Source organism: Camellia sinensis, chromosome 10 (assembly GCF_055761805.1).
Source record: "Camellia sinensis isolate YWXY chromosome 10, ASM5576180v1, whole genome shotgun sequence".
NCBI lineage: Eukaryota > Viridiplantae > Streptophyta > Magnoliopsida > Ericales > Theaceae > Camellia > Camellia sinensis.
In genome coordinates, this window is record NC_138970.1 from 53,671,114 (window position 1) to 53,815,292 (window position 144,179).

A 144,179-nucleotide genomic window follows, 5' to 3' on the forward strand; every position below is an offset into this window, starting at 1 on the left:
TTGGAAGGCCATTAATGAACTTGGCTTTCTAATGGGTGCTGTTACCATCAGGGCGTTGCATAACCTTGATGAGGAAAACATCCTTATACCAACGGAAATGGGTAAGAGAAGGACAACGAAGGTTCTGGAGTAGTTCTCGGCCTCGATCCTGAGAACTAGTACTGGTGCCAACAAAATGGAGGATGATGGTCTGGATGAGAGTGTAAACAGCATCCTGCTGTTGGACAGGCTGATGGGTAGTTGGATCAACTTCAACTTTAACGGAATTAAGAATTTCTAACTGTTGGGTTAAGGTGAGGATATTATCCCACCATCCTTTGAGTTGTCCGGTAAACAAGACACAAATGAAGACTTTAATGGCTTGTGCAACATTATGATCAATGATGCACCTGAGGGAGAAGAACACATTCATCAACAAACACTTGAGAAACTTCAAACTGAGAACAACAATTTGCAACTTGACAACACAGTGAAGACCGTCTACATAAATAAACTTGAAGAGGATAACAGGCTACACACAGCACAATTACGACAATTAAAAGATGAAAATTCTCGATTGCATAACAATTGGTTGAAAAAGAGGTCCATGAGATAACTCAAGAAGTTTGTAGATGAAAGAATTTTGGGACAGATGCAAAGAATGTGGGTCATATAACAAAAGATGAAAATTCTCAAGTGATGCAGAAAGAGGTCCATGAAAATTCTGAAGTGGTAGACAAAGAGCTCCATTAGAAAGAGGTCCATGAGATAACGTAACAAGCTTTTGCAACAAAATATTGTGAGACAAATACAAATGCAAAAGATTGTCAAAATTCTCAGTTGCAGAATCAGTTAAGGGAGGAAGAGGTCCATGACTTAACCCAACAAGTTTGTACAATAAAAGTCGATGATATGACAGAATCAAGACAAATTTCCAGAATTCCATGATTAAAAAGGTCAAAGCTAAAGCAAGGAAGAATACTGAGATATCAAATTATGAGTATGGAGGCAAGAAAGTTAAAGTTGAGAAAGAGAAGAAATACAAAGATAAGACAATTTCTAACAAGTATGTTGTGGCTCAATTGCTACTTCCTAAAGATAAATATAAGCTACAAATTCTTTGGAAAGAAAAGCAAACAGAATCAAGGTATAATCTTACATAAATCTTACAATTTTTCATGTAGTACAAAATATGAAATGAAATTGAGAAATATCTCTGTTTTCTAAAAATATTTTGAATTAATTATTAACACATTCTTTTATTATTTTGTAGTGAGTGTATATTGTTTGGCGCAAGATATGACAATTGTGTGTTTATTAATGATATCAAAAGTTTGGTAAAAGGGAATGACATATCCAGCGGTGTATGTATAAAATTTGCAATATTTTAACACTGAAAAACGTCTCATTAATTTATTAACATCACTTTTGTTTTCTAATTTGACAGACAATTGATGCATATGCTGAGATTCTTAAAAGAGAACCACAAGCACAAAATTCTGGTGATGGAGCAGAGCACAATGGCAAGCCATTCGTACTGTCAAGTCTATATTAGGTAAGGAATAAATGTGCATGTGTCAATTCTATACTTTATCTTCCTTTTGATTTTGGTTTCAAAGTTAATTTTTTGTGTTTGTTATCATTGCTGCGAATGTTCTCAAATTTTGAGTTTGGTATCATTGCTGGGAATATACTCAGATTTCAAAACAATTTGAGTGACAAATTATAGTTAATCATGTTTTGTTGTTTTTGATCGAGATTTGAATATTGAGTTTCGTGCCATTATTGTGAATATTCTCACATATATATATATATATATATATATATATATTGTAAAAAAGGGTCAATGTTGAAGAAGAAAACTTCAGAAAAAAGGAAATTTTTTTTGAAAAATACTTTGCAAAAATCCCTCACATGTAAATATATCCATATCCCCATCCACAATTCCAATTGTTATTTAGGAAGGCAACCCAAGAGGGGGTTGAATTGAATAATTAAAAATTTAGTCTGAAAATGAAGTTGCAAAGACTAAGTATTTAATGGAAGATGACAATAAATAAATGGACAGAAAATAAAAGGAAAGGAAAGAAGAACTTGACACAAGGATTTATAGTGGTTCGGTTCATCGGCCTACGTTCACTTCTCAAGACACCTCCTTGAGAATTTCTTCACTATGAATAGATGCACCACCAAGCTCCACCTAGCTTGTAGATTTTTATAAGGACTTACTTCAATCTATTGAGATCCTCTCAACTAAATGCCTCACTTTACAAATGTGTCACTCAGAAAATAAGGAATAAGAATAAGAGGTATAACTTTCCTCTTTTACAAATGTTCTCTCACAAAAGATGGATATGAAAGTGTAAGCTCTCAAGTAATTTAAGACTCACTCAGATATGAAAATGACAAAATGGAGTATACTAAATGCTCTTGATTACTCTTGAATGCTCTAGGCTTGTTATATTGAATGAGTGTGTTGAATGAACAAGAAGAGCTTCATCTTTATAGCATTAATGGTTTCGTTGTTGGAAAGAGAGAGAGAGGTTTTGAGATTTCTAGCCATTGGTGCAGATCAAGCATGATATCTTCCGGCTGTTGTTTGATCAGAGTATGGTGAGTTGCAGACGACTGTGGACAGGTCTTGGGAAAAGAAGGATCATTAAATGCACATGCTTTTTATTTAATGCTCTTCTTCATAAGTCAACTTCTTAGAGAGGATATGGTTCCAGAAGATTTGTTCAAAGGTTAGAAAAGATGACATTATTTCCAAAACTCTGAAAAAGTGACTGAGAAATGATCTGCAACAGTCTGGATTTGATTTGGCAGGTGGGATTTTTAAACCCAGATATTATGGATGTCAACCCTTGCAACTTGGGTGTCGACCCTTAGCTCTTTTTCTCTTTTCTGAGTTAAGTTCTAGGTGACTCTGGTGTCGACCCTTGCTATTCTTGGTGTTGACCCTTGCTACTGGATTGCATTATGAAATTTGGTGTCGACCCTTGCTGTTCTTGGTGTCAACCCTTGCTGCTGGATTGCATTCTGAAATTTGGTGTCGACCTTTGCTGTTCTTGGTGTCGACCCTTGGTTCTGGAACACTTAAGATTTTGAGGTTTATTCTAGTATCGACCCTTAGATCTATTTTAAGCAAGGATAGAGTTTTGCAACTAAATGCTAATGCTTATGTTTTGAAGACCCAAAAATCATTATAAAAAAAAAAATACTCTCGAGTCATATAACTTCTAGCACAATTTTATTTTATTATTTTGAAAACTTTGAATGACTAAATAAATTCATAATATTTGTCAATAATCAAAATCAATAGAAATTAAGGTTGAATAACCTTGGGGCTAACAATCTCCCCATTTTTGATGATGACAAATATCTAAAGTTTTCAAATTATGAGTTTCAAAAAGAAGGCATTTTAGAAGTGTTTTTCAAGGAGTTTTGCCAAAAATGGACTTGAAAATTAGGATTAAAAACTCCACCTTTAAAAAGGGCTTCAAGATCAATTCTAATGTATCTTTCCAAAACATGTACTTCCCTATATGTGTTGTTCAAAAGTTTGTAACCAAAAGATAGGTTTACCAAGGCATCCATACACATGAGAATTATAGTTAAACAACTATCCAACTAAACAACTATCCAATGACAATTAGAGAGCAGTCCCAATAACTGAAACAACTAATAACTACAACTACAACTTTCTCCTCCTTTGTCATCAACAAAAATGGGCAGCAGCAGCTAGCGGAAAGGTGAAGGAGAACGCGGCCAATGAGGAGCAACTTCACGCCAACCTTGGGAAAACCACAACATAAATTTCCTAATGTATTTCCCTAAATCATCGTCCCAGTGCTGTTGAAAGATTTGACAAAATTCTTCGTTGGAGTTCTTGATCTTGTAGACGGCGATCACCATACTTTCGACATTTTCTTTAGCAGCTGTAATGACTTGGGCTGGTTACAACTTCATTTGATCAATGTCTTTTTGCATTTCAGTTTGCTGAGAGACAAGTTGAAGAACCAGGGCGCTCAACTCATCTATTTTTTCTTCCATGGCAGAGGAGGATGATGTATGAATAGAGCGAGAAGATGATGGAATGTCAGTGGCAAGGATGGAGTGGGAATCTAGGTTGAGATTGTTAAACCTAGAATTAATTGAAGCAATCCCATCCATCAGGGGGACCCTAAACCATAAAGTCAAGATGGTTGATTTTTTGAGAGAGAGAAGAGAGGTCAGAAGAAGGTGGTGGAGAAAAGGGACTAGGGGTGGAGAAGGGAAGTAGAGGATTGTGAAAAGAAGACCCAGGGGTAGAGAGACCAGGAGAAGACAAGGTTTTTTTTGGTCTTGGTCCAAATTCGGTTAACAAGTGAATATCCCATGTTTCGAAGAGTTTCAGCCCCATAACATGAGGGGTCTCTAGGGACTTTTTCTTTCCCCTTCAAATCAATCTTGAAATGCTTGAAGATTTTAGGCAAAATCATTCTGTAGGGAAGAGTTTGATTATTTTGTTTGTGGGCATTTTTGATACAGTGTATAACCAGAAAACCAAAATCAGTGGGGAAACCAGTGGTAAATGCCCAAATAAGATAAATGTGTCCGTATGTGACGGTATCAAAATGGTCGGAATGAGGAATGATGTTTTGAGTGATGATGTGATGTAACAGTCTCAGTTCTAGGGATAGATCTTTCCTAGAGATTGTGACTAGGTGATCTAAATCAGGGTTGTTTGTGAGGAGACAGAGACCAGTGAGATAAGAGTATTGGGGTGGTTTGAGAGTTATAGATGGATTTACCCGATATCCATCATTGGAGATTTTCAGAATAGAGTTAATAGCAGAGGATGTCAGAGTGAAAGGGACACCTTTTACAAAACATTCGAGGGTATGTGGAGAGGTGTCCTCATCACAAGATAGATTTGCAAAAAACTCTTTGATAAGTGTAGGGTAAATATCACAGTCGAGTTTCAAAAGGGATGACCACTTTTGATTATCAAGCCATGTTTTTACGAGTATAGAATGTTTTTCAAAAAATGCGAGATCTATCGTACGACCAGAAATTACCTTTTGAAGATTAAAGTTCTTGTTGAAAGCAGATCGACATTCAGGGTTCTTGAATCGAAGAATAGAAGGAGAAACAGCGACGGTGGCAGAAATGGAGGAGGTTCGTGGTCGTTTTCGTGTTGTAATAGGAGGAAGGGCTTGAGAATCCATGGAGGAAGGAGAGCTCGCGAGGAAGATAGGAGAAGATCAGAATAAGAATCGTCGAAAAGGGACGCCGGAATAGGAAAAAGGGGCTAGGGCTAGGGATTTAATGGGTGTCGCAAGAGAGAAGGAAGGGTCGCATGGTATATTAATACTCTTGAGAAGGTGTCGACCCTTGGGAAGAGAGGTGTCGACCTTTCGAATTTGAAAAGACCGTGCAACAAACATTTTACTCAAAATGTAGGTGTCGACTCTTAAAAGAAGGGGGTCAACACTAAAAAGCAGTGTCCTCAGATTCATCAGGTGTCGACACCTTCGAACAGAGGTGTCGACCCTAAGCAACAAAAAGGCACAACCTTAGTTCACAAGGTGTTGACCCTATAGAGTAGGGTGTTGACCCTTAGGGTCCTGGAAGGCGAAAACTAGAGTTTTTCACATCAAATTTCTCAAATAAGCATAATAACACATAGTTTAAGATCACATGGGAATATTTAACATTCTAAGCTCAGTTCATATAAAGTAGAAATGTTCCTTACTGAGAGGCTTTGTAAAGATATCTACTAATTGTTGACTTGTAGGCATAAATTCGAGTTCAATGTCACCTTTAAGTACATGATCTCATAGAAAGTGATGCATTATTTCAATGTATTTAGTGCATGAGTACTGTATGGGATTTTTTGAGAGATTAATGGCACTAGTATTATCACATTTAATAGGTATGTGATCAAAGTGAAGTCCAAAATCAAGAAGTTGTTGTTTCATCCAAAGCATTTGAGCACAACAACTAGTGGCGGCAACATATTCCGCTTTAGTTGTAGATAAAGCCACAAAATTTTGTTTTTTACAAAACCAAGATGTGAGTGAATTTCCAAGAAAATGACAAGTGCCACTAGTGCTTTTATGGTCAAGTCTACATCCCACAAAGTCGACATCCAAATAACTATAAAGATCAAAAACATTTGTTTTAGGGTACCAAAGCCCCAAAAGTGGAGTGCCAACGAGATATCTAAAAATGCGTTTTACTGCAGTGACATGTGATTCTTTTGGAGATGATTGAAAACGAGCACACATGCAAACACTAAACATGATATCGGGTCTACTAGCCGTTAGATAAAGTAAGGAACCAATCATACCTCGATATTTGTTTTCGTCTACCGGTTTATCTTACTCATCTTTGTCGATTTTAATCGAAGTGCTCATAGGAGTTGTTGCAGGTTTGGACAAATCCATTTCAAATCTTTTGAGGAGATCTTTGATATATTTTGCTTGAGATAGATGAATGCCATCTTGGGTTTGTTTTATTTGCAATCCAAGAAAGTATGTTAATTCTCCCATCATATTCATTTCAAATTCGCCCTACATATCCTTAGCAAATTCCTCACACAAAGATTCATTAGTAGCTCCAAATATAATATCATCAACATAAATTTGAACAATAAACATATCTTCATTTTTAGTTTTTATGAAAAGAGTGGTATCAATTTTCCCACGAGAAAAACCTTTTTCAATAAGAAAATTGCTCAAGAGTTCATACCACGCTCTAGGGGCTTGTTTCAAACCATACAAGGTTTTTAAAAGTTTATAAACGTGGTCTGGGTGTTTGTGGTTTTCAAAATCGGAAGGTTGTTCAACATACACTTCCTCCGAAATATACCCATTTAAAAAGACACTTTTACATCCATTTGAAAGAGTTTAAAATTTCTAAAACAAGCAAATGCAAGCAACATACAAATAGCTTCAAGGCATGCAACGGGTGCAAATGTCTCATCAAAATCAATGCCCTCTTCTTGATTATAACCTTGGGTTACAAGTCTAGTTTTGTTTCGGATAACAACCCCAGATTTATCTATTTTATTTCGAAAAACCCATTTAATTCCAATAACAGGATGACCCATAGGACGAGGAGTCGAAAACCAAACTTCATTTCTTTTAAACTGATTTAACTCTTCTTGCATATCAAAAATCCAGTTTTCATCATGTTTAGCCTCAGAAAAGGTTTTTGGCTTAATTTGAGAAATAAAAGCTAAATTTCCACAAACATTATGAATAGAAGAATGAGTTCTTACTCCTTGTGTGGCGTCTCCTATAATGAGGACTTTGGGATGTCCATGAGCATACTTCCATTCTTTGGGTAGATCATTTTCTTTTGTTGAATGGGTATACTCTTTTTGAAGATCTTCCATAGAGACTTCAATATTGGGTTCCAAAGCAAGAGGTTCATCATTTTCCGATAAGTAAATGCCTTCAATACTTGGATTAGAATCTGTAATATCATCACTAGCGGTATTCTTGGAAGCAAAGGAGTTAGATTCATCAAAAGCAACGTGTATAGATTCTTTAACAAGTGAGGTTCTTTTATTAAAGACATGATAAGCTTTACTAGAATTTGCATATCCAAGGAACACGGCTTCATCAGATTTTAGATCAAACTTCCAAAGATTTTCTTTATTATTATTAAGTACAAAACATTTACAACCAAATGCACGAAAATGACCAATGTTGGGTTTTCTACCTTTTCATAATTCATATGGCGTTTTCTTAAGGATGGGTCTAATCACGGCATGATTAATAACATAACAAGCTGTATTGACGGATTCCACCCAAAATTATCTTGGCAAGTTATTTTCACAAAGCATAGTCTGATCCATTTCCTCAAGAATTCTATTTTTTTTTTCTACCACACCATTTTGTTGCGGAGTTCAAGGAGCAGAAAAATTATGATCAATACCATGTTCATTACAAAATGAAATAAACTCATCATTATCAAATTCTCTACCATGATCACTTCTAATGCTACAAATAGTAAGACTAATCATGTTTTGAATACGTTTACAAAGAGCAGTAAAATGCAGAAAAAGTATCACTTTTGCGTGCCAAGAAAATCACCCAAGTCAATCTAGTAAAGTCATCCACACAAACAAGACAATAAGATTTACCACCAAGACTTAAAGTTCTAGAAGGTCCGAACAAGTCAATATGCAACAATTGAAGAGGTTTAGAAGTGGAAATAATATTTTTAGATTTGAAAGAAACCCTTGTTTGTTTTTCTTGTTGACAAGCATCACAAAGCCTATCTTTTTCAAAATCAATTTTTGGTAAGCCTATAACTAAATCAAGTTTTGAGAGTTTTGAAAGCAAATCCATATGAGCATGTTCTAGCCTCCTATGCCATAGCCATCCGGATTCATTCATAGTAGATAAGCACTTAACATCATGATTAGAAGATAAACTGTGCAAATTATGCCTATAACCAACAAAAAGCACTTTGTTTTTAGCAGATTTTTTAATGGTGCAGTGGGATTTTTCAAAAGTGATATGATTGTCTTCATCACTCATTTGACTAATACTAAGCAAGTTATGTTTCAATCCTTCAACAAGCAACATATTTTCGATGATGGATGGAGAAGTTTTACCAATACTACCTTTGCCGATGATCTTTCCCTTACTATTGTCTCTGAAGGTTATGTGACCTCCTTCTTTGGATTTAAGGGTTGAAAACATTGTTCTATCTTCGGTCATGTGCCTTGAGCACGTACTATCAAGGTACCATCGGTTGTTGCTGGATTTTGACCTAAAGCACACCTACAAAAATCAGATTTTTGTTGACCTTTTGGTACCCATTCTTTCTTGGGTCCATGAGAGTTATGAGTCGAAGTGTTTTTGGGAACCCACTTCTTTTTCATTCTATCAAATGAGTTTCTCTTAGCAGGACATGAAAGAGAGATGTGACATTTTCTTCCACAATAATGACATGTGAAATGAGAATAGTTGGATGATTCATAAACAAAGGTCTTTTTGGAATTTTTTTCTTTTGAAAAAGGTTTATAGCCAATTCCCATTCTTCCAAATGTTTGATTTTGAATTTTGAGAATTTTATCTAAGGTGTCTCTACCTTGAGTAAATTTTAAGAGAACATTTTTTAAATCTTCTATATTTTCATTTAAGACAATTTTCTCCTTTTTCAAAATTTCATTTTTCTTTTGCAAATCATCTACTTTCTTTTCAAAAATGAATAATTCTTTTTCCTTTGAAAATTCTTTCTCATTTTCCAACGTCAGGACTTTATTTTCCAAAGTATTGATCATAGAAGTCAAGGATTTCTTTTCTTGAGATAGATTTGATTTCATTTTCTTTTGACAACTACTGTTCATACTTAATTTTTTAAATTCAGCATGCAATTCATCAAAGGCAGTTTGTAATTCGTCAAAAGTAAGGAGTCATCATTTACCTTATCTTCAAGTGCCATCAAGCATAGATTTGCGACTTCATTTTTGCAAGATCCGTCTCCGAGTCGCTGTTATCACTATCTTCCCCCCAAGCTGCAATCATGGCCTTTTTCTTATCCTTCTTGAATTGTTTTTTGAGCTCTGGACATTCCAATTTGTAGTATCCCGACTTGTTACATTCATAGCAAGTAACTTCAGATTTTTTTATGAATTTCTCCTTTTTGAAGATCTTTGTTGAAGTCATTTATGAAAAACTTTCTTTTTCTTTTTTACAAACCTTTTGAATCTTTTGGTAATGAAAGCCATTTCTTCATATTCCTTTGAAGAATCTTCTTCTTCTTCTTCTTCTTGAGACTTTGAGGTAGACTTGAAAGCTATCCCTTTCTTTTCATTTTTGTCTTCTTCTTTTTTTCCTTCTTGCATGATGATTTCATGGGTTAGGAGAGATCCCATTAGCTTATCAAGACTCAATGTTAACAAGTCTTTTGCTTTTATTACTGCAATAACTTTGTTCTCCCAACTTTTTGGCAATGATCGGAGAACTTTTCTGCCAATCTCTGTATTAGTATAAGTCTTCCCAAGAGATTTAAGACTGTTTATAATGTCTGAAAAGCGAGTGAACATTTGGGATATATTCTCATCGGGTTTCATCTTGAAGAGCTCGTAATTGTGAACAAGTAAGCTCACTTTAGACTCTTTGACTTGAGTAGTTCCCTCATGAGTTACAACGCGTTTATCCCAAAATTTTTTCGCAATTATACAAGTGCATATTCTATTAAACTTAGTAACATCAAATGCACAATATAACATCTTAACAGCTTTGGCATTGGATTGAATATCTTTGTAATTAGCACTAGTCCACTCACTTTCAAGTTTGGGGACTAACATACCATCTATGCTTTTGGTGGGGACTTTAGGACCATCACATATGATTTTCCAAACTTCATAGTCGGTAGATTGAATATGCATAATTATGTAGGTTTTCCAATAGTTGAAATTTGTGCCATTGAAGAAAGGTGGTCTGTTTGAGGCTTGACCTTCAGGAAGAGAGGAGCTAGGGGTTGCCATAGATTACTCTAAGACGGTTAAGTCATAATACTAGAGACGAGGCTCTAATAAGGCAACTCAAGAGGGGGGTGAATTGGATAATTAAAAATTTGGTCCGAAAATGAAGTTGCAAAGACTAAGGATTTAATGGAAGATGACAATAAATGAATGAACAGAAAATAAAAGGAAAAGAAATAAGAACTTGACACAAAGATTTATAGTGGTTCGGCTCACCGGTCTAAGTCCACTCCTCAAGACACCTTCTTGAGAATTTATTCACTATGAATAGATGCACCACCAAGCTCCACCTAGCTTGTGATTTTTATAAGGACTTACTTCAATCTGTTAAGATCCTCTCAACTAAATACCTCACTTTATAAGTGTGTCACTCAGAAAATAAGGAATAAGAATAAGAGGTATAACTTTCCTCTTTTACTAATGTTCTTTCACAAAAGAAGGATATGAAAGCGTAAGCTCTCAAGAAATTTAAGACTCACTCAGATATGAAAATGAAAGTACAAAATGTAGTATATTAAAAGCTCTTGATTGCTCTTGAATGCTCTAGGCTTGTTGTATTGAAGAAGTGTGTTGAATGAATAAGAAGAGTTTCATCTTTATAGCATTAATGGCTTCACTGTTGGAAAGAGAGAGGTTTTGAGATTCCTAGCCATTGGAGCAGATCAAGCATGATATCTTCCAGCTGTTGTTTGATCAGAGTATGGTGAGTTGCAGACTGTGGACAGGTCTTGGGAAGGAAAGGATCATTAAATGCACATGCTTTTTATTTAGTACTCATCTTTATAGGTTAACTTCTTGGAGAGGATATGGTTCCAGAAGATCTGTTCAGAGGTTAGAAAAGATGACATATTATGTCCAGAACTCTGAAAAAGTGACTGAGAAATGATCTGCAGTAGTCTGGATTTGATTTGGCAGGTGAGATTTTTAAACCCAGATATTACAGGTGTCGACCCCGCAACTTGGGTGTCGACCCTTAGCTCTTTTTCTCTTTTCTGAGTTAAGTTCCAGGTGACTCTGGTATCAACCCTTACTGATCTTGTTGTTGACCCTTGCTGCAGGATTGCATTATGAAATTTGGTGTCAACCTTTGCTGTTCTTGGTGTCGACCCTTGCTATTGGATTGCATTATGAAATTTGGTGTCGACCTTTGTTGTTCTTGGTGTCGCCCCTTGTTGTTGGATTGCATTATGAAATTTGGTGTTGACCCTTACTATTCTTGGTGTCGACCCTTAGTTCTGGAACACTTAAGACTTTGAGGTTTATTCTGGTGTCGACCCTTGGCATCTTGGTGTCGAGGATAGAGTTTTGCAACCAAGTGCTAATGCTTATGTTTTGAAGACCCAAAAATCATTAAAAAATAATAATAATACTCTAGAGTCATATAACTTCTAGCACAATTTTATTTTATTACTTTGAATGACTAAATAAATTTAAAATATTTGTCAATAATTAAAATCAATAGAAATTAAGGTTGAATAACCTTGGGGCTAACACCAATCATTGGACATTATTTGTAATCGACAAACACTTGGGGACTTGAAAACATTTCAACTCTTTGAGACCAAGAAAAAGAAAGAACAAGCACTATAATGTTGCATATCAACTGGTAAGAACAATTTCAGATTACCATTACAATAATCAGATGTAAATCATTACATACTTTATATTGATGTTTTTTACAACAAAAACATGAAATCCTGATGTGAAGATTGAATTAGTCAAAGACAACCCTCAACAAGAAGCAATGACATATGTTATGTTTATTCTAACTAACAAATTTTAATATCCTTTTCAAAATTTTTTGTTTTTTCCCAAACTGTGTCAAAAATGATTTCTGTAGGGCTGACTATGGAATTATTGTTTGCTACATCATAAGACAATACATAAGGCATCAACCAATTCCAAACACATTACCACCAAGCATATCCACAAGATTGAGAGCAGACATAATACATGAGTTCCTCAGTGATCCACAAAGATCAATTAGAGTTAAGTAGAGTCAAGATTGCAATATTCAATGAAATCTTTTTTGATGTGTAACTCAATGAACTCTTTTTTATCACACTCTAATACAAGGACTAATGTTTTTGTTGCTAGTTGCAAGCATATTGCCTCACAAACATATTACAATTTCTATGATGTGTAATGGAATATTTTGTCATACTCTCAAAGATATATGCACCAGGGTTTTCTTGATGTTTTTCTCCATATTTTTAGTTTCTATTATCTTGTTCCTCACACTACTATATGGGAAAAGTAAAAATAGTGTTACATGTGAAAATAGTGAACACAAGACTTTACTGTATCACAATCAGTGCTTTGTTGATGTTTTTGTTTATATTTTCAGTTTTTATACAGTGTTTTGTTGCCTCACAATATTATCACAATTACTTCTTTTGAAATTAAAAACTTAAAACTAAGAATATTTTCAGTTTTATATAGTGTTCGCTCAATTTTCAAAACAACAATATTATTATAACAATTTATTTGCTACCTCACAATATTATCCCAATTTGAAAAACTAAAATTCGAAATAAAGAATATTTTCACTTTCAGTCCACTATTACTTTTGTAAAAAAAGTATAACGCAGCGGGTAAAAATTATTTGGTCATACCTTAGGTGATAGAACCTGAAGCAAAGAATCTTGTGGGTAAATCACGTGCTTTAAAAATGTGAACAATGAACACCCAGCAATGGAGTGATACCACAATATGAGTAACACCCACACACGTCACAGTGCAAAAAGCTCGATTGTTATTTTAATGGGAGAGAGTCAGAGAGAGAGTATATAAAAATGTTATTGGTAAAAACCACATCACATATCTGATATCAATATATTATTGAAATATATAATTAGATATATAACCATATATATCAATCTATCCAATCAGTTGATATGATAGGTATAGATATCAAGAGTGGGTTATCCAAATAGGCTTTGAATTCAAATTCAAAACTTACATAGATAAGGTTCAAAAGGGTCATGCCACATGGGCGCCCAATTTCTAACAACTTTATTCAAAACATAGAGTATTGATCACATCTATTTAGAATATTAATTCACATTTATTCAATTGATCACATTTATAACTAATTCCAATTCATAATAAGAGTCTCACACTGTTATCACAAAATTAGCTATTTTGAACTAGAAACTTAAACTGTTCATTTTTTATACCGTATTCACATAATCTTCAAAACAAACATTCAACAGTTAAGTTTATTTACAAAAGCCAACCAAACAAATAATTCACATTAAAAACAAAAACAAAGCCACCCAAACAATATTATCACAAAAAATTTCAAAGCTAAAATTCGAAACTAAGAATATTTTTACTTTCAATTCAATGTCACTTTATTCAAAACATAGAAGATTATTACTCAGCTCTCAACAATACAAACTACTATTTCAAGAAATTTATGAATATGAAATTTTTACAATCACAAAGCAGCTACAAAAAAATCACAAAGCCTCCTTACATGATTTCTTATTGTGATTGCCAACCTTCTCACATCTACCACAAGTAATTTGCCTTACTTTCTCACCATTGGAACGAATCCTCTTCTTATTTGGCCTTTCTGGTTGCTTTCTACACAATGGAGGAAGAACAACATCACTATCATCATCAACATTAAATTCTGGTTTCCAAATTGAAGGATTGGGATATATGGAAAAAGAATAGGACTCTCGATAACTTTGAACATAGAAGTACTGATCAACAAATAAACTCAAATCATGTCCACTCTTTTGTATAGCACCAACTGCATGTGCACATAGAAACCCTTTCAACTGCTACTCGCCACAAGAACATATTCGTCTACTAATGTCAACTGAAACAGATGGATGTGAATGCACCTCATAGACATCATTTCCAGATGAACTAACAATCTATGGCCTCGAAGTATTAAAAGCATCATGCAACTTGGACATCACTTTAGGGTATATCACACCATTCCATTTATTAACAAGTTCCATACTCTTAGCAATTTTCCTCATCAACTTAATTCTTATACTATCAATCAACTTTGTGATAGGCAAATGGCATTCCTCCTGTATCCACGAATTAAAAGATTCAGCCACATCTCTCCGAAGCGTTGCCCTCTAAAATATGCATTACTCCAATCATCATATGGTATGTCATCTAAAAACTTTTCAAGTCTTGACCCACCTTCAGTCTTTAACTTAACCAAACATTGATGAAATGTTTCTTCAGTTGGAGCATATGCACATTTCTTAAACAAAGTGATCAGCTTTTCTTTCAATCCTTGAAACATACCACGCAAATGATGCCTCAAGTTCATCTTCAAATGATATAAACAACAAGCACGGAAAGTCATTGGGAAAACCTTTGGCAAAACTTCAACTAATCCAAGGTTACGATCTGACACGAATGTAATATTTCGTTCTGGTGAAACAATTGTACTCAAATGCTCCAAAAACCAAAGCCAGTTGTCTTGATTCTCTGAGCTAACAATTGCAAAACAAACAGGAAAGAACCCTGCATGTACAAAACAGAAAAAATGGGAATATTCTATTATTCTTAGAAAATGGTAACATTTTAACATTCAAAATATTCAATACTAAAATGAATAACTGTAAAAATAAAAAATGCATATATAGCAACAATATTATATAAAATTTAAAATATTCAATTATATTTCTAAATTGAGAACTTTCTCAATTTCAAAATAGAGAAAACAGGTTTCTTATGTACCTTGATTTTCATTTTTTCCTATAGCAGCAAGCAAATTTCCTCTAAATCTTTCTTTCAAAAATATGCCATCAAGGAACAAGAGAGGTCGACAATAATCAAATTCACTAATGGAACCATGAAAAATAACAAATAATCTCTTAAACCATTTAGTATCATCGTCACACTCAAACTCAATGTAACTCCTTGAATTACAAATCTTTGCAAAATCAACATACCATCTTTAACTGGTCAAATGACATTAAGTAGTCTCCAAAAATATCACACGGTGCTTTCTCTACCCCCAACCAAGCTTGACAATAACTAACTTTCAGCCCATACCCCAACTTAAAATCCCGAACAACATCAACTGGACGTGTCAATGGACTATCACGAACACCTTCAACAATCAAATCAGCAACTAAATCAGAACTCATACGAGAATGATTCATTGTACTTACTTCAGCACCATATTTGTGGACATTGCTTCCTTACATAAAAGAATCCATTAGCATTGTCCACTCTGCCATGAACATTCCACATACAACTTTTTGTCTCTCTAAACATTGTGCGGTAACACGAACTTTATCATTCTTAACAAATATGAACTCAAATCTACACGCAATAGAAAACTTCAACAATGCATTACGAAAGTCAACAATTCCACCTTCAAATTTATGTCCTACATATGTAATACTAACTACCCAACTAGTAGACAACAATACTTTTCCCTTGTGTCGACAAAATGATAATAACAACCTCTTCTTCAACCTCCAACCTCGAATTCCTCTTTGAGGATGTAGATGCCCTGTTTGACAAGTTCACAGACTTACTATTGTCATGAGACAATGCAATATCATAAACTTTAAGCTCCAACATTGACTCTCTTTCTTCATAATCTAATCTTTTGTTGAGATTACCACAGTCAATGGTTGATTTTTTTTTTCTCTCACAACAACATCAATATACTTTGAATCAAAATGCACAACTAATGCCAACAACAATTCTAACTCCCCATTGTTGTCCAACGTATAGCTAGGATGTGCAGGCAACGAGTTAGATAGGCAAATGTTATCAGATTGCAAACTATCCTATTTCAAACATAGCTTATCAACAAACTGATCATATTTAACATTCTAATCAATCTTAATTGCAAATGTGCAACCATTATACTTGCACAACAAAAAATAGGGACACTTGTAGAACCTTCACTCATCTTTCAATCTAAAAAAAAAAAAATAGATTGCATCAATAAAAACTAGAACAATTCTTAGTTTATTGAAACTACAAAACTAGAACAAATACTTCATAACAATACTAAGAACTTTATTAGCTTTCACAAATCACGGTTTCAATTCATAAAATACAGAACCAAATCGAGAAATCATCTAGCAAATCACGTCTTTAATTCGTAAAATCAAAATTATTCAACATATTCTCATAAATAAATTCAATGAAAACTAAAGATAATTCTAAAAACACATAATATACAAAATCGAAACAATATATACCTATAAACTAGATCGAAAATCAAACATCCAGCAAATCAATTCTTTAATTTATAAATCAAAATCGTTCATAACAAACTCCAACATATTTCAACTCAAAAAGCCTCAAATACGAATCTGTCAAAATCACGAAATCGGTTTAGGTATAATAGCCAAACTGAGAAATCCTTTAAGATCCTTCGCAATTCGAATCTTCATCTACTTCCATAACTAATTTGTTAACTGATTTGTTTTTACTTTCTAGTAAATAACGTAAATGCTATTAAATATACACTTGTTTGGCTTAAAGGGCAAAAATGTCTTTTTACCTGTAAATGGGACTTATTGGTTCAAAAACTTTTTGGCATGACCTAAACTACTACCAAATATGTATATAGGACTTTCAGGAAATTAATCCAATATATAATTATGTCCATATCTATATTCCAACACTTATTTCTTAGATTTTCAAATAATGTGAAATGTGAACATTCACACTGATTGATAAAAAAATAAAAACAATGGTAGCAATAGAATTAGAAATTAAAAAAAAAAAAAAAAAAAACTCAATCACTCTAAAAATAAAAAATATATCACCCATATCCTTATGTTCATCATCATCATCATCATCTTTATCATTATCACTATCATTAACAATTTATACAATTTCACAATTTCATCAATTCAAATCAAACCAAACCCACATTTGAAGAATATGGTTATAACAAAATTGACTGGACATAAACAGAGTTTCAACTTACAACAATGAAGAAACATAAAGTTTCGAAAACAGAGCAACAATGAACGAATATAGAACTTCGAATACAAAGTGACAATGGAGAAACACAAAGCTTCACCGCAATAATGAAGGAACATAATATTATTTCACCACCGTGTGTAAACTAGAGTTTCTAAATCCTGCCAAATAAAGAGTTTCGAAACCCTAACACAATGAAACCATACAATAAATGTGAATGAAACTGATCACAAAAAAAAGAAGTGAATAAATGGTAGCTACCAAGATCGAGGTAGTAACAAAAAGGAAATATGTATATCATTTTTCTATGTAATACATATCAATAATTGACATAAGGGTATAATAGTCCAACAAACAATATAAATAAAGAAAAAAGGACCTCATGGAATAAAAGTATAAATATATGGAGCTAAATAGGTTACAATTTTTTTTGGTAAACTTATTGGGTTAGAATACCTCTAAATGAGATTTATTAATAAAATATCTTCTTTTTTTTTTGTTGGCTTATTTTTCTTTTTAGTAAATTTTTTATTAAATTTTTTTTAAGGCTTCTAGATTTTACTTGATGAGACAAACTGAATTTTTTTAAAAAAAAAAATTCATAAAAGACAAAAATAAGAAAAAAATAATTGACTTTTTTTTTTTAATTTGTTGAAATTTTTCATTTTTTTAAAAAAAATTCGTCTACATAATATAAATCAATTTTGTAAAAAAATTACTAAACGTGAAAAGGTTAGAAAAAAATATTACTTATTGAAAAGTTCTCAAACAGTACCTACATATTAATATACTAACATATACCTGTGCCTGAAGACATGATGTAAATAATGTTAGGATTAGAGTATAATTGTAATTCCAACACTATTTAAATTTATTTTTTAATTTGATAAAATCACAAATTTATTATAAAATTTTGAAGTTCTCACAAAACTCTTCATGAAAACTCATTTTTGCTTATATAATATATAGCTAGATAAATAAATGTGCTTAGCATACATACAATTTTCACGGACATATATACAATACTACTTTTGCTTATATAATTATATGAAAATTGTATGTATGCCCGTAATATCCTAGTGTATTACGGGCACACAAACATTATATGGAAATATGTGTAAAATATATTGAACAAAAAAAAAAGAAAAAAAAAACAAATAGAGAGAAAAATAAAAATGGGAGAAAATAAAAAAAATAAAAAGAAAATAGAAATGAAGGTGGAATCATGATATCATGGAAGGATGGGTGAGAAAAAGAAAAAGTAAGAGAGAGAGAGAAGCGTGAAAGTAAAAAATGTATATGTAGGACATTTTTTGAAAAATATATCTCAGCCATTGTTTTATAATTTGAATAGATCAGAGTCATCCAAATGTCCTAATAGGACAAAAATACGTTGAAGATTCAAAAACCATCCTGCTTTATTAAAATACTAGTGTATGCCAGTGCCTAAAGGCACGGTGGAAATAATGTTGGGATTAATCTTCTCCTGTCCAATCTTTTATGTAGTGCATGAAAAATTTATTCACAAAATAATTTCAGAAAAAATTTGTTCTTTTCTTATAGTATCACTGTTATTCTTATCCAAGCTATCAATCTTTCTCGTTCTAATTGAGGAGGTTGGTCTCATTTGAACTTCGGCTGAAATTCAAAAGAGAATATAATCTCAGTGATTACAATATTAACAAACCATCTCTCCTATAATGTTTTTTTTTTTTAAAAAAGGCATGGAAAGAAAAATCGTGCATTGCTACTCACCCCCATTGTGCAAAATTAAAGCATATCAAAGCCCAAAATGTAGCAAGAAAAATGTATCAATTAGTTAAATAAAATATATGATTAGCAAACTCATGAACATATTACACTCAAGTCTCAGTGATATTGTAGTATTAATTAGTTAGAACACTCATTCCATTTTCCTAAGCTTAAGTGTCAGACTCTTCATATTACACTTCTCTCTTGGTAAAGCTTAGTTAATAAACCAATTATAGAGAAAAAGAAAAATAGAAAGTAAAAAAAATAGAAACTAAATCTTAATCAACAAAACCAGCCCTCTTTGGACAATCAACTAACCCTCCAATCAAGCATTTATGTCTATGGATTACACCAACCTTAAAAGATCAAGCACTATCTATAATAGTTGCAAAAGTTAAAATCATCAAGCACTAATTGAAATTTCTAAACACATTATTAGATTTTAGCTCTTAAACACATTATCAAACACTAATGTTTATAAATGACTCCCTCCATCATCAAGCACATTTAGCAAATATATTTAATTTCTAAACTTAAGCATGTCAGTCTTTCAGAGACATGGAATTTAGCACTTAGGTAGATAACTTTTCAAGAAGCAATTTGTCTCACACCATTTTATTCATTTATCTGCACTTTTTGCCTCCCTCTATCTCTACTCCCCCTCATCCCACACCCACACACCCTCTCTATTTTTTAATCTATGTAGCAAATATTCTCTATTTTTTAATCTATGTAGAAAATATTTTATGCAACCAGACACGTGGGGTTCGCCCAGGAAACTACTATATATCAAAAAAATGTTTCAAAGATACATCCATATAGAGGGTAAAAAAAAAGAGAGATTTACTGACCAAGAAAAATGCTCATTTGATAACCTTTATTAATATCTTTGGCACCACCATGCAAGGAGCATCCATTTCAAAAATCTTCAAACCACAATCTCAAAAGAAATATTTCATAGACTCACAACTAAGATCCAATTGAGAGCATTCAAACTATTTAGAAGTAATGCAAACAAAAAAAAGCAAAAAGATGCTATTTTTTTTACTCTTTCCCAAAAACAATAAATAATTATAAAAATAATTAGCAAAGAGAATATCATCCAAAAAATAGATAAATTCATAAACTTAACCTAGTCAAGCAAAGGAAAACCTTTTCCTCAGCCCAATCAAAAGTTTAGCAAAGGATAACTTTTTCTTCAACCAAAAGTTTGATCATTCGATTAATCTCCCCTCACCTTCCATTCCCTGTGAATTAATAAACACATCAAACACATCGAATAGAGAAAAAATTTATCAAGCATTTGGTGAACATTGTAGTAATAGAATTTATATAGTGGTAAAACCAATTATTTTGAACTTTAATTATTGCAAAACTTCAATTATTCCAAGTGACATGAAGAAGTTGGTCTTTGAACTATGGAAATGGAGTAAAAGATTAAATCATCAACTTACAACATGAATGTACAAAAAATAAAAAATAGAAGCAAAAAAAGGGATGGAATCTTGATTACCTCTATTGATGGAGCCTTTACAACTATTTTCCTCACCAAATTCCGATGCCTCCGTCGCATGTACAAAGCATTAAGAATAAAAACATCAGCCTTACATGACTTGATAATTTCTTTGCAACACTCCAGCTCAACAAAATATTGTGCATTAATTTTAGGAGAAAAGATCTTTCATACTTAAAACAACTTCCCTAGATAACAACTACCCAAAAAAAAAAAAAAAGAAAAAAAGAAAACTACAACAATAAAAAACGGGTGTGTCCAACACAGATGAGGAGCTGAAGGGTTTGCACAATTCGAAAGGAAGATTCATCTTAATTTTATATATATTTCAACAACAACAACAGCAAAAATAAAGATATCTATAAATAAAACTAACAAAACTCCACTGACTTATGGATATAATGTTAAAGGGAATAAAGAGATATGAACAACTAACAAAAGAGGGGGGGAGAAAGTCAAATGATGGCATATAGTCAAAAGAAACCCTGGACGACATTTACAAATCAAACGAAAGGAAACTGATAGTTATATTTTCCATTTTAATCGACCATAATGAATCTAAGGAAAACTTTAACAGAGATACGTAGTAGGATCAAAATTTAAATTAAAAAAATAATAAGAAATTAATAAAGATTAGTCATGCATTGTGTTTCAATATGCATTATGAAACGTAAATATAGTGAAACATGCATTACTTTATCAACATAAATGGGACTACGGAGCATCAATCATAGAGTACACAACTAAAAGCAGTCATATAATATATATTTCGACAAAAGTTACTGTTGCATTCCCATAAAAAGAGACAAAATGAAGTAACCAAACATGCATATCAATGAATTTGAAATGTAGAGGTACCTGCATGAGAAGGTTAGATAGGAGGCGATGTTCAACTCTGGTAGATGCTAAGGGTGAGGCCAGATGCTGCAACCCGGCGAACTGGAGCCAGCGTGCCATGATTGCATTTTCCACCGTCGCTCCCTGGACGACATTTACAAATCAAATGAAAGGAAACTAACATTTATATTTTCCATTTTAATTGACCATAATGAATCTGAGGAAAACTTAACAGAGATACGTAGTACGATCAAAATTTAAATTAAAAAAATAATAAGAAATAAATAAAGATTAGTCTTGCATTGTGTTTCAATATGCATTATGAAACTGATAGCTATATTTTCCATTTTAATCGACCATAATGAATCTGAGGAAAAATTTAACAGAGATACCTAGTCGGATCAAAATTTAAATTAAAAAAATAATAAGAAATAAATACAGATTAGTCTTGCATTGTGTTTCAATATGCATTATGAAATTGATAGCTACATTTTCCATTTTAAGCGACCATAATGAATTTGAGAAAAGCTTTAACAGAGATACATAGTAGGATAAAAATTTAAATTAAAAAAATAATAAGAAATAAATAGAGATTAGTCTTGCATTGTGTTTCAATATGCATTATGAAACTGATAGCTATATTTTCCATTTTAATCGACCATAATGAATCTGAGAAAACTTTAACAAAGATACGTAGTAGGATCAAAATTTAAATTAAAAAAATATTAAGAAATAAATAAAGATTAGTCTTGCATTGTGTTTCAATATGCATTATGAAACATAAATATAGTGAAACATGCATTACTTTATCAACATAAATGGGACTACGGAGCATCAATCATAGAGTATAGAACTAAAAGCAGTCATATAATTCATATTTCAACAAAAGTTACTGTTGCATTCCCATTAAAAAGACAAAATGAATAACCAAACAGGCATAGCAATGAATTTGAAATGTAAAGGTACGTACATGAGAAGGCTAGGTAGGAGGCGATGATCAATTCTAGTAGATGCCAAAGGTGAGGCCAAATGCTGCAAACCCGACGAACTGGAGCCAGCGTGCCAAGACTGCATCTCCAGCATCGCCCCCGGGACCCTCATTGCGTAGGGACCCTCCGCCAGGGTGATCATATGGAGCAATTGTCGCAGCAACATTGCTCTGTTGCATCTGGCCATCCATGTGGCGCTGCTGGCGTTGGGGAGCCAATTTTTCAAGATCTATCAAACAAATGCTACAATCACAGCACACACGAACAATTCAGTCAATTCAAAAATATACATCAACAAATCTACTGATCCAAGTAAAATATGCTCACCCGTAATTGATAGGTTAAATTCAAAGCAACCACACAAGAATGTGATTTCCTTTCAAATGAAATTCAAATCCACATCAAACAGAATTTAATTGACTTCGATTGAAGCCTTCCAATGCAGATAACATTATAGAGAAAATAAATGTAGGAGATAATGCAATTGAAGACAAAGACAAACATACTTAAAGTACCAAATCTAGGGGAAAATGAACAATTTTTGGAGCGGATCATGATTTCGACCTGTTGAATTGAGTGGTTCGACATAAGAATTGTTGTTAGATCTAAAGCACCCATGAACAATTCATTCAATCCAAAAACATACATCAACAAATCTATTGATCCAAGTAAAATATACTCACCTGAAATCGATAGGTTAAATTCAAATCCAACAGAATTGTTCAAACAGAATTCAATTTGAAGGAAGATCACGATTGTAGGGAAATCACGATTTCATTTCAGAATTCAAATCGTGTTCAAACAGAATTTCAATTTGAAGGGAAATCACAATTTCAGAATTCAATTTTGGAGCAGATCGTGATTTCGATCTGTTGAATCGAGTGGTTCGGGATACAAATTATAGTTAGATCTGAAGAAAATTGTCAAAATTTGAATAGCAACGAAAGCAGAACATATTTCCTCCGAATGTGAAATACAACAGAGAGAGACCAAAATTACCTTGCGAAGGGAACAACCGAGGGTGGGAGAGAGGAAACCTTGCGAGTGGTGATGATAAGCAGCGGCAAATTAACTTCAACAAAGACAATAACGATAAACAACAGAGCTAGATTTAAGATGTATTTCGGGGGAAAAAATACAACAGAGAGAGGGAGGAGGACAGGAATAGAGGTGGTCGATGGTCGCGATGGTGGTGGTCGAGAGAGAGAGAGAGAGAGATAAAGAGGAAATGGGGAGATACGTGATTTTGGTGGTTCTGTTCAAGAAGAAGAACAGAGAGGAAGAGAGATAAATAGGGAATGTGGAGGAGACGTGAGAACAGAGAGGAGAGAAAGATAAAGAGAGAAGGCGAGGAGGAGATGTGGGTATGTGGGAAGGGTAAGGCAGAGACGTGTTTAGCCAGCTGCGAGAGAGAGAGAGAGAGAGAGAGAGAGAGAGAGTGTTTGGGCGGGAAAAAAATTCATCAACACCGTTGGATATTGATTAGGAATTATCTCAGCCATTTAAATAAATTGTATCTCTGATACATTTTATATATTTTCAAAAATTATTCTGTCTTATTATATAGATGTTGAAGATTCATATGAGGTCTAAATATATGAAATCTATCAGATATTCAATATATTTAAAACTAATAATTAATTGTTCAAATTCATTTAATTTGTGGACTATAAAATTCATTAATTTAATCTCCACCACGCACAATAAAATCAGACTCTTAATTTTGGGATCGCAGACTTTTTCAAATAATATGAATAAAAATAAGTAAACAAAAATTAGAAAAAAAAAACAAATAGAGAAAAAAAAATGAGAGAAAATAAAAAAATAAAAAGAAAAGAGAGATGAATGTGGGATCATGGGATCATAGAAGGATGGGTGAGAAAAAAGAAAAAGTAAGAGAGAGAAGTTGGAAAATAGAAAATGTACATGTAGGATATTTTTAAAAAAATATAACTCAGCCGTTGTTTTATAATTTGAATAGATCTGAGCCATCCAAATGTCCTAATAGGATAAATGTGTGTAGGATAAATTCAAAAATCATTCTGTTTTATTATATAAATATTGAAGATTCATATGAGGTCTAAATTTATGAAATCTATCAGGTATTCAATATATTTAAAAATAATAATTAATTATTCAAATTCATTTCATTCGTGGACTATAAAATTTATGAATTTAATCTCCATTGCACACAATAAAATCTGCCTCCTACTTCTGGGATCGCAGATTTTTTCATATAATATGAATAAAAATAAGTGAACAAAAATGAGAAAATAATAAAAATAAATAAATAGAGAGAAAAATAAAAATGAGAGAAAATAAAAAAAAAATAGAAAGAAAAGAGAGATGAAGATGGGATCATGGGATTATAGAAAGATGGGTGAGAAAAAGAAAAAGTAAGAGAGAGAAGCGGAAAAATAAAAAATGTACATGTAGGATATTTTTTAAAAAATATATCTCAGCCGTTGTTTTTTAATTTGAATAGATCTGAACCGTCCAAATATCCTAGTAGAACAAATGTGTGTAAGTTAAATTCAAAAACTATCTTACTTTATTTTATATATATATGTGTGTGTGTTCGCGCGCGCGCGCGAGCGCACGCGCGTATCTATTATATAAAATAGGGTTATCTTTCTTGTTGAACCTTAAGAAAGTACCTTAACTAAACAGAGGCGCTATTGTAGCTCCAAAAAGGATATTGTAGTTACAATGTACATAGCCTCCGTTTAGAAAGTGGGTTGACTTTTTGTCCTTTGATTTTTTTGATTATTTTAGCTTGGGCTAAAAAGTAGGATTGAGTAAGGAATCCGTGAAATCCGTAATCCGATCCAGTCCAGTCCAATCCGATAGGTTTTGATTGGTGTTTTGAATCCGTGGTTCGGTTCCGGAATGAAGAATTAAAAATCCGTAATCCACGGATTGGTTCCGAATTGAACCCCATGGTTCTGGATTGGAACCGATCTGGACCGTATACATATAGTCTATATTTTTATTATACATCATCCTCCATAGTATCTTTTCTTATTCCGTATAAAACATAAACTCAAACCTAAACCCGCATCATATCTTCTTTTATTACTTTTGTTTGTTAGTTTTTAGTTTTAATTTGTAATGGTCTAAATACTTATGGTGAAACCAATTTTCTTATGGTTGTTTAAATTCTAGAATAGTATGTCGCTATTATAGAAAGACATGTTGCTATTGTGGAACTAATATAGCGCTATGTTTATGTTTTTATGAAATTAAAGTGTTATATATATATATTTTTTGTTATTTAATTATGTGAATTCGTGGTCCTAAACCGATCTAATCCGTGTTTAAATGGATTGGTTCAGATTGGTTCCATGATTTAAACGGATTGGATTGGTTCTAATTTTTCAGGAACCGTAAATAACGGATTGGCTCTGATTTTATCCTAATCCAGTCCAATCCGGACCATGCTCACCCTTACTAAAAAACTTGGTTTGGAAAGGATTTTTTGGCTTTTTGACTTTTTTGACTTTTTGGCTTTTTCGACTTTTTTTGTGAGAGAAGAGTGTAATAATTATGGGTTGAATGTGATGTTTTGTTTGTTGTGATTAAAATAGTCTATTTTGTCTTTTGTAGCTAAAATAGCCAAAAAAAAACTCTTGCCAAACGGAGCCCATGGCTAGAGGTTTGTTCTCTCTCAGGTTTCGAGTTTGAATCTTTTAATTAGTAAATATATATTTTGAGGTCACGAACTACAGGGCATAAGCCTTGTTTTGGAAAGTTGGTTCAGACTGTATAGACTTTTGGTGCGCGTAAGCTGGTCTATGACACCCTTAAAAAAAAAAAAAAAAAAAAATGGCTTAGGATATCCTACATAAATATATATATATATATATATATACAAACATAAATGTATTAAGGTTTGGTTTGGAAATAATTTTTTTAATTTGTTGACTTTTTAACTAAAATATGAAATAAAAAAAATTATATGTTTAGAATAAAAATGTGCAAAAAGTAAGAAAAAAAAAGATTTTTTTTTGACTTTTTTTTGTAACAGTCATTTGTTGACTTTTTGACTTTTTAGTGATTTTTAGATTAAAATGTACACTTTCCTAACAAAGCCTAATGTGTGTGTGTGTATATATATATATATATGTATGTATCGATAAATTAGCACTCAGATGAAGGAAAAAATAATCTGGAAAGACCTAATACCACAATACATGATATTATTTAATCATTTATACCAATACTAAAATGATCCAGAATTTAATAATATACAAAAGCTTTGTTTGGGATATGTTTTTTTAGCCTGACTTTTTAGTTTTTTTGACTGTTTTAATCTGACTAAAAAAGTTTCGTTTGGAATAAACTTTTGGTTTTATTTTATTTTATTTTTTATTTTTATTTTTATTTTTGTAATTTTATAAAAAAAATAAAATAATTATGATTTAAATGTGATATTTTATCTTTTGCCATTTTAACTTATATTATTTTTGAATTGGTTAAATTAGGGAATGGCTTCCCTTCAGTCTGACTGGAGGGTGCTGTTGGGCCCGTGGAGCTGTTTCGATAATCCAAACCGTTCAATGTGTAGAACTCGTCAAACATTGTATGTCTGTAAAAAATCAAGTTGAGCGGATATTGATAACTATTTCATCATATCAAATTTTTGTCAACTGTTTATTCTTTCATCGTCCATTTTTTCATATACAAAAATGATTTGATCATATATTTATAAATATCCAATCAATGTGATTTTTTTACAAATATTTAGTACTCGACAAGTTCTACAGATTGAACAGTTGGGATTATCAAAACGAAACCTTTTGTGAGCTTGCAAGGGTCCAACAACACCCTCTAATCCTTAAAGATTAGAGAGAAGCCATTCCCTTAAATTAACCCAACTATCATGCCAAACAAAACCAAAGTTACCATTCAGTTGAATACATATGTTTCTCACCCCCTATCCCTTCTTTCTTATTCCAAAATTGAACGCCCAGACTAAGGGTTGTTTGGCTAGAACTATAAAAGTATATTTATTTATCCTTTTATTATTATTTTTTGATCATATCATATCTTTATTTTCTTCACATCTTTTTATAAAGTGTTAAAAAATTTATTTATTTAAATAATTCCAAACAATCCTATCTCTAACATGTTTGCCCCAATCAAAGTGAATCATTTTCCATAATCCCTACCATTATTGTTTTCTATATTATATTTGTTGTCCACCCTTGCAAGTTATCTATAACAATATAAGCAGGCCTGATGCCATGGTTTCCTCTCAATAAAAACATCCCTCTCTCGGCCGACCATTTGATTCCTCTCTCTCTCAGCTTGAAAATGGAGTTTAATCAGCCAACTAAAGAAAGCCCTGACCAAATAGTATATACCTCAGATGATCACCAAGTTAGGTCATATACATGCACCTTTTGCAAAAGGGGCTTCTCAAATGCACAAGCACTTGGAGGTCACATGAACATCCATAGAAAAGATAGGGCTAAACTTAAAGAATATTCCGGCGACATGACTGACAAGAAGGCTACTCCCTCTGATCATCTGATTGTCGATGAAGACGACTCGAAACTAGATGGTAGTGAAGAGAAAAGTTGCAACAGCCCTAAAAGGCCTTGGATTTTCTCTGGAGAAGATGAGGATGGTTCTAGAAGCGGAGATGGCGTCGGAGAACCACGGAAGCTGGACTTGTTTGTTGAGACACCATTGGTGAGAGATGATGCAGAGGCAAGCAGTGACGTGAGTGAGGATGTGGAGAGAAGAGAGAAATTGAGTCATGGTTCATCTAACATAGAATTGGACCTTGAGCTTCGGTTAGGGTTTGGAAGTTCATGAGACATGGACATCAGGTATAAACATGGTTTTAAATATCGGCCGATATGATATTTTGCCCTCTGATCCTATTGATACATTCCATTATATCACATCCATATCGATCGGTTTACAATTGGTTTAACTGCTGTAAAGCTCTTTTTAGCATCCTAAAAATTTAAAAAATTGATGCCATATTCTTGATACTCTTAGGCCTCGTTTTGAAACGGGCTAATTTAGTAACTTTTTAGTTATTTGACTAAAAAAGTAGGTAAAAAAAACTTATATGTTTGAGATGACTTTTTGGCTAATTACGAAAAGATGTGGAAAAAGTAGAGAGAAAAGAGAATCTTTGACTTTTTTGTATGACTTGTTGGCTTTTTGGCTAAAAAAGTAACTTTTTAGCTTTTTGGCTAAAAAGGTAAGTCCCCAAACGGGGCCTTAATATCGCTGTGACAGAGATAATTTATGGAAACAGCTTCCCTCCAGTTCTAGATCGGATTAGAGGGTTCTGTTAGGTCTGTAGAGGCCCACTAGAGGTCCCATTTTGATAATCCAAATCGTTTAATGTATAAAACTCGTCGAATACTATATGGTTATAACAATTTACATTGATTGAATATCGATAACTATCTCATCGGATCAATTTTCTGTCAACCGTTAATTTGTTCACCGCCTATTTTTTTATATACAAAACTGATTTGAACACATAGCTATTGATATACGATCAATGTGATTTTCTATATACACATAGTATTCGACGAGTTTTACACATAATGGTTCAGATTATTGAAACGAAACTCATGGTGGACTTTCACGGGCCCAAAAACACCCTCCAGCCTGGTCTAAGACGGGAGGGAAGCTACTCCCATAATTTATTGGCATTCTTATTTTTAACTTCTGGTTTCTTATGTTCAGAAACACAACATTAAGAATTGCTTCTGAATGAAAAATAATGCAAAATGGTTGATATTAAAGTCAGCTTCTACTGCAACTTATGTGTTGCAAATCGAATGTTTCTACGCTTTAGTTCTCTTTATTTTTTAGGGGAATTACGATTCATTGGTTTTTTTTATAAAAAATATTTGCAGATACATGAAAAAATTTAAAATTTTAATTATTAATATTTATAAAATTTATCTCTAATTTGTAATTTTTTTCCTTCTAAATTTACATTGAATTATAATTTTCCCTTATTTTTTTCACAGAAAAATTCCACGTCTTTCAGTTTTGTCACTCTCAACAAATTTATAAATATCCACCATTTTACTTATCATATCGGCTCTAGGTGCCAAAATTTTGAGTCCTCGAGTCAGATAGTTGTGAATATATTGTTGTGAAATGATTTCACATACATATTAGCCTATACATGTTCTAACAGTGTTACAGGGCTAGTATTCTCCGTAACAATTTTGAGTCAAATATTTTGTCATTGTGGTTTATGTGGATGATTTAAATCCCAAAGCACAAACAATGGGTAGACGTGATTCAGTGCAATGATTTTGCAATGGTGATTTAAGATTTGTTTAAACCCCAAAACCCATTGGCCCTGTTTGATTACGAGATTAGTTATCCAGCAGGATAATAAAATAAATAATTTCTTCTTGTCCGCATCTTATTTTGCTTTGATAAAGAAATATTTAATTCTAATTATTTGTTCATTTTGCATTATTAGTTGGAGAATTAAAAAATTCATTAATTTTGTTGAATAGAATGTTCATTAGAATTTAATCTGAATAACAAAAATTAAAATCAAATATTGAAATGTGAAATCCAAAAGTTAAAAATTTCAATTTTACGTCATAATCTATCCAATCAGAAAGTTTATTGAGTTTTAAATAAATACTATAAAATTATTACGGAGAATACTAATTAGTCCTAAGATCGTTAAATTGTTTTACGTAAATTATATATATAGTCACTATAATTTATACGATGTGTTAATTTAGTTTTTATTATTTTAATTTGTTCGATTTTGCTCCTTAATTTAGTGGATTGTATTATTTTAGTCCAATAAATAACGGTTGTTAAGTTTGATAGACAGAAAATCAAACTATGTGTCAATTTGGTCCTTGCAATTTACACAAAATGTCAATTTGGTCCTTATCAAAATTGAGCAAATTAAAACAACAAAGACCAAATTGACACATTGTGTAAACTACATGGATCAAATTGACACATTGTGTAGACTTTCCGTTCACTAAACTTAACAACTGATATTTATTAAACTAAAATTACACTATCTATTAAATTAAGGAATAAAATTAAATAATTTATAATAACAAATATTAAATTAACACATTATATAACCATTTGCAGAATTTGCGCTTGTTTTTAACTTTTTGTCTCTACGCTTAGTTCTTTGGATTGCTTTTGAGATCTTGTGTTGAAAAATGGAGTTCAACTTTTGGCCTCTACGCTTTGTTCTTTGGATCGCTTTTTAGATATTGTGTTGAAAAATGGAGCTCAATTTACCACAAACTGGGGAGAGAAAATAGAAGGACGACACTAATGTACTTTCGTTAGTGTCTAGAGTACATAGATATATATAGGCCTGAAAACATGTATTTAGCTATGAGATATTTATGAGGTACATTATAAGAAATATTATGCTATTTTACGGTGTTAGAGTTATATCATTTTGTATTAGAAGTTATGAATAGACGAATTTGTAACAGTACGTGAAAATTACATATAATTGTGATTATATTCTTTATGTTATTGTGTAAATTTTATGAATTATTTGTGATGAGAAATATTATTGTGTGAGTGATTTTCTGACCACACTGCCCGCCTAGTAATCAGCTGGAGAGCACCGGCAGAATAGATGGCTTCAACAAATCTATAACAGAAAGAAAAGGCTCCGGCGGTGACTCTTCCACCCGGGCGCATTCCGACGATCAAGTCAGTATATCTCTCAAAGATAATCAAGTGCTAAACTCACAAGTTTAAGCGTAAAACTGCGTACCTTAGACCCACGGGGTGCCTCTCTTTTATAGTTTACTTAATCCAAGTCCCACTAGAAGCCTGATTTCTATGGATTCCAATTCAATACTGACTTTGGACTCTTCAAGAGATAAAGATAAACTCCCTAAGAGTTTTATTCTTATCTTGGCTAAGTCTTCTCTTTACTCTAGGACTCTTGTCCCTTATCCGCTTATCTCGGATTCCGATATCTTCGGAGATCACCTCGGCCTCGTCAAAGATAACCTCGGCATAACTACCACGACACGTGGCACCTCGGCTGACACATCGGCGTCACCATGCCACGTGTTGGTACTCAGAAAATATATCCCCACAACTGCCCCCTAGGTTCAATTACCTCGGCATTCTGAGGTGATGAAACCTATATCTGTATTGTTTTCTAGTACCTCGGCGTAAGAACTCTTCGACCGAGATCATTCATGTTAAGCCGACATGTTCCCTTCGGAGAACAAGAATTCTAGTGATCCTTTTCATATGTGTGAGCTGTCATGCACCACTTTTCAACCGTTTCTCTTACGCGTCTTTGCCCCATTGGTCCGTGTTTGTGACGCGCTTATAAACCACGTTTTTCCTGCGTACGCCGCCTGACGTATGCGCTGCTCCAGGCGCATTGATTATCTTTTTGCCGTCGTTTTTGGTTTTTGACAAAAACTTTTCCCCCTTTCTTTCCGTCTCTTCACTTTTGTATTTGCTGTTTCTTTCTCTAAAACTTGTTCTTTCGATTCCGCCATTGCTGAAGCTCCAAGCTTTACATTTGTCTTCCTGGTGGAACTTTCGTCATTCTGTCACATCTGTAACTACCGTTGACTTTGGCAGCCCTCACATCGGCTTCATTTTTTCTAGTAAGCAACTGTTCCTTCTGATTTCAATTCTTGACTGTTTCTGGAACCTCCCGTTATTACTGCTTTGCTCAAATATCTATCTTGCGAATTATTCATCTGAATATGTTTATTCTTTGATTTGGCCCTTGCCTATATCTTGAACACACGCACTGTTGCACCACTTCCCTGTATTTTTGCCACTGATCTTGGTCCTTTATTTCTCGTATTCTTTATGTTCTTGATAGCCCATCCCTGTTCTTGTTTCTGAAACTTCGCCTTTGTTTTCTATTTTTTGTGTCTTTGCCAGATCTCTACCTTCAATTTTTGCTTTCAATCTTTGCCTTCATAGATTTAGGTTTGGGATTTGTCTATAGAACCTATCAATTCTTAGGAAAAAACTGAAACAATCCTTACCAGCATATACCTAGGGTTTTGCCGAGGTCCTGATAACCCCTTAAGAGCACCTTCTTTCTGAAACCTAGCCCTTTGACTTTAGGCCGATGTTATGGGTATGTGGAGACATAGGGTAGATACCCCGACCAAACTTGAGTACTTTAGGCAGGAGTTTTCTATTCCCGCCGATGTCCATCTGAGGCTAGCTAAAGATAACGACACCATCATGCCCACAGATGATTCAATGCCTTTTCCCATAGTAGCTTTTACTGAGTGCGGACTCCGGCTCCCACTTAACATTCTCTTTCACGAAATTCTTCACTTTTACAATTTGAACGCTATGCAACTTGCCATAAACTCTTATCGAGTGATTTTTGGTATCATTACCTTGGCTAGACAAGAAAACGTTAGAATCACCCTAGCCGATATACAGTATTGTTACACCATGTGCCCCCTTAACTTGAAGGAAAAAGGTTTCGTCTACTACCTCAAGCCGAGGTCCACTGAATTCAAAATCGTAGCCGACCTTCTAGACTCCAACAAGGGGGCTGGAGATGATTATGTTATCGCTTCGGGAAACTGGGAATTTGGTGCAGATGAGGACGCCTATCTCTACCCTCTTCCCTGATTAATTAAAGAGGACAAGGGTAAGAGCCCAGTGTCAATACTTAGTTGTTTCTGTTCAAGTCTTCAATATTTTATCTATTTCTAATGTTTGTTTCTTCTTGCAGACGTTCGCAAGCCAGCGAAAGACTTTCGCCAATCTTACGTTCCTAGCAAGGACCTAAAAAAGCTCCTGGACTTGCCTCTCCACAAAAGAAAAGCACCTCTTCTTCTAAACTTTATTCCCATATACAAATCGATTCTACCCGACGTCCCGAAAAGAAAGAAGAAGAGCTTATCTCCTCCATCTGCTACCACTCCACAAACCGTATCAATATCTCAGGCTGACCAAGGGTCAACCTCTGATCCAACCGATCAGCCATCAACTTCAGCCCCATACTTAATCCCAATACCAGAAAGAAAACGTCGGCGACGACTTGTCAAAACTGCTGAGATGGGTCGCCTGAAGCCTGTTGCTGTGGATCTCTTAGCCGACCTACCTGCCGACGTGGATGCTGTTCTGACTCAATCCATGCCCCCACCAAAGCCAAAAAGAATCGAAAAGGCCCAGCCTAAGGCCAAAGCTACTAAGGTTGAGGCTGAGGATGCTTTGCCCATCTCACAATTGGCTGAGAGTAAAAGAACTGCTTCTGCTTCTGCAAAAAGGTCTGCTGAGACCCCACCCTCTGAGTCCACACAGTCAAAGAAGCCGAGGTCGGCCTCAGCTACTACCTCGGGGTGCAAGAAACCGGATGTCCCTTGGGCTCCCAAAATTACTTTGGAAGACAGGCCAATTATGTCCAGTGAAAGCGCCGACGACATAAATGTCGGCGTTGCCCTCAGCACGGCGTTGCTTCTTCCGGGCGACCTCGAGCGAAATGCTGAGTATAGTAAGTATGAGAATTACGCTCTAATGCTCCAGTACTCCGTTCAAGTGAGTGTTCCTGCTTGGAACTTTCTACTTTCTTTCTGTTTCATACTTAAAATATTTTCTAACACTTCTGTTTTCTTTCAGGCCATCCAGCATGCCTATTCGTTTTCAATGCAATCTTTCAAGAATCGGGAAAGGATGGCCGAGATGAAGAGGGAGTTTTCTGCTCTTCAAAAGATCAACAAAGGTCTTCAACAAAAGATGAAGAGGCTAGAAGATCAGGCCGAGGCTGCCACTAAGGCCCAACAGATGGCCGAAGAAAGAGCGGAGTCTGCTGAGGTTATCAGAAAAGTTACCGAGGCTGAAAAGAAGGAGTTCGAGTAAAAAACGGCCCAGGTTGAGAAGGAGCTTCAGAAGGCTCTGGCCATCAAAGAAGCCGAAATCAAAGAAGCTGATGAGAAGGCTTACGCCCAGGGCATGGCCGACGTCACTGAGGAATACAAACTTCAAGTCAGGCAGGCATGCAACAGGGGCTTTTCCCTTGGTTGGATGTCCCTTGCCAAAAAGCTTAACATTCCTGATGATTCGCCACTGCGCAAAGCCGACGCTATTCCTTTGCCGTTCCCCCTACCTCCTCCATCAAGTCAACCTGAAGGAGAATCTGAATCTGGGTCTGAAGATGCTGATGAGGAAGAGGATGAGGCTTTGGTCAGAAAATCAAAGGATGCTGATGGGGCTAAGTCCCCTCCTCAGAATGAGCAAGTCCTTGACTTGACTCATGAGGAGGATGAGGACGTTATCAAGGAGACCACTCCTGAGCAAGCATCATCTGATGTTCCTCCAGTTGATAGAAGACCTGATCAAACACTTACCGAAATTAATGCCGAGATTGCTGCAGATCAGGAAGCCGGGGTATCTCTTCAGGAGACTTCTGAGGTTCAGATCCAGCCAGTTGCTGATGCTGAAAAGTCTTAACTTTCATGTTTTTTCTTTTGCACCCTTGTACTTTGTTTTGTTTTCTGGACAATGTAAGCTTCCTTTCATGGCCGATGTGCCTATTTCTGTCATTGCTGAGCAATTTGCTTTTGGTTAGGCCGAAGTGCTTTCTCGGTACACAACTGCAACTGTTTTTTTTTTTCTGAATGCTTTAGTTTTTATTTTCTTTTGATTGCTTCTGCATGGTTCTATACTTAGAATATTTTGTATGCCTTTCATATTTTGCCACCTTTGTGCAATCTTCTCGGGGTTACATATCTCGGGTATAATAACTACAAGTTTTACTTCGGCAAGATACTGACCTGCAAACTTTTCATGAATTTCAACAAGTATATACTATTCAATGCTATCTTTGCAAACATTTCTCAGGTTATAACAAGTGCTAAACCATGATCTACTTGTAAATTGCTACAAATTTCAACAAGTGTTTAAACAACATACTTAGTTTTTACCTCAACCTGTAAATTGCTGCAAATTACAACAGATGATCACATGTCGGCTTAACATTATCTTGTAAATTGCTACAAATTTCAACAAGTGTTAAGTATCTTTTTTGGTTGGACCAACCTGTAGATTGTTATAATTGTGCAAACTATAATCTTGGCTTCACTTCGACTTGTAAATTGCTACAAATTTCAACAAGTGAAGAGAAACAGTAATCTCGGCTTAACTTCAATTTGTAAATTGCTACAAATTTCAACAACTGAAGATAAGGAATCAGTTTAACTCCAACTTGTAAATTGCTACAAATTTCAACAAGTGAATTAAGGAATAATCTCGGCTTAACTTCGACTAGTAAATTGCTACAAATTTCAACAAGTGAAGATAAGGAATCAGCTTAACTCCAACTTGTAAATTGCTACAAATTTCAATAAGTGAATTAAGGAATAATCTCGGCTTAACTTCGACTTGTAAATTGCTACAAATTTCAACAAGTGAATTAAGTAATAATCTCGGCTTAACTTCGACTTGTAAATTGTTACAAATTTCAACAAGTGAAGATAAGGAATCAGCTTAACTTCAATTTGTAAATTGCTACAAATTTCAACAAGTGAATTAAGTGTATCTGTCTTCTCTTTGCCCCCAATGTGAACCTGAGTTCTACTTGGGTTCTCATTATTTATGTCTCTAAAAGCACCAATATGTAACTTCATCAATTATATGTGTTTTAAAGAAAAGGGAAAAGCTTTTATTGATGACATCGGCCAAAAATACTGCACATCTAATGATAGAAGAATTTCAAATTACAAGTGTTCAAAGGTCTTGGCAGTGCTTTGCCCTCGTTATCTTCAAGCCGATAAGCTCCATTGCCTAATACCGAAGTAATTCTGTAGGGTCCTTCCCAGTTTGGGCCAACTTTGCCCTCTCTAGGATCTTTCTTGTTGCCGATGACTTTTCTCAGGACTAGGTCGCCGACTTGAAAATCTCTTGGATTGACCTTCTTGTTGTAAGCTCTAGCAAACTGTTGCTGGTATGCTGCGAGCTGAATTGCAGCTTTCTCTCTTCGTTCTTCTAAAAGATCCATACCTCGGGCTAAGAGTATGTCATTGGTGCCATTCTCTACTCCCTGGGTTCTGATCCCTAGGATGCCGATCTCCAATGGGATGACTGCTTCTGTGCCATAAGCCATGGCAAAGGGGGATTCCCCTGTTGATCTTCTCGGCATAGTCCGATATGCCCAAAGTACGTTGGGCAACTCGTCTACCCACTTTCCTTTTGCTGCCTGCAGCCTGTTCTTTATTCCATCCAAAATTACTTTGTCAGATGCTTCTGCTTGCCCATTGCTTTGGGGAAAACTTGGTGTTGAAAAGTAATTCTTGATCTTGAAATTCGTACAAAAGTTCTTGATGAGTTTGCTGTCAAACTGCGTTCCGTTGTTGGCAACTATTGCTCTTGGAATCCCAAATCTGGTGATGATGTTTCTCCATATAAAGTTCTTGACGTCCACAACTCGGATTTTGGCAAGAGGTTCTGCCTCTATCCACTTCGTAAAGTAATCTGTTGCTACCAACAAGTATTTTCTCTGCCCAGTTGCCTGGGGAAGTTGCCCAACAAGATCCATGCCCCATTGGGCAAACAACCAAGGGCTGGATATTGGGTTTAGGTCAGCTGCTGGCTGATGTATCAAAGGTGCAAACTTTTGGCATTGTTCACACTTCTTCACGTAGGCTTTAGCATCCTTTTGCATGTAGGGCCACCAATACCCCTGGGTAATGGCCCTGTGGGCTAAAGATCTGCCCCCAGTATGGCTTCCAAAAATTCCTTCATGAATTTCATATAGGAAATCTTCAACCTGCAAAGGGTGTATGCACCTTAAAAGGGGTCCAATGAAGGACCTTTTGTAGAGGTGTCCATCTTCTGTCAGACTGAATCTTGTTGATTTCAATCGGACTTTGTGTGCCCCCTTACGATCTTCCGGCAGCTTTCCTTCTTTCAGGAATGCAACAATTGCATCCATCCAGCTTGGCCCCATGGCCACACACATTGCTTCTTGCTCTATGCTCTCTGGTTCTATGCTTGAGCCCGACATATAGTCGATCATAATTGTTCTTGTTTTTCCAGTCTGCATTGAACTTGCCAGGTTAGCCAACGCGTCGGCGTGGGCGTTGTCATCTCGGCTAACTTGAAGTAATCGGCAGTTCTGAAATAGGGCTGCTAATCTGATGACCTCTTTTGCGTATGCCGACATCCTTTCGTCTCTGGCTGTAAATTCTCCTGTTGACTGGTTAACAATAAGTTGTGAATCACAAAAAAATAATTACCTCATCTGCTTCTGCTGCTACTGCCAGTTTTAGCCCTGCAATTAATGCTTCGTATTTTGCTTCGTTGTTTGAGGCCTTGAACCCTAAACGGATGGACTGTTCTATAATTTCTCCATCTGGAGATATCAGCAGTACTCCTGCCCCCGCTCCTTGTCGGTTCGAACTTCTATCGATAAACAGTCTGAATGAGTCGCCGATGTAGATGCTGCAGGGTCTGAGTTTTTCCTTCCTTTGCTCTTTTGCCTTTGGCTGGGATTCTCCTTGCTTGTTGGGACAATTCTTATCCTGGCTCAACGGAACCTGATGTTCAATGGTTTCGGGCGTGAATTCTGCCACGAAGTCGGCTAAAACTTAGCCTTTAATTGCTGTTCTCGGCCTGAACTCCAGGTCATACTGACTCAGGGCTACTGCCCATCTTGCTATCCTTCCTGTTAAGTCTCCTTGTTGCAACAAGGACTTCAGTGGATGCTCTGTTAGGACCACAATCTTGTGCGCCTGAAAGTAATGGTTCAACTTCCTTGAAGTCGTTACTAAGGCTAGTATTAATTTCTCTAGTGGTAGATACCTTGTTTCTGCGCTGGCCAAGGTTTTGCTTACATAGTAAACAGCCTTTTGCTCCCATTTTTCTTCTCGGATTAGTACTGCACTGACTGCGTGTTCTGAAACTGCCAAGTACAAAAATAGTTCTTCCCCTGGTTCTGGATTGGAAAGAACCGGAGTTGTGGTCATGTACTTCTTTAGGTCGGTCAAAGCGGCTTTGCATTCTTCTGTCCACAGAAAGTCTGTGGCTTTTTTCACCAAGTTGAAGAAGGGCTTGCACTTATCTGAGCTTCTGCTGATGAATCTGTTTAGGGCTGCGGCCCTTCCAGTAAGCATCTGAACCTGTTTTGCCGACGTCGGGCTCTTCAGCTCTAGGATGGCCTTGATTTGGTCTGGGTTGGCCTCAATGTCCTTTCTTGTTACCAGACACCCTAAAAACTTACCTGATCCAACTCCAAACACGCACTTGATGCGTTGAGTCGGAGCCGGTATGTTTTGAGTATATCAAAGACCTCTTTTAGGTCGGTAAGATGACCCTTAGATTTCTTGGTCTTCACGACCATGTCATCGACGTAGACTTCTACCGTTTTTGCCAATCAGGTGCTTGAACATCTTTGTTACTAACCTTTGGTAAGTTGCTCCTACGTTTTTCAACCCAAAAGGCATTACCTTGTAACAGTACAGGCCTTTAGAGGTGATGAACGCGGTCTTCTCCTCGTCTGGAGGGTACATAGCAATCTGGTGGTACCCCCTATATGCATCTAGAAAACTCATTCTTTCATGCCCTGAAGTAGCATCTACTAGCTGGTCAATCTTGGGTAGAGGAAAGCTGTCTTTGGGGCAGGCTTTGTTGAGGCTGGTAAAGTCTACACAGACCCTCCATTTGCCGTTCTTCTTCTTCACCACTACTGTGTTGGACAGCTATGTCGGGTAGTGAACTTCTCGGATGGCCCTGGCCTCCAGAAGTCTGTCTACTTCTTCTTCTACTGCTTCAACGTGCATCAACCTCGGTCTTCTGGCTCGTTGAATCACAGGTTTTGCCGACCTGTCGATATTCAGTCTGTGGCAAGTGACCTCGGGGTTAATGCCAGGCATTTCGTAAGGTGTCCAGGCGAACACCTCTATGTTTGTTCTCAAAAAATCTTCCAATTCTCTTTCCTCTTCTTCGGCTAAGCCTGACTCGAGAAGAAAGAAGCGCTCTTTGTCGCCCTCCTGGACGAGGATTTTTTTTAGTGTTTCTTCACTCTTTTCGGCTGGCTCCTTGTTGACATCATCTAGGACCTCCATGTCCTCGTCTTCAATCTCTGCCTTTTTTGGCTCTCGAATGCTGCAAGTAGACTTCATTGCTGCCATGGAGCAAATTTTTGCCTGCAGTTGATCTCCTCTGATTTCTTCAATCCCATGCTCTGTTGGGAACCGCAGTAGTTGATGTAACGTTGAGGGAACTGCCCCCATTGCATGCAACCATGGCCTTCCCAAGATGATGTTATATGGCGAGGGTGTGTCAATCACTATAAATTCTGTCTTGATCTTCTTAGTACCAGCTTGTACTTCTATGCTTGTCGCGCCTAGTGGCCACGTCGGCGTTCCATTGAAGCCGACCATCGGGTTGCTGGATTGTTCTAGGTCATCAGGATGAAGTCCCAGCTCCTTGTAACATCTGACATATATGATGTCGCAAGAGCTGCCTTGATCGATCAGGATGCGTTTCACTTGGCACTCCCCAACCTGGAGGGATACTACCAAGGCATCATTATACGGATGTTGGACCATCTTTAGGTCGGCTTCAGTGAAGGCTATCATCGGTCCTTGGCATTCTTCAGGCCGAGGTCTTTTGTGTCCGACCTGGTTCACGTGCTGCAGGTGTTTTACTCTTTGGGTTTCTCCCCGAATGTCGCTTTTGTTCACTTTTGAGTGAATTACATTAACCACCCTAGGTCCCCCTTACTGTGGTTGCTGTGCTGGGGGAGGCGGGGCCGCTGGTGCTTGAGGCAATCTTGCCTGTTCTTCTCTTGTCTTGGCTTCGTCGATGAGGTCCCTGAGATGGCCTTGCCTTACTAGGTCTTCTAAGTGTGCTTTTAAGGCTCTGCAACCCTGAGTTGGGTGTCCTTCATTGTGGTAAGCACAACGCCTACCAACGTTTCTTCCCATAAATTCCCCTGGTGCTCTTGCCGGTGCCCTGAAATAGGGTTGGTTTCGTATTTGATCCAGGATTTTATGGATAGGGATTCGGAACACCGTTGTCACTGCCTGTTTACCCTTCAATTCCGTTTCTTGTTTGGTCGGCCCGTTGTTACCTCGGCCTCGCTTCGGCGAACCGTTTCCCTTCTCCTGCTTCAACTCTTTGTTTCCCGACGAATCTTCCTCGGCTCTAGCGTACTTCTCAATTCTTGCCATGAGCTCTTCCATGCTTTTTGGCAAAGTTTTTGCCAAAGACTTCCGTAGTAGACAATGGTCTTTTAGGCCGTTCTTAAATGACACGACCGCTACTTCTTGATTGCATTCTGGTATTCGATTGAACACCTCATAGTACCTCTTCGCGTAGGCCCTAAGGCCTTCTTCCTTTGTGATTCTTAAAGCCATTAGGGCGTCGACCCTCAAGGGCTGTAGTTTGTTCGTCACAAACCTGGCCACAAACATCTTGGCCAGGCCTTCTCACGTCTTTACGCTTCCCTTCGGTAGTTTATGGAACCAATCGGATGTAATTTCCCCAAAGGATGAGGGGAATACTTTGCAGAGCAATGGCTCGTTCCCACTATATAATGCCATTGAATTCAGGTATAGTCCAACATGAAAGTTGGGATCTGACTTACCATCATAAATTTGGAACCTCGGCATACTGAATCTCTTTGGCGCTTCAAATTTGTCCAGTTCCACCGAGAATGGTGTCCTTGGCTTCACTGGGGAAGTTACCTCGGCTTCAACATTTTGTTGCTTCCTTTTGAGGTAATTCCTCAAGTCTTCTTTACTCCTACCTGGAGCTCGGCTATCTCTGGACTTCAATCTTTTTGGCACACTACTTTCGGCCTCGTGGTGGGTCCGTTTCGATCTTTCCCCATGGGTTGTGTCAAAGCAGAGTGCTTGCCCTTGAACATGCCGATGTTCTTTGGGCCCTGGATCCTTCATGCGATGTGTCCTTCGGGACTCTTCTTGCCTCGGCTCCTCTCGTCCGACTTCCCTGGAAGGTTGGTGAGAGTGCCTTCCGCTCCTGGTGCGCTGAGGGGCTTCGGGGATTGTTCTTCCTCCTCCCTTCTGGGTATTGGTTGCTGGTATCGGTGTGTCCTACAGCGGGTATGGTGGCTGCATGACGTTGATTTGCATCATGAAGTTGATGGCCGACTGTAGGTCTGCCAACTTATTTGCCAAGTCTTTTACTTCCTCATCCCTCCGTAGGCACCTATCCTTCCATACCTGAAGGTTATCTTCGTTATAGTACTTGCCTTGGTCTGTCTTCTTTGAAGTGTTGCCCTCCTTGCCAACGTCTTTCTCGACGTGGCCTTGGTCATGAGTTTCTGCATTGTGGTTGTCTCCTTCAACATCAAGGTCAATTGGTCTGCCACTCTCAGCAGGAGTGTCGCCCTCAATGTTTTCCTTCTGTCCGTTACTGGCCATCTATTCTTCTAAGATTTCCACAGACGGCGCCAAATTGTGTGGGTGATTTTCTGACCACACTGCCCGCCTAGTAATCAGCTGGAGAGCACTGGCAGAATAGATGGCTTCAACAAACCTGTAACAGAAAGAAAAGGCTCCGGCAGTGGCTCTTCCACCCGGGGGCACTTCGACGATCAAGTCAGTATATCTCTCAAAGATAATCAAGTGCTAAACTCACAAGTTTAAGCATAAAACTGCATACTTTAGACCCACGTGGGTGCCTCTCTTTTATAGTTTACTTAATCCAAGTCCCACTAGAAGCTTGACTTCTATGGATTCCAATTCAATACTGACTTTGGACTCTTCAAGAGATAAAGATAAACTCCCTAAGAGTTTTATCCTTATCTTGGCTAAGTCTTCTCTTTACTCTAGGACTCTTGTCCCTTATTCGCTTATCTCAGATTCCGATAATTTTTTAACAACACTAAAAAAATTTAATTTATAAGGCCATAATTTATAATTTCTTATTTTTAATTAAATTTAATTTATAATTAAAATTTTTTATTTAATATATAATTTTAAATTAATAACACTAAAAAAATAACTTATAAATGTTCAAAAGACTATTTTATCATTTTCTAATTATTTGCTAAGTAATAGCATGGAGGGTAAAATCAACATTTCACAAAATAATCCCATGGGATACCAATCCCATAGTTTCTATCTCATCTCCCCCCATGGGATAGAATAGTCCCATATTTGTGGGATTAATAGTCCGGAGCAAAAAAAATAAAACAAACAATAGACTATTAGTCCGGTGGGACTAATAGTCTAATCCCACCCCCTAATCTTTCAAAACAAACAAACCCTAAGGCCATGTTTGTTTGAGCGGACTGGATTAGTATTCCCATGACTAATAGTCCTAGGACTACGAATCCGTTGGATCATGTATCCTATCTTAACTAATAGTCAAGTTTAAAATAATTAGTCCCTACTTCAATTGTTTAACCAAACATCGGATTAATAATTTTATTGGGCTATTAGTCCAATCCCAAGTTTATGTCCACCCAAACTAACATGGTCTTAATGTGTTCTTTCCCAAGATGACCATTGATATAATTGATGTATTCATCATGTTCAACCATTTATTTAGGGTGTGCATAACTTCTTAATTGCTATGCATCATTATTCATGTATAATAATCTTCCAGAAAATCAAGTTTTTTTTTTTCCAACAAAAATATTTGTACAGTTTGGAGTAAGATCTTCACAGAACTATCTTCTAATTCATTGCTAGGTTGCTCTAGAGCTTTGGACGTCAATTTTTAGTATTTTATTTAAGTAATTTCTTTTGCATAGTATTTTTATTTTTTTAGGGATATTAAGCTAAAAAAAGGCTAATCATATTAAGTTCTTATATTGCCATGCAACGAGAAGTTATTCGCAATCTAGGGGCACGGTTACTTAACGCTACAAATTGAATGTGATCAGTGAAAAAAACAGAGCCTATTGATTAATATTAGTAATTGGGAAAATAACATGGAGTATCACAGTTGATAATTGATTGGTGACATGGCCTCGTTGTGTCCCCGGGGCATCGAATAATTTTCCCCATGCAACATCAGTTCCAGCCCTAACATGCGTTGAAATTGAAAAGTAAGGCATCCAAAACTCTAAACTATGAGGTCTAGGATTAGTTCACCATCACATATCTACTTGACCAAATGATATATATATATATATATATATTGATAACTCCGTATTCGACCTAATAGATTGATTAATTTGAAAGACCAATTGATCCACTAGCAAGTTGATCAAATGAGATATGCTACAACCTTGAAGATTGTCTTGAATGGTTGGTGGGTATACTCTCCACACAATTATTCAGGATGCAACTCTTGAGGTCAAATCACAATAAAGAAATTTTTTGTGAATTTTCTAGTCCCGACATTGATGGACTGCCTTCGACCGGACTAGAGAGGGGATTAATTGAAGTGCGCGTAAATTGATTTGGACATTTTTTACCGTTGAACCAAAAAAAAAAAAAATTGAGATATGCTACAAGATGGTATTAATTGATAGCAAAATAAATCTAGCTAGTCCAACGAAGTGGGTAGACTGGTGTTGCGTATTTTCCTTTTCATTATTGTTTGAGAGTCTATTTATGGAATCTTATGATTGAGATTACGGATAGGAAGTTGTGCCAATGGAATAAATAAGCCTACTTCTAAAAACAATTGGAGTCGAGAAGGTTTATACTAAAATTTTGGGACCTTTTTCTCAATTATTATTTCTTTTTGGAAAGTATACAGATATTATTATAATAAAAAGAATAAAAAATATATATCAAACTATTAAGGAGATGGTCAGCCAAGATCAAAGTAAAAACAAATCAATGTGGAGAAGACATAAGCTAATAATTTATAACAAGGAAATACAGAGGAACAAAACAAAATTCACCAGAAGCCAATCTATAAAGCCACACAATCAATCATCACAGCAACATCAAAGACATAGTGAGAGTCCTCAGTCATTAATCGAAAATCACAGCCGCGCATGCATTTTATCGGTCTTGCCAAGAGAATCATCTCAATCGGATCATTTTCAAGCAAGTTCATTTTAAGTAGATTCTAACTGAAAAATCTATCTCACCGTTTACTCAGTTAAAATTAAGTTATTGATGACGCTACCCTAACTATATCAATCCAACCCAACTTGGATTAACTATGGATGTGCCAAACAGACCTTGTCCTAGTCGGTAATATATACATCAAGTCTAATTACAGACATTTTTCATTAAAATTTTACGCATGACAACGCCACAAAAAGAAAAAAAGAAAAACAAATTATAAGCAGATATAAAAACTGAGCTGGACAGTTGTGGTGTTGGGCCACTTGGGTAACCCAAGATTTTGAACCTGGGCTTAGCACAAGCTGGGCCTCATTCTCCCCATGGATCGGCTTGCCCTTCTAACAAATGTTTAAATTTAAGCTCTAAAAAAATACAAACACACATATATATATTTTATTGTTCATTTTGTTTATAAATGCTTTGAAAAAAATGTAAATAGGCAGAATGCTAAAAATAAATTATTTCAAAAAAAATTGGGTATTCAAAATCACAAATTAAAAAAAAATGATTAAAGAAAACTAAAATGAACCAAACTAATGATTTTGTAACATTTTCACTTAAAAAATGTTAAGATAATCAGTAATCTCATTACACCTGTATTTTCTAAATTCATCTATGTGATTTATTTATTTTATAAATAAAGTATAACTAACTTCATTAGTAAGTATTATTTAATTTTGCTATAGAAAAAAAAAGAAGTTGGCAAAGTCATATTATTTTCAAACTCAAATACATTTTTTGAGTTATTTATTTTCAATTTTTTTTTATCTTTAGTAAATTTTTTCATATTTCACTAATTTTTTTAATTGTTGGATACATTAATCTAAATGTGCCTAAAAAATAAATTTGTGAAGAAAATTGCAAAAAACAAATCACTAAAAATGAAAAGGTCAGAAATGAAAACAAAAAAATGATATATTTTTCGTAGTCTTGTGTTTAGTAAATTTTTAAATTTTCTTTCATAAATATCTTAGTTTGTAGGTGTATTTGACTGAAATATTAAAAAATAAAAAGAATTTATTGAAGACAAAAACAAAAACTCAAAAAAAAAATTAAACCAAACAAATTTAATAAGTGTATTTTTAATAAAAATAAATAAATAATTATTAATAATGTTCGTTACATATGTACTTTCTATGTACATATATATCTCTTCACCTTACAGCTATCACCACATGCTTGACTATACCACACTTAATCATAAATTCCGAAGAAAAAAAATTTCGACATAATCAATTAGAAAATAATAAACATTATCCACCCTTTAATATCTTTGGCTAAAGAGTTTAAAAGTGTTATGGTGATTTATTATATGAAATAATATTTTGAGCGATAAGTAAATTTTATATGGTGTGAAAAAAAATGTTTGTGATAGAGAGAGAATATATTGAAGAAAAAAGAGAAGGAAGAAGAAATTTTAGGCCTTGTTTGGTTTGTTTTTGAGAAATAAATTTTGAAAATTTTAAAATTTTGTTTGGTTTAGTGATTTTGGAAAAAAAATCCAAAATCACTTTCTATCTCCTACACATCAATCAATCACTTTTTCTCTCTCTCTCTTCTCTCATTCTCAATCACTTTTTTTTCTCACACATATCTGCTCAACTACAACAAAATATCAAATCATTCCAAACTTCCACACTCCAAAACTATTTCCAAAATATACAACCAAATAAACCCAAAAAAATTTTGAACTCTTTCCCTAAAATTTTTAAAATTTCTCTCATTATAAATTTTTGGAAGATATAATAGGCTTGTACAATCAGGAAAGATTTTCTTTTACCTATTCTTTTGAAAAATATAAATCATGGAACAATTAATATTTTCATAATTATTAAATTAATGTGTTACGCATTAGTATTTTTTATTTTTTATTTTTTAATTTAAAAATTTAGTTGAAATTTTAGAACTCCCACAATATTTCTCACGAAAACTCACTTTGCTATAATATATAGTATAGATATAGTCAAGGTATTTTTATTTTTTTCTTCTACGTTGTTATAGTGGCGCGTATGACAAATATGTTTTTAACAACTCTTTGTCGACCTTTTTTTTGTGAATTTTTTAAAATTTGAAAATAAAATTACCTTTAGGTGCTACCTACTAGAAAAAAAGAACCTATTTTTTTAATATATAACTAAAAAAAAGTCCACTAAGATAAAATAAAATAAAATAAAGTTATTTTTGTCTTTTATTTTAAAAACCTATCCAAATTAGGACTTGAAAAGAAAAAAAATTCAAAAAAAATTACTGTTAAAAAATATTGACTTTTTAACATTTGAGAAACAGAACCTAATTATATTATTTACCACACGCATTATACCGCTTACAGCTTGTCTAAGAAAAATATAATAATATATATTGATTACATTTTTAAAATTCAAAATCAATGGTTTATGTTTATTTTAATTGTAAGATTTTTAAAAATATATTTGAATGTAAAATAAACATATTTTGATGTGGCTACATAATTTATATACATATATATATATATATATATATATATATATATATATATATAAAACTATTGGACAATGACATTCTTACAGTTATAATCCTAATACAGGATATTTTGATTTTAAAAATAAAAAAACCACATTATTGTGTTTGAATAACATTATTCATATAACAAAAAATCATTGCATGGGGATAGAATACTCATGTGACAGTGCAATGTGATTCCCTTCACTAATTACAAATGATTATATGTTCACTAGTTATATTTTTAAGGTTTTAAATTTGAATAATACTATATATATCAATTAATATATTAGCAGATGATATGACATAATTTTAAAAGTTTTGGGTATTTATAATTTGTATAATAGATGGGGTCAGTAATAATAACATAACACCAGTTTTTTTTTTTTTTTTTTGAACGGCAAAAAGAAGACTTTATTGATGAAAACATATGAAGTATGAAAATTACATCAATAAAGAGGAGCTTGGAGCTAAATCAAAGCTCCAACCTCGTAGTCGGTGAGAAACCAACAAAAGAGAACAAAAGGAAAGAAAACCAGTCCACAACAAAACTGAGCAAACTGAGCAACCACAAAAGCTACAAGCACACTACAACAATCCTCAACAAACCAATCCTCAAGTTGCAACCGCTGCAAACACTCTAATCCTACAAAACTCTGTAGCAGCAAGAAACTCGTACAAGAAAACAACAAGTAAGACAAATTACCCAGAAAAATGATTAAAGAACCAGCACACTCCTTCTCATCAGTAGTAGACAAAATCTCAAACCAACCCTAATAGTGCATAATGCAGAACTTCACATTCAATCAAAACAACTGAGCAATCCTTAAAATCCAGCTTGCAGCAGAAAAACCAGAAGGCAAGCAAACAAGCAGATAGCAGAAAAACCAAAAGACAACCAGCTTCTAGCAGACCAACAGAAAAGCACAAGCTAGCACAAGCTCATTGCTGAGCATAGACAATTCACACCCTTCCACAAATACACTTCCTAATACCTGAGATGTTATAAAAGAAGTCATTAATAGAGAATGAAAGGTCCTTGGTAGAGGCCTTTAGCCAAATTCTAAGCCTTATGATTATGAGCTCCTGCATCTTTAGTTGTGAATCTTGAAAGAGATACTCATTTCAAACCTTCTATAAGGACCAAAGGGTGACCAGTGGCATTGCATGCCAAATTCTCTGTTCATATTTCCTACAAGAGTGACTTGTCTACTATTGCAGCAATCCTTCTACAAAACCAGGAACCACCCACAGAGCCCCCCACCACTGTAGTAGCCCAGACTAGACTCTCCACACCAAAGGGCAATGGAGAAGCACATGTTCAATAGTTTCCTGCTGTGATTTGCAAAAAATACATAGAGTAGATGCAGACCTATCCGGCACACCAATCCATTGCAAGAACACAAATGTTTTAACCTTGTGTTTCCAAGCAAACCAACCAAAGAACTACACTTTGGGAGGAAGACATTTGAGCCAAACCAAACTGTAGGAACTAACAGTGCCACCAAAAGCAAGACTAGAATGGTTGTAAAGAACATATACAAGGGACTGCCCAGATTTTGCAGCTAACTATGTAACACTGTCTTGGACCACCAAATTTAGTGCAGGCATTGATGCGATGATGCCAAATAGTTTGAGTAGCTCCTCTTTTTCTCATTAAAAAAGAGACCTCCTAAAGGAGAACAACCAGTTGTTAGAGGAGACATCCACAAAGTCTTTAAGTGATCCCTCCTTATCATTAGACAATTGAAATAGCCTTGGAAACTCTTCTTTAAGGCATAAAGCTCCACGCCATTGATCATGCCAGAACCTGATTCTGTAACAATTCCATACTTTTAGTTGTAAATTACTAACATAGAACACCAAAAGAGACTGTTGCTGTTCAACAGCCGCTATAATGCCACCCCAGATTTTAGAGAATGTGGTACTAGAACTAAGATTAGGTAGCAATGCCCGACCTTGAAAATTGTATTTGCTGCAAATTAGCCTCTTCCATAATGATTCATGCTCAGAAGCAAACCTCCACTACCACTTGAGGAGTAAACACACATTCACATCCCTAATTCTTCTAATGCCCAGCCCACCTTGTTTTAAGCTTTTTGTGACCTCTGACCATTTCACAAGATGGATTTTCCTCCTTAGATCTGAACCACCCCATAAGAATGCAGCTTGTATTGTGTCTAACTCCTTAGCTATTCCTTCAGGCAACCTGAACAGAGACAACTAAAACACAGGCTTGACAACACTGCTTTCACAAAGATCAATCTCCCTGCTAAAGAGAGAAGCCTCATTTTCCAACCAGCAAACCTCAATTTGAACTTGTCAATAACTGGTTTCCAAAACCTTTTTCTCCTTGGATTAGCACCCAATGGCAAACCTAGGTACTTAAGTGGTAAACTTTTAGTCTTACAATTTAATAGGGAAACACACTCACCAAGAATAGAGTTAGGGATACCTATCCCACAAACCACACTTTTGTGGTAGTTGATTTTGAGACCTGATGCTACTTCAAAACACTTGAGGATCCTTTTTAAACTCAGAACTTCTAATAGCTTAGCTTCACAAAATAGAAGAGAGTCATCTGCAAATTGAAGATGAGAGAGTTGTACTTGATTGTTTCCAATAATTACCCCTTTTAGCAAACTCAAACCTCTAGCTCTCTGAAGAAGAATATTTAGTGCTTCTACAACCAAGTTAAAAAGGAATAGGGATAAGGGATCACTGTAGACACCCCATTTTTGACCGTCCTCAAGACTTGGATATGCTTGCAGGTACATCCGATGACAAGTTCGATTACTTGTTGAGTATTGGAGTTCGCGGCGGAACGTCACCGGTTTGAGCTTTCCAAACCCTGTATCCTTTCTGCCCCATTTTTGGACCCTGTATTGGCCCTTTCTGCATGCTCCTTGTGAGGCACTGCCGACCACCTTTTGGCCCTGCCAACCATGGTTTTATCCCTGCCTACTATTGATGAAGCCTGCCGGCCATTAATGAGGCACTGTCGGCCACAACTGATGGCCAGCAGAACACTTTGTCGCAGCAGATTTCACTCCAGATCTTTTGAGCCAGCTGGTTTTCACTCATCCCTCCTCCATACACGTGTATGGAGGGATGAAGCCCTTTCCAAGCTTGTTCAACAAGCTTTGCTTTGCATGCCTCTATATAAGGAGAGGCCCCTCCTCCCCAGCAAAGGTTCAGCATTTTTGGAGAAGACATATCTCTCTCTCTATATATATTTCTCACTTTCTCTCTTTATATTGTGTTGAATAGTGTCCCAAAGTATGTTTTCTCTTCACTTTTGCAAAAGAACACTTAGTAATACATCACCATCTTTGAGCTGAGGTTCATGGGAGTGTTGTTTGGGCTTTGAAAATTGGTTTTTGGCCCCTGAGGTTGTTGGTTTCGAAGTTGTGCTTCAAGGGTGAGTATATTCCCCTTTTAAGCCTTTGTTTGTATCACGTGTTGGCCATCCTTGCATATTGTTTTAGGCCTTTCTTTCAACTGAAAAAGGTTATGTATTTAAGTGCTTTTGATGATTGTTTAAGGTCTTTTTGGTGTTAAGGGTGTTCTACCCTCTTGTGTGCCTTTGAGTTAGTCTTTGTTTGGCCTTTTAGCCACTGAAATCCAGTGGATTTTCAGTGGTAGACATGTGGTTTTGAGGTCTCAAATCAGAGAGGGGTGGCCCCCTCTCTTTTTGTTTTGTTTGCTTGAGTTATTGGCCTATCAAATGAGCATGAGTTTCTACTATTTTGAGGCTTAGTTCAGGAATTTTTTTGTGACTTTTAGAACCTACCTTAACTCTGTTTTGGGCTGGTTTGGTCACCTCTTGCATGACTCATGTACTTGTAGTGCAAATCTTGCTTACTAGCCTTGTATGCATGATGTTTTGGCTCTTTATTCTAGTATATTTTGGCTTTGCTCCAGCATGATTTTATTCATATTTTGGGCTGTTCTTGCTCTGTTTTGAGGCTTCTTGGTCGAATGATGCTTGTCATGCATGCTTGTAGTGTAAAAGCTTTGACTAGCCTTGAGTTTTGAGGACTCTTGCATGCTAAACTTGATGTATTTGCATGTTTTGGCATAATTTAGAATGATATTTCAGAGCATATTTCATGGTCATACACTTGTGCTTGTCACTCTTTCAATACTTTGAAGAGTTGGGGTTTTGTGTTTCAAGAATGGATCATTATGCATGCCATCATACTTAGGCTTTTGGGATGCCATCTCCGTGGATTTTTGGGCTTATTTTGACATTCCATAACTCTAATTTTCATTGGTTAAGTCATGCCATGTTTGGTTGTAATAAGTGTAGTGTAATATCCTTTGTTAGCCTTGCATGCCTCATGCTTTTGGGACTTTTGTTCTAGCTTGTGTTGGCTAGGTTCAAGCATGCTTTTGGTCTTATTTTGACCTACCTTGGGACTGTTTTGGTTGCCCTTGGCCCTTTGGGGCTTGCTTTGCATGACCATGGTTTAAGTCCCTTTGCTAGTTTCAAGCTTTGAACTTTCTTGCATGCTATCCTTTTGTTATGTGAGTGGTTTGACACCATTCCATGCATGATTTCAGGGCCTATAGTATTGTCATACATCCATGCTTTTCATTCATTGCTTATGCTTGAGAGTTGTTGTCTTCATACCTTGTTTGCGAACCAAAGTGTATGCATGTGTGTATGTGCATTTCATGCCATTGTTTCATCATTTTGGCCACTGATTTGGGCATGGCTGAGGTCTGCCCATTTTGGTTTAAGTCTATCTTTGCATGTTGTTGCATGCTTGTCACATTGCATGTTGTTGCATGCTTGCTAGTTTGCATGTTGTTACATGCTAGTCCATTTTTGCATGTTGTTGCATGCTTGGTATATAGCATGTTGTTGCATGCTTGTTCCATTGTGTTGTTGTTGCATGCTTGTCGCATTGCATGTTGTCGCATGCTTGTCGTATTGCATGATTATTGCATGTTGTTTACATGTTTATGTTACGTTGCATTGTGTTCAACCCGGTGTTGTGTTTGAACACAAAGTGGATTAGCTCATTTCATACTTGAAGTGATGAAATAAGCCAATCTGCCTTTGGTCTCCATTGCCTTTGATAACTCATGATAAGGCTATGGTTTTAGTGTCTTGTTTGTCATACATTTATTGAGTTTGTACAAATTGGATCTTTCGCTGTCACGCATTGCGATGCTTGATTGATGGTCTTGGATCCAATTATGCCTTTCCATTGATGTTTCGAGATGATATGGAGGGGTATAGTACGTACATACCCTTGGGAGACCCTCAATTTCCTCTATTTTGTGCTATATTGCAGCTTAGTGTCACAGAACACTAGTGGCCGGCACCCTCTCATTGTTGGCCGGCACCCCTTCATCTGTGGCCGGTAGTGTGCATCGTTGGTCGGCAGGAGGGTCGGCAGCAACCATTCATAGCCGGCAGGCCACTGGAGCATTCCTCAGCACTATTTTGGTGAGATCCAACAGCAAGTTCTTGAAGACACCCTGCAAACAGAGCCTCAAGAGAGCAAACTGGAAGGCTTTTCGGAGCGAGAAACCAAATGTGAGCATGCATCCTTTTCTCCTTCAAACAGAGCTGGAGTAGCTTAGTTTAAAGCTTTATTTGTTAATTAGCTTGAACTTGTAATTTAATTAATTTGTTAATTAATTAAGTGTTGTAATAATTAAGTAGCTTAGTTTAGCTATTTCTTTATTGTTCTGTAATAATTAGTCCAATTAGCTTAATTAGATTAGTTGATTAGCTTAGTGTAGTTAGCTTAGCTTATTCATTCGGACCGTCCGTTGAGAGGGAAAATTTTGTAATAAGTGTGCGTGAGTGTGCGATGCATGTCTTCTAACCCCCATTTCTTTCTCCCTTTTACTTACTTGCTTTCAATGGTTAGTTTTAGGGCATGTTTCAATTAGCATCCTTATGCTTGCATGCGTGCATCCATTCATCTGTCTTGTATGCACCAGGCTCGGCACATCATACTAACTACATTGTATTTCAATTTCAAGTTGAATACATGTACTAAGTTGCATTTCACATGCCATTCTAGAATAGCCGAGCCTATTTTAGTTACATTCTCGCATGTGTTGCATTAGCCATCTTAACATGAACTAGGGTCATGCATGACTTCTAACTAGTTCTTTGTTTTGGCTCGGAGTACACAGTGAGTGTTTACGCTTTAGCATACTGCATGTGTTATTGATTGACATGATAGCATGCTTGTCATGAGGCTCTTTGCTTAAATGATATAACTGCTTGAATGCTTGTGGGTGAAGGTTGGATTACTTGAATTGGAACAATTCATCAAATCCCTGATTTAGCCTACTTGCAAGTAGCAAATTTCAAACCTTTTTCAAACAAACGGATATGCAATGCTTTGTTCCAAATTAGGCAATTTAGTCTATACTTGTTTGCTGTACGCATCACGTAGTAAGATTAGCTAATTAATCGGAATAAGAACGCATGTGTTGTCAAAAGCAAGATATCATGTTAGTAAAGGCCGATCTTTGATCGGGCGAGCGGGGGTGCTCATTGCATGACCTTCCCCTCTCGTACCCAAGTTCTCGAGCCGAGACAACTTTGGTGATGACGGACACGTGGCCTTAGGCACGAGTTAGGGTTTTTTAAATTTCCCAAAACAAAATATTTACATGGCGACTCTGTATCTGGCAAAGCAGTCCATGTTTGGCACTTCTTTATAAAAATCAGTTTTCCAAAACGATTTGCCGGATTTGGACTCTTTGGTGATTTATCGGTCTTCCATTGCACTTTACGAGATTAGATTCAGAACCGTGACGAGAGTCCGAACTGTAGTAGTAAGTCCAATGAACAAAACGGATTTCCGTACCAATTTCATGCGCGGGGGCCATGGCGTTCGGGCACGTCTACAATCACCTTGCCTGAGACCTTTCTGAGGGCTAAACTCCTTAGTTGGTGAGCCATTAACAAGTATTGAGATCCTTGTAGTAAAGACATATTCCTTAATTTAGGAAATCCATTTGGAACCAAAACCAAAGTTTTCTAACATTGAAAAAAGGAAATTCCAATTGATGAAATCAAATGCCTTTTCAAAATCTATTTTTAGCAACAGTCCTGACTTCTTAGATTTATACCAACCATCCACAACTTCATTAGCAATCAACACTCCATCAAGGATATTCATACCACCTAGAAAGGCTAACTGTGAGTCACCAATGACCATGGGTATGACCTTTTCGAGTCTGGATGCAAGAACTTTAGAGAGTATTTTGTATATAGAACCAACTAGGCTTATAGGTCTAAACTCACTTAGAGTGACAGCTTTCTCTAGCTTTGGAATCAAAGTAATGAAGGTACTATTCAAACCTGAAGCTAATCGGCCACTGACATGAAATTCTTTCATAAAGTTGATCACCCTCTCCTTGAGCATCTTCCAAAATTTTTGAAAAAACATCAGATTGAAGTCATCTGGGCCAGGAGCTTTGTTCCCATTACATTTTATTATTGCTGCCCAAATTTCTTCTTCAGAGAACTCTGCTTCAAGCATATGGAAAGAGTCACTAAGCCTTACACTCTTAAAATTTCCAGCAAGCCTTGGTCTGTTGCTCCAATCTTCAGTGAAATGATTTGAAAAGTGTGTCCACACTGCATGTTTAACTTGATATGGCTCCTCCAAAACCATATCCCCCACTATGATGGAGTTGAGAGTGTTCCTAGTTTGCCTACTGCTGGCCATAACATGAAAGAATCTTGTGTTCTTGTCACCTTTCAGATTCTAGTCTAACCTTGATTTTTGGATCCATTCCCATTCCAACTTCCTACTCAACATCCACATGTCATTTCTTTTCTCACTTTGCAGCTTCAATTCATCATCATTCAAAGGTCTAGATTCAGCTTTCAGATCAAGGTCATGAAGTTCATTTTTAATGACTTGTAATTTCAACATTACCATAAACCTCTCTACTTCATGTTTTTAATACCAACTTAAGAGTATGTTATTTTCTCTGCAGAATGAAACCAGGTGACCCAGAAAAATGTGATTCTCTCCATGTTTGTTTCACTAAAGAGATAAGATGCGAGTGCAACAACCAAGCATTTAAGAACTTGAGAGGCTTAGGTCCCCAATCCCTATCATCTTCCATGAGCACAATAGGACAGTGGTCAGATGCAATTCTAGGAAGGCCCCACTGTTTGAACTTGTATCTCTCCAGCCATTCAGGGCTTAGAAGGAACCTATTTGACTCCATTTATTCCCATCAAAAGCATTGCACCAGGTGTATTTTCTGCCCAGCATTTGTAGGTCCACTACCTTACATTTATCTATGAACTCATTAAATTCTTTCATGCCCCTATCCCTTATTGATATACCTATTCTTTCCCTTGTGTTTCTGATCTCATTGAAGTCACCTCCAAGACACCAGGGTTTGGGAAATAAGTCCTTCAGATTTAACAGAGACTGCCAAAGTTTCCTTCTCCTAATGATATCATTGGGAGCATAAATATTGACAATTACACAATCGAATGAGTTGTAAAGCTTACCTTGATAGTATAATAAAATTTCTGTTGCTGCAACACTCTAAGAGTTGAAAGACCTCAAGGTCCTAGAGACAGAATAGACCACCTGCCATCCCTTCAGCATCCACAACTATGGACTCTAACCTATCCTTGGGCCAAAGACTTTTCACCTCCAAACTGGTAATGCTTGACTTTTTTTTTGTTTCTTGAAACAAAGCAATGACAGTTTTCATTGGTAGAAAAAGATTCTTGATCTTTTTCCTCTTTACCGGCCTTCCTATCCCTCTGATGTTCCAACTTAGTGTCTTCGTAAAAACATATATGTCACTGATCTCACCCATTTGGAGCTGATTATTCCACAATACCCTTCTATTTTCCCAATCTGTCCTTGTCCTTTTTCTCCATGTGTGCTAATTTTCTGATTACCTCAATTTCCTGGCCCATGTATTCAAACCCCAAACTTTTCCCCATCTACAATGTTGCTTGGGCCTCTTGAAGAATATCATTTCCAGGAAAAAGTTGTTTAATTTCTGGATTGTGATTTGATATAGGAACAGTTGTGGATCTTGATCTCGAGCCTTTAATGGTTCATTTGCTTGTGCATGCTCCCTTCTGTCCAAGTCTTCTAATAAACCCAGTGAACCTACCAGCTAGTAGAGGTTGTTTGACTCCTACACGTCTAATTTATTTCCTCTTGCCTCTCTTTAAACAGTTACTAATAGAACCTGAAATTGATGGGCTGATAGTGTCACTACCCACCCCTGATGGTCTACACACTGGCCTTGCAAATGAAAAATGAAGTGCACAACTAGAGGGCCCAATGGGAAGCAGATCCAAATGGACCAAGTTATGGGCTGTAACCCAGTTGGGTTATGGCCAAAAGCTACCTCTAGACAAATACCAAATCTATTTTTTAGAGGTGGACTTAGGCTTTTGATAAAACCTGGGGTGATGATTTGACCTTCTACTATAGGGGCTACTATACCTTTTTGAGCTTTATGATTGCACCCTACTCTCTGCTGCAGGCTTTCCACTAACTAAGCTTCAACTCCTGTTTGAGCTTCATGAGTGCACCTCTACCTCTACTGCAGGCTTTTCTCTGGCAAAGAGGACTCAACCACACATGCACCCTCTTCATTTGAATTTCCTGCATAATCTTTTGTCTCTTTTACTACTGATGCATGACTCCAACTGCCACCATTCCCTACAGCCACATCAGATATTTTTGCCACTTCATCTGCCCTTTCATCACCTTCTATCACCAGATTGATTTCTGGATGGAGTACACCCTTGATTTTGGAGCAAACATCTTGGGCTGCCTCATTAGATGTCGTTCCTTTGTAACTAGTACTAACATCATCTGTGATCTGCTCCTTAAAGACTCTTATTGGATAAAATCTGCCTTTACACTCCAGATTCAGGCTTGTACTAATCGGATCCATGACACTGGTAACTATTTTGAACCTTCCACAATGAAAGGAATTAGGTGTGCAAACATCACCATCTAAAAGAACCATCTCTCCCCACAATCTTCCTATCTTTCGGAAGGTATCTAAGTTCCATAAATTAAGGGGCACCCTGTAGCAGCTGATCCAAACATACCTCTCCTGATGGAGATGCATACCTGGTCTCTATTCAGTGATATACTCACACCAATCATGGAACCAATCCTTGAGCAGAGTCCTTTGGTTCGACATATCTTCTTTGGAATTAAATGAGATGATAACATCTTGCTTTCCTCCTACTCTTACCAACACATTTTGCACTTATCTTTTTCTGAGTTCATTCTTCACATTTAGGACAAAGTAATCTATTTTGAGTCTCATTATCAGACTCTCATACAGCCACCCATTTCCTAGCTCATTCACTTTGATAGTTACCGGTGAGGGACATCTGGGCTCAACTCCCTTAATGACCTCGACAAATGACCGATCGTCGGTGCATTGATGCCAAATTTGTTTGGTTTCCATATCAGATGCATTTTTGACTTTAGCTTGTCTTGTTAGTGATGGTTTCTGCCTCTGTCTATCTTCTATTCCTTTACCATACTCGGCGATTTTGACCAACAAAGATTTGTCATTGACCCACAAACCATTGGCCTTCTGTTCAGCTACATTTGCTACAATAGAACAGTCGTATATGAACCCGAATCTTGTATTTGTTGATTTTCTTCGCTTTTGTGGTATGTACACATCTTTAACTACTCCAAAGTTGATGAACAGATCACACAAGTTTCTAGGTGAAAAGGATTCCGGCAAGTTATCCACAAATAGTGTAATCAATGCTACCTGTCGATCATTAGTCCACGAGTCAGGATGCACTTGCCTACCTCTATGCTTGATCATTGGGATCCAGCCTTCCCGACCGCTATTGTTGTCCATGGTGGAGTTATAAATCGGAAAACGGCAACTTCACCTTCTTCTTCCCAGCGCCGTGAGTAGTTTTTGTGATCTCCCTTTCTCTCTCTCTCTCCGAAACTCACCTAATAAATTGTTGAGACCTTAGTTCACCTAAAAATCTCTCTTTGTTTATATTCTCCAGTATATTCTCTATTGAGCCCCCGAATGAGCTTTACATAACACTAGTTGGTATACTAGTATGTCTATTAATTGATATATGTAACACCACTGTTTAAATATCTATCTATTGGTATTTTGGAATTCATATATATCAATAGATATTGTCTTATACATACCAGTTTTTTACTATATCATTAATACTGTACATATTCCAATACTACTATCTAAAACCATGACCATTTTTTTTCTCAAAAATAAAAATAAAAAAGTAAATGAATCCAAATATCTAAAACAATTATAAGAGTGGAATGTGCCAAGTGTCAAAAATTACTCCGAAATGTCAAGGAAACAATAAAAATACAAAAAAGAAAAAAAAAAGAAAAAGAAAAAAGGGCACCGCCGTTTAAATATCTATCTATTGGTATTTTGGAATTCATATATATCAATAGATATTGTCTCATACATACCAATTTTTGACTATATCATTAATACTGTACATATTCCAATACTACTATCTAAAACTATGACCATTTTTTCTCAAAAATAAAAATAAAAAAGTAAATGAATCCAAATATCTAAAACAATTATAAGAGTGGAATGTACCAAGTGTCAAAAATTACTCCAAAATGTCAAGAACAATAAAAATAAAAATAAAAATAAAAACAAAAAACCATAAAAATAAAAAATAAAAAAGAGTTGGAGGGGTCAACACCCCGAACCGTTTTGTACGGAAGTGCGGACCAAGTTCCTACACAACACGCACGTCTTTAAAACGGGTTACATTTTTGTCTGGCAACTTAGTTTTTTTGTTTTTTTAGTTTTTTTTATTTGGGAACTTAGTTTTTATTTTTTTATTAAAAGATAAATTGGTTATAAAATTAAAAAATAAATCTAAATAAAATATCACATCAAATCTCATAATTATTTTATTTTTTCTCTTACAAATATAACATGTAATCACAAAAAAAATCAACTATCTTTCCAAACACAAAAAAATTTTTCTCCAATAATATTTTCCATCTAAAACAATTTATAAAAAAACCCACTTTGCAAACACTCACTGTAAGATAAATTAATAGAGAGAGAATAAATTGTATGTATTATGATATATTGAATGTTATATTACAAAGGTTCAATTGACACTACAACAAATAAGCCTTTTGGCGACCAAATATTTTGGTCCCTAAAACTACTATTTTGGTCTCTAAATGATTTTTCTGACAAAATTAATTTTGTCACTAAAAAAGTCACTAAAAGTGCGTCTAGAAAAGTCTTTAGTGACGAATTTTTGAAAATGTCACTAAAAATGACAATTGGCGACCAATTTTATATTGTCACAAAATATTTAATTTTACAAGACTAAACATTTGGTCGCTAATACTTCGTCATAAAATGTCCCAATTTGGTCGCAAAAAACAAAATAATGGTATTTTTAACGACAATAATATTTGGTCGCTAAAAGATAGAACTTTCTCTACAACACATTTTCGTCACTAAAAATCAAAGTTAAGAATTTTGTAATCATTTAATTTTATAGCTAAAAATGCACAAAATTAAATGTCATCCAATCATATTAAAAAAAAATGACATCCACACATCAAAAACATTTTATTCCCAAACCACAATGAGTATATAAAAAGTAAAATTTTACAAAAAATTAAGACCGAAAGTTTCCAAATTCAAATCAAAGTAGTAACCGTTCAAATGAAAAATAGCAACAGTTTCTTCAAAGAGAATATCTAAAAAAGCATTTTCTCAACATCAATGTCATGTTTTATATCAAACAGCATTGGCACAAGAGCCTTCAAGTTGTACTTAGGTGTGACACCCTTTGGACATCCCTGCAACCCAAAATTCAAAAAGAAGAATCAAATAATAAGAATCAACACAACATAAACTCATTAAATAATCAATAGTCATTCATAATCAAATAAATTACAAATAATGAAAAAACAAATTATCTCAGTGTACTTGTAGTAGTAGTGAGCTATAATAAGAATCAACACAACAAGAAAATGAGTCACCTAGAATCAATACAATAAGGTTATCATAATCCAAGCATATTATCATAATCAACCCTTTCAAAGTTGATATTTTATAAACTTATCTCTCTATATAGCAGGTCTACTATAGCAAAAAAGTATATAAAAAAGAACCAAGAAGTACTAAATCTGGTCGATTCATCTGGCTAATTCTATAGGTAATATCCCTCATACACTTCAAAGCAGCAAAAACTACAAATAATTAACACGAACAAACCAAGATTTTCAAATCCCACAAGATCTACTAACAAGTGATGATGATTCATAGAAGCAACACTATCTACCAAGAGAGCTAATTGAAATGTTTAAGTGTGAAACAATACTAACATGATAAATTCTTTTACCCCATCAATGTATTGATGTAACCTTCTATTATGAAGTTGCATCCAACTCCTATCCATCCCGAAATCCCTATTATGTAGTACACAAAGACATTATCCTTAAATTCCAATATCTAGTTACTTTCTATATGTGGTCTTAGGGGAGAAACACAACTAAATTCTTGAAGAAGTTTCACTAATATGTATATCTACTTTTGACTATGTGATTCAAATCTATCTTTTGACAAACAAAAATTCAGGGATGTATTGCCAAGGCACACCACATAAAACAAAAGCAAAACATCAGGACACGTAATATCTCATTGGTATTTCGGATTCTAATGGTAGTTAAATAAAAAAATAAGTTGGAAAATAATGAAAATGTTGAATTTATTTTGTCGTTTTTGTGTTTCATCTTTTTTTTATATATAAAACATAAATAAATAAACAGCAACAAAAAAAATAATGAAAAGTTTGAGTCATTTTTTAGAAGTCAAATATTTCTTTAAAACAGTCTACACATCCAAACTGATGACAAAGCAGCAAAATAAAGGCAAGGAGGAAACCAGTTCAGAATCCACCAACATGGCCAAAAATAATAATAATTACTAACAAAAATAAAAATAAAGAAGAGAAAAGAGCTCATTGAAAAACATACCAAAGATGAAGCAATTATACAACCAAAAGCCAGTGCAAGAGAATGAAGAAGCCTCTTCCTGCAGTCAATACCCACTTAATGAGAATATATCTTCAATTCTAAGAGGAAATGAGAACACTGCAATGTTAATAAGATTTGATGCCCTTGGAGCCATACGGGTATGAAGCAAACATAATTTAATATAAAGTCAAACACTACTTAGATCTTTTGTCATACATATATGAAGCAAACATCTGAAAATTTGTTTAATATGCTCCAAACACTACTTAGATCTTTTGTCATCGCAAATGTGTTTAACTAACCAAATAAGAAAATAGAAAAACAAGCACTAAGTAGCACACCTGAGGCATCAGTGCTCAGTTGATGCTTTTTCAGCTCTTGTATTGTTTCATTAACAGATTTATTTCCTGCGAAGGATGAAGCTATTTGAGGTATAAGCTGCTTCAACTGGGGCTCAGACTCTGGGTTACTGCTGTATCTTGCCAAAATGTGATGTCCTAATGTGGATCCTCAGAACTACATAAATAAGAGCAATATGCCTTGAATACATGAAAACAATCTCTCTAAAATTTGCAGAACACAGCAGATTAGTTGAGCATTATTTCCATATGATGTCAACAAGTATGAATGTGAAAAATGAATCACAGATTCACAGAATGAAAATTCATCAATTTGTCAAAGAAATGGCATCTTCACAGCTCCATGTCTAGGAAGAGATTGACCAACAACAATACTAATTTACTATCACTAAAGACATGGATGCCTACTTATTTCAAATCGACAGTGTTTCACACCAGTTAGACATAAAACAGAGCATTACTGAAAGGTTTAGTAAAATATATTGGGTGGTGAAAATGAAGGTGAGTAACATATATTGGGCAAATGAAACATAAGGTCATGCAATGGAATCAATATGACACAATTATGATATATCAAATAGACAATTCAGTTCCACAAAAACAAATATACTCATTATGAACTGAATGAAGATCTGAGACATACAAGGTGGCTGTCAAGAGATTCTCCTTCAATGAACCCAAGTTTGTAGATGGTATGTAGTGCATTCCAAGACCTACATAGAGTGCATCAGCAGGTGTAGAAATCCTTTTTCCAGTCATTCCAAGATAAGCACCTGCAAAAACTCTCTTTGTTAAATAACATGGAAAAACATAGAAAATATACTCAGAAAATGAAACAAAAGTACCCAGTTAGGTGTACTATATGTGTCTTTCTTCAATCTTAAATATCATAATCCATTTTCAGTGTTCAATTTCTTTTAGTTTTCCTGAATTTCCTGAGTCACCAAACAAAGCAATCCAGAATAAATAACACAGAATTTGAATCATGCAGATAGCATGAGGCGCAAGGTGCCCGGTTGGAGAAGGGATAGAGATGCCTGAAGAGTTTTAGCATGGAGACAAGGTGTAGGGAAAGAAGAATACTCTAAATGAAACACAAAGAATCCACTCCAGTTACTGAGTTGTATTAAGTGAGAATATTAATAGTCATTTTTACAATCTTATATGTAAATTATCATAGTTTTAAAATTGTCCCTAAAAAAATATTTTTAGCGACCAAATTTAATAAGAGAAAAAAGAAGAACTGTTCATGTATGTTCAACTGCTACAGTAGCCCAAGACTTATGTGATCGCTGCTTTATCAACTCAAGTAATCACCAAGTAGAATTGGCATGTGGCTAGTAGGTGTAACTATGTGTGTTGTTTTCTTTCTTGGGGGAGAGACAAAGGTAGCAAAAGGCAAAACAAGAAAAAAAAGGAAACGAAGAGGAAGAAATAAAAGAAAATCATATTATAGAATTGACAAAAGATCCCTTGAAGGGCCTTGGCAATGATCCTTCTGGTGATAGAAACTGATTTATACAACCTTACCTACTAAAAACAAAAAAATAGCGAACTACTAATAATTGCAAAAGTTGTCCTAAAAAAGTTCCTAAAAAAGTTACAGTTCGGTTGATAGTGTTACCAAAGATGGGCAAATGGATGTAAAAAGGGATCCCATAGCATAAATAATGCAGTCAACAGACCTCAATTGGTCCAGGACAGTTGGATTTACATTGGAAAAAACCTATTCGATAGAAAGCAGACATTATTCACACAGCAGACAAAAGAAATCACAGATATACTAACATGAAATTTTATAATCATGCAATATCAGAATATCAGATATACTGAAACAAAAATCCACATATACATCCAAACATCTAATATTCGCACACAATTCATGCAAAGTACACATCATCCAAGTAGCAAGTTGAGGCAAGAGTGTATTGCATTTACATGGACAATTTACTTCAATTGAATATAAAGGAAGACAAAAAATTTATGACCTGTTTAGAGATAGGATATAGAGATTCCAAAAAATGCCAGTACCTTTGCTTCCTCTAGGACTTCTTCTCTACAATTGCATCATGTACATATATTGTGAGATACCATCAAATTAACACACACAGAGAGAGAGAGAGAGAGAGAGAGAGAGAGAGAGAGAGAGAGATTGAAAACACACCAAATCGTTATTGAATCCAAATTACTACGATCTCTGTTAGAAACCAAATCGATTTACTCAAACTTATATATATTTGCAAAAAAAATTGAAGAAGATGAAGAATAAATTATATAAGATCTCAGAATATGTGTGTATATATATGTGTGTGTGAAGCTAAAAAAAATGATAGAAAATCTCAGAAAATTGTGCATCAAGATGAAGATCTCAGCAACCATGAAAATCATTGATTTACCTTCCGATTGAAGCCGGATCTTCAACGATCGATTCGGATTGAAGCTGAGATCAGTAGCTGAGATCTTAATCGACTCGGATTAAAGTTACAATAGGTAAGATTGATTGAAGCTGAGATCAATACAAAGATTGATTCGGATTGAAGTGAAGATCGATTCTGATATGAGGCGGCACAAAGATTGATTCGGATTGAAGCTAAAGATCAATCGAAGTTGAAGATCGATTGAGTCCTAGACAGAAGAAATAGCTGAGATCGAGAGTCCTAGTGAAGATCGATTCTGATATCGCGTATTTGACAACCTTTAGCAACAGAGGAAATAGCTAAGATTGATTGAGTCCTAGTGAAGATCAATTCTATATCGCGTATTTGACAACCTTTAGCAACCAAATTAATTGGTCTCCAGCTTTTACCCACCTCACAGACGCGCGGGTGTGAGGGAAGTGTCGAAATGAACGTACGTGTTAATTTTTTGGTCCCTAAAAGTCTCTAAATAAATTTTTTTTTGGCCGATTCTAAAAGAATATGGCGTGTTTGTATAATTTTTCCTTAAAGTTTATTTTTGTCCCTATATGATAGTTTTTAGAGACTAAATGTAATTAGTCCCTAAATATTAGTCTCTAAATCACTGTTTTCTTGTAGTGTGAGCTCGTTTATATAGGAGAGGAGCCAAAAGTGGGAGCCTAAAGTGGCCGAAAGTGGCACTAATAAAGTAAAGTAAAAGTAAAAGTAAAGGAAATATACACTACTAACAGCTACACACTACTAACATCATTACAAGCACTAATATAATATACTAACAGCCCCCCTCGAACTCAAGGAGGATAGGTACTAGCCAACTTGAGTTTGGAGAGAGTAACAAAATAGGAAAATAGGATAGAAGACACTGTATGGTCGTGTCGAACCGTTGGTGAAGACACTGTATGGTTATGGCAGACCGATGTAGAAGACACTGGCTCGTGTCGGACCGATGTAGAAGACAGTTTATGGGGTCATGTCGGACCGGTGTAGAAGACAGTTTATGGGGTCATGTCGGACCGTTGTAGCAGGACAGTTTACGAGGTCATGCCGGACCGATGTAGAAGCTGACCGGAATCAAATGTCGGGACAGTTTACGGGGTCATGTCGGACCGTTGTAAAAGCTGACCGGAATCAATGTCGGGACAGTTTACGGGGTCATGCCGGACCGTTGTAGGAGAATTTGGTGGTGCACCAAGGTGGCGACTTAAGGAGTGCGCCATGGGGTGGCTTGGGTGGTTCGCATGGTGTGTAACCATGCTCACCATGATATATGTATAACCCCCCCTGGAACTCAAATAGGTTTGAAGATAGAAACCTATTGGAGGTTGAAACAAATGGAATTTATTTATTTATTTTTTTGGTGGTGGAAAAAGAATAATAATAAGAAAATAATGGAAAAAGGGATGATGCTCACCAACTGAGATGTATAATAATGAAATATTGATGAAAAAAGAAAGATAGAAAAAATAAAAGAAAATAAAAAGAAGGTAGTGAGAATAGGAAGCTGGAAAAACTCACCAACGGAGTGTTAAAATAAGGAAATCTCGAGAGAGAAAAGGGATGATTTTTTTTTTTTGAAAAAAGAAGATAAAATAAAATAAAGTGATAATGGGGCCACGGTTTTGTTCAAACCAACCCATCATGGTGCCAGCCATTAGATGAATAAAATATGAAAGAGTCATTGATTTGGGTGTAGGGTGGCCCATTGATTTGGGTAAAACCAGCACATGGTTTGTTGGTTTGTTTGTTCAAAAATATTGTTTAGAAAAAAAAAAAGAAATGGAGGTGGTGGAGGATATGGTGATGAATAAAAAATAAAAGAAAGGAGGAAGTCCGAGAGAGAGAGGTGCCGAGAGAGTGAGAGAGCTCTGTTAGAGAGAGAGAGAGAGAGCTGGGTTTGGTTAAACCGTGTGTGTGTGAATGGTGTGTTGGGTGTAATGCTCTCTCTCTCTAAACCGTGTGTGTGAACGGTGTTGTGCAGTATCTTGTTCACAGGTGCAGTGCACTGATTTTGTGAAGGAGCAGATTCAGATGACACCTCAGTATGTGCATCTAATGGAGGATGTTGAAAAGCACAAGAGGGAGAGGTCGGTGAGGAGACTAAGCTCCGGTGAGAGGTAGCTGGTGATGTCAGCGTGGGTGAGATCGATGCCGGCGACAACCCGTTGAGAAGGATCGGAGGGAGAAGGGGGACAGAACACTCGACGAAGTCGTTCTTGCACTTGTGACCGACCACGTCGGGGGGGGTTTCAATGGAGACCCGTTTGTCGCAGTGGTAGCACCAGTACTGTAACGGATCAGGATCCGAACCCGATTGGGTTGTCTTTAACAACAACAACAAGCGGATCCGAACCCAACGGGTTTGCTTTGATTTTGGAAAAAGATGTATGAGCCATTTGAGTTGATTTGGCTGAAGGTGTTGGGGCCATTGAAAGAAAAACTCAAAAAAATTTGAAAGGAAATCTCAAACTCTGTTCTGGGGTCAATGAGTAGAGATCTGAAATGAAGATTTTCTTGGAGATTCTCGAGAAAATTCAAGATTCAATTTCAGAATCTTCTGGATTTTGAGAGAGATTAGAAGATGTAGTGGAGTGGCGAGAAAGGACGCAGCAGCGGGATAGGTTGAGGTCTGGTGGGCAGTTAAGACAAGGTATGTGTTGGAGGTTTCAATTGGTTGAGGTCCGGCGAGCGGTCAAGGCAAGGTTGCCGCCCGCCGGAAGGCGAAGAACACCAAGATCTTTAACCTATAGCTCTGATACCATGTAAGATAAATTAATAGAGAGAGAATAAATTGTATGTATTATGATATATTGAATGTTATATTACAAAGGTTCAATTGAGCTCGTTTATATAGGAGAGGAGCCAAAAGTGGGAGCCTAAAGTGGCCGAAAGTGGCACTAATAAAGTAAAGTAAAAGTAAAGGAAATATACACTACTAACAGCTACACACTACTAATATCATTACAAGCACTAATATAATATACTAACACTCACATTGCATTGAACCGATTTGATGAGATATATATACACAAATTTTTGAAGTGATGATGATAAAAATTCAAACTTTGAAAACCACTTTCGCAAATTTGATTGCCATTGAAACTCTTCTTCTTATGCTTCACACTTTCTCTCCATTTCTAAACCATGTCCCAAACACCAGAAACCACTCATCACAACAACACAAATCTTCTCAAACCCTTCTTCCATTCCACACTCTGTTCCACTGAAATCTTCTCACCCTTCATGAAACCTCTTCTCTTAATCTTCCTAATTGCCTCAATCTCTCACTTCTCTTACACCAGTTTCTTAAACCCATCTACACCATTCGAGCCAAACCCAACAACATTCACTCATGATGTTTCCTAAGAACAAACCAACCTAACCCACGTCGTATGCGGCCTCGGAGGCACCACAAAAACCTGGAACCACCGCCGCAACTACTCCGAGTCATGGTGGAAACGTAACATCACCAGTGGCTTCGTCTGGCTCGACGAAAACCCCTCTGATAATAACCTGACGTGGCCTGACACATCACCGCCTTATCGGGTTTCTAGTGACACGTCGATGTTTAAGTATACCAACTGGTACGGGTCTCAGTTCGCTGTACGCATTGCGCGGATTGTGAAAGAGTGTTTTGAATTAGAGTCAGAGAATGTGAGGTGGTTCATGATGGGGGACGATGATACGATGTTTTTTACGGAGAATTTGGTGAATGTGTTGGGGAAGTATGATTATAATGAGATGTATTATGTGGGTGGGAATTCGGCATTAGGATCCTCTAGATTTAAAGTCCTAGAGTGATTTGCTAAAGTATTCTATCTAATGGCTGAAATCAAACCTCACCAAAACGACGTCGTTTTGGTGAGTGATTTGGAAAAAAAAAAAAAAAGCTTTAATTCAAAACATCTCTTGCAAATATGAAGCATGAGAGAGAGAGAGGGCTAAGAGGAGGAGCAGGACATCGTCGCCCCGCCTCACTCCGCCCCTTTCCACTCTCCCATCGCCGTCGCCGTCGCTGCCATGCCTTTGACAGAAGAAAAAACCCCCAAGAGTCCAAGACTGACTCCATGGAAGAGAAAGCAAAAATTATCAGGTGGGTTTGGGAATTCCACCATGACCCTGTACAGAGATTAGTTTATTTAAGAGCTCCACTTTGATCATGATACTAAAATTATATACAGCAGAAGAAGTTGAAGTTTTGTTGATCTCATGTTCTTACATTATACATTTAAGCTTTTATGTGTTGAATATGATATTTTTTTTCCTCTCTTATTTTCTGTACATCTAATCTGAAAATGATTTGATTTTATTTTATTTTATTTTATTTTATTTAAAAATTTTACTTATTTTCTGTAGATCTCATGTTCTTACATCTAATGTTTTCACTCATATTATATAATACAGTGATCTTTACTTTCTTTAATTTAATGAGTGAAGCAATCACAATTTTTGTTTGTTTGTTTGTTTTTTTTTTTCATATATGCTTTCCATTCCATGTGAAACAATCCCAGATTTTTTTTTCTTCAGAGATTCACCTGCCAAAAGATAAAAGATTCTTCCCCAAATCTTGTTTTGCAGGGAATGGGAAAGAGAGGAAAGGGTTGGTGGGTTCGACAATGGTGGGGAAGGGGTTTGCAGCTGTGGCGCCTCTTTTATTCTCTTCTTCTTCGATGCTTCTCTCTTTCTCTTTCTCTCTCTTCCCTATTTGAACTGAAGAAAGGTTTTTTTTTTTCTTCATCAAAACGACGTCGTTTTGACGTAGGAAGATCTCAACCGTCTACCTCTTTAGTGGGACAGGTGTCGCGTTCAAAACTTTCATTGTAGAGGATCACTCTACCATTTCACACCAGAGGATCCTGACGCGGGAATTCAGAGAGTATTGAACAAGATGTTATACACTCGAATGGGATGGCGTACGGTGGTGGTGGGTTGGCGGTGGAGCTGGTTAGGGTTTTGGATGGGTGCATTGATTTGCATGCGGAGATGTATGGGTCTGATCAGAAGATTGGGGTTGTATGAGCGAGATTGGTGTGCCTATTACCAAAGAGCTTGGTTTTCATCGGGTTTGTCTGTCTGTCTGTCTGTCTGTCTGTCTCTCTCTCTCTCTCTCTCTCTCTCTCATCATTTTTTTTTGATTCATCTCCCTCATCATTGATTGTGTTTGCATTTCAGTTTATGACACATATGTGCCGTTGGGTAATACTTACATTTTTTATTTTCTGTTTATATTTATAAAAATTTGTTTTGTAAAATTTTTGATTTATAAATCAGTGGTTTCAGTTTATAAATTTGGCTAAAAAAATGAAAAACACAAAAAATGTGTTTCCGTTTTGAATTTCGAGTTTTTTTTTTTACCACCCAACACTAGCCACCACCCGCCACAATTTTCCACCACCGTTTTCCGCCACCACCACCACCACCCACCACCACCTGCTACCACCACCACCTGCCACCCACTCGCCACCACCACCCACCCTTCGCCGCCATCACCACCACCACAACCATCACCACCACCACCACCACCACCCATCACCTATCTGCCATCCACCCGCCACCACCCACCACCCGCCACTACCATCCACCGCTAGCCACCACCACCCGCCACCTATCCGCCACCACCACTCACCACCCTCCACCACAAGCCACACACCACCACCTGCCACCCACCCAGCCGCCGCCACCACCCACCACCTACCACCACTACCACCACCTACCTACCACTACCACCCACCTACCTCCACCACCCCCTACCTACCCACCACCACCTGCCATTTGCCACCCACCGGCCACCACCACTACCACTACCACCACCACCACCCACTTGTTACCATCCACCACCGTCACCCACCATCACCACCCGCCACCACCCACCACCACCCGCCATCCGCCACCCACCTGCCACCATTACCTACCACCCGCCACCACCACCACTCGCTACCACCCACCACCAGCCACCGTCACATACCCACCCACCACCACCACCCGTCATCCGCCACCCACCTACCACCACCACTCACTCGCTACCACCCACCACCCGCCACCGTCACCTACCCACCCACCCACTACCACCACCCACCACCCACCGTCACCACTTTCCACCACCGTCTTCTACCGCCACTTGCCACCACTTGCCATTTCTCACTCTTTTTTATATTTTTGAAATTTTTTAAACATTTTGTCAATTACCAAACGCGTTTGTAGTTTATATTTTTCTAAAAATAAACAAAAATCAGTTTATAAAATTTTTATAAATATAAATTGAAAACGTAAACGTTACCAAACAGACCCATAGCTTTCAATTTTATTTTATTTTTTTAATTTGTTGTCACATTTTATGAGCTTTGCTTTAGTTGAGTGGAGATAAGACTTTCAGGTTGATCTATACAAAATAAAAGAGAAAAGTTAAGGATTATGAAAATTTTTTCATGAAAATGATCATGAAAAATTTATTATCCTTGCATTACCTTGATTAGTATGTGGTGATTTATTCTAAGTGTAATCCAAGGGTCATAAAACTTTCATGATTATTTTCATGAAAGGTTTTTAATGATACCTAACATTGCTGAAACAAAATCATTATATGTTAGTCAACAATGTTTTATGTAAAAAATAATAAATAAATAAAAATATCATCATTTAAAATATCTAGATTAGATTCATTTTGAATGTGTTATCTTATTAATAAGTTTAAATGTGAGAATATAATAATTTTTTTGTATGACATTTGCAACCTACAAGTAGAGATGTAAGAATAGGCTTCTCTAAGGTTGACCTCTTACAAAATTTCTGATTGAATTATAGTTGAGCCAGAGGGAATGTCGTCTCAAAATATGTAAGTTACAAATATTGGGTGAAATATATTGGGGCAAATTACATCATAATTTTTGGAGTTTGGCTCCTGTGGGTTCTTCAATTTTTCACATTATGTTATTTGTATTTAAATCAAGGATAAAATAGTTTATTCATGATTCTCAAAGTGATAGAGCGGCGGTTTGGGAAGTGAAGTTTATAAGACTAAATAGTTAAAAAGATAAAATGTCACATCAAATCTATAATATTTTTCTTTCATAAATATCACATCTAATTATAAATAAATCTAATCATCTTTTTCAAAACAAAAATTTTAACCTACTAAAATAATAAACTTCTCAAACACTGACAGAAGTAAACATCCAATTTAAAATTATCTATTCTAGCGTGAATCAACAATTAAACAGAAAAAATTGATATATTGAAATCACATAACTGAATTGACACCAAACCCAATATTTTTTTTTTCCATTTAAATCGTATGATGCTGAATTCTCATTATTTATAGGTTGACATAAGGGGAGACCCATATGGTTTACTAGCAGCCCAACCGGCGGCACCTCTGGTGTCCTTGCACCACCTAGACTACGTGCAGCCTATGTTTCCGGGTCTGACCCAGATAGACTCCCTCAACAAACTGGTCCAAGCATACAATCTGGATCTGGGTCGGATTCTGCAACACTGCTTCTGTTATGACCTAAACCGAAATTGGTCCATTTCAGTGTCTTGGGGTTACACTGTGCAGCTATACTCATTACTTGTAACAGCAAAGGAGTCGGAAACACAATTTCAGACTTTTGTGACTTGGAAGAGTTGGAGTCAAGAGCCATTCACGTTTAATACCCGGGCCATGAGCCCCGACCCATGTGAGAGGCCGGTTATTTATTTCTTGGACTGGGTTGAGGAGGCTGAGAAGGGTCAGACCCGGACCACCTACAAGAGATTTGAAGGTGAGCCGGGAAAAGAATGTGGCCAGAAGGAGTATGTTCCTGCATTGTCTGTTCAATTTGTCAATGTCCCAGCCGCAAAGTTTGATCCTGGGTTGTGGAAGACGGTGAGGAACTTCTTGTTAAAATCCACAAAGGTGTATGTGTGTAAATTAAATAAATCATAAAATAAAATAATTTAAAAAATAATTATATAAATTATTTTTCGAATTAAGTGCTTACAGAAATTAATGTCGAAACTTGTATTGGACACAATCTCCTTAAAGTAGATTTCACCATTGCTTCGGTGTTTCGAGTTTTACTCGCGTTTACTTCCCAGGATGCAGCGACTAACACTTAAATTTGCAGCACTACAAGTTCAAGTCTTGCGAATCAAAACTTTGCTGAAACTCTTTCTTTCTTTTCCTAAAATTAAATGCTGAATAAATGCAGAAAATAAGAAGATGAAAAGGGGAGAAGAGAGAGAAAAATCTGAGGGAAAATGTATGTTCTGAATTGCTGGAAGGCAAGTCTTAAATATGATAATTTGTGGCCTTTCCGAACAGGTATAAAACCTGTTCGGACAGATTGGAAAGGCACCAGACAGATTTGAATCTGTTCGGACAGATTCAATTCGGGTTGAACCTGTTTTGAACCCTTTGAACTATTCGGGTGGGTTGAACCTATTAGGAACCTGTTTGGGTGAAAGAATAATTCTGGACCAATTTATTTTGAATTTTGAAACCAAAATTAAAAATAAAAAATAAATTATAAAATTTTTTGGCCCAAAAAGATAAGTATTAGGCCGGACAAGCTCAACCCAATCTCACACCATGCATCTGCGCCCAAGCCCGGCCCGCTCGACTGACCGAAAGGACGATGGCGGCAGCGCATGCGTGTGGTTTTAATTTTGGGTCTAATGGGTCTAGCTCACTTCACCCACAACCTCACCCTTCCACAAATTTGGGTATTCCTTGGGGCCCATTCCAAGTATCTCAAGCTAAGGTATGTAAACCCATTCAAAACCTCAAGCCTTTGCAATGTAGGACAAGCACATTTCACAAATGTGTAGAAAGCCCACCAAAAAACTAGTTCCACGAATCCGAAAACACGCATTGAATTCTCATTCATCCGGAAATGGTTTTGAGCAACCAAATACATAAATTTATTCACTACGCGACATTAAGCACGAACCTAATTAGAAACGTTAAATATAACGTTTGGGTCCCACCTTAATTAATCTCAAAGTTAGCAAAAAATAAGGTAACACAAAAGCCATTTTCCAACAATCCCCCACTCAAGTTAGAACGGACATGCAACAAAATGCAGACAAAGAAAGAGTACATTAAGAAGATACACCACATCGAGATAGGTAGCTTTTGGCTTTGAACCTCTTTTAGTGAAATCTATCGGACTTACTAGCTAACCAGTGGATGCGATGTCTTGAACTGTTCAGCTGTTTGTGTAAGCCAAGACAATAGATTACACATAGTGTATCCGCAGACACAGTTTGGTTCTTACGGTTGTGTTCATTTTGGCCCTGAACAACGCCTGATAATTCATGAGTGCTCTAGAGAATTTAGCCTTCTCAATTCTCACAGCACCGGCCCAGTTCACACTCATATAGGTGATTTCTTATTAAAAGTATCCTACTATACCCCATTTGGATGTCCAAGCTATAAGAATCATTAAAAGCAAAGCTTATCCTACTAACGCTGCGGGTATCACTCTTCTTATCATAGAAATGGGTAGTAGTAAGCCTTCTTAGTGATATGTGAGGTCATCCATAATTCAATTGTCTCTTTGAACCTAGATCTTGGGATCTCCAGTTAACTAGGTTGGGTTGCCATTATGGAGACTTTTAAGTAATAGGCTTTAATCCCATTCTCCTCGATAAATAGTACACTTGCTCTCTGGCTAGCCCTTTAATCAATGGATCCACAATATTCTCCTTTGACTTAACATATTCTATGGAAATTATTCCATGTGAGAGCAAATGCCTAACGGTATTATATCTTTAACGAATGTGTCGAGACTTACCGTTATACATATAATTTTGTGCCCGTCCTATTGCTGCTTCACTATCACAGTGAATGCATCTAGCTGGCACAGGTTTAGGTCATATTGGAATGTCTTCTAAGAAATTACGAAGCCATTCTGCTTCTTCTCCTGTTTTATGTAATGCGATAAACTCAGATTCCATTGTCGACCTAGCTATGTATGTCTGCTTGGAAGATTTCCAAGAGATTGTATCACCTCTCAGGGTAAAGACATATCCACTAGTGAATTTGAGTCTTTAGTATCCGATATCCAATTTGTATCGTTGTACCCCTCGAGTCCTATAGAATATTTGGTATAATGTAAGCCATAATTTTGGGTATGTCTTAGATACCTAAGTATCCTAATTATCGCTTTCCAATGATCGGACCCTGGATTACTTGTGTACCTACTCAATTTGCTTACAGCATAGGCTAAATCTGGCCTAGTACAATTCATTAAGTACATCAAGCTTCCGATTATTCGAGAGTACTCTATTTGTGATATGCCTACACCTGTATTTTTTGACAAATGAAGACTAATGTCAATGGGAGTTTTAGCAGGACGGTTGTCATGCTTTCCAAATTTCTCCAGAATCTTCTCAACATAATGAGACTGAAATAAAACATATTCTTCAGATGTTCTAGTAATTTTTATTCTTAGAATTACATCTGCTACTCCCAGATCTTTCATGTCAAACGTTTTGTTCAACATTTTCTTTGTGGATTTGATCATGTCATTATCGTTTCCAATAATGAGCATGTCATCCACATAAAAGCAAACTATGACATAACCTTTGTCTGTGCTTTTAACATAGACGCATTTGTCACATTCGTTTATCTTAAAACCATCGGAAAGCATAGCATGATCAAATTTTTCATGTCATTGTTTCGGAGCTTGTTTTAATCCATAAAGGGATTTGACAAGTTTATAAACATTTTTCTCTTGGCCAGGAACTTGAAACCCTTCTGGTTGTTCTATATAGATTTCCTCATCTAACTCGCCATTCAAAAAAGCTGTTTTAATATCTATTTGATGTATTTTTAGATTATACAAAGCTGCAATCGCAATCAACATACGAATGGACGTTATTCTTGTCACTAGTGAATAGGTGTCAAAATAATCAAGGCCTTCCTTCTACCTGTATCCCTTAACAACGAGCCTAACCTTGTATTTATCTATTGAACCATCTGCTTTTATTTTTCTCTTGAATATCCACTTATATCCAAGAGGTTTACACCCTGGTGGAAGATCTACCAGTTCCCAAGTATGATTTTGTAGTATTAATTCAATTTCACTATTCACAACCTCTCTCTACAATGGAGCTTCAGGACTTGACATTGCTTCCTTGAAGTTTTGAGGCTTATTTTCTAACAGGTATGTCAGAAAATCTGGACCAAATGATTTAGAGATCCTAGCCCTCTTGCTACGTCCAGGTTCATCTACTTCATTATCATTTTAGTCTTCACTGCTACCCATAGCAGTATCAAAAGTTCTTTTATTTGAATTTTTCTCTTCAATTTCCTTGCTAGGAAAAATGTGTTCAAAAAACGATGCATTTCTTGACTCAATAATAGTGTTCACATGCATATTTGGATTTTTAGATCTATGAACTAAAAATCTATATGCACTAATATTATTGTCATATCCAATGAACACACAATCAACAGTCTTTGGTCCTATCTTAGTCGTTTTGGGACTAGGGATCGCCACCTTGGCCAAACACCCCCACGCTTTGTGATAATTATAGGTAGGTCATCAACCTTTCCATAATTCATAAGGTGTTTGATTGAGTTTCTTGTGGGGTACCCTGTTAAGGATAAAGTTAGCAAACAAAATTGCCCCCCTACAAGTTCTGAGGCAACCCTGAACTAATCAACATGGCATTCATCATCTCTTTAAGGGTTCAATTCTTTCTCTTAGCAACTCCATTTGACTGAGGAGAAGAGGGTGCAGTGGTTTGGTGAATGATACCATATTCAGAGCAAAATTCTTCAAATGGTGCATCATACTCACCACCTCTATCACTCCTCACTATCTTAATAGTTTTGCCAAGTTGATTTTCAACCTCAAGTTTATATTTCCTAAAAGCTTCTATGGCTTCATCTTTACTTCTCAATAAGTAAACATAGCAATATCGAGTGCAATCATTAATAAAAGTAATAAAGTACTTCTTACCTCCTTTAGTTTGAACAAATTTTAAATCATAGATATTTGTGTGAATTAAACTTAGAGGTTCAGTACTTCTTTCAACTTTATTAAATGATGCCTTAGTGAGTTTTGCCTCAACACAAATCTCACATTTATGATTAGGATCAAATTCTAAGTTAGGTAAACATTCTAAAGTAACAAGTCTACACAAAGAATTAAAATTAACATGTCTTGCTCTACCATGCCATAAGAAAGAAGACGTAACAATATAAACAGAAGATGTGTTCTGATTATTACAAGCCAAATTAGGTACAATAGTATTTACATTGAGCTTAAAAAGCCCATCACTCATGTAACCTCGCCCCACATGCATTCCACTCTTGGAGAGTACAACTTTATTAGATTCAAAGACTAATTTAAACCCATTCTTGATCAACAATGGCCTAGAAATCAAATTCTTGCGAATCTCTAGCACATGGAGTACATTATTAAGAGTGAGTTCTTTCCCTGAGGTCATTTTCAGCATAATCTTTCATTGTCCTTCTACAGTTGAAGTGGAGGAGTTTCCCATAAAAAATTGTTCCCCACTTTCCACTATTTTGTTGGTTGTGAACATCTTCTTATTTGCACAGATATGGTGGGTTGCTCCAGTATCCACCACCATTCCTTAGAATTGCCTACCAAATTTGCTTCAGAGACTACTGCAGCAAGATTGACGTCTGCCACTCCATCAGAAAGATAAAAATCCTCAGCTATGTTGGCTTGTGCTGGCTTTTAGTTTGAACTCCCTCTGTCCTTGCGAACGTGACAATCCTTAGCACGATGCCCATCTTTGCCGCACACAAAACACTTGCCTTTGAACCTCTTGTTGAACCTGTTGTTGATCCTTTTGTTGATCTTATTAGTGGATCCTTATTTGGGACCATTGCCATCATGCTTCTGCTTCTTGTTGTTGAACTTTGACCCATGTTCATGTTCCACAACATTTCCTTTAGCCTGCATGACATGGTTTCTTGACTTCTTGTCAGAACCACGGTTATCCTCCTCAATTCGGAGCCGCACTATCAGTTCCTCCAATTTCATCTCCTTGTGCTTATGCTTCAGATAATTCTTATATTCTTTCCAAGATGGTGGCCATTTTTCAATGATTGTCGTTACTTGGAAAGATTCACTAAGAACCATCCCTTCCGCATGTATGTCATGGAGATTTAATTGGAGATCTTGAACTTGGCTAATAACCGTTTTGGAATCCATCATTTTAAAATCTAGAAAACGACCGACATCAAATTTTTTGTACTGGTGTCCTTTGTTTTATACTTATGATCTAGAGATTGCCACAGTTCTTTAGCTGTACTTTTCACACAATACACATTGTATAGTGTATTGTCCAACCCATTGAGGATATAGTTTCGATACAGAAAATCACCATGTTTCTATGCATCGACTGCGACAACCACTTGCCGGTTAGTTTCTCCCTCGTTTAGTGCCGGTGCCTTTTCATGAGTAAAGCGAGCCAAATTCAATGTGGTAATATAAAATATCATCTTTTGTTGCCATCTTTTAAAATCATTATCATTGAATTTTTCTGCCTTCTCCCCATGATTTACCGGTACTGCCAGAGTCATCACTGGCATAATAGGTGTAGGGGTTTGAGTAATAACAGTCTCAGTACTGACAAAACAAAAATTGTACCAATCACAAATTTATACACAAAATATACAGAAAAAAATATTTTGTAACAAAATTCTAATGATAAACAGAATATTACTACTATGTTATCAAAGAAATCATTAAACAATATATTACTGCTATTTAATTTTTCGAAACAAAATATTTGTCTGTCTATTGCAAAAATAAATAAAAATAAAAATAAAAACTCTACTTTGAGATTGTTAGAACCCACAAAAGTGTATGTGTGTAAATTAAGTGTATATATTAAATAAACAATAAAATAAAATAATTTAGAAAATAATTATATAAATTAATCCCCAATTAAGTGCTTACCGAAATTAATGTCGAGGCTTGTATTGGACACAATCTCCTTAAAGTAGATTTCGCCTTCACTCTGGTGCTTCGAGTTTTACCGGGGTATACTTCCCAGGATGCAACGACTAACACTTAAATTTGCAGCACTATAAATTCAAGTCTTGCAAACCAAAACTTTGATGAAACTCTTTCTTTCTTTTCCTAAATTTAAATGTTGAATAAATGCAGAAAATAGGAAGACGAAAAGGGGAGAAGAAAGACAAAAATCTAAGGGAAAATGTATGTTTTCAATTGCTAGAAGGCAAGCCTTAAATAAGAGAATTTGTGGCTTTTCCGAACAGGTATAAAACCTATTCGGACAGATTGGAAAGGCACCAGACAGATTTGAAACTGTTTGGACAGATTCAATTCGGGTTGAACCTGTTTTCAACCCTTTGAACTGTTCAGGTGGGTTAAACCTGTTAGGGACCTGTTTGGGTGAATAAATAATTCTGGACCAATTTATTTTGAATTTTGAAACCAAAATTAAAAATAAAAAATATATTACAAAAGTTTTTGGCCCAAAAAGATAAGTATTAGGCCGGACAAGCCCAACCTAACCGGACGACAGCGGTGGTGGCGGCACGTGCGTGTGATTTTAAGTTTGGGTCCAATGGGTGTAGCCCACTTCACCCATAATCTTACCATTCCACAAACTTGGGTACCCCTTTGGGCCCATCCAAAGTATCCCAAGCTAAGGTATATAAACCCATTCAAAACCTCAAGCCTTTCCAATATGGGACAAGCACATTTCACAAATGTGTAGGAAACTCACCAAAACACTAGTTCCATGAACCCGAAAACGCACGTTGAATTCTCATTCATCTGGAAATGGTTTTGAGCAACCAAATACATGAATTTATTCATTACGCGTCATTAAACATAAACTCAATTAGAAACGTTAAAAATAACGATTGGTCCCACTTTAATTAATGCTCAAAGTTAGAAAAAAAAATAAGGCAACACAAAAGCCATTTTCCAACACTTGTCATTGCAATAGAATTTCTAACATAAAAGTAACCAGAAATCAAACAAAAAAGTAAAGTTGAGTTATAAAAAATGGATATATGTGATTTACAAGTGATTTTACAGAAATGAGTTAATAGAAATGTGCATAAAAAATTCTACTTTAAAAGGATAGTACTCAATCTATATATGTATATATGTTCTCATGATGTTGTGGTCATTGTCTTGTTTTATTGAAATGTTGACACAACGTGATCTGTACAAAGATGTTCATAGACAATTATACTATGAATCCGTACTAAAAACAACTTTTAAATTTGCTTTCTCTACGCACATCTTGTACATTATACCTAGAGATTCCAAATATGACTTTAATTATGTTCATTAGAATATAGTTTTTTGTGTTTGAAGTGAATGTGATGTCTATAACGTTTTGGGCAATAATTCAACACTGCTGGAAATTTCACATTTAGTGGTGTTTAAAAAATGCCACTATAGGTATAAAAAACGCCGTTAATTCTTTTGTGACGTTTAGTACTAAACGCTGTAGATGCGGCTGTCACTATAACGTTATGACGCTTTAAAAACTTCATTAGATTAGTATAGGCGGCATTTTTAAAAACGCCGCTAAATGTGGTAAATAACGGTAAAATGACGTCATCCAGTATTTAGCGACGTTTTAAAAACTCTGTGATAGATTTTTTTTTTTCTATCTTAAAAATATGACTTGGCACTGTAGTGGCGTTTAAAAATATGTGTTGATTCTGTTAGATTTCAAGACCAAAATCAACCAAAAAATAAAAAGAAAAAATATCATATCACACACATGTATTGCAAACTTGTCAAATAACAAATTCAACAAGACAAGCAGAAAAATATAATTTCAACAAAACTTCTACATCAATTTTCTACAGTCTTGGTTAGCACAGTAATAAGCAAATAATTGTAAGGCGTTGTAGAGATAGTCTCTCCAAAACATTTGAGTTTGCTACACATAGATAGAAATGGCTGGCTTAGGCCGATGATTTAATGCAAATCTTAACCACAAAAATGATCTAATGACCCATTACCAATGACATAAGTCCAAAAAGCATTAGCTCTGCCAAAAGGTAAAGATAACCAAAATCAGAGTGATGAATTAAAAAAAAAGAGAATAAACACAAAAGTATCTCTAAAACCCCAATACACCAAAAAAAAATATAATAATAATAATAAATCAGAATGATGAATAAAAAATAGAGAATAAGAACAAAAACTTCAATATCTCATCTTCTTTGATCTTGTCCAGCACAGCAAGAAGAGCTTTCCTCTTAGTCCTACCCATCCACTATTACAAAGAGAAGAGATGAGAGCAATAAATTAAAAAACATTCGCAAAACACAAAAATGTAAGTGTATATCGATGTATGTAAATATGGGATTTTTTTTTTTGGAACCTTTCCAAACTGTTTGAGGTAGGCATGAAAGAAGAATCCAAGACCAACCTCCCCCAAAATGAGTCACTTGTTCGCAAAAACTGTCCTCATGAAAAGACTCAGCTTTCACAGCTTGGGAACTTAATTCTCTAGTAGACCCAGATTCATAAGATTTCCCAATTTCACCCATAATATCAATCAATATCCAAAAACCTCACTAACCAATTACTAGTACCAAATGAAACCCAATTCAGTTCCTGTGCAAAGAAGCATAAAATTTTTGAAATTCCCAGACCCAGATTCAGAGACATCCCAATTCCACCCATAAAAATCGTGCATCGTTTAAGCCTAACTGAGAGAGAAGTAACATTAATCTATGTAAAATAAGGTATGCCTTTTATGAAGGAATAGCTTATCTCAAGCTGCCTAAATTTTACATGAAGAAACAAATTCTACAAAAAATAAGAGTAGCTTTAAAGCAAGTTGTGAAACATATCACTACCACACAGAATCTATTAAGTTTGTGACATTTCATCTAATGTACCACACAGAATCTATTAGCAAGTTGTGCTAATGTTCAACACTAGAATGGAATGAGAAAATAAAACAAATAACAAAAACACAGAATCAATCAGGACAATCACAATAGAGTCTTAATTAATGGACGAGAAATGTAAACTTGAGGATAAAAGAACAACAGACTTGCATGCGAATTTATGTAGCAATTTGAGCATTGATTCCAACTTGGGAAAGGGAAATTAAGTTTAGTCGTGAAATCTCCGAGTTCATCTAAAAACAGAATGCATAAATAATTTTTTTCAAGAACAAAATGGGAAAAAGAAACAAGAGTTCTTTCGTTTAAGAATCCATCTTCCAACTAGAACAGCACTAATACATTACAATAGCTACCAGTTTACTTTTAAACAAAAAATAAGCATTCCCAATTTAGCCATCATCGTTCAGACCATTAGGAAAAATATTTTGAATAAAGCAACTAAAACTTGCAATTTTGGATTACTTACCAACAGATCCTGAGACAAAGCTAAGGTAGTCCTTCGGTGTCAACCTTCTATCAAATCCTGGCAAAAGAATAAAATAACCAACGCGGCTGATCACAATTAACACAACTGTCACAAATAATCTCCGCCGTAGTTCACTCTTGAAAAAAGATTCAGCAGCATTATTGAGGACTGAATCAAGGTGTACAAAGTCCAAAAATTGATTTTTAAACATTTTAGGCTTGGACTGCAAGGTTCCAAAGCCATCTATATTATGTGAACTGGTAAGAAGACTATGTATAGCATTGAATCATGTAAATATATGTTTTAATATTTGATTGGGGAACATCAAACCAACGAAAATCATCACTTATAATATTTAAAACCATCAAATTTTGAAATGAAACAGTAGTGAATATACACATAGAATAGTTCAACAATCAAGTCATCCAACATTGTAGAAGTAAAAATCAAGATTTCAAGAACCAAAATAATAATTGTAGCAATTAATTTTTGAGATTTTATTAACATCTAAGAGTGTTAAAATTCAGTGTCATCAGAGCATGTCTAGATAGATACACAAAAAAAGAAATTAGAAAATTATTCAGAATATACAATCTAAGGTCAAGATGATAAATTTTGGGTTTTCTTTTATGTGTTGATAGATTTTCTCACAAGTCCTCCCCTTATCTTCGATCCCCACCCAACTCCCCCATTATTACAGCACTGTCACCAACCACCAACACTATAACTATACCTATTATTGTTGACAATTGAAGGCATTACAGAGCAAGTGAAAGCAATCTTCCAAACCAGGTTCCTAGATCACAAACTTGGATATATACAACTTGTTAGGTATTTAATGAAGGCTACTTTCTATTGTCCTTTTCAATGGTGATAAAAGTCTGTTAACTACTATGAAAATATATGTTTAAAAATTAAAAAGAAACCATTGTTAAAACAATCAAATTCCTAGATCACAGACTTGGATATAAATTGTCCTTATTGTCATTTTTTTTTTCCCAATGGTACTTTTACCTTGTTAGTTCTTCTTCTTATTTTTTTTCTTCTCTTCTTTGAAGGTGAACCTACATTTAATAAGAATTACTCAACAGGATATTGATTTAATTACTCAACAGGATATTGACTTAATTCAAGAATTAACAGCATTACATTTAATAAGAATTACTCAACAGGATATTGATGTTACTTTAACGATCCAAACCCACCAGCCCAAGAACAAAAAAGAGAAAAGTGAAGACCTTGTTAATAATATATTACATATCAATGCCATCAGATTTAATATTCTTAACATTCTACAGTTGTAGATCACATTGTAAACAATTAATAATGAACTAAAAAGGCATAGTTCAGTTCCCCAGATATATCACGTAAAATGTGTTAAAAAAACAACTTCCAAGGAAAATTATTAGACTATTCAAATTGGTGAGACAGTAATGGAAAATGCATTTTAAAAATTCAATTTGCAAGATCTCTATTAGCATTATTCAAATTACATAACAAACTCTGTTTATGAGATTCAAAGCCAAAAGTCAGTTGAAACTAGTGTTTGAGATAACAAAACAAAAGCATATACCCTTTTAAACTCACATGATAAACACTTATCAAGCTATGACTTGTACAAAACAAATTAGAAGAGAGATAAATCTTAGTCTATTTCTTCCTTAAGGTTGTAGGGAGGTATAGTGGTTATACTTGTGATGCATTGTCAAGCTTGTTTTACCTACATTTTACACTGTTATGCAACATGTGCATCTTGTGGATGCGCCCCGAACGCCCCGGGGAGAATCCCGTTTCGTTCATTTGGGCTTACCACGGTTCAGACTCAAATGTCACGGTTCTGAATCTAATCTCACAATGTGCGATGTGAGACTGATAAATCACCAAAGAGTCCAAATCCGGCAAATCGTTTTGGAAAACTGATTTTTATAAAGAAGTGTCAAACATGGACTGCTTTGCCAGATACAGAGTCGCCACCTAAATATTTTATTTTGGGAGAATTTAGGAAACCCTGACTCGTGCCTAAGGCCACGTCTCCATCATCACGAAAGTTGCCTCGGCTCGGGAACTTAGGTACGATTAGGGAAGGTCATTTAATGAGCACCCCCGTTCGCCCGATCAAAGATCGGCCTGTACTAAGCATGATATCTTGTTTTTGCAATCGTCGCTCTGAGGACTGATTACAATACACTACGGTGCCATTCAGACAAGGGGCAACTTTCCGTTGCCATTCAATGCGCTGCGGTGCCGTGCAAACAAGGGGCAACTTTCCGTTGCCATGTAGCTCTCTTCGAGCAATGGGGCAATTTTCCTCCAAATCCGAGGTTGTGCCTCTCAAGAGTGGGTTCCGTGCTTGTTAAGCATTGGCCGTTTGCAAAAATAGTTTTTGAGAATTTTTACTGAAGCTGACTACTTTTCTCAAAAATTGTTCCATCTTTTCCAAAAACTGGACCATTTCTTGGACCCAAAAAAGGAAAATTTTCAGTGCTCATAGCCTGACTTGCATGATTTCAAATCAAAAATCGAACAAGTATGTTAATCTAACTCTCATATTGGTCAAAAATTGTTTTCGTAGAAAACCAAAAAAAGATGGTCAAAATGATGAACTAGGGGCACAGTTGAGTCAGGTGTTTTGTCTTTCCCCCGTCATCAACTACCCGCTAAGAAGGGCACCCGACCTGCCAAGAAGGGCACAACTGAAGTCAACAACAAAGGGCTAAAAACTCTCTCATCCTCCAAGCAACGAGGAATCAAGTCAAGTACGAAGCACGAACTGGGATGGGGCGAGATATTCCACTCCCTCATCTGGACAGATGTAACCACGTTCGAACTCCCCAGCAGGGCATCATCAACCAATGTTAGCTGCAGATTTGCTACACACCCAGTTGTAGCACAACCCCTCTATGGGAGAAACTTACTATTGTGAACAAGAGTCTGGTAAAATACCAGGGGCAAGAGCCCACAATTTCCAGCTTATCCATCAACCACCCAGGGGAGGGATGAAAAACGAGAGATTAAAGAATAGAGAGATGTGCGCTGAGAGAAAAAGCGAGAAAAGGGTTTTGAGAGAAAAACCGAGCTTTAGAGCCGAGTGATGTGAGAATCACAAATAAGAAAGGGTGGGAATAATACCCGGTGAAACAGGCTCCCTGTGCACGTCTGTGTGTCGTGTCTTTTGTTTTGTTTGTCTCGATTCTTGCTTTGAGTCGTTCCGAGCGTGTCTCGACGTGTTTAGGTTGTTTACCTTTTGTTTTCCGTTGTTGAGTCTTTCTCGCTGTGTTCAGTCGTAGGCTCAATACCTGGTCGAAAACTCATCTCTCAATTTCAAAAATAAATCGTTTTGTGCTCAGAGTGCTATGCCATCCTTCACGTTTGTGCAAAACAAGATTCTTTTTTCCATAAAACTGCAGGGTCCACCCCCGATAAGTGTGAACGGTGAAACCAGGACCTATCTGAAGCTATGATGGTTCCAAACTACAAAGCAAAGACAAAAGAGCGAAAATCGAAGTATCTGAGTTTGTGTCAACTTCAGAAAATTCCGTGATTGTACTCCGGACGTACCTCTTCAGGGCCTTGTCAATGCTCCGAAATATGAGTGTACCTCTACCTCAGGCGCAAGATCAATCCTGCTTCAAGGTTATACACTCATCCACTTACATTGTTATGCACCCACTTCACTTGCATTGTAATGCATTATACCTATCAAGTTTCTTCCTCAGTCATGCACGATATTGTATGCACAATTCATTCAAAGAAGTTCCGTTTTAAGGTCATTCACTTTTGTGTATCAATCACACACACTCACTTTAGTGTATCAATCACACTTCATCCGCTTAGTGTATCAATCACACTTCATTCACTTAGTGTATCAATTACACTCTAATTTCAATTATACTCTAATCTACTTAGTGTATCAATCACGCTTCAGTTACGCTCTCATTCATATAGCGTATCAATCACACTTCATTTGCCTTAGTGTATCAATCACACTTTACTCGCTTTGAGTATCTATCACCCACATTCTCATTTAGTGTATCAATCACACTCTCTTCACTTAGTGTATCAATCACATTTCTTTCATTTTGTGTATCTATCACACACATTCTCATTTTGTGTATCTATCACGCACATATTCTCTTTTGTGTCTATTGCACTCTCACTTAGTGTATCAATCACACTTCTTTCATTTTGTGTATCTATCACACACATTCTCGTTTTCTGTATCACACTTCATTGATTTAGTATATCAATCATACTTGTTCACTAAGTGCATCTATCACACTTTGTGTTCACCTTTAGTATATCAATCATACTTGCTCACTAAGTGCATCTATCACACTTCGTGTTCACCTTTAGTATATCAATCATACTTGTTCACTGAGTGCATCTATCACACTTCGTGTTCACCTTTAGTGTATCAATCACACTCTGTTCACTAAGTGCATCTATCACACTTCGTGTTCACTTTTAGTGTATCAGTCACACTCTGTTCACATAGTGCATCTATCACACTTTGTGTTCATTTTCAGTATATCAATCATACTTTGTTCACACTGTGCATCTATCACACTTTGTGTTCGCTTTTAGTGTATCAATCACACTCTGTTCACACAGTGCATCTATCACACTTTGTGTTCCCTTTTAGTATATCTATCATACTTGCTCACTAAGTGCATCTATCACACTTCGTGTTCGCTTTCAGTATATCTATCATACTTGTTCACTAAGTGCATCTATCACACTTCGTGTTCACTTTTAGTGTATCAATCACACTCTGTTCACATAGTGCATCTATCACACTTTGTGTTCATTTTCAGTATATCAATCATACTTTGTTCACACTGTGCATCTATCACACTTTGTGTTCGCTTTTAGTGTATCAATCACACTCTGTTCACATAGTGCATCTATCACACTTTGTGTTCCCTTTTAGTATATCTATCATACTTGCTCACTAAGTGCATCTATCACACTTCGTGTTCGCTTTCAGTATATCTATCATACTTGTTCACTAGGTGCATCTACCACGTTTTGTGTTCACCTTTAGTGTATCCATCACACTACGCTTACCTAGTGTATCCATCACACTCTCTTCACTTTTGTGTATCTATCACGCATGTTTGTCCACTTAGTGTATCTATCACACTTCGTTCACTTTTGTGTATCTAACGCACATGTTCGTGAGAATTGCACAATTCTCTTACATCCTTTCTACATGAGATGTAGTTTGGTTCATGTCTACTTGCTAGCATAGCATTCGCTTAAAATGTTGCATTTATTTTGCATAATTGCTTCATCACAGCTACATTCGCGCTATTTTGCGCATCGCACTGTTTTGTGCAGTGCAACATTCGCGCTATTTTGCGCATCGCACTGTTTTGTGCAGTTTACATTCGCGCTATTTTGCGCACCTCACTTGTACTTGTTAGTACATTGCATTGTTTTGAGTGCAAACTGGCTTCGCGTGGCGTATAAGTCCAATTATCAAAGTCTTCCTGCATATCATTTGCATCCTGCCCCTGAACTACGCTGGTTTGATTCCTTGCAAAGGGATACGTAGGCAACCTGTGGGCACAACCATTTATTTATCGGTATTTTGTTTGTTTGTCCAAGTCTTCGGCTTTGTCAAAAATGGGTCGTCTCTGGGCTTTGACATTCACTCCCGTCATTGTTATGACTTTCGAGTTCTGTCAAAGAGGGGCAACTGTAGACACCCCATTTTTGACCGCCCTTAAGACTTGGGCACCACTGATGTTTTGCTTGGCGGAGAAAGGTGTGCAGGGCAAATGTTCAGTTTCTTCGGCAAGGAGAGAGGCAAATCCTTCAAAACACTTTGTTTAGGGGTTTGGAGTTGAAGAAGAGAGGAAAGGAGAGGAGAAAACTAGTTTGGGAGAAGTTCGGCATGAATCCGGGTAGAAGCAAGTCGAGCAGCCCTCGCTGAATCGGTCTTATCTATCTATACACTTGGATTTTAGTTATGAGGTCACCACCATTGGAAAGAAGACTTCCGAGGCTTCATTTTTCACTCAAGAATCTCTTAAATCCGAGACCGGAGGGCGGAGATATGATTGGTTGAAGTTGGGCATCATCCCAGTTGAGCCGAAACTGAGCAGCCTTCACCAAAACAAGAATAACTTTTTTCACAGTTGGAATTTTGATGCAAGGCTGGTTCCATTGGAAAGATTACTTCTGGGGCTTCAATTTGGACACAAGATTGACCTGAAAAGTAGTTCATATGAAGAAGTTATGCCCGTTTGAATTTGGACCTGCAGAGCAGATTTTTCCTGCCGGCCGGCCAAACATTATGCCGACCGGCCAAATAGATGGCCGACCGGCCAGAAAAGATGGCCGACCGGCCAAATAGATTGCCGACCGGTAGATTAAAGTAGCCGACCGACCATTTTTGCTAGCCGACGACCTTCCGGAGCATTCTGCAGATTGAGTGGATTCCAACTGTGCCAGCTGGAGGGCACAGACTGGATCCTCCATACACCTGTATGGAGGATCTTGGCTATTGGTTTTGAAGCTTCTAAGAGAAGTCTTACTCCCTTGGCTCTATAAAGGAAGCTCTCCTCTTCCTTATACTAGGTTAGGAAAAAAACCAGCTGGAGCATTACATATATCCCCCATATATCTATCTCATCCAAGCCTCCAAAGTGCATTGTTCTTGGCCCATTTCTTCATCAACTCATAGTACAAGGCATCCTTACTCCATTGCAGCAACTTGAGGCTGTTCTTCAGAGCTTAGGAGCACCTGAACTTGGTCCAAGAGGTGCTGGTTTGCTGGTCTTCAAGGGGAGTCCTCCTCTTCCCTTTTCTAGTCTTTTCTTGCTTCATATCTAAGCCATAGTTGCTTGCATTTTTGGGCTCCGACCCAAACTGTAAATCATCATATTTTGAGGTCCTCTTCATGTTTGATTGAGGACCTCTTGCTGTTTGAGGACAGTAGCTAGCACTTCCTTCTTTATCTCTCCTTTAGGCCCTAATCTTGCATGTTATTTTTGGCTTATGTGTAATATGTTTTGGGGCATGTCATAAACTGTAGATAGGCTTATTTTGAGCCCTTGTTCAACATTGAATAAGGGCTCAACACTGTTTGGCACCTCCATGTTATACTTGCCTTTATATTCTCTTTTTGGTCCCATTTTTGCATGCCTTAGCAGCCCCTGATGTTGCCGTTTTTGGACTGAGGTCTGAACTCAAAACAGCCTCATTTTGACCCATTCTTCATGTTTCATTAAGGGTCTTTGGCTGTTTGTTGAATATTTTGTGTACTTTGTGTTATAGCCTCTTTTGAGCCTCATCTTGCATGACATTTTGAGTGTATTTATATACTGTTTTTGGGGCTTCCATAAACTGTAAATAGTCATATTCTTGGCCCCTATTCAGTGTTGTAGAAGAGTTTTTTTCTGTTTGGGCTTTGCATCTACCACTTGCTTCTTTGTCCATTTTTCGGTCCAATTCTTGCATAAGAGCTTAGCCATACCTATGTTTGTTTTTGGGGTTTTTACAGTTCTGTAAAATGTCATATTTTGGGTCCCTCTTAAACATTGTTGAAGGATCCTCGGCTGTTTGAGGCCTGCAGGTGTGACTTGCTTCATTAGCTTGCTTTCGGGGCCATTTTTGCATACTAGTTTTCCCCTACTTGTGTTTGCTGTTTGGCCCTGATTAAAACTGAAAACATGCTTGTTTTGGGGCTGTCTTGAATCTGTCTTCACATGTCATGATCAAATAATGTATGCTTTGTATAGCTGTAGGCCATTGCGTATGCCTAATTTTGCATTTCGGGTCGCATGTCATGCATCGGGTGCCATTTTGCCATGATTCGGGGCTGTTTTGCTCCTCATTTTGCTACTAATTTTTGCATGTTTGCATATCATATTCTATGTCTTTGCCATGTCTCATTAGAGTGGCATTTTGGTGCCTGAGGGTCGGTCCTCGGTTTGCGTGCACGCATTTCGAGTTGTCTTGTTTTCATCTCATGGCCACTGATGTGGGTGCGGCTGAGGTCCATTCACATTGGTGTAAGTCCATCTTGCATTGTGTATGTCATGTTTCAATGCGTTGTGCATGTTATGTTGTTAGCGTTGTGTGTGCCATGTAGTTATATTGCATGTTTGTATGTTTGCTTGCATGCTTAGGTTGCATGTGCATTGTTGTGCATTGCCTCGCCTCTTGACCAACCATGATTGAGGTTGGGTCTCTTGTATGTTTTGTGTGCATTGCATTTTTACATTGAATTGCAAAACTTGGCCTCTTAGGCCATCATGCGTAATTGATGGCCCGAGGGTCGAGGGGCATACTCCCTTGAGTCCATTACATGATTGGGAGAGTGGCCATGCATACACTTGCTTGAAATTCCATGCCATACACTGTCTGTTCTTGTTGCTGTCAAAAACTCTCTTCTGTAGGGAGTTTCTGCCGACCGGCATCATTTAGTGCCGACCGGCAATTGGTGGCTGGCCGATAATTACATCATCTGCCGATGGAAATTATGCACTGCCGGTGGGCATTTCCCCCAGCCGGTGGCACTCTGCAGTATGCAACAAGCCTGTCCCAGTACTTTGGCACTGTTCAGAGAAGCAGGGCAGTGTAAACCGAGGCGGCAGTGGTATGGTACGGACTTTCCGGGCGAGACGGGTTCAAGCTTGCATCGTTCGCGCATCCCGAGGCAGGGGCTGTGGCCACCTTTCTTCTTTTTGCATTCATTTTGTTCAGTAATTAGAAATTCTGTAATAATTAATGTGGTTAGTTATTTATTCGGACTGTAATATTTATTTGGACCCTCCGAGTGAGGGCAATTGTGTAATAAGTGTGGGTGCGTTGTGCATGTCTTCCAACCCCCACTTCTTTCTCCCTTTTATTTACCCGCTTATGATGGTAGACTAGGGCATATTTAAATTCGCATAACAGTATGATAGCATGCGTGCATCCATACATTTGTCTTACATGCACCGGGCTCGGCACATCATGCTAACTGCACTTGTATTTCAATTCCAAGTTGAGTACTTGTTAGTTGCAGCATTTCACATGCCATCTTTAGGATAGCCGAGCCTGTTTAGAGTGCATCTTTGCATGTGTTGCATTAGCCATTTTTAACATGAACTAGGATCACGCATATGATTACTGACTAGTTTCTGTTTTGGCTCGGAGTACTAGGTAAGCTTTTATGCTTTAGCGTATCGCATGCGTGTGAGTGTTGCCATGACAGTATGATTACCATGAGGCTAGCTGCTTATGTGATATAACTGCTTGAATGCCTGTGGATGGAGGTTGAATTACCTAAATTGGAATAATGCATTAAAACTGTGAGTTTTAAGCCCACTAGATAGTGGCAAAATCATCTTTTCTAAAAGCCCACTTGAGGGTGGCAAAATCTGCATTTTAGCCTACTTGCGAGTAGCAAACCATTTTCAAAACAAACATGAAATGTTTTGTTCCAATTTGGGCGATTTGGTCTATACTTGTTTGCTGCGCGCACAACATAGTAATTCTAGGCTAATAATCGGATTAAGAACACATAACGTTTTCAAAATTGGATATCACGGTTAGTAGAGGCCGGTCTTCAGACCGGGCGAGAGGGGGTGCTCATAGCTGACCTTCCCCAATCGTACCCAAGTTCCCGAGCCGAGGCAACTTTGGTGATGACGGACACGTGGCCTTCGGCACCGAGTCAGGGTTTCCTAAATTTTCCCATTTTAAAATATTTAGGTGGCGACTCTGTATCTGGCAAAGCAGTCCATGTTTGGCACTTCTTTTCAAAAAATATGTTTCTCAAAACGATTTGCCGGATTTGGACTCTTTGGTTCAGATTAAGAACCGTGATACAAATCGAGTCCGAACTGTAGCATAAGGCCCCCCTCCGCAGGCGCGTCTACAGGCACACAGCTTATAACACTGCTCAATCTGAACACGTAGTCCATAACACAACACTCGGTTTGATCGGCACACAGCTCATAACACTGCTCAATCTGGACACACAGTCCATAACACAACATTTTGTTTGATTGGCACACAGCTCATAACACTGCTCAATCTGAACACGCAGTCCATAACACAGCATTCTGTTTGATCGGCACACAGCTCATAACACTGCTCAATCTGAACACGTAGTCCATAACACAGCATTCTATTTGATCGGTACACAGCTCATAACACAGTACATTTTTGCACTTTGAACGCACAGCTCAAACTTTTGAATTTCTGAACACGCAACTCATACTTTTCATTGTGAACACTCAGCTCACATTTTTGAAATTTGAACACGCAGCTCAAACTTTTTATGGTGAACACGCAACTCACATTTTTTGAAATTTTGAACATGCAGCTCAAACTTTTGATGGTGAACATGCAGCTCACATTTTTCAAGTTTTGAACACGTAGCTCAAACTTTTTGTGGTGAACACGCAGCTCACATTTTTCAAGTTTTGAACACGCAACTCAAACTTTAGTGGTGAACATGTAACTCACATCTTTTTGAAATTTTGAACACGTAGCTCACATTTTTTGAAATTTTGAACACGCAGCTCAAACTTTTGATGGTGAACATGCAACTCACATTTTTTGAAATTTTGAACACGCAGCTCAAACTTTTGATGGTGAACACGCAGCTCAAATTTTTTTTTTTTTTAAATTTTGAACACACAGCTCAAACTTTTTATGGTGAACACGTAGCTCACATCTTTTGAAATTTTGAACACGCAGCTCAAACTTTTGATGGTGAACACGTAGCTCACATTTTTTTGAAATTTTGAACACGCAGCTCAAACTTTTGATGGTGAACACGCAGCTCACATTTTTCATTTTCATACACCCCATACATTTCAATTTGAAAGCACAACTCATACATTTTCATTTGCACGCAGCCCATACATTTCAATCTGAAACCGCAGCTCGTACATTTTCATTCGCACGCAGCCCATACATTTCAATCTGAAACCGCATCTCATACATTTTCATTTGCAAGCAGCCCATACATTTCAATATGAAATCGCAGCTCATACATTTTCATTTGCATGCAGCCCATACATTTCAATTTGAAATCACAGCTCATACATTTTCATTTTGAAACTGAATATATCTGTTCAGTTTGAATGCAGGTATCTTCCCATTTCACACGGGATTATGGGTCCATCCTTGCGAGGGAGTGGTACACGAAGCTCCCAGACACTGTTCGGCATATTTTGGACGAGGCAGGGTTTGGCCTATTCTGTGCAGGATTGTCACGTTATCCAGCGAGTAAGACCCTCCTAGGCGCACTTGTAGAGAGGTGGTGGGACACCACCAACTCCTTCCATTTTTCAGCTACTGGGGACATGACGATGACCCCATATGACTTCTCCATGTTGACGGGCCTTGACATGGTAGGCCGCCCGATCCCATACGATGCAGATATGGGTGAGTGAGAGGCCACTTGGATTTATCTGCTCAGAGCCCGTCCGCCGATCGACAGATCATCGGGTAGGGTCAGCTACACCTGGTTTGCCGAGCAGTACAGGGGGACTTCGCCCCAGACCATTGAGACCGTACAGCAGTACGCCCGGGGATTCTTGATGTTCCTCTTCGGGACCACACTGTTCTCCGACAGGGGGAACACAGTTGGGCTTTATCTGCTCAGTGCTTTGGTGGACCTATCACGGGTCAGTCAGTATGATTGGGGTGGCGCGGGCCTTGCTACCCTTTACTGCTACATGAGCGCGACCTCCCGTGAGCGGGGGACCATAGTTGGAGGCTACTGGCGAGCCCGTGAGGTATATTCTGCCCTCTTAATTTACAGTTCTGCTTTTCATTATCTGTACACCGCACACTGCACACATCACATTTTGTATTCTACATTCTGCACTCAACATTCTGCATTTCCTGTATTTTCTTTATATTGTACACTGCACCCAGCATTCTACGCTCAACATTCTGAACTCAGTATTCTGTATACTGTACACTGCACACAACATTCTGTATACTGTACACTGCACTCAGCATTTTGTATATTGTACACTGCACATAGCATTCTGCGTTCAACATTCTGCACTCAGCATTCTGTATACTATACACTGTACACTGCACACAGCATTCTGTATTCTGACATTTGTTGTCTTACCTTTCACAACTTTGGGTTTATGCGTACTTCCCGACGCTGGCCCCTGAGCTAGAGGTCGAGACACCCCTTGTGATCCCTTATCCGCGCAGATTTGAGGGTCGGTGTCGGCCCAGGCCCCGGGAGACTTTGCCCTCTCTCTGGCAGTTCTTCGATACTGTACGGGCGACGGAGGTAATCCAGAACTCTCAGTTCTTCATGCTTTCCACTTTGATTTATCTTACATATTTATGACATCTAATCAATTTATGCACTTGCTACCAACAGGTGTCCTGGCAGCCTTGGATAGCCATGCCAGGGAATCCTCGATTTCTGTTCACTAGGGCATGGGGCACTTCGCGATACAGGGTCTTGCTTGAGGGACCGGTCGGCAGAGCCTGGTTCTTCAGAGAGCGCTTTATGCGCCAGACGATGGGCAACTTTGATCAGGACGTTCCTTCATCGCCGCCACCAGAGATGCGGTCCGCAAGGATCTTACGCCCCGAAAGACGGAGGACCTCATGCTGGGTATTGATGCAGTCATTTTTCTAAAGGAAGGGGATTACGCGACATATCGCCATACGCACCTGATGCCTCCGCTGTCAAGTGTTCGTATCCCTAGGAGTAGAGCTGCTGACATGGCTTCCTTGAGTCGTGCCCGAGCTGGAGGAGTTCCTTCGACCAACGGGGCAGGCTCATCGAGGGGCGGGACCAGATAGATGCCCTCGACTCGCCAATATGTTGGATGGCCAGATCTTCCGACCGAGCTGACGGGTTGGCAGTATGGGACTTCTTACCCGATTCCACTAGAGCCTCCGATGCCCGACCATCGATACGTCAATGACCCTGACTCACCACCGGTATGTTTTACAGTTTTCATTTATCACTCAGATATTTAGAAATTTATTCATTCACTGATGACTTGAACTTGTGTGTGCAGCCTCCCAGGAAGTATACTGAGGGGTTACTCGGAGTGGTCGTTTCACTCGAGGGCATGGTTCTGCGGAGGGAGACGATGCTTTGTGCCTCCGGCGTTCAGGTACTTTTCAATTTCCTCGCATTCATCATGTTTCTGATGACATATGGAAACTGAACATTTCACTGTATTGATTCATTCCATGTGTAGAGCACATCTGACACATCGCATTCACACACTATATCTACATGCACCCACTCTATGTAATTCTTGTATCTACATATGATATTCATACTGGCTGACGCATTCAAATTGTCCTTTTTAGGTCCCGCCTCTGCGGACTGGGCCATCCAGGCCTTCTCGAGCAGCTAGGAGAGGAGTCTCAGCACGCGGCTGAGGCGGACGCAGAGCACCTGTCAGTCAAGATGACGAGGAGTCTAGCGAGGAGGAGGAGTCGGCACATCCTCAGTTTGAGACATCTGCAGGTAGGGACGATGACTCAGGTTCCAGTTCGGAGGACAGAGGCGATACCGAGGAGGCTTCTGAGGACGGTGACTCCGATTCAAATGATGGTGCGGTGGCACGGAGGCTGCTTAGCCGAAGAGGGTGAAGAGGGCCTCTTGGTCTTGAGCTTGATGGCACTGATGCAGATGTTCTTGCTTTATTTTTCTTTTTACATGTAGTTGTAGCACATTGTACAACTTAGGCAGTTTGATTTTTCTTCCAAAACTTGTACCCTTTTGTAAAATGTTGTAAAAAGAAGCTATGATGGGATGAAAATGGCTTTTCATTCAAAAAGTGTTTTATTTGTATTTTGAGCATCGCATCGCACCATTTTGCACAAAAATGAAATTTGAGTGAAAATAAAACAACGTGTATTGCCAAGTCACGTAGTGAACCGACGCAACAAACTAAACAACTCAACTCAAAAACAATTCGTTAAACGAATTAACAACTCGATAAAAAAATAAGCAATAACTCGATAAACAAATGAGCAACAACTCGATGAACAAAATGAGCAACAACTTAATAAAAAAATGAGCAGCAACTCGACAAACAAAGCGACGGAATGCATCTGAAACAGAGATAAATTCAAACCTTCAGCACTCCCAGTGCACGAGGAAGTTAGAGACCCACTCCTGGAGGCAAGAAACAGGTGTAAACCACTTTCATGCTCATGGCCAACCACCAGAGGAGCCTGCCAACCAGTTTTTCTATCTGCAGCCGAAAAAAGTAGTTGGCCGACCAGAAAAAGTGGTCGGCCGACCACTTGATCTGGGAACCTCCAGTTTTCTAACACTTGTCCTCCAAACAGTGTCTTATCCTTTATAAAAGTTCCAGCTTCGTGGTTCCCTCATTCCAACTCAGTTTTGCACCAAAATGGAGGCATTTCTCATCCAAAATCTCAAATTGGATTGCTTCCTTAGATGGCTTGGAAAAGGTGAATTTCTGGGGCTTTGGCATAAATGCACTATTCATGCTGAGCCGCACCCCGCTGCGTTTTCTGTTTCTTCATGCCGTGGCAAGGTTTTGGAACCCGGTAACACACGTCTTTAGCTGTGGCAGACAAGAGATGTGTCCCACATTTGAAGACTTCCAAGCTTTAATGGAATCCGAGCGCGAGGAGGAAATTTTGCTGCAATTCCTCTTTGGCCACGTCCAAGCCTTAGGATGGATGTGTGGGCTCACTTTGCATGGCACTCGGTCATTGATTCGCGATGGAGTGCTGGATATCCCCAGCTTGATTCGTCGATTTTCTGATGCCGGTGACCGCGACAATCATGACTGGCAGGGTTATTGGCGACATGCGCTTTGCTTGTGCATATTATCTCATTTCTTACTTGCCCCAGGCTTCGGTGGGTTTAGCACTCGTTTGATCGAAGTTGCCCAGGGCTTAAGAGAGAGCAAGAGCTGCATTGCCATGGCATTGGCTGAGACATTGATGGGATTGGATGCTTTCTGCCGCCAAGAGACGACTAGATTCGCGGGGAGTCCACTACTATTACAGGTAATGTTTCCCACCTCATCTCTCATATATTGCTCACATCACTCGGCCCGCAGGCTCAGTTTTTCTCTCAAAACCCTTTTCTCACTTTTTCTCTCAACGTACACCTCTGTATTCTTTAATCTCTCATTTTTAATCCTTCTCCAGATATGGTTGATGGACAAATTGAAGATTGTGGACTCCTACCCCACATACTCAGCTCGCAGCTATTTCTTCCGATGACGTCTAGTCGATGCCCCTGACGAGGGATAGTGGTGCAGCTGGATGCACAGTTTATCCACAGGCCGCATTGCTTGGCGTTGTCCTTGGCTCAATTTGCCGGCAATGAGTTACAGTATGACTCGCCAACCAAGGATTTAGTTGATTGGCATGACACACTGTGTGTTCTATTTTCCTTTCCGATTCCGGCGTCAGTTCGGAGATGATCAGACTTGCCCGGTAGAAGGGATAGAGCATCCCGCTGCATTTCCGGTCCGAGGCACTCAGCTAGCTCGGTATGCCACGGCATGGAGGACTAGAGAGCTTCTGGCCTCTGCTCCCATTTTCAGTTGTACTCTTTCTGATGAGTGTGCAGCTTGGCTTTTTGAGGAGGCGCAGACTGGGCCTACTTTAGCATCAGAGGTTTTGACCAGCTCTGGGAGGAAGTGCAGGAACACTTGAGTTATCTATGCCCCGAATTTATTGTTTTATTAGTACTTCCAAGTTTTCTTTATGAATGTAATAAAAAGCAATTTCAATTTTGTATTCAAGAGCAAGAGAACTCTGTATTGAAATCAATGAAATTGAAGGTTATGGGTATTGAAAATTTCCCGTTTGGTCCAAAAATGGTCTAAGTTGTAAAAAGATTAATTTGAACAAAATCAACTTTTATTAAAACTTTTCAAAACCATTTTCAATATGGATCAGAACTGGACACGCTTGAGATCTGTCACTGAGATGCACAACCCCGGATTTCGGCAACTGGAAAGTTGCCCCTAGTCTGAATAGCATTGCATCGGAGATCATAACTGAGCTCTTGAACGCAGAGTAGACAAAGATGACCAAACATGACCACATGGACAAAGTTGATCGGGGAAGTGTTTATGGCTGGACTTCAGGATGAAATTGCTTACGTATCCCAAAAATGGGAATCAAGCCTTACGTAGTTTGGCTCAAGTTCACTCATGTATTAACACTCTCCTTTTGCACTCTAACTTTTGCCAAGGCTGCCCTTTGCGGGTTTTCAACCTTGCGAGCTCAGTTTTTATAGTTTCAAATTTTTCATGCTCTAACTTTTGCCTAGGCAGCCCTTTCGGGTTTTCGGCCTAGCGAGCCACTCAAGGATAATATTTCTTCAACTTGTCCATGTTAATCATTTGGGAGAACTCTAGACCATCTAGGTCCATCAGAACGACAGCTCCGCCTAACCAGATAGACTTGATGATGTAAGGACCAATCTAATTGGGTCTGAACTTGCCCCTAGGGTCATGAATGGGAGCTCAGTTGTCTTTGAGCCCTAGATCCCCTTCCTTCAAATTCCTGGACTTAACCTTCTTGTTGAAAGCCCTAGCGATTCTCCGTTGATAACCCTGAACATGGTACAGTGCTTTCAGCCTTCTTTCATCAAACAGCATGAGTTCTTCGAACCTGCTTTACTGCCAATCTGCCTCAGCTATCTGACACTCAGCCAGTACCTGTAATGATGGAACCTTAACTTCAATAGGCAAAACAACCTCCATCCCATAAACCAAGCAATACAGAGTTGCTCTGGTAGAAGTTCGAATTGAAGTCTGGTAGCCCCACAGAGCAAATGACAACTTATCTGGCCAATCCCGGTAGGTTTCCACCATCTTCTGCAATATGTGCTTAATGTTCTTGTTGGCAGCCTCGACTGCTCCGTTGGTTTGCGGCCGATATGTAGATGACTTATCGAAAGCCACGTTATACTTGTCCAACAAGTTGATCACCTCCTTCTTGAAGTGAGAGCCATTATCTGAAATGATCTCGTTCGGGACCCCATAGCGGCATAAGATATTGTTCCTGATGAACTTTGCAACATGCGAAGCCTTCAACACCGCGTAAGATTGGGCCTCAACCCACTTCGTGAAGTAGTCTATTGCTACTAAAATGTACTCATGCCCATTGGACCTTTTTGGAGTGACAACTCCAATCACATCAATCCTCCAGACTGAAAATGGCAATGGCGAAGTCATGTTGTATAGCTTCGATGGCGGAATGTTCATGCGATTTGCATGGATCTGACATTTGTGGCATCGTTGAACAAAGCCAATACAATCCTCCTCCATGGTGGACCAGTAGTAACCCTGTCTAAGGATCTTCCAGGCTAGCATCACCCCGTTCATGTGCGCTCCACATTCTCCTCCATGGATGGCCTCCACCAGGCGCTTGGATTCCTTAGCATCAACACATAGTTTATGCATCCCGAGATGACCTCTCTTGTACAGTTTACCCCCGCAGACGATGAATTGAGCAGCCATTCTTCGAATTGCCCTCTTATCTTTGGTATTTGCTCCTGGTGGATACGTCTCTTTTTCTAAGAAGTTCCAAACGTCGTAATACCAAGGATTCTCATCTTGTACTTCATCTATGGTAGCAAGCAGCTCGTAGGCTGGCACAAACTTCTGTTCAATGATGATCGGACGCATCCGAACTCCGAAAGGGATGTCTATCATGGAAGACAGAGTTGCTAGTGAATCTACGAACCTGTTGTTCTCTCTTAATAAATGAGTGAAATTCAGCTTCTCAAACCGAGGAATTAGCACGTCCAAGGCTTGGTGATAGATTTTCATCTTTTCTTCTTTGACTTTCCAATCTCCTTTAGCTTGAGATACAACAAGGTTCGAGTCCCCAATGACGTCCAACCGTTTTGCCCTTAGGTCTAGGGCGGCTTCTAAACCAGCAATACATGCCTCATACTCTGCTTCATTGTTCGATACTTTGAACCAGATTTTGAATGCTAGGGTATACGGGAATTGTCAGGTGCTATCAACAACACCCCTATTCCATACCCATATTGGTTTGACGCTCCGTCAAAGTACATCGTCCAAGTTTCGTCTTCGATATGCAGGATGGCCTCGTCTGGGAAAAGGTACTCAACTGCTTCATCCCCTTCAACTGGGTGATCGGCTAGGAATTCTGCTACCGCTCTCTCTTTTACTGACTTGCGCGTCACATACTTCAGATCGAATTCGGAAAGCAGAAGCAACCAACGGGCTAGCCTACTCGTAAGTGCTGGTTTCTCGAAAAGATATTTGATGGGATCCAATCTCGAAACCAGTATTACAGAGTGAGCAAACAGGTTGTGCCGCAGCTTCCTGGTAGCCTATACCAAGGCCAAACAAGCTTTCTCCAACGAAGTGTAGCGGGTCTCATACTCCAGCATTTTCTTGCTCAAATAGTAGATAACCCTCTCCACTTTGTCCTCAGACTCTTGCGCGAGCATGCAATCCATTGTAGTTTTAGTCACTGAAAGGTATAGAATCAACGGTCTCCCCGGCTTAGGCGGTGACAACATAGGTGGGTTTTGTAAATATTGTTTGATCTGTTCAAAAGCAGCTTGGCATCGGCCGTCCCATTGGAACTTCGTTCCTTTCTACAGTAGACCAAAAAGTGGTTCACAAGTCAAGGTTAATTTTGAAAAAAATCGTCTTATGAATTGCACTTTACCCAGAAAGCCTCGCACCTCCTTTTCAGTCCTTGGTGGTGGCATTTCTAAGATGGCCTTGATTTTGCAAGGGTCGACCTCGAGGCCTCTCTGTGTGATCAAGAACCCCAGCATTTTCCCTGCTGTGACACCGAATGTACACTTTTGAGGATTTAGCCGCAGCCTATACTCTCTGATCCGTTAAAAGAACTTCTGTAAGGCGATGTAGTGGCCCTCTCTTTTTTTGGACTTGACAATCATGATATCCACGTACACCTCAACCTCCTTGTGGATCATGTCATGCAATATTGTGGTCGCGGCCCGTTGATACATGGCTCCAGCATTCTTCAGCCCAAACGGCATTACCCTATAACAATAGGTCCCCCACGGGGTGGTAAAAGCAGTCTTCTCCCGGTCTTCGGGTTGCATCAATATCTAATTGTAGCTAAAAAACCCATCCATGAACAAGAGCAACGCATGCCCTGCGGTGAAGTCCACTAACTCATCGATATGCGGCAGAGGAAAGTCATCCTTCGGACTGGCTTTATTTAAATCCCTGAAGTCCACACGTACCCGAATTATGCCGTCCTTCTTCGGCACTGGAACTATGTTGGCCAACCAAGTTGGGTATTCAGATACCAGCAAGAACCCTGAGTCAATTTGTTTGGTGACCTCTTCTTTGATCTTGAGAGCCCAGTCAGGGTGGATCCTTCTGAGCTTCTGTTTGACAGCTCGGGCCTCTGGGTCAAGAGGGATCTGGTGCTGTACAATCTCAGGATCGATTCCAGGCATGTCTTTGTAGGACCAAGTGAAAACATCTTTGAAATCTTTTAATAAAGCGACTAAGCGCTCACGCTCCTCCGAAGACAACGTGGACCTAATCTGGACCAGCCACGGGTCCTTCTTAGTACCAATGTTAATTTAGGTGATTTCATCAACCAAGGGTTTAACAAATCTCTCCTGCTCTTGATCAAGCAGATATTGCAAAACCGGAGGAATTTCTTCCTCGTCGTTTTCATCAAAATTTTGAAAATCCTGATTCATGCAATAAATTAAGGGCACAGAAAAGTAATCGAAGGCCACAGACGCACAATTCTCATTAAGTACTTCCAAGTCGCCTGGTTCCTCTGTTATAACAGACTCAAAGGAAAAAGAAAAGACGACCTAGACAGGACTGTGGCATCCAGGTTATCACTTCCAAGAATACCGGACTCAAATCCAGACAAGCTGGAACCTGATTCCCACCCTACGGACTTGGTGGAATCAGATTCTGGCTCACTACCTGACCCGGTGTTGCTCAATAAGAATCCTTCCTCGTACTACCAGACGAGAGAAGGTGCAATGGACGCAGCCAAGATATTTGAAGATGGGCTTGTAGCCGTTTCATTCTCAATCATGAACACTAAGAGGTCATTTCCCAAGCACTCATGTACGATTGGAGGATCTAAAAGTAGACAAGCCAGTGCTACTCCCGTTTCAATCTCCGTTTCCTTGGAAACCTCCTCTTTACACTGCTTAGCCTCAGCTATTGGGTCTGTTTGCTCCTTGGCAACGTCATCCCTAGACAATTGTAAGTCGAAGAAGATCTCAAATCCCAGTAAGCGCCGCCTCTCTGTATTCAACCATGGCTCTGGGAAGCCGCAGAACAGGAAGTCCTCCCCCTCCTGGACAAAGCGTCCGTTTAGGGTACCCTGGATTGGTCAGTGGATCAACTCAAAATGCCTTCCCATCTGCTTAGCTCTGGGCCTTCCGGCCATTTCTTTGTCTTTCCTCACCCAGCCCTCCTTGGTAGGCAGATAACCTAGACCAAAGGTATATGGGTTATGCGGCACTCCGGCCAATGCTGCAATGCCTTTCCGGCCACTGCGCCCTAATCCCATCCCGAGGATGTGCTGTAACTTGTTCATGAGATACACTGATTGTGCGCTGACATAGAGCCCCTCATCAATAGCCAGCATGTTCTGTACAACCCGGGCCTCGACTAGGGTGAACCTTGACAGGAACACATCCTCCGCGCCATATTCGATCTCCAGTACTGGCGTAGACACCTCTGGCGGCGGATGGATTAACAAATTCCCAAAAACAATGGCCACCCCCTTCCCGTGGGGGTATTTCAACATCTGATGGAGGGTGGAAGAGACTGCCTTCACCTGGTGCAGCCATAGCCGCCCCAAGAGTAGATTAAAGGTTGCGGGAACGTCCAAGACATGGAAACCAATATCGTGTTGTCCTGGACCAACCTTAGTCCGAATCTGGACAGTTCCCATCACTTCTGTGCTAGTGTTATCATATGCCCGAATCACCTGGGCAGTGGGTACAAAGTCTGGGGGCTTCAATCCGATTGCATATGTTGTCCTCGACGAGCACACGTTAATGGCAGATCCTATGTCGATAAGAACCACTGGTATCACTTGTCTCTACATTCCACAGAGATGTAGAGGGGTTTGTTATGGTTTGCGCCCTCAGGCGGTAGTTCCTTATCAGTAAAGGTTAACGTCGGGGAAGTTCCTCCCGAAAAAACCAACCGTACTAGCTATTCAGGCGTTGTGTCAATTGAAAGTTTGGCTCTGTCCATTGCAGAAAGGACAGCTTGTCTGTGTACTCTTGAAGCCATAAGCAGTCCCAGATGGACATGTCTACTTGTATCTTCTTCAACTGTTTTAGCACAGCCTCCTCTTCGAATAACTTTTCTTTCTATTTCTCTAATTCCCTGTCCTTTCCGGACGCCTCTGGTTGATCTAAGTTGTGGGGGCTTGAAGTACCGCCCACTCTTGGTCATGTGGTCCACCTCCCCAAGATACCAGGTATCATCCGATTGGTTGTTCCCCCAATCTTCGTCCATGTGGACGAGACATAAGTCGTCGTACTCCCACCACATTCCGTCGGCCATCGACAAACAACTATCTGTTTCTATTACAACTGTTCTTGTGCCCACAGCACATTCTGTTTCCGTACTCACAGCACATTTAGTCCCCACAGGGGCTTTGGCCTTTCTAACTCTCTCCAGATCTTCGATACTCAAATTGTTCTGATCCTCTATACTCAAATTATTCTGATCCTAAGCAAAATTCTTAACACCGATGCTCTCCGGCGGTTGCTCCTAATTCCCGGCCATTCCAGCCATTACTAATGATATTCCAACCCTTGACTGCCCCTGGTCTGACTGAAGTTGTTCAATGGCATCTGGCTCGTCACTGAGCCACCCGGTAGCTTCTACTGACCCATCTAAATCAAACCAGTTAATAGTTACGTCCCTTGTATCCTGTTCGTTGAAGAATTGAAGGTTGGCGATATCCTCTTCCAATTCTGCTAGGTCATCTAGCCCTTGATTAGGTTCATCATCCCTAACTACACTGATCTCTACCTCCACTGGCAATTCTATCTCTGGCTTAGGTTGATCCGTTGGTGTGATATAACCGCTCGGGTTGTACTCAAATCTCACAGACCCCTCAGGCTCTGAATCCCCATTCTTCTCTGTTCCCAAAGTGATCCATGTTCTATCTTCAATGGCCACCATCACCGACTCGGGTTGGGTTTGGAAGGTGGTCATCATGCACAAATCCGTGCTTTCTGGAATAAGCACCTCCGACTTGGGTAGGTTAGAAGGGGTGATATATATGCTAGGGTCGTATGACACAACCCCAATTTGGATTAGGTTAATGCATTTGGGAGGTGGAGCTTGGTTATGTGGTGGGAGAGGGTTGGTTGTGACATTCGGTTTCTCTAGAGGCATAATCACCCTGTTGTCGATGAGGTCCTGAATGTCATGACGTAATCGAAAACATTGGTCAGTTTCGTGACCATGTTGTTGGTGGTAGGCACAGTACTTTGCCGGGTTATAAGAGAGAGGAAGCGTATTTGGCAATGGCCGCGGCTCTAGGGGCTTCAAGTGCCCTTTCTTGATCAAAACCCCCAAAGCTTTGGACAGGGGCATGTATAGTGGGATAAAGGTTCTTTGGCCTCTGGGGGCATATTTAGCTGCCTGCGAGCTACTTCCGGACAAACCGGTAAAGGGTGTAGCTGCAAGGGTTTTGGGAGGGGTGGTGGCGACCATTCCCACATTTGAAGATTTGCCAGCTGCAGCACTACATGTGCCTGCATTTGTACTGCGGTTGAATGCCCTCTTGGGCTGCTCTCTTTCAGGGTCAATCAGACCTTGTTTCATTGCATCCTCGATCTGTACCCCAATCTCATGTAGGTCTGCAAAGGTAGGGATGGGGAGAACTATCATCTTCTGCATGAGCTTGGATTGGAGGTTGTGCACAACCATCCGAATTTGATCCTTGTCAACAGGCCTGATGGTCATCATCAAGGCCTTGGCCCTCCAACGGGTTACGAAGTCGGAGAAGCTCTCCTTCGGTTCTTGCCTGGTAGTCTCGAGATCACGAGTTGTGACCTCGATCTGTGTATTATAGGAATATTGAGCTATGAAGGCCTCAGCCATCTCCTCCCAACTCCTCTTAACGGAGTCTTCCAATTTTGCGTACCAAATGGCCGCTACACCCGATAGGGTCCAGCCGAACAAAGAAAGCTTCTGCAATCTGGAAAGGCCCATCGGCCTAAGGATATCTGAAAACAACTGCAGGTGTACCATGGGATCCCCAGACCCATCAAAGCGGTCGATGTGTGGCATTTTAAACTGATCTGGCAGCGTCATGGCCGAGTTAGTATACCCATCCTTTATATTTGGAATGGATTTCACACCTTGAGACTTCCTGAAAAGCTTTTCTAGCTTGTTTACTTTTAACGCCATTGGATCTACCTCAAACTCAAACGATGAATTTGCGAGGTTGGTGGGTGTTTTAGATAGCTGGGGTAGGACTGAGGGCGGAGCTGGCCCTGTCGGAACATCCGTATTTTCTCGGACATTTGTCGTCTCCCCGAGTATTGGAACTCTAGGTGGGGGAAGAGGTGTGTGCGAAGCAGATGCTCCGGTTTGCTGCTGTAGTCTGGCAATTAAATCTGCCTGTTCGGTTACTACCTCGGCTTGATGTGCAGATACTTCTGCCTGACGGGCAGTATCCTGCTGCATGGTTTTCATACTTTCCTGGAGCTGACGCATCATTTCTTCCAAACCAGCCATATTGTCTGGATTGGACTGGACAATTGGTATATCTAACTCTGTAGTAGGAACTGAGACCTCAGCCTGACTGTTCAAAAATCACTGATCTGACAACCTCTGTACTGATACACTGCGCTTTCTTGACCTCCGCCTAGTAACCGGGGGTAAAGAAAGAAACACTTCTTGTCCGTTTATCAGATCCCTTCGACCTCTAACCTAGAGTGCTCGGGAAATATCTGCCTGGTCAGATGCAATTGTGGTAAACTACCTTGTAGAAAGATAAATAAAGCATAATAAATAAATAAACGACCAGAAAAACGAACAACATAACGACTTTAAATAAACACAACACACAGTTGATATTTGCGAGCTGAAGCACACTGTTCTCAAACACTGATCGATGTTGCCCAAATAGCCGCTCCAAAACTGAATCTAATACCCACAGATATAACTGATTCTCAAAATACTGATGCCCTCAGGCCTGATAACTAGACTTGCAAACTGATACGTGTAACTTGTAGAGACATACTCTGACAGCAAATAGCAAGCAAGTGAGAGCCAAAACACCCCTATATTGGGGTAACGTTTCCCTGTCCTATTTTGTCAGGAGCTAGGGTTTCACTATGCACACAGCGGTTTCAAACAACCTATAATCAGGTAAGCAACCTGTCCTAGTTTGGAATAGTCATTATGGGTTCCGAATATGCACTAGGTCGAATGGTCAAAAAGGGTACCCCGGTAAAAACCAGGTTTGTGTTCCCTTCGTGGCAGAGCCGGCAACCGGTCAGCCTTATGGCACGCTTCTCAAAGCGAGCCTCCGACAAACCGTTCAGGAATAACATACAGCAAACACGGTGTCCTAGGGGCACCAATGCAAATGCAATGCAAAGAAACACAAAAGTGTGAACAAAACACGATATCATAAGTTCGAGTCAAGTTCTCTATTTCCCCAGCAGAGTCGCCAGAAACTGTGGACGCGCCCCGAACGCCCCGGGGAGAATCCCGTTTCGTTCATTTGGGCTTACCACGGTTTGGACTCAAATGTCACGGTTCTGAATCTAATCTCACAATGTGCGATGTGAGACTGATAATTCACCAAAGAGTCCAAATCCGACAAATCGTTTTAGAAAACTGATTTTAATAAAGAAATGCCAAACATGGACTTCTTTGCCAAACACAGAATCGCCACCTAAATATTTTATTTTGGAGGAATTTAGGAAACCCAGACTCGTGCCTAAGGCCACATGTCCGTCATCACGAACATTGCCTCGGCTCAAGAACTTAGGTACAATTGGCGAAGGTCATTTAATGAGCACCCCCGCTCCCCGATCAAAGATCGGCCTGTACTAAGCATGATATCTTGTTTTTGAAAACACATGTGCTCGTATTCCGGTTAATTAGCTAATCTTACTATGTGATGCGCACAGCAAACAAGTATAGACTAGATCACCTAATTTGGAACCAAGAATCACATATCTGTTTGTTTGGAAAAAGGTTTGAAGTTTGCTACTCGCGAGTAGGCTAAAATGTGGATTTCAATGAATTGTCCCAATTCAAGTAATCCAACCTTCACCCATAGGCATTCAGGCAGTTAATCACGTAAGCAAATAGCCTCATGGTGAGTATTCTTTCATGGCAATATTAACACACATGCAGTAAGCTAAAGCGTAAACACTCATAGTGTACTCCGAGCCAAAACAAAGAACTAGTTAGAAATCAAATGCATGATCCTAGTTCATGTTAAAATGGCTAATGCAACACATGCAAAAATGCAATTAAGATAGGCTCGGCTATCCTAAGTATGTTATGTGAGATGCAACTTGGTACATGTATACAAATTGGAATTGAAATACAATGTAGTTAGCATGATGCGCCGAGCTCGGTGCATGCAATACAGATAAATGGATGCACGCATGCAAGCATAAGGTATGCTAAATGAAATATGCCCTAAAACTAACCATCCTAAGCGGTCAAGTAAATGGGAGAAAGAAATGGGGGTTGGAAGACATACATCACCCACACGCACGCTTATTACAACAATTGGCCCTCTCGAGGGAGAGACCGAATAAGGAGCTAACTAGCTAATCTAAGCTAATTAAACTAATTATTCCAGAACAAATTGAATAGCTAACGCATTAACTATTAAAGGTACAGACCAAAGAAAAACCTAGCTATCTAAGCATGGCAGCTAAGGAAAGTAATAAATCCGGAGCCTCAGAGGTAAAGGAATGCATGCATGTTCGGTCGCCTCGTTCGAAAATCCAATGCGATGCCCCGATTTGCCTCTGTTTTCATTTGTTTTCAGAAACTTGCACCAAGCTCCAGAAATATGAAAATCCACCTTGGGAATCCAGTGGGAGGGTGGCCGACCACTTTTGGTCTCTCCAGACCCCTGTCGACCACTTTTTGTTGTTGAAAACCAATAAAAGTGGTCGGCTATCTACTTTTTCTGGCTAGTCGACCAGTTGTTGCTGCCAGACTCCAGTTTTCCTTGAAGACCCTCTTTATAGCTGTAACTCTAGCAGTCTTTTTGAACTTAAACTAGTCTAAGAACACCAAAAACAATCTCAAAGAGCCTCAGCAACACAAGCAAGGTGTTTAAGTGTGTGTTTGTGCACAAAACTAAGACAAATCTACACTTTTGAGTACAAAAATGAAGCGAACAAGGCAATATAGATACAACACTATATCTATCCTCTTCCCTCAGATTTTCTGAACCTAGAGGAGGGAGGAAGAGCTTCTCTCTTATAGAAAAGGAAAGAAAAAGCTTCTAGGAGAAGCTAAGCACCAAGGCAATCCCTCCATACACGTGTATAGAGGATGAGTCTAATGTTCTCCAACTGTGCCAGCTGGAGAAAAATATCTCCAAAAAGGTGCCAAAAAGCAGCCACCAGTTGAAGTGGTCGGCCTGCTAGTTTAAGTGGCCGGCCGACCATTTTAGGTGGTCAAACAGAACAAAAATTGGTCAGCCATTGGTGGGATAGATCAACACACTAAATGCAAGGTGGTGGTGTGGTGGCCGATCAGAAAAGATGGTCCAAAGACCAAGAAAGCTAGTTATCTGACAAGAAAACTAGCTGAAAAAAGGAAAAGTGGTCGGCCAGGAGGAATACTGGTCTCCCACACTTGTACCACCTTCCAAACAAGGAAAACAAGATTTGTACCAAAAACAAACTAAAGCGGATGCAAGATGAGAAATCGGGAGGCAAAGCACGCGGCCGAAAGCCCCGAAAACTAGCTGACGAGCACCAAAAGTGGTATGCAACCACAAAAGTGGTCTCCCGGACCACAGTGTTCCTCTAGGCAGAGGCAACAAGGTGTGGTTCAAAAACCACGCCAAACGGAGAATGTTAAGCGGTCCTGAGACAAGGCACGCGACCAAAGGCTCCAAAAACTGAAAACTAGTCTCCAAACGGAAAAAGTGGCCTACGACCACGAAAAGTAGTCTATGACCACAGAGAGATGGTCTACAAGACCATTCCCTCCCTCTGGGAAGGGAAAATAAGACTTGGTCCGCAAACCGAGCCAAAGCACAAAGAGTTCAGAGGCCCGGAGGCAAGGCTCTCAGCCAAAACTCCGAAACCTCAGAACGAGCACAACATGCACCATCACCGAGCGCTCAATCGATGACGTCTGAGTCTTATGGTCGGTAAAAAATGGGGTGTCTACACATCTATTTCTGAAATTTATGTTTGTTTCATGAACCCCATAAGTTGTTTTAACAATTACAACCTTCAAGGCTCTCATATTAGCTGCTACTTTAACATGACTTTTACAAGGAAGGGCTACAGGCCAAAACATTTTTGTGGCATCCAGGGGTTAACTATATGGAGTAGTTTCCAGTTCTAACCAATAAGAAATATACAACTTTGCAGCAGCTTCTAAGTCTTCCACTGAGCACTAATATAAATTGAAGGAATAAAATTGCAGCAACAAGAAAAAAAAATAAAAAAAATAAACCAACCATTTCAAGCATTAAGAACAATAAGAGAGTGAAAGATGAACAAACTGAGTTTTAATGAAAGTGTTCACTCCAATGAATTTAAAACCTGAAGAAGGAGCCTTCAAACCCTCCCTGAACATTGCTATATTTCGGCATTTGATTTTAGGATGAAGTTCTGAAAAACAATCCTAAGTGTATACCCAAAATAAAAGAAGCCCAAAAAGAAGTAGAAGAGGACTCAACTATATTCCTTTTGTATCCGTCATGAAGAAGTCGTTCCTGCATGTGAAATTCTAAGATGAGATAACACATACGTATCTAAAAATAGTGATATAAGCAAACTAATATTCACCAAGGTTAAGCAGCGCTTACAGCCTACTCTTTGAAAGACTTGAAAATCATTTGCAATGGACGAAACAAAGTAGGCATTGTAAATAGTTCAAAAATAAACAAGCACATAGGTGTAAGTAATTCATAAACCTTTTAAGTCCTTGAATAACTACTATAAAAGTTGACGACTAAAGTATATATATTTAGAGAGATCGCTCTCAATTCCCCAGAGAGAATTTGGATCCCAATTGTCTGCCAATAATCATACTTCAACTTCAAGTGACTGATACAGGTCATCACATCACAAAGATAAGGATCTTACAGAAGTGACTCCCAAGTGGCATTAGCAGAGACCAGCCATGGTTTTAATCAAAGGATGATAGACAAATCTTTGTGAAAAGTGCAAGTCCTACTCCTAACAGAGCTACTTATATGCTCTGCTCAAGTGACCTCCATCTGGGCTCATTTCTATGCTGAGAGAAATTGCAAATTATTTATCTTCCTTTGTCACCACAATGGTAACTGCTAGGTTTTTCTTCTATTCTACATCATTTGCTCCCAAGTATTATACAAGCAAAACTGAGAATTTACAATAAAGATGTTTCAACATTAGATGAATATTAGTACTACCACTTTGAGTCTAGTTTCTCACTCGTTTACAAGCTTGAACATGAAGCTGATAAGGTCAAAACAATCATAGATTTGAGAACAAAAAAGAGAAAACTAAATCAAAAATTAAAATTTCTTATAATTCCAAATACAAAATCTCTTATTATTCTATATAGAATGCATTTCCAATTGTTTTGATCATGTAGTTAAATCAAAACTAAATAAAAAAATTCACTAGGGCTCACTATTGCTTAAAATTTCACTAAATGTGTAGAAACATAATCTGTAACAACAAGATCACTACAACTCTTCTATAATTCTGTTGATTAATTAAATAAGAAGGGTAGAGTTTTAAAAAATTTACACCTATGATTAGTAATTTTTTAGAAGATAAAGCCACAAACAAATACCTAAAAATAAAGTATATAGCATAGATTTGAGCCACATCAGAGTTTAGGATGTGGTCGACCGAGTTTCTTCCTTCTAACATTTCTATATCTAATTTGTAGGTCATTCGAGCTTCCTTTATTCAATATTAGTTGTGGAACAAGCATGAAGGATAATAGCCATGTTCAACAAGCATGAAAGATCTGATAGGATCGTTTCAAATCAAATATCAAAACCATTCACAGGATTTCACAGGTGATTAAGGCCGAATTGTACATCATTGAGGCCGTTAATTAGGATCTCTTAACTTCACTTGCCTGTCAAGCTGTATACTTTATGTGTGTTGAATGTCAATCAAGTTGTACATAGTCGAAGCATAAAATGGGCAAAAAGACAGAATTTTGAGAGAGTTGACTTTCCCGCACGTGCGTTGACTTTTTTTGGGAAAACGTGTCCGATGTTTTAAACCTGTTTGGAAGACATCAGAAGTATAAAGACGCAAGAAAAAGGCTGTGTTAGGGTTCTGAAATTATTTCTAGCAAAGAGAGAGAGGCTAGGGTTTGGAAAGAAAGGAACTTTAAGCTTCAAGCATGTCTCCCATGGTGGCTTGTTCTCCATCTACCTCCTTCCACTCCTCCATGAGTGGCTAGCTCCTTTTCTAGGGTTTTGATGAAACCCTAGCCATGTAATCAGTTTTTTTTTTTTTTTTTTTTTTTTCAATTATGTAAAGGTTTGAACAAATGTATGGTGTTTTAGAAGTTTTATATATACACTTTCCATTATTTCTTCAAGTATTCAGCTTTCTGTGATTGTTGAATGTTTTCCATACAAGATTTTTCTATTCTTTCACATTTAAGGTATGAGACGAATCATACTATGAGGGACGAGTCGTGTCACTACCCTAGTTTAGAGTGAACGATTCGTACTACTTGAGATGGTTTGTGCTCGTACATTGAACGTGATGATTTTCTTGTTAAATGCTTTGAACTTGTAGTTGCAAATCATTATTCCGTTCAAACCATAACATAATTGATTTCAATTGGAAACCCTAATTACGTGACTAGTGGTGGACTTTTTGCCTTAGGTTTTTCCCCAATTCAGTAAATCCACTTTCAGTTATAATTGATAATTTAATTATTTAGTTTTATTTATTTGTTATTAAATTAGGTTATGATCAATCATTTTTTTCATCAAAATTAATTTAGGAATTTATCAATTAAATTAGTTTAATTTCACAATTGTCCCTGTGGATCGATACCTAGACTTGTCGTTATTCTAAAAGAATTTGGGGTTGTTTAGTGTTTAAATTTGGTGTGCTCAACGACCAACCAAATTTTGGCGCCGTTGCCAGGGACTTTTGGTGAAATTAGTTAATTTAAAGTTACATTCTTATTTTAATTTTTAGTTTAGGATTTTATGCTTTCCTGTGGTTAAGTGTGCAGAGCGTTTGAAATTGGAGCTATCGCCGAAGTGCAAGCGGAGCGCAACCGAGCTTTAAAAATTAAAAAAAAAAACCGCAACACTAAAGTGCGTAAACAGAAGCAAACACTCGCAAGCAAAGCACCAAAGTGCTAAAAAGAAAGACGAAGCTCAATTAGAGGTTAGAGACAACGTCTACACGTCAAGCACCCGCAAGACGAGTAAAGCTTTTTCATTAAAACGCTATGAGTATTTCTCCCTTTGGTATTTTGCTTCCAGACCTTAGTGCACAGAGTCGGAACTTTTTGTGTGTGTGTGGGTAGTGTATGCACGGGCGCCGTTCTTGTCGCCCTGAATTGTGGAGTTTAGACCTTGAACTAGAAAGGACTCTTAGGAGACTTAGGGCCTCTGCTCGTGTTCCTAGGCTTGAGTATTCATATTCATACATTGAGCCATTAGAGATGGCAAATCCAGATGTCCTGAAGGTGCCTAACTGGATCCTTAAGGATTATTTCACACCCACTGCATATACATCACCATCATGCATCCAATTACCCAACACCACTGCTGCTCATTATGAGATTAAGTACAGAACCATACAAATGCTTCCATCATTCCATGAACTAACTCATGATGATCCTTACAAACGTTTGAATGAATTTCTGGAAATTTGCTCGACAGTGAGGATCCAGAATTTCACAAATGAGGCCTTAATGTTATGATTGTTTCCATTCTCATTAAAGGATAAAGCCAAACACTGGCTAAATTCCTTACCTGCCAATTCAATCACAACTTGGGACCAATTACAGCAACGGTTCTTGGAGAACTACTTTCCCATAGGTAAAACCAACCAACTTAGGTGAGCCATCACAAACTTTGCTCAAATGGATGGCGAGCAATTCCATGAGACGTGGGAAAGACTTCGAGACCTTCTCCAATAGTCTCCCCACCACCAAGTGCCTGATTGGCAACTTGTTCAAACATTTTATTATGGCTTAACTGAGCCGCACCACTAAATGGTGGACTCATCTTGTGGTGGGACATTCATGTCCAAAAATGATGCCGAGGCATGGCAATTGTTTAAGAACCTAAGTGATAATTCCCTTCACCATGCCCCCACAGCCCGGTACGTCCGGCAACCAGTAGTTGGAGCCCCGAAAACAAGGGGCATTTATGAGGTCGGGCAAAACCTAGAGTTAGCCCAACAAGTAGAGGCACTGTCCCACAAAATGGACCAATTATTAGCTGCGGGACATGCCCCTACCTAGCAAGATCAGCCTCAATTTCACAAGGCATGTGTTATTTGTGTGAGCCCTGCTCATGACTTGAGTGAGTGCCCTTCGGCATCACAATTTCTGGAGTTAGTTCAAGAGCATGTGAATGCGGCTCAAGGATTCTCCAACCCGGGTAATGATCCTTACTCCAACACATACAATCCGGGATGGAGAAATCACCTTAATTTTTCATGGAGACCCCTTTCACAAGGCACTTCTTAACAGGATTGATTTCAACAACCAAATCGACATTGCACTATCAGTTCAACTTGAGAGAGAGAGAGAGAGAGTGTGTGTGTGTGTGGAGCTCACCGATCTAAATCGCTGAGATGAACTTTGATTTTGATTTTGAGAGAGAACTTCGAAATGGTTGAATCACGGATCTGAAATGATCTAAACTTCTATTTCGAGAGAGAACTTCGAACTTTGAAATGATCTGAATCACTGATCTGAAATGATCTGAACTTCGATTTCGAGAGAGAACTTCGAACTTCGAAAAGATTTGAATCACCGATCTATTTCCCTGAGACCGATCTGAATCTATGAATCTAATTAGGGTTTAGACAGCAGTGAGAGAGTGAGAGTGGAGCGCACCAATCTGAATCAATTTTGAGATCAACTTCGATTTTGAGACAGTGGAGTTCGAAATGGCTCTGAGATATTAATGGGGTTTAGACAACAGAGAGAGAGAGAGGAGAGGGAGACATTTGGAGATTCAAAAAAAGGGTAAAAAGAGGAAGTGAGGGAGGGAGTGAGAGATAATCCATTTGAAGGCATTTATAAACGTCTTCTATTGATGAAACGACTCCATTTTACTTAAAGAAAAATGCGACGTTTATAAAATGTCATTAAATATTATAAACAGTGGCATTTTAAAAAATGCTGTTAAAAATACGCTACTACAACCCATATTTCCTGTAGTGCAATGACCAGGCACCACAAAGACAATGCTGTGAGATCATCAATAGTGCTAGAAATGGGGTGGGCGGTGTTGTACAAGTCAGGATTGGAGGATATAATCACTCAGAATCTGTAACACCGCCATAGAAGATTCAAATGTGCTTTGCGCATATGAAAAGAATTTTACAAAATGAGATACAAAAGTGAGCTAAAATGTTTGTATTTATAATTACGAACGTTTTATTTCACATTTGTATATTTTGTACTTTCTGTACATGTAAATTTTTTTTCAAAAGATTATACCTAATGTAAAAACCCAAAAAGAAAAAAAAATTGAAAAATGATGGGTTGACCTCTTAACTTTCAAAGTCGAAGGATTCATGATTAGAATTGTGAAGAATTATTTCGGAATTAAGAGAATGATTGGTATACATGCTGCATGCTACCCCACTTCTCTCCTTGGTTTTTTTTTATTAGCAAAAAAAAAAACTTTATTGATGACAAAATCATACAATTACATATTAGATGTACATTTATAAAGGAGTGGAGGAGCAGAACGCATCATAGCTAACTAACCCATTCCCAACTAGGATGACACCGAGTAGAGAGCTAAATCATCTGCAAGCTCAACTACAAAGGGATGGTGAAAAACCAGGCCTAGCAAGAAAAGAAAGCCCCCCCAGAAAATCAACCCTAATTTGCCAAGAAAATCAACCCCAGCGACAACCTTACACCACATCATTCAGTCCTTTATACATAATCCAACCTGCTGCAAGTGATACACAATATCATTTACTGAGTAAATAAAAGAGGGGTTAGAATTTCTGACCCAAAATGCAACCCTGAGTTTAATAGAATCACACAACTTTCAAAGTCCATCGGGGAGCCCTGAAAGATGCTTTCATTCCTCTGCTTCCAAATAGACCAGAGCATTGCCAATGGTATGACCTTCCATATGGCTAACTCTTTTTTTTTAGTTTAAACCCAGCCCACCACTATAATAGACCAGAAACTGATTCAGGCATTGCCCACGAAACACCCCACCACTTGATAATATTGGATCAAATCCTCCAAATAAATGGGCATAATAGCAGCACATGATTTACGTCTTCCACTTCAGTGTTGTAGAAAATACAATTTACATCTGAATCATTAGTGAGGACACAAATTCTTAGAAGATAACTGGCTGTCTTGATCCTCGACTTCCATGCTAACCATCCAAAAAACTGCACCTTTGATAGAGCCACATTCTTCCATATGAACCTTGTTAAGTTGCTAATAGATTTAGAAGATAATTCACTCTACTTATAGGTAGAAGCAACATTAAACACACCAGACTTATTTGCAGTCCATTTTAATCTGTCCACCATTCCTTCCCTAAGAACAAGTGCATTAAGAAGTAGTACTCTTAGTCTCCTCAATTCTTCTAATTCCCACTAAAACAAGGCTCGCCTGAAAACCAGCTCCCGCTTTTCATTCCTATTTCTCCTACTACTGACCACATGCACTGATTCAGCTTTGTCAAGGGACACAGAATATAGTCTTGGAAATTCATCTTTTAGACATACATTGCCAACCTAATTGTGAAGCCAAAACTTTGCTTTCCTCCCATCACCAATAATAAGGGATATGTTATTTTTGAAAAATTCCACCAACTGAGGACAAGATCCAGCAATCCCCAATATATCTCTCCGGACCATAGACACTTTTGTACCTTCAACAGGTAGTGGCCACCAACCCCCTCCAACCTCTCTATATTTGCTGCAAATCACTTGTTTCTAGAGAGCATTATTTTCAATCCCAAATCTCCACCACCACTTCAAAAGAAGACAATCATTCATGTGCCTCACTTTCCTTATTCCTAAACCTCCATTACTTATACTTTGTGTTATTTACCCCATTTGACTAGATGAATTTTTCTTCTTAGTGCATCACCTCCCCATAAAAATCTGGACTGAATTTTATCAATCTCCTTTGCAACCCCTTCAAGCTTCTTGAACAAAGATAGGTAATAGATAAGAAGGATGATAACACAGACTTTATCATTGTTATCCTACCAGCAAAAGATAAGAACCTCATTTTCCAAGAAGCCAACTTCTGTTTAAATTTATCAATTATTGGTTTCCAGGTCCTTTTTCTCCTTGGATTATCTCCCAAGGGCATACCCAAATATTTCAATGGCAAACTTTGATGTAAACAATTCAAACTGGCAGCAAATTCTTTAGATAGCTCATCATTAATCTGAATCCCACAAACCACGCTCTTATGATAATTGATCCTCAGCACAGACAATATTTCAAAACACCTCAAGATCCTTTTACAGTAAATACCTCATCCCTTTCTGCTTCACAAAATAATATTGTGTCATCTGCAAACTACAAATGAGTAATGTTTATATCTTGTGAACCAACAACTGCCCCTTTAATCAAACCCATTTGCCTAGCTCTAGTCAGCAAGATGTTTAAACCCTTACCCACAATATTAAATAGAAAAGGTGACAATGGATCACCTTGTCTAAGCCCTCTCTGTGGACTAAATTCAGATGCCGGTGATCCATTAACCAAAATGGATATTTTGGTTGATGAGACACATTCTTTCATCCAATTAATCCATTTGGAACCCCAAAATTTGAAAGCATAGAGAAGATAAACTCCCAATTAATTGAATTGTATGCTTTCTCAAAATCAAGCTTTAACACAATACCTTTCTTTTGATTCTTGTTCCAACTATCAACAATTTCATTAGCAATCAACACTCCATGCAAAATACTTCTTCCCCCCTATAAAAGCTTATTGAGATTCACTAATAATCCTTGGCAGTATGTGTTTGATTCTATTTTATAATACCTTTGCAAGAACTTTGTAAAGTGAACCTATGAGACTAATAGGTTTGTACTCACTGAGGTAAGAAGGATTATCATTTTTAGGAATCAAAGCAACAAAGGAGCCATTATTTCCATGCACCAATTTAGAGTTGTGATAAAACTCCCTCATGAACTGAATCACATCCCCTTTTATTGATTGCCAGCTGTCACGACCCAAACCCGCCCCTATGGGTTTAGCACCGTAACCGACCAATAATCTGAGATTACCGAAGGCCTACTTAACAGTAATACAGTAAAACAGAGTACAGGGGCCTGGCGGAAGCCAATACAGTAAATAAGCAATGTCCAATGAGCTATGACAGTCTGCATGCCAAAAAGACTTTCATTCAAATATATACAGTCGGACAAAACAGTATGTACATATATACAATCACTCAGTTCAGGGACCTAATCCCTATTAAACAGTACAGTACAGTAAACAAAATGGTTACAGAGACAGAAGGGGGAACTAAAACACCCCTAAGCCATAACTTGACAGGCTCGGGACCTCGCAGTGAGGCACAGTGGTTGGCTTGACAAAACTGGAGCTTACCCCGACGCTTCTAACCACAGTTTGGTGCCTGTACACCTACATATATATATGAGCAGTGAGCTAAAGCCCAGTGAATAACATAATACGTAAAGAGGTTAAGAATGAATGCCCTTTTAGTATTGAAAACAGTCAGTTGATTCAGTATATCAGTCATTCAGTCATAACAGACATATGTGGTATATCCATTAGCATAACAGTATAGTAAACAGTAGGTCTTAAAAGACCGAACAGTAAATGATGGCCATCAATCAGTAACAGTAGTGGTTCCAACAAGGGAACCGACAGAGATCTCTGTAACAGTAACAGTAAACAGTAGCTGCTAAGGATGCCACAATACAGTTCAAAATATAGGACATACATTCATTCAATTAACATTATCAGTTCAGAAAGCAGTACAGTTCAATTGTTCAGAAGATAATCATTTTGAACATATCTTTACACAGTTGTTACTCACAGAGTTCTGGGCTACAGTAAAGCTAGAGCGCATCCCCAGTCACCAACCCTACACAGTTTACAGATTGAACACACACTAAGCTACACAGTAGGGAAAGATAATAGCTTAAACCCTAATTTGCCTCGGTGTGGTTCTACATCTATATCCTCATTAAGATGCCTTAAACTAGGCCTAATAATGCCTAGGATGAGATGAGGATGCAAAGATGCACTTTAAAAACATTTTCAGAATTTTCAGAAAACAGGGGGTCACGCTCGAGCGCAGGTTACTCCGCTCGAGCGGACACGCAGACAAAGGTTTCCGCTCGAGCGCATACTCAACCGCTCGAGCGTACTGCAAAACAGTCAAAAGTGCTGGATAGGTGAAAATCACACTTGATTGGCAGCTCGACACCCGCTCGAGCATGAGACACAACGTCCCGCTCGAGCGTCAATTATTCCGCTCGAGTGGACATCAAAACAGTGCAAAGTATTGGGAGCACGAATTTCACGCTCGAGCATCAGTCACCCCGCTCGAGCGTGAGTCCAAATTCTAGAAATTCCGGATTCGAACCTCTAGCTCAAAACCAAGTTTTAAAACATAAATTTCGATCCTCTTGGGCCAATTTTCCAAAAAACATCCCAAAACTCATAGTTTAACATGATTCTAAAGCTCAATTATAAAATCAAAGCCCAAGGGTGTTTCAAACAACTCAATTTCAAACCAATTTTCAAGAATATGCAAAACATGCAAACATGCATGAACTTAAATCATTTCAAAGCTTTAAATACAAGCTCAAATGAGCTAACTCTTACAAAAACATGATGAAACCGTGGACTATCACACTATTATGAATATGCATGCACCAATTGCCATGAAATCAACATCAAAATGCAAGGATAAACACATGCATGCATGATACAAGCTTTAATCCAACACTACAAGACCAATTCTTGACTTAGCTCATTAAACTATCATGATCCATGCTAGATAGAGCTTAAATATACAATTTAGAGAATGAAATTCATACCTAGGTTCCTCAATGACAAGTCTAGAGGTTCAATTTGCCAATTTACTCTTCAATTCCTCAAGTTCTCTAGCCAAACTCTCAAGAACAACTCAACTCTCTCTCACTCTCTATCTTGGTCGGTTGTAGGCAACAAACAAAAGCTGATGGGAGTGTTTTGATCAAGTGTACAAAGGCTCTAATATGTTTAGCCTACATGACCCACTAACAATGGCATTATGGTGATTAAGTCAAACTATGCAATTATAAATATTTAGTCTAGTTTAATCATACCAAATCAATTTTCAATTAAATATACCATAAAATCATATAAATTCCAATGATCTCAAAACATCAATCAATTTCAGATTCGGCCACCGATAAGGCCTTCAATTCGCAATTTAAACACAAAGGCATGAACAGATAATCAAATAGTCAACAGATAGACATACAATTAAACAGATATACTTAATCAATTCAGTTCCAGATTTCAGTCGATCAGTTCAGTGCTTCAATCAATTCAGTTACCAATCATAATCGGTCTCAGTTTAGCAGTAATCGGTGGTTAATCGGTAAACAGTGACGAGGGTTGTTACACCAGCACTTCTGAATTATCATCAAGTTGAAACTATCAGGACCTAGAACCTTATTCCCGTCACAATTTTTAACTGCCGCTGCCACTTCTGATTCTGAAAACTGAGCTTCTAATTCAGCTCTAACCTCATCTCCCCCAATGGATTTAAAAGGACCTTGACCTGTTGAACCATGATTCAGAAAAAAGTTTCCTGTAATGTTACAGAACTTCAGCCATTATTTCATTTGGATCTTCCTTGATAACCCCATTAAATGTAATTGAACATAATGCATTCCTATTATTTCTGGATGCAGCCATCACATGGATGAATTTTGTGTTTTTATCCTGTTTCAAGACTTAGTTAATTCTAGACTTCTACAACCAAACCCATTTCACCATTTTACTCAGTGGCCATGCTTCTTCTTTTGCCTCCCTTCTTCTATTTAATTCTGCTTCAGACAATGACATTTCTTCAGCTGCCAAATCAATCACATGTAATTCCCCCTCAAGAAGCTTGAGTTTATAATCCACATTTCCAAAATCTTCTTTATTCCATTGTTTAAGTGCTAATCCAAGTGATTATAGTTTCCTTACGCACTGAAAGCCAGCACACCCTTCTACATTAGTTTCATTCCAAATTTTCTCCACAAAGGTTTTGAACTGAGGATAAAGGGTCCAGGCATTCAAGAATCTGAAAGCCTTCAGACCCCAATCCCTCTCATCTTCCATGAGCAGGATAAGGCACTGATTAGAAAGCCTTCTTGGTAAACCCCATAATTTAAAATTGAACTTCTGTAACCATTCTGAACTAAGCAAAAACCTGTCAATCCTACTCTATTTTTCTCCTTCTTGAGAGTTACACCAAATAAATTTCCTTCCCAATATGGTATATCACACACTTAAAGATTTTCAATTAGTTCAATGAAATCACTCATACCTCTGTCTCTTCTAGAACAACCCTTCGTCTCAAATATATTCCTAACTGCCTTGAAATCACCTCCCAAACACCAAGGTTTTTCATTTGCTGACTTCAGTCTATTCAATATACCTTATACCCTTCTTCTTCTAGTATCACCATTTGGACCATATACCTTAATAGTTACACATTCAAAGCTACAATAAAGAGTATCTGACAAAATGATATAATTCCTATTGCAGCAACAGTCCACAAGTTGAAAAACATGTGGATTTCAGATGCAAAGTAATCCACCAGCTGCTCCATCTGAATCTACTGCCATGAATTCCATCTTCTCTTCGAGCTAACATGATCTGACAAACTCTTCATCTAGTGATGGCCTCTTTGTTTCTTGAAGTAACACCATATCTACCTTCCTTTCAAAGAATAGTGTTTTGAATTTTCTTGTTTTAATAGGCTTACCAAGCCCTCTTATATTCCATGATAATAACTTCATTGAAAACCAATTTGTTCTCCCAGCTACCAATTAATCCAAATCAATACCAATTTGTTCTCCCAGCTACCAATTAATCCAAATCAATTTGCATTACCACCCATTTTCACCATTTTTTCCTTATCATAAGACTCCAGCTCCAGCAGCTTACTGATCACTTCTTCCTCATTGCCATTACATTTCAACCCAAGGACATGCCCTAATTGGAGTGATGTTTTTGCCTCATTGAGTACTAGCTATCCACTTCCAGCTTTGCTTGCCATTGATAAAGAAATTGCTGCAATAGTCGACCGAAACACAGCTTCTTTCTTCAAGTTCAAAGAGGATCCACCCCCAAATTGGAGGTTTCCTTTTTCTTCCCCAGAAACCTCATAGCCCTTTTTCCTTTTTCCTTCTTACTCACTACTCTTTTTGGAACTGTCATCATAGACTTGTTATTGACCACCCTGTTTTCCTCCTTTTCAATTCTTGATTGGGCTTCCTTCTTTCCTTTGTTATGAACAAGATTCTCTTTTTTGGGCTGAGACTTTGGTACACTGACCTCAGACAATCTTGGGCCCAAAATGTTTCTACCCTCATCTTAGGCCTTACCTAATAATACTCCTATATTAAGCCCAGATCTATTTCTCTTAGACCCACTTAGGCTTCTCATGAAGCCTAGAGTAACAACTTCACTATCCTCAATAATTCGTTTACCTCTATTTTGAATTTGCATAGAGTTTAGCACTGATACAGTTGACCTTCCCTTGCATGCACCCCTACTATTTGTCTTTCTCATATTGATGTTAGTCTTTTCAGCCATAGACATGTTCCTCCACCTACCTTGCCCAACTGTGTCATGATGACCTACATGTCTTGTCACATACCATGCTGGCTCCATGTCACCTCCTTTGTCCAGCTCATCTCCTTCATGGCCTGCCATATCAGCTTCATCATCAACCCTCTTACTTTCCACTTCTGACCTCTATTCTTTCCCATCGCCATTGGAGCTTTGATTGTTCCCTTTATTCTACAGATTGTAACACTTTCACTATTTGTATATCACCTCCGATATAACCACCTATTTTTCACATATTTTTACTGGGTAATTTATCCCTTTGCATCGCAAGTTGATAGTTTTATTAATGGACTCCATGCATTTTGTTGCTATCCTTACCTTTTCACTATAAAGTGATTGTATTTTGAGTGTATCATCATCTATGCCAATGACTTCCCCCCACAACTTCCCAATATTCATGAAAGTTTTGCTACTCCATAGATTTAGAGGCACACCATAGCATGTGAGCCAAACAAGCCTTTCCTGTTCAATAGATATCCCCTGTTTCCATTCATTGATTGATTCACTCCACTCATGAATCCATTCCTTCATTAGTTTTAATTTCTCTTTTATGCTTTCTACAAATTCTAAGGTCAACACTATATCTCTACCTTCTCCATCTCTAGCCCGAATGTCTCTCATACCTCTGATTTGTAGCTCCTCTTTAAAAGTTGCCACACGGCTTAGTGGCTTGAGTTTAACAATCACACTGTTATATAGCCAACCATTGCCTTCCTCAGAAGCATTAACTGTAATGCTAGTATTGGGCGCTAGCCCTTTTCCACTTACAACTTGTGCATATGACATCTCCCTTCGTACCATAACTGGAGGTCTACTAGTGTTACCAATATCTCTCTAACCAACTGGTATTCTGCTAGTGTTACCAATCTCCCTCCTTTCAACTTGTGCTTTTAGTGGCCTTTGTTGTACGTCTTGAGCTTTGCCAAAATCTGCGACTTTTACTTTCAATGCTCTGTTATCACACTAGAGTCCATGTGCTTTCTGGACTACCATATTTGCTGCCACTAGACAAGCATAACATACAAAACCAAATCTGGATCGCGTTATCTTCCTTCTTTTATTTAGGATGAACACATCCTTTATAATCCCAAAGTTGGTAAATACTTTGTGCAACCCTTTTGGATCCATAGATTCTGGTAGATTGTCCACGAAAAACCATATGTATGTCACTTACCATTCCTTTGTTCCTGTAACCTTGATCTCCAAGCTTTCGCAACACCGGTTTCCATCTGCCTTCCATTTTATTGTCGTTTTAGTAGGAGCAACTTTATTATGATAACATGGGCACTTAAAAAACAAGTTAACAAGTCTTAGATTTTGACTTAGTTATTTAAGTTTTGAATATAAAAAAATCTAAATAGGTTAAATCCCCTCCACTTCTCTCCTTGGTGTGTGTTATTGTCGTATTCTTCTTCTTCTTCTTCGCTCAAAAATATTGTTGAAATTCATTATTATGAATTGTTTGACCAAGTAAAACATTTATTTTCAATGTAAATGAAATATTTATGAGCAATTGTTTTTTTTTTGGCCAAGTATTTCTACATAACCACTACAATGAATTTTACGTGAATTTATTAATGTAAATTTTATGTCCTATATCTAGGAAGATTGAAAATGTGATTATGTGTAATATTTGTCTCTCTTTGAGTTAATATTGTACATCGCTAATTTTTTTTAAAAAAAAAAATTCATTAGAAAAATAGTAGCTAGGCCATGAGCTATTTGCACCCCACTAACACCATGCTTACTGCTTTTAGCAATTTAGGAAGGGATATATATAAGTAATAATATCTGCTCTAGCTGGTTTATGCTAGGGGTTAGTAAGTTAGTTTTGGAAGAAAATTATTAATCATATAGTAGATTTAGAAATTTTCAACTTATTGCCAAATCACCCGTTCTAAAAATAGGCAGGTTGATAGAATATTTTGACGGTTTCGAATCAACACTTTGAATTGTTGGGTGGGTTAAAAATATATCTAAGTACATCAGTGAACATACATACAACTATATAGAAGTTGAACCCAACTTCACACTATAAAGTGATACTAGACAACTACTAGTCTTGATTGATTTATTTTTAGTTTATTCATGTTGATTTGTATTGAAATATGATGTGAGAAGTATAAATAGTTGAATTATTTTTTTAAAATGTTAGAATACAAATAAGTCGGGTCTATAGGACTGGCCCCGTAACCTCTCTAGAAGAAATAAGTGGGAAGATGGGAGGGGATTCTATTTGTACCCAAAAAATAATAAGTACACCCAATTTCGCAGTACACTCTATGAAATTATTTAGGGTTATAATTTATTATCAATATACCCTATATTTTTTTTTCTACATTACTCTTCAAAGTACACTCAAATAATAAGCAAATCAAAAATTTCAAATTACACCACTTTCAAAAATCCTTCAAAAATCCTTAAACATAATTCTTATTACTGTTATTCCTTTTGTTCACATACAAGGAAAGACGACATCAGTGAACGATAACGTCGAAGGAGAATGAAGAATTTCATGATTCAACACTCAATTTTCATTATTCAAGAATAGTATCAATGGAGCAATACAGTGTCTATATATACACTCGAAAATACAATGCACACATGCTGTAGTTAGTTATAACAGAATTGCTGAGTTGGTTATATTTTCTGGAGATTACAGGTGATGCAATTAGAGCTGAAGCAGTCACAACTGAATCAGTTGCAAGTGGAGCTGCTTTCATATCAGTATCTTTAACATTCCCCTGCAAGCTGACAGGATGATCAAGAACCATTAGCTTGGTGATAAGATACTGAACTCAAGAGACAGATAATGGTTTGGTAAACAAATAAACTGTAGGAATGTACTGAAGCTGAAACTGCTTAGCAAGAACTTTTTCCCGAACAAAATGACAATCGATTTCTATATGCTTAGAACAAGAGTAAAAGACAAGATTGAAGGCCAATGCTATAGCAGAGAGATTATCACACTAGAGAATGCGTGTAGTAGGTGAGGAAATACCCATTTCAGTAAGTAGCATAGAAATCCAACTAAATTTAGCAGCAGCATTAGCTAATGCACGATACTCAGTTTCAGTGGATGAACGAGACACAATAGCCTATTTTTTAGTAGGCCAGGAAACCAAATTAGAACCCAAGAAGACACAATAACCAGATATAGACTTCCTATCATGAACATCTTCAGCCCAATTAGAATTTGAATACCCATGAACATCAAAGGTACTAGGAGAAAAACACAAGCCATGAGTGAGGGTGCCTTGAACAAATATGAGAATGCGCTTGACTGTAGCAAAATTTCCAATTGTAAGAGCATGCATATATTGACAAGCTTGGTTGACAAAGAGAGAGAGAGAGTGAGAGAGAGAGAGATCAAGTCTAATGATAGTGAGGTATTGCAATGCTCCAACAATAGTTCTATAGAGAGCAGGATTGGAAAATGGCAAGGAAACAAGGCTTAAAAGAGGATAAACTAGCTTTAAAAAGAATATCCTTGGCATATTTGAACTGAGATAAAAGATAACCTGAGCTATGCATTTGAGTAATGGGAGTCTGTATATGAGAAGAGTTATCAACAGTGATCAAGATATCATCCACATATATTAACAGATAAGTCACTGAAGTGGATGTTCTTTGAATGAATAAGGAGGAATCACACTTTCTATTAGTAAAGCCTTGAGACAACAAGAAGACAGAAAATGTAGAATACCAAGCTCTTGGAGCTTGTTTCAAGTATTATAATGCCTTATGAAGCTTACCTACATGATTAGGAAATAATAAATCCACAAATCCTGGTGGCTAGAGCATGAACACCTCCTTCTCAAGAAGGCCATGAAGAAAAGCATTGGAAATGTCTAATTGTTTAAGGGACTGTAGACGTCCCCGAACGTCCCGGGAGGGAAATCCCCTTTTCTGTTCATTTGGGCTCACTACAGTTCAGGACTCAAATGTCACGGTCCTGTATCTAATCTCGCAGAGTGCAATGCAAGACCGATAAATCATCAAAGAGTCCAAATCCGGCAAACCGTTTTTGAAAACAGATTTTTTTGAAAGAAGTGTCAAACATGGACTGCTTTGCCAGATACAGAGTCACCACCTAAATATTTTATTTTGGGAAATTTAGGAAACCCTGACTCGTTTGCCTAAGGCCACGTGTCCGTCGTCACCAAAGTTGCCTCGACTCGAGAACTTGGGTACGATTGGGGAAGGTCACTTCGTGAGCACCCCCGCTCGTCCGATCAAAGATCGGCCTCTACTAACCATGATATCTAGTTTTGAAAACATTATGAATTCTTATTCCGGTTATTAGCCTAGATTTATTATGTGATGCGCACAACATACAAGTATAGAGTGGATCGCCTGAATTGGAACAAAACATTTCATGTTTGCTTTTGAAAGCGGTTTGCTACTCGTAAGTAGGCTTAAAATGCAGATTTTGCCACCCTCGAGTGGGCTTAAAACTCACAATCAACGCATTATCCAATTCAGATAATCCAACCTTCACCCACAGGCACTCAGGCAGGTATATCACATAAGCAAATAGTTTCATGGTAACCATGCTATCATGGCAGTCACTCACACGCATGCAAGGATGCTAAAGCATAAACACTTACCGAGTACTCCAAGCCAAAATAGAAGCTATGTTAGAAATCCATGCATGATCCTAACTATGCTAAAATGCCTAATGCAACACATGCAGGAATGCAACTACAATAGGCTCGGCTATTCTAAAGATGGCATGTGAAATGCTACAACTAACAAGTATTCAACTCGGAATTAAAGTACAATACAGTTAGTATGATACGCCGAGCCTGGTGCATGCAATATAGATGAATGATGCAAACATGCAAGCATAAGTATGCTAATTGAAACATGCCCTAATCTGACCATCATAAGTTGGTAAATAAAAAGGAGAAAGACGTGGAGTTGGAAGACATACATCACACGCACGCACACTTATTACAACATTGCCCCCCCTCGAGGGGTCCGAATAAATAATACAGTCCGAATAAATAACAGCTACAGCTAATTATTACACAACATTAACTGATTAACAAACTAGCTAAGTAAGCATGTAAACTACATGAATGTGACTGCCTCGGCTCTATTTTGGGTGATGATGGATGCATGTATATGCTCGAGTCGCCTTGCGTGGAAATCCATTGCGATGCCCCGATTCGCCTCTGTTTGCAATTAACCCCGGAATGCTACGCAAGGCTTTAGAAAGTTGCTGATTTCGGATTTGCTGCAATAGAGAGAAAGAAAGGGGCATGGCAAAGTATTTTCACATATGTATGCACACCTCGATCCTCGTGCCACCAATCACGCATCTCGATGCACGATGGCTGAGGAGTCGAATTGCACGAGTTAATGTGAAATGAATGCACATATAAACACAACAAGGCCTAGACTCCATCATGGTTAATCCGGAGTGTCGGCAACCGGGAATTGAGGCGCGTTTCATCACTTGGAGTACGGAATGTCCCTCGTTTCCCATGCTTAGGCTAACTCCTATCCCAAACGCAATGCAAATGAGATGGCATACACAATATGACTAACATGTAACCTAGCATACGCAATGCTATGGACTAAGATGGCATACACAATACACGTGATGTAACATGGCATACACAATGCTCTAACATACAACCTAACATACGCAATGCTATGGATTGAAATGGCATACACAATGCACGATGGACTTACACCAACATGAGTGGACCTCAGCCACACTCACATCAGTGGCCATATGATGGAAATGAGACAACCGAAACACATGCAAACATGCACGATGCAAGGGATCGATCCTAAGGCATCAAATGCCATTCTACCAAAGCAAGGAAAAGGATGCAATATGGCATACAAACACACAAATTCCAGCTCTGAAACATGATATGAAATGGTCCCGAAACATGCAAACATGGCACACAATGCAAGCTACCGGGTACCGAAACTAGTGAAGTGCGTTACTCTAGAGGTACCCAAAACAATGCACTAATGGCAAAAACAATCCCAAATAGACCCTAGGCAGGTTTGAAACAGTGGGGAAATGACCTTAAATGATGCTCAGAATGCAAAGAAATGGAGCTCATTCAATGGCCCGAAAACAAGGCATTCATGGACAAATCTCAAGCACACTTAAGGAGTATAAAACATGGCAATATGGCATTGAAACAAGCTCTGAAATATGATGTATAATGGATACAAAACATGAACACACCTCAGTATATGCATGGAATGAGCCTCAAAACTCAAAGTTAAGCATGGGTATTGAACTACAAGCATGCAAAACAAATATCATTCGACCATGAGATCCAAAAATAGAGCTAAGGCAGTCCAAAATATGCACAACATCAGTTTAAGGCATGGCCAAAAAGAGCTAAAATCAAGGGTCAACAAAGTATGCGAAATAAGCTAGTAAACCATGAGTTATACTACAACTATATGAAGCATATGAAAGCTCACCAAACCAGCCAAAAACAAAAGTATGCCATGCCAAAATATGCCCAAAAATCCACTGAAACTCAGTCAACACATGCAAGAATGAAGTGCTCCTTTGAAAGGCCATGCAAGAGGTTATTCTACACATGTATGATGGACACACAAAATGGAAAACCTACCTCTGGAAAGAGGTTATGACAGTCCTAAAACTCACTAAAAAAGGCCTGAAATGGGTCAATGAAGCATGCAATGAAAGGTCCCTTTGAAAGGCCTTGAGAAGGATTGCTCTACACATGCATGAGGGACACAAAATATGGCCAAAAGGGCTCTAGATAGAGCTAAGGCAAACCTTAAAACTCACAAAATAGGGCTTGAAATGTGACTTCGCAACATGCAAGTAGGGGCCCCTTTGGAAGGCCAAAAGGGCCAACAATCAAGACAAGGAGAGAGGGGGTCACCCCTCCCTGATTTTGACTCTCAAAATAGTGTGATAGCCACTGAAAATCCACTGGATTTCAGTGGCTAGGAGGCCAAACAAAGCATGAAACAAAGGCCTAGGTGTAAGGCTCAAAACAAGAGGCAAACAACCATACAAGGGGGTAGATGACCCCCAAAATAAAAATGCCCTTAACCAAACTTCAAGAGGGGCTCAAAAAAAGACTCTTTTTAGTTTATAAAAAACCTCGAAAATGCTTTCAAGCAAGGCTAAGATAGGAAGCAAAATAAGCCTACAAAGAGGGATGGAGCATACAAGGAGGTAGATGACCTCAAACAGAAAAGTGTTCTTAATCAAATTTCAAGAGGAGCCCAAAATAAGACACTTTTCAGTTTAATATGAAACCCAAAAATGCTTGTAAATAGGGCTAAGTTATGAAGCAAAATAACGTAAAAATGGGAAAAATGATGACTTACCCTTGTAGCACAGCAATGCAGCAAGTTCTGGACCAAGAAGGTGAGCCTTCAACCTCTGAAAAAATAGCTCCGGGGTGATTGAATGGATGGTAGAGGTGGTAGGCTATGAGGTGTGGTGTAAATGGCCAAGAATATTAGGGTTTGGAGCTTGAAGAAGAGAGCTATAGAGGGTAGGGTGTATCTATCTCAGCCAAAATGTTTCTAACCCTTACAAATGGAGAGGAAAGGTTTGTTTTGTAGAGGAAGAGAGCCAAGGCTTCTTGGAGAAGCCTAAAGAAAGGGCCAAAGCTTCTCAAAGAAGCTTAACCAAAAGGGTCAAGCTTCTTGAGAAAGCTAGACCAAAGGGGTCAAGCTTCCTCAAGAAGCTTGACAAAAGGGTCAAGCTTCTCCTTGAAGCTAAGCAAAAGGATCAAATCTTCCTTAAGAAGACAAACAAAAGGCTCAAAATCCCAGAGGAAGGGTCAAGTGCTTCACAGCTGGCACTCAAGAAGGCCAAAAAGCAGAAGGCTGGCCGACAAGCCAAGGTGGTCGGCCGACCACTCCCCCTGGTCAGCCGACCAGGGGTCAAAAGGGTCAAGGTGAAATGCTGGTCAGCCATACCAGAAAGGTGGCCTCCCAGATGAGTAGAATACAACTGTATAGTGGGAGACCAGAAATTGTGGCCCAATGGAGAGGAAAACCAGCTTTCTAGCAAGGTTCAAAAGGGTCAAGAAGAAAAGCTGGTCAGCCTACCCACATTGGTGGCCTACCAGATGAGTACAACACAATGGTGGTATGGGAGACTAGAAATTATGGCCCAAAAGTGAGGAAAACCAGCTTTTTGTCAAGAAAATCGGCTGGAGGAGAGAGAAAATGATTTCCAAAAGAATTGCTGGTCTCCCACTATAGTACCACCTCCCAAACAATGAAAATAGGGTCCATACCAAAAATGAACCCCAACCGATGCAAAACGAGGGTTCGGGGGCCAAACACGCGGCCCGGGGCCCCAAAAACAGGCTGTTAGGTACCGAAAGTGGTGTGCGACCATGAAGGTGGTCTCTCGGGCCACAGTGTCCCTCAAAAGAGAGGAAACAAGGTGTGTGCCAAAACCCGGAGCAAACGGAGGTAGTTAAGCGATCCCGAACTGAGGCACATGACCGACGGCTCTAAAAATTGAAAACTGGTCTCCAAATGGGAAAAATGGCCTACGACAGCGAAACGTAGCCTACGGCCACTGAGAGATGGTCTACGAGACCTCTCCCTCCCTTCAGGAAGAGAAAACAGAGAAAATAGGATCTGGTTCGCAAACCGAGGCAAAGCACAAAAGAGCCCCAAAGTTCGGAGGCAAGGCTCGCAGCCGAGACTCTAAAACCTCAGAACGAGCACAATATGCATCATCACCGAGCGCTCAATTGGTGACGTCTGAGTCTTAAAGTCGGTCAAAAATGGGGTGTCTACAGGGACCACTTGTGATAGAGAGCAAAACAAAGTCGATGTTTAGGAAGTTGCTATTTTAGTAGGCTATTTTAGTTTTTGGCTATTTTAGTAAACTAAAATTTGTGTATTTGGGAAGATAGTTTGATTTTTTTGTAGTTGGATTTGATATTTGTGAGAGAAAATGTGAAATGATTATGGGTTTGATATAACATTTTATCTTCTTAGCTATTTTAGCCTATTTTGTCTTTTTACAAATTTTTGCCAAAAAATAACACAAACCTAACTTACCAAACACCCCCAAAGTAAAATTCTAATAGTTGGTTGCTTAGCCAGCCACTGGACTGAAAGTCTCATGGAAATCAATACCCTCTTGCTGTAAATACCCTTTGGCTACTAACCGAGGTTTATACCTGGCAATTGTGCCATCAGAGTTCCTTTTAACCTTGAAAACCCATTTACAACCTATTGCATTTTTGGCAGGCAGTAGAGAAACCAAAGACCAAGTGTGTTACTTCTGAAGAGCAGAAAATTCCTCAAGCATAGCTTTATGCCAAAAGGGAGAGAGTAAAGCTTCTTTGTAAGAAGGTGATTCTGAATCTGAATAAGAAATAGTAGAAGCAACCAAACAGTGAAAACTAACTGCATATTTGGACCTAATAACCATGGGATGCTAATTAGAATGTTGAGGTGGTAGATAAGGTAAGTCAATAGTAATTGAATTAATAGGAACAGCAAAAACAGCTAAGGGAGGTGGAGTATAAAGAGAATCTGAACTGGGTAAAGAAGATGCAGAAGAAATCTTAGCAGGAGAAGGAGAAGACTGAGAGGAAAAAGAAGAAAAAGAAGATTATGAGGGCCAGAAGAATGATGTAATGACAGAAAGAGAGGAGTGTGATGGAGATTGAGAAGAAGAAGACAATGAAGCAAAATGAAACACATTCTCATTAAATACAACATGTCTAGACAAATAGATTCGACCTGTGAGGGGATCAAGACACCTATAGCCTTTAGCAAAAGGATAATAACCAAGAAAGACACAGGACACAGATTTGGGATGTAATTTGAGAGGATGACAAGGCTTAAGCCAAGAACAGCACTAACAACCAAACACTCAAAAATAGGAATAATCTGGAGTGGACTGAAAAAGCTGTAACATGCCCGGGGAATACCCGAACGTGTTAAACAGTTCAGACTCTCGAGATCTCTTTGATCTAGTCTCACAAGTGCAATATGAAACATAGACAAGAGTCTACATTTGGTAAATTTTAGAAAATCCATTTTATTGCAAAAAAAAAAAAAACATTTATTTGCCATAAATAGACTGCGTCATTAGATCTCAGAGTCGCCACCTAATATTTTAGAAAATTAGGAAACCCATGACTTGTGCCAAGGCCACTGTTCGTCTTAACCAAAGTTATCTCAGTTCAGAACGTTAGGTATGAGAGGGGAAGGTCATTAATTGAGCACCCCCGCTCACCTGATCCAAAGATTGGCATTTACTAAATCATGATATGAATTTTATTTACTTTATATGTTCATATTCCGATTATTTAATAAATCCTAAAAAAATTACTATGTGAAGCATATAAGTACAGATTATGCCACCCACTTTGGAATAACTTGATTTCATATAGTTTTGAAAGAGTTTTGAAGATGTGCAATCCAAATAAATTGAGTTTACAAACATGAAAATCAACATCATTCCAAATTAAGTGACACAACCTCCATCCACTAGCATTCATAGAGTTATATCACATAAGCAAATAGCCTCATGGTAGAATGCTAAACATAATAAGAAAAACATATACAAACGGGATGCTAAAGCATAAAAATTTACATGTTTGACATCCCGCGAACAGGCTACAAAACAAAGTTAGTAAAACATGCATGATCTTAATTATATACAAAATCCTAATGCAATTCACTCATGGGATGCAACTAAAGATTCAGCTTCTAAGTTATGACATGTGAATCATCTCAAGAACATAAGGTAGCGCACATAATCACATAGGAATTGATTAAACCCACAAATGCAAAATTAGCCGAATCAAGATGCATGAAATGTGGATACAAAGCATGGATATAATGAAAGACAAAATATGATGCATATTCACAGATAAAGAAAGCAAGTAAAAGAATGAGATAGAAAGAAACAGGGCAGGGAATAATTACAACACTTGAAAGAATAATTACAAACCAAATTAGAGAGGGATGAGGAGAATATTACATTAAAATAAAAACCTCGCAAAACACTCAAAACAATAATAAATGAAATAAAAGCTTCATGTTCCTTGAAACCGTCTACGGAAATTGGTCAACATCAGGAGATTACGCCATCTTGTCCGAAAAAAAGCTAACCGACCGGCCACCTAGGACGAGCAAAACCTATCTTGTTACAACACCAAAAAAAGGAACAAACAAGAAATATATAGGTGACTCAACTAACCACTACCGGTTAGCTTACATCACAACTAATATGAAACAAGAACAAGCAAATAAGCAAAAAAATAATAATTATGATTTAAACAAACCACTTGGATTATAACAACACACTATGAAATATAAAGTTTGAAAATAAATACGAGATAAACAAACCATTTAAATTATAACAAAACATGATGAAATAAGAAGTAAGAAAATAAATATGAGATAAACAAACCACTTGGATTATAATAAAACACTATGAAATATGAAGTAAGACAATAAATATGAGATAAACAAACCACTTGGATTATAACAAAACACTACGAAATATAAAGTAAAAAAATAAATATGAGATAAACAAACCACTTGGATTATAACAAAACACTATGAAATAAGAAGCAAGAAAATAAATATGAGATAAACAAACCACTTGGATTATAACAAAATACTATGAAATAAGAAGCAAGAAAATAAATATGATATAGAAAATATAAGAAAGTGAAAGACTAGAAATTCACATTCCAAAAAAAGATTGAACTTCTTGATTTCCAAACATCCTTTTGCTCACCCTCAAGTTTAGGAAGTGTGTTCTCAATCCTTAATTCGAAACTAGAATGGAACTCTGAGTATGTATGGTGAAAAGGTGACTAACTCTCTTATTTTTTCTTACTTTCAACAACACTCACTCTTTCTTTGATCAAGCACTACTGAAATTTAGCTATTTTAGAATTTTTGGAGGAGTTTTGGGTTTAGGAAAGATGAAATTTCAGTTTGTATGGAAGGAATGGGGTGTGTATGGAAGATAGGATTATTTTTGGCTCAAAAACTCAATTTTTCTCTTTTTTTTCACCATTTTTTCTCTCTTTTATCTTCAATTTCGTGGTCCTCCTCTCTCTTACAATATAATCATTCTATATAGGCAATGAGGGAGAGTGAAGGTCAAAAAGAAGGTAGGAGACAAGAATCTGATAGGAGGGCAAATTTTCAAGGTGGTTGCATGGGATACTCCTTTTATGAATGCAAACAAAACCTCTTTTTGACAATGGGGGATGATTAGGTGTGTATTTGGTGATATATAGGTCGGCCAATGAGGTAGGGGAGTGTCCCACACACAAGAAAAAAATACAAAAAATACACCTTCTTTGTCTACTGGTTTGAAATGGTCAAATATTATTTGAGGGTAAATATAACACAAATCAAAGCTTTGGTAGAGTAGTTAAGGTGTTGGGTGTAGAGTCTTTGGTTGGGGGTTCAAACCCCTTCACCAGCATTCCTTAAATTCATTTTTTTTGGGTAAAGACAAGTCAACGCCACATCATCAGCAAGGACCAATCTAATCATGTTACGCCAGCAAGACTGCCACGTCAGCGTCCCAGTCAGCATTGACGGAATATTGTACACATGGATAGAATATTCCCTAACTTAATAGAATATTCCTTCACATGACCAAATATTGCCTAAGTTTACAATTTGGCCTAGAAGTTTCAAATAATTATGTTGTAACCCAGATTTCAAGACAATTTTTCAGTGAGGCCCCCGGAAGTGCAGCGAAAGTTGATCCTAGCTAAACGAACCATTTTGGACACAACTGTGAGGTCAGAATATGCCCTTGGAAAGGTAATTTGTGGTTGTTTAGGGTTGAAAACAGGGCTCAAATTCTAATTTTTCTTATTGAGGATTATGTGAGAAATACCTTCTTGTTTTGTCATCATATTGTAATCAAAAGAAAGCGCCCAAGTCTTAGGGCCGGTCAAAATTGAGTGTCTACAAAAGCACTTCAAATGGAGATTTATAACCAAGTTTAGAAGATGGAAGTCAATTAACAAGAAAAGTAGAAATGGCTACAACATCAAACCAATACCTCAATGGCACAGAGGAGTAATGGAGAAGAGTAGTTGCAGTTTCAGTAATATGTTCCTGTTTTCTCTTAGCAATACCATTCTGAGTAGGAGTCTGAGGGCAGGAGTGTTGATGAATGACACCTTGTGTGCGCAAAAAAGATTGCATTTTAAAAGTAAAATATTCAGAAACCCCATCAGTTCTCAAAACTTACAAATGAGTGTGAAACTGTTTTTCAGTATAGGCTGTAAATTCTATGAATTTATCACACACTTGACTTTTATAGGCTAAGGGATAAAGCCAAGTAAACCTACTGTAATTATCCACAAAAAGCAAATAATATTTGTAACCAGGACTTGAAGAATATGGCCCTCACACATCACTATGAATGAGAGAAAGGGGTGCGTTCACAGTAGAATTAGACAATTGAAAAGGACGTCTGTGACTCTTAGCTATGCAACAATCAGTACAAACAGAGTTTATTGTATTCTGAGAAACATTCAAACAAGTCTTGAGATGATTATACTTCACTAAGGATGGATGGCCTAATCTATTATGCCAAACAGAGGAAGATACAGGTGTATGAAATGTAGTAAAGTAAGCATGCACAAGTGAAACAGCAGCAACATGTGAAGGAGTGGAATGAAACTGATATAGGCCATTGGTATTAGAACCCTAATAGAGAATTCTCCTCAAATGCTTGTCCTGAATCACAAATTTAGAAGCATCAAATGTGATGAGACAATTATTATCCTTGGTGAATTTGTGAATTGAGAGGAGATTAGAAGAAATGGAAAGAGTATGCAAAATATAATTCAATTTAAAAGAACAATGAGGAGTAAGAAACAATTCCCTATCAGTATTATAAATAGAAACTAGTATCATTACCTATGGTGATGTGGTCAGACCCCTGATTGGGCTGTGAACAACTGAGGTTTTGCAGATCATGAGTGATATGATCAGTAGCAGCAGAGTCTAAGTACCAATGAGTTTGTGGAGTAGATGAGACTGACAAAGTTGTAGCAAAAAAGGCTCTAGACTTTGACGCATAAGAATTAGAAGTATGCTGGGAAGAATTAGAAGACTGAAATTGATGATCCATTTTGTCCTAGCAATCCAAAGAAGACTGGCCATAGCCACCACAAATTTGACAAGTTGGAGATTTGACTCTACCTCTAGAGAAACCTCCTCGACTATCATGATTTTTGCAAAAGGTTGGAGCACCAATATTGGAATAATGATGAAGTGAATTTGATCCAGAAGATCTACTACCTCTATTGCCTCTGTTAGATTGACCTTGAAATCTAGAGGAATGACCTTTTTTATTGTAACTTGAAGAACCTTGAGCAGAAGAAAAAGCCACAGTTGGCTTAGTAGAAAGCTTATGAAGCTTAGACTCAACATGTATGGCTTCCGAAAGAAAAAAAGCAGTCAGTTCCTCCATTGAAATGGATTCTAATCTAGCTTGAATTGTGGTCTTAAAGGCATCATACTCATTTGGGAGACCATTTAAGGTGAGAAGAACAAGATCTTCATCATCAATAAATGATGAAACAAGAGCCAATTGACTGACTAAGTATTTGATTTTTGGCAGATAATCCTCCATTGACTCTGCTTTCTTGGTAGTATTGTTTAATTTGTTCTTTAACTGATGAACATGAGATCAAGAGAGCGAAGTGAAATGCTTATGTAAAGCAGTCCAAATTTCAGAACAACTATGAAGATGAAGAATAGATGAATAGATCGCACATGATAAAGTTACAGTAATGTAACTGAGCAAGTGTGCGTCAACAAGTTTCCATTGCAGATATTCAGGATTAGTAATCTCTGAATCAAAAATATCTGCAATTCACATTTGTGGACGTAGTATAGTACCATCAACAAAGCCAAGAAGACTAGTTGCAGCGAGAATATTATGCACTTGATTTTTTCAGATTAGAAAATTTGATGAATCAAGTTTAATTGTGATAAACGAAAAAAGATTAGAAATCAACAAAGAGAGATTTGGAGGAATTGAAGTAGAAGCCATGAAAGAAGACAACAACGAACTTGGAGTTGAAGACGCCATGGATCATCTCGCAAGAGTTTGGTGCTCTAATACCATGAAGAAATTCATGATTCAATACTCAGTTTTCATTATTCAACAATAGTATTAATGGAGCAATACAGTGTCTATCTATACACTCGAAAATACAATGCACACATGCTCTAGTTAGTTATAATAGAATTGCTGAGCTAGCTATATCTTCTGGAGATTGAAGGTGATGCAGTTGGAGCTGAAGCAGTTATAACTTAATTAGTTGCAAGTGGAGCTACTTTCATATTAGTATCATCAACAAAGAACGATAAAAATTAAGATTTTTGATTTAGGGCTTTAATTTATACATAATTTTTAGTTGCATTTTATCTCTTTGAGTTTCATAGTGGAGAACCACGAATGTTGCCCAACCTAGACGAAGGAATAGCAGAATTAATCAAGAACGAGTGTTGCCAGTGCCTCAACAAACGTAGAGCCTCATCATTTCTTGTGTTTTGGCGCTTTGGAATTTAAAGAAACAAAGTTTTACAACAAAGAAATAGAGATATACCAATGTTAGAATTAATAACCTCACAATAACAATCTTAGTTTTTGTCACAAATCAGTCATTTTTCATGACTTAAAATTTTGATGCAATTTTTTTAATGAGAAATAATGATGTTAATGATAATGGTAAGTTTTGGTGGGATGGATTGGAGTTTTAGAGTAAAGAAGAAGATGAAAAAAAAATAATTAAAACTTGGGGAAGAAGATAAAGAAAGTTGAATATGAAGAATACATATAAGCGATTAAAAAATATATATATATTTTAGGATTTAATATGTATTGTCCTTATTAGTAAATCTACAGTAGAATATGATAAGAACTAAAATTTTAAAATTTTAATTAGACGTACTTTGGGTGCAAATATAATTACCCAGAAGATGGTCATAGTTAAGGATATTCAGCTTGGTTCCCCAAGCCCAGCCTGGCTTGCCCTACAGGGAGGTCTTGGCCTAAGTCCAGTCCAAGCACAAGAGCCCATTTTGGGATTAAGCATTGAGTTGTTTAAGCAGGCTTGGTAAGCCATTCGCGGTTTTACATGCTTGCCATAGAAGATGTGTACGGGACACTTGAATGAATTTTTCCTCATGTTCTAATGAATTGGGTAAATTACGCTTACCTCCATTAAGGATTGAAATATATACTGTTAGCTCTATATTTTTGACATGATTACATTGATTTTTTTTTTTTTTTTGTAAGTAAGTCTAAACCGATCGAAATTAATGCAAATTGTAAATAGACACTGAAATAAATAAAAATAAAATATATTTTAGTAAGAAAGAAATGACTATCATGTTTCCATTCATAAAAAAACAGTGATTGAGAGAGGGAAGATTGAGTATACACCTAACCTTTAGTATAATGCACAAAGTAGTTGTCCCAAGACTTGAACGCATAACCTCAAGGTTATTAGACCAAGTATTAACCATTGAATCAATGGTCATCATTTTCCCATTCATACGATTAACAAATTATTAATGAAAAATGTTTGACTGTTATGTGAATTAAAATTTTAAAGAAAACTAATGTAATTATCGCAAAAGTTTTTTTTTTTTTTTTGAAATCTCAAGAGAGGTGTGATTTACCCAAATGAATTTATTTGTTGATAAAATGACTTTTCTTTTTTTATTGGATGTTGGATTTGCAGAGTAATTTGTAAAGAACATGAAAGAATAGAAAAAAATGAATAAAATATTATTATGTCCACTCCTCAAAAATGATCCTCGAGAATTTCTTCACTATCAAAACGAAACAATACACTACCAAAGTTTCACCAAGCTTATAGATTTTACACAGGTCTTACTCTTTATCTATTGAGTCTCAATAATAAATGTCTTACCTATACAAATTTCTCTCACAAAATAATCAAGAAGGGTAAGAGGTAATTCAACCATCATTTACAATAATTCTCTCACAAATAGTAGATATGAAAATGTAAGACCAAAGACAACACTTAGATCTGAAAGTAAAAGAACAAAGTGAAAAAATACAATCAAAATTTTGGAGCACACAGATTTTTTTCTCTTCAAATTCTTAATTTTTCTCCAAACAAAACACTTCTATTTATAAATAAATTACTAGTCGTTAGGAAGGAAGACGTTCCTCTACTTGTTGATCACGTGGAGACGAATGCTGAGAGAAATTACGTGGAAGAAATCATTACGCGGAAGATTTGAAAATATAGGCTATGGGTCACTTTCGATGAATAATAACAACAAAATTTTCAAAATATCCACCGTAAAATCAAATGATGCACACTGATTGCATAGTAATTTTTCTAATAAAAAATTTAATTGCACAGTAAATTCTCTTTAAATAATATTTATATTAGATATAAAATATATACCTCTTCTAAAAATTTTATAGTTGTTGTAAAGATTTTAAATACACTTTAAAAAATAACCCACCACCAAATGTGAGTATATCAATTTTGTCAAAAGAAGAAAACTCATAATTTGTTAAAAGATGATAACCCACCAATATCACATTTATAAAAGAATACAACCAATCAATATCAAATTTTTCAAAAGAATACAACCAATTAATATCAAATTTGTCAAAAGATGAATAGTGACCATGTGGATTTTTCAACACGTGAATAGTAAATTTTACAAAATATTTTCATAAAGTCAAATACAGCATAGTAACTTATATTTTAATAATATTTATAACAAATACATTCTACAACATATATCTTAACAGATAATATTTTGTGTCAAAAAATATAAAATATGTATATTAAAAAATCTCAATTTATCCTATAATATTTTAGACATCATCGAAATCAAACCACATGATCAACAATCTCTCCTTTTTTGATGATAGCAATATATACATGAATTTGACATAAAATTTTACATGAATGAATACAACATCAATCATAATACATGTATCCTATTTTCTCTCCCTTTATTAACAAATTCTTTGTGAAATATAATTTATATATAAATCGTATTTTTCTCTTCCTTTAACATCATCAAAATATAAGGTTAGTGTGGGTGAGGAACATCAGTGTATCTATGAAAATAAAAGCAACAAAACTATTCATCAAGACTAATGCAAGCATTTATCAGAAAATGAAAAACTCCTCCTGGATTAATACACAAAAAATAGCATAATAAATTACCAATTGATAATACCAAGGGCTATTAAGATCCGGCCATATACAACTATGCCAAGTGCACTAGCATAAAAAGAAAAAATAAAAATGAAACTAATTTCTTCATACCAAGTAGAAGCAATTGTTATTAAATAAAGAATATTTTTTAGCACATAGAACCATAAAAGAAATATTACAAATTGAAAAAATAATTTTAACATTTAGAGAGGGAAAATGATGTTGGTGTATGTGAGATTCGACGACGAAGATCGATGATGATGGTGATAATCTGTTGTAGATCAGCGATGATGGTGTAAATCTACGATGATGGTGAAAATCAAAGGCAATGATGAGAATCGAAGATGATAGTGATGACAGGAAATGATAAAGACAATTGGGGATGGTTTTGTGTAGAATGGAGATGGTTTTGTGTAGATCAAAGACGGGTGTATATAGATTGAAAATATATTTGTGTAGATCAGAGATGGATTTGTATAGATCGAAAATGAATTTGTGTAGATCGGAGATAGATTTAGAGGGATAATGATGGTGATGAAGTTGGTGGATGATGGTGTCGGATGATGTTGGTGATGAAGATGGTGTTGGAGGATAAGAGGGAGGAAGAGAGAGAGAGAGAGAGAGAGAGAGAGAGAGAGAGACAATTTATTAAAAAAAAAGTATCACACAATTTTTTTTTGAATTTATTTATATATATATATATATAAACATTATATAGGAATATTCATCATACCAAGTTCAATTCTAATATAACAAAATTGTTTTTCATTAAGAGACTTGGTAAATATGTTAGCTAATTGACGATATGTGGGTACAAATTCGAGTTCAATGTCACATTTAAGTACATGATCTCTTAAAAAATGATGCATTATTTCAATGTGTTTAGTGCATAAGTGTTGAATAGGATTTTTGAAAGGTTAATAGCACTTGTGTTGTTACATTTTTATAGGGATACAATCATAATGAAGTCCAAAATCTTGAAGTTGTTGTTTCATGCAAAGCAATTGTGCGCAACACGCAGCAGCGGCAATGTATTCTGCTTCAGCAATTGACAAAGCCACTGAGTTTTGTTTTTTGCAAAACCAAGAAGTTAGTGAGTGTCCAAGAAAATGACAAGTGCCACTAGTGCTTTTACGGTCAAGTCTACATCTCGCAAAGTCGACATCCGAGTAACCAAAAAATTGAAAAGTAGTTCCCTTAAGATACCATAATCTCAAATTTAGAGTGCCAACAAGATATCTGAAAATACATTTGATTGCGATGATGTATGACTCTTTAGGTGCGAATTAAAAACATGTACACATACAAACACTAAACATTATGTCAAGTCTACTTGCAGTAAGATAAAGTAAGGAACCGGTCATACTTCGATATTTCTTTTCATCTACCGGTTACTTTGCTCATTTTTGTCGAGTTTTATTAATGTGCTCATTGGAGTTGCTGCAGGCTTTAATGATTCTATTTCAAACCTTTTGACGAGATCCTTGATATATTTCGTTTGATTTAAATGAATCTCATCCTTGGTTTGTGTGATTGCAGTCCGAGGAAGTAATTTAACTCCCCCTATCATACTCTGTAGCACGCCTTTTTCGTGCCCCCTTTTGGAAGTTCGAAAGAAAGCTCTACAGTTCGGACTCCTACAGTTCCGAATCTAATCTCACAAGTGCAATGTAAAATTGAAAAACACCAAAGAGTTCAAATCCGGCAAATCATTTTGGAAAATTGATTTTAGGATAAAAAAATGTCAAAATTGGACTGCTTTGCCAAATACAGAGTCACCACCTAAATATTTTATTTTGGAAAAATTTAGGAAACCCATGACTCGTGCCAAAGGCCATGTGTCCGTCATCACCAAAGTTGCCTCAGCTCGGAAACTTAGGTACGAGAGGGGAAGGTCATAAATTGAGCAACCCCGCTTGCCCGATCAAAGATCGGCCTCTACTAATCATGATATGATTTTTTATAAACATTATACGCTCTTGTTCCGGTTATTAAGCTAGCTTTACTATGTGATGCACACAAACAAGTATAGACTAGTTTGCTTAATTTGGAACAATTCAATTCATGTTTGTTTTGCGAAAAGGGTTTGATTTTTCCACCTCAAGTGCGCTTAAAGTTTGCGAATTTGCCACTGAACATAGTGGGCTTAAAGGTGATTTTCCACTCAACAAAGTGGGCTTAAAACGTACGTTCGTTAAATCATTCCAATTCAAGCAACAAGCCTTCATCCACAGGCATTCAAGTTGTTCATCACTTAAGCATTTAGCCTCATGGCAAGCATGCTGATCATGGCAATCATTCACACTCATGCAAGTATGCTAAAATATTATAACTCACCTAGTACTCCAAGCTAAGAAGATCTGAGTTAGAAAAAAAAAATGCATGATTCCTAGCTATGTTAAATGTCTAATGCAACGCATGCAAAGAATGCAATTAATAGGCTCGGCTACTAATATGGCATATGGATCGATTTTGATAACATGCAGTTAAAGCACATATTCATCGAAGTATTGAAATGACAATGCAGTTTGAATGATGCGTCGAGCTTCGGTGCATGCAATAAAAGATGAAATGGATGCAAGCATAAAGCATAATGTATGCTAATTGAAACATGTCCCTAATCTAACCATCGAAAGTGAATAAATAAAAGGGAGAAAGACGTGGGGTTGGAAGACATACACATTATTACATTACGCTCTCACGAAGGAGAGTCCGAATGAATAAAGTTAGCTAACTAAGCTAATTAAGCTAATTTTACAAAACTTGAATAAATAACTAAACTAACTAACTAATTATTATAACACTTGCAATGAGTAATTAACTAACTATCTAAGCTAATTAATTAAAAGAAATTAACTAGGCTAAGCTAATTAAATATTACAACACCAAATAATTAGCTACAACTAATTAGACTAATTGAATATTGCAGCTCAATTCATTATGCTAATGAAGCAATTAAACGATCAAACGCATTCGATATGAGCACCAATGAAGATGGATGGAGGTTGCATGCGCATCGCCTGAAAACTACTCTGTCTGCCCAGACCATCTCTATTTCACCTTCAGCCAATGCCTTTGTTTCTGCAAAATTGCACTGTTGGCCACACACCAAGGGACGGCCGTGCATTACTGATGACCGGCTGGGCCTACAGAAGGCCGGTCGTGCATTAATTTGGTGCAAAACTCTGTTTCTGTGCTTTGAGGTGAAAACAGTGCAGATAGAGCATTTTCAAGCTCTGTTTGTCCTTCCTTCCTTCTCTGTCATAGGAAAGCCTCAAGAGAAGGTTGGCATTGACACCAAAACCACCAATGAGCGATATGATCGCTTGATGATCTTGAATATCATTTTGGACTAAACATCAATAAATGTAATGCAAATGGACCACCCCTCCCTTTGTGTCATGGAATGAATTCGAAAAAAGAAGTTAAGACGCCTCAAGGACATCAAAAACACCATGAATTGATGCTTGATCACCCTTGACACAAGAAACTTGGCATAACGTCTGGCCAAGTGCAAGTTATTAAAGCCATTTTCTTTAAGTGTGTTTATCTAAGTTTTAAACCAATTGTTTTAGTCATTGCCATTCATTAGTCCATTTGTTCAAATGTGATGTTAAAGTCCTCTAAACAAGAAATAGTGTCAAATAAGAGGTCCTTCTATAACATGAGAAGGAGACTACACCGTTGACGATGAATCTCCGAAAAGATTAAGCCATTTAGTATAGGTCTCATTTACATGCATTAAACAACCTCAATTGGTTGAAACCATTTTCAAGAATGAAAGATATGGAATGATTGATTGATTAGTAAACTTAGGTTCCAAACACGGAAAATGAGCAAAGAAAGCATATCAAATAAGAAATATGCTAACTTAATAAGACCACAAGTGTATTAAACAAGGCATGAACCAATTAAAAAGCCCTAGACAACCTCAAAATAGCCCTAAATACATGAAAATCAGAGGTGAAACATGCATGAAAAGGAGTTAAAAAGCTAGACAATAAAGATGGGAATTAAGGCTAGTAAACAAAGATTAGGAGGGGTGGCTTCCACTTTTGAAGCTTCAAAACATGGTTTTTAGCCTTTCAAAAGCTCTGAAATTCAGTGTAAATACCAAAGGAAAAGAGTGAAAATGAGATGGTTTAAGTTATAAATAAAGGTATAGAAAAAGAAAGCTCTCTCTACCCTTTTGGTAACTCTTCAAACCCAACTCCAACACTTCAAATTATCTCAAAACAAACCAAAACAGCAAGAATTATGAAGTAAATTATAGAAATAAAGGCAAGAGAAGAGAAAGCAAGCTTATACCTTTCAAGAAGTAAGCTTGTTGTTTGATGTTTCAAACTTGGTTTCAATGTATTCTCAAGATTGAATTACACCTCTCCAAGATCAACCAAGGGTTTAGGGTGGTAAGACCAGGTTGTATATGGTGTCTATAGGTGGTATAAGCAAGCTAGGTTAGCTCAAAGATAACTTGCCATGGAAGAATGATGAGTTAAGAGCTCTCAAGGTGTATACATATCTTCTAGAATTTTGTTCAACCCTCAAAACAATCCCAGAGCTTCGATTTTATAGAATTCAAGCTCAAAAGGT

At 37.6% G+C, this 144,179-nt stretch overlaps 1 protein-coding gene, 2 long non-coding RNA genes and 1 pseudogene across 3 annotated transcripts; 2 read left to right on the plus strand and 2 right to left on the minus strand.

Annotated features, from left to right (window-relative positions):
* Window positions 1-20,100: 20,100 nt before the first annotated feature.
* Window positions 20,101-21,631, minus strand: LOC145801631 (uncharacterized). The gene is made up of 2 exons (XR_014343252.1): window positions 20,673-21,631; window positions 20,101-20,406 (listed from the first exon to the last, which is right to left on the minus strand). It is a non-coding gene; the product is annotated as an uncharacterized LOC145801631 (long non-coding RNA).
* A 6,183-nt stretch (window positions 21,632-27,814) lies between these two features.
* Window positions 27,815-28,321, plus strand: LOC114305733 (transcriptional regulator TAC1-like). Its single transcript, XM_028250870.2, has one exon. The coding sequence runs from the start codon at window positions 27,815-27,817 to the stop codon at window positions 28,319-28,321; it is 507 nt and encodes a 168-aa protein (XP_028106671.2).
* Window positions 28,322-59,570: 31,249 nt separating this feature from the next.
* On the minus strand, window positions 59,571-63,735 carry LOC114300908 (uncharacterized). Its single transcript, XR_014342015.1, has 6 exons — window positions 63,525-63,735; window positions 63,349-63,416; window positions 62,004-62,133; window positions 61,343-61,517; window positions 61,002-61,059; window positions 59,571-59,822 (listed from the first exon to the last, which is right to left on the minus strand). It is a non-coding gene; the product is annotated as an uncharacterized LOC114300908 (long non-coding RNA).
* Window positions 63,736-65,805: 2,070 nt separating this feature from the next.
* Window positions 65,806-113,830, plus strand: LOC114305734 (uncharacterized; annotated as a pseudogene).
* Window positions 113,831-144,179: the final 30,349 nt, after the last annotated feature.

Excerpts from the sequence above, each read along its gene's own strand:
- LOC114305733 (XM_028250870.2), top strand. The coding sequence starts at position 27,815 with ATGGAGTTTAATCAGCCAACTAAAGAAAGCCCTGACCAAATAGTATAT.